This window comes from Strigops habroptila, assembly GCF_004027225.2.
Source record: "Strigops habroptila isolate Jane chromosome 13 unlocalized genomic scaffold, bStrHab1.2.pri S16, whole genome shotgun sequence".
Classification (NCBI taxonomy): domain Eukaryota; kingdom Metazoa; phylum Chordata; class Aves; order Psittaciformes; family Psittacidae; genus Strigops; species Strigops habroptila.
Genome location: NW_022651054.1, coordinates 11,764,019 through 11,906,809, shown reverse-complemented (window position 1 = coordinate 11,906,809; position 142,791 = coordinate 11,764,019). Strand labels below are relative to the sequence as shown.

General features: G+C 47.3%; 2 protein-coding genes across 2 annotated transcripts; one reads left to right on the top strand and one right to left on the bottom strand.

Moving 5' to 3' along the window:
• Positions 1-37,240: 37,240 nt before the first annotated feature.
• On the bottom strand, positions 37,241-61,109 carry WSCD1 (WSC domain containing 1). The gene is made up of 9 exons (XM_030472195.1): positions 60,232-61,109; positions 51,608-52,294; positions 49,570-49,684; positions 48,964-49,148; positions 46,352-46,473; positions 41,880-42,045; positions 40,923-41,087; positions 40,065-40,265; positions 37,241-38,857 (listed from the first exon to the last, which is right to left on the bottom strand). The coding sequence occupies exons 2-9, from the start codon at positions 52,032-52,034 to the stop codon at positions 38,505-38,507; spliced, it is 1,734 nt and encodes a 577-aa protein (XP_030328055.1). The 5' UTR covers positions 52,035-52,294; positions 60,232-61,109; the 3' UTR covers positions 37,241-38,504.
• A 1,384-nt stretch (positions 61,110-62,493) lies between these two features.
• On the top strand, positions 62,494-137,573 carry LOC115601790. Its single transcript, XM_030472196.1, has 4 exons — positions 62,494-62,735; positions 84,194-84,236; positions 130,288-130,435; positions 137,381-137,573. Exons 1-4 carry the CDS (start codon positions 62,632-62,634, stop codon positions 137,467-137,469), a joined length of 384 nt encoding a protein of 127 aa, XP_030328056.1. The 5' UTR covers positions 62,494-62,631; the 3' UTR covers positions 137,470-137,573.
• The last annotated feature ends 5,218 nt before the right edge of the window (positions 137,574-142,791 follow it).

The following is a 142,791-nucleotide window of genomic DNA, read 5'->3' as shown; positions in this document are numbered from 1 at the left end:
TGCCAAATTCTGTGGAAAATGGGCAACAGGATAAAATGTATTAAAAGCAAAATGGTTGTGATGGAGGGCAAGGACACGAGGCTGTATGGTGATCCGCAACCAGCACACTTAAGAATAATTTCCTCGGGCACTCAGGCCAACAACTTGTCGCGCTGAGAATCCGCATGTCCCTCTGGCACGCATCAACCGCGGTGAAGCCACACTGACCAGTGCCCCCTCCCAGCCAGCCCAGAGGGGCCGGCGGCCGCCCTCGCCTGGGCAGCACCAAGCAGCTTCTGCTAATGAAGCCTTGGCTTTCAGAGTCAGGTTTTAATTCCTTGAACGTGTAAAGCCGGGTTGTTTGTCAGTGTGCTGAACGCTGAACGGGCAAGGAGAGCACGTCCCTCTTCCTTGGCCTGGTGTGTAAATCAGGGAGGTGACTTGTTCTTGGTCTCAGGAGTAGTTTGCAGAACAGATGGAGGTTGTGGAGTGCAGGTGACATTGAAAGACTCGTTTACAAATCTCACCCGTCTGAAGCTGGATGTGAACCCTGAGACTGGCTGATTGTGCAACTGTGAGGGCCCACTGACTGTGGCTCTTAAATAACAATTTAAATATATAGATATGGAGAATGTTACTTCACTGAGGCTCCTTAGAGACACATTTCCAGAGGTCTGGAGTCTCTGGATAGCACTGTCAGAGATATTTGAAAAGCCTCATTCACTACCTGCATCACTGCACATTGGTGGAGGCATGGCCACAAATTAGAAATACAGAAAGACTTAGACTGGAGAATAAAGTCTAAGATCCATCATTATGGACATCCTGTCTGTTTCAGAGTGACTTTCAGCATGGTGAGATACCTGCACGACTGTTCTTTACCTTTGCTTGCTGCTGCATCACTGCCGGGCAGTGTGAGATGGGGCAGCCCCACGGCTCCCATGGGATGCCCTGGCCGAGGCACTGGCTGTGAAATCAGAGCGTGTCCCCCACGGCTCACATGGCACAGCCAAGGCTTTACTGGCCCCATGGAGCAGATCACTCTGCAGCACTCGACTGTTAACACGGGCTTGACATCCATCGGTGCCAAAGAGCAACTTCCATCGTGTTCTAGACCTGCTCCGTCTCACCGAGATGCTGCTGCTCACCCTCAGCCGTCCCTCAGCCTGCCTCTGTTGCTTCTCTGCGTGTGTCTGGTGTCACATCTGGGCACAGCAAACCCACTTACTGCCAGCCAAGAGCAGTAAGTGCCTTGCCTGGAGCTGCAGACACTCCTGCTGCAGGCTGCAGCAGCACACCCCAGGGCAGTGCACGGTGGCGGGTGGGGAATGACACCTCAGCAGAGCTGCTGAGGGAGCTGGAGAAGGCACAGACGCCCCGACAGCTCCCAAACACACACAGCATTGCTTCCGCTTCTGCAGGCAAAGGTGCCGCAGGAACACAAATGGGAATTGATGGCTTGAAAACCACGCACATGGTTGCAGGGAGAAAGGGGTGTGAGATTCTGGACCAAAGAACATCGGTTTTTAATCCAGCTAGCTCCAGCAGGCAGTTCTGCCCTGCATCCATGGAAACAGCCTGCATGGGATCGCGACACTGTTTGCTTTTCATCAGGATGTGCATGACCATGTTGTCAAATGCTGTGTAATCAGAGATCACATTCACTGCTCAGGTTAAATGCTCGTCCTTGGAGACCCCCATGTGCTGCGAAAGTAGGGCTGGCAGCAGGGCCAGCCAGGGAAGGGGCAGCACCCAGCAGCAGGAAGGTTTTCCCCTGTTGAATTAGTGAAGTTGTTTCAGTCAAACCCCCCAAACCCTCCCCAGATGTCAGAAGGCTTTGCGGGGCATTCCGAGAGGGAAGCACAGCTCCTTTCTGGCCTTTGGATAACACTTCATTTCAAAATATCCTTGAATTTATATTTTTTCAGAACTAAAGCTAAAGTTGTGAACAAGAGATGTTTCCTTGCAATGTGCTGGGGAGGTACAAGAGAGCTGCAGAAGCACAGTGCCCCTCCAAGGTCACCGGGCACTGCTGGACTCCCTACAGTTCTTGCAGAGGTTGCCTAAAAATCCTACTAATCCCATTAAAATGTAATGGAACTTGCTATATATCTCATTTCCCTGAAATGTGTTGGTTCACTTTTCCATAGTTCTAGTACAAATGACCTCACCGCAGAGGCAGCAGCAGGTGTGGGTTTATAACACGTACTGATTGGGCTTGGCTTTTCCCTCTGGAACCAGTTCCCTGGGGCTGGTGGGCATGGGAATGCGAGTGGAAAGGAGTAGCAGCACTGGGGGATAGAGCTGGGCACCCTGTCCCGGTGCCACTACCTGTGCTGGAGAAGAAGGAAAGGGAGCTTCTGTCTCATGGGAAAGAGTATCTGAGGGGGAGATAATGTATATGGAGAGAGAGAGACAGGGAGGTGTGGTTGAGGACGATGAACTAGGGTCACACATGAGGCAAAACATTAAAGAGGCAATTCTACTCCAGCAGAAACCGGAGTGTAGTGACAGCGCGATTCCGGAGCCTGGCGGGGAAACGAGACTGAATGTGACAAACGATCTTGCAGAAACCCCCCCGGAGCCAAGGGGCTGACGTTCCCGATGGAGAAGTGGCCTATTGGGAGTTATCCAGCCCGGGCTGTGTGAGCAAGGTCTGCGCAGCATGGCTGTGCTGGGAGGTGGAGCAGGGGATGGGGGCTCTGCACGTGGTTCCCGGGGATCACCAGCTCCAGCACTGTGGCTTGTTCCAGTTACTGAAGTATTTGCTCATGTGCTGTGGAGGCTTTTCGGAAGAAGGAGTTAGCTGTTCTGAAGGTGCCTTTCTGGTGTAGTGACCTGATGGGGGTGCAGCTATCCTGTAAGGAAACCAGAGACACCCAGACTCCTTTCCATTTGTCTTATTCATGAAAGCCAATTTCCTTCCCTTGCTTTATGTAATTGTCTCATCCTCAATCTAATATTCCAGGTTTATGAGGAACAACAAATCAATACTCTCTTTTTTGAAAACTGCGGATGAATTAATTGCTGGTGTCTGCCTGTATGATACAATGGTATTAATGTCAGCAGCAATTAATTTTTAAAGGAAATTGGTCTTGCTGATTTTGAACACCAGCTCAGATCCCATCTTTACTGCATATTCATCTGAAGGGCCATTAGAGTGCTCCCTGCCCGGGCATACTCCTGACTGATGGGTGATGAGGGGCCCAGCTCGTGGGGAAAAGGGGAGGTGACACATCTGCGCTGCAGCTGGGGGAGACTCTCACAGTACTTTTGCATTAAATATTACTTTGGCCTCTGAGAAAGTGAAAACGCATGCAGAAAACTGAGACAAAGATGCATATCCCTTTGGAAAAAGAATAACTGTCTTTACTGATGCAGGAAAAAAAATCTGCAAGGTCCCCTCCTGCTACCTACAGACACATTTGCTGTTGTATCATATATACTTGAAGGAAAATCAAACCTCAGCTTTTCTCTCTGGCATACAAATTACTTCTTGTTAAAACCAACCTGAACCGAGCTCTCATTGTAAGTTTTTAGAGAGACTACAGGATAAACAGTTAAGAAACAACCTCTCCTCCTTTCTTCCTCACTGGTGATAACACACATTGTGGTTTTACTGGGATTGGTTTTCTCCTTTGTAGGTCCAGTGGGGAAGCTCAGTCACAACTCACTGCCTCCCGCCTGCCAGGCCAGCTGACAAACATCTGTGTGTCTGTCTTACAGTGAGGGGTATCCGAGACTGGATTCTGGGCTCTTTGCCTCTTCTTAGAATGCTTGCTCGGAGCCCTTCCCTCTCACTATGTCTGCAATGGATATACCATATAGTTCTTCCATTTCTGTAAGCTCTCATCCCGAAGCATGCACTTAAAAATATCTAAAGTGGTCACAGGAATTATATATATATATATATAAATCTATATGGCCAACATCTCCCGCACTGACACGCAGCCACCCCCAGTGCTGCGGCTGCTCCCAGTGCAGGGCATGGTTATAGGGAGGCAAAGGGACACCCAGCTAACAGCGCGGGAGATTTGGGAGCACTTGGATGTAATTAACCTGGAATTAAGCCAGGACACCAGTGTTCACACAGTGTCAAACCCCAGATGTTCCAGGAGGTCCCACTCACTGCACTTCCACTGGCCTTACAGCTTAATAAATGGCACCAACAGCCCGGGGTCACCAGTGCAGCACCAGCGAAATGCTCCTGCGTTGGCCTCGTTATAATCCTGTGCTGAAGTCCCAAGGGAGAGAAGGATACCTTCTGTTGATTCACTAGTGTGCTTTACAAACAGCTCTAAAAATTCTAGTGGAACCTCAGCTCACAGTTATTTCAGTGAATTATTAATCTAAGTAGTTTCTTAATCTGTTGGGTTTTTTCCTCTCCTTTTGCATGTTGCCTCAGGGTCGTTTCTACAAAATCATGTGAATTTCTTGTTATGTGAACAGACTCCAGTGCTAGCAGCATTGATTTGCTGTATTGTGCTGAGAATTAAGGGGTCATTTTCCAATGATGTTGACTGTAGCTGGTATCTTTTGCTATCCCAGTTTGGTCCTCTGAGGGTTGAGCTTTGATTTGCAGCTCTGCAGCAGCTGGGGAGGCAGGGGCAGTGCCTGGGGAGATGTGATTTAGCTTTGGCTTCCTGCTTATTTCTGTGACCTTGCTTTTTGGGTACTTTTCCCCAGGTGGAGCCTTTTGTGCTTTCAGCAGCTTCACCCCAGGAGGTGGAGCTGACACTGAGCCGCACGGGCATTTCCTCAGGCCCTGGACCTGGTACTAGCAGGGCGCGGAGCATTCCACAGGGTTCACTGCCTTGTTAAAGCTCCATTTGTAAAACGTGAGGGAAGGTAAAAAGCCCATGATGTTGTAGCAGTCCCTGTTTTCATCAGGAGATCTTTTCCAGTGCTGCCACTGGGAGTGCTGGGGCCCAAGTGTCCACTGATGGGGAGTGAGGTAAGCACAAATAAATCTGCTCTGAGTTGTAGAAAATTTGTAACAAAGGCTACTTGGGCCAAGTTTGGTTTTATACAAGCTCTACCTGTAGCTGCTCAAGGCTTTGCAGTGACAGCAATTCGAGTCCCACTGCTGCAGGGGAATTGCAGGGAATTGGTGTGTGATTTGATGGCCTGTGCTGGTGGTGAGCCTGTGTTTTAGACAGTCCAGTTGGCTGTTGTTCTGCTGGGGTTCACACAAACATCCCATAAGGGACTGACGTGGCTCCCCATGGGGCTGCAGGCAAGCTGCCTCCTCAGTCTGTATCTCTGCCCCCCCTCAGCCTGATTTTTCTGGCCCCTCTTGCGCTCAAACCCTCTTCAGGGCAGGGTCAAGGCTGGGATCTCTGACACTCCGAGCCCCAGTCCAGCCCCTGAGCTACCCCAACACCTCCTGTGGGAGCCGAGGGGCAGCTCAGCTCTGAGGTGTACCCGGGGCCCCACTCAGCCCTGCTCCTGGTCTGTGCGAGATGCTCAGTGCACCCCTGGCAGCAGCGGAGACGCGGCCGTTCCGTGTGTGCTGCGCAGGAGGAAACAGGCTTTTACAGCAGATGTGTGGTGCAGCTGCACCGAGAGCCGTAGGTGTAAAGGCATGTGGGGAGTAACTCCAGCTCAGGGCTTCGCTGCGCTGATACAGCAGTTGGAGATGTGTCTGTCCCCAAAACCGGTTTGGACAGAGGAGGAGGATAGAGCCTTGCTGACTCTCTGACCTCTTGTTTAAAAGCATTTGGAATCGCAACATTCAAACAGACTGGCAGAATATTTTTCAATAAATCTTGGATGTGGCAGTTACATTTTCTATACTGTGCTGGAGAAAGGATTACAGTATTTACTGCAGAGACAGGAAGATTGATTCCCACTTGGAAAATCTGCCAGATTTCTTGATTTAGAGAGCTGATGATTGGTAGAGTGCTTAGACCTGATTTATATCAAGTTTTCTTTCTTGTTTGCTTGCTTTCTCTCTTTTTCCTCCCCTACATTTTCTTTTTATATTAATATGACTTAATCTTATTCTGAATGAATCTTTGTTTAACGAACATTGTTTTCTTTGGATGTTGTTGATATTCAAGTCAAAACTCTCTTCTCTAATACCTGCTTGCTTGGAGTAATGTGACTAAATATCACTTGGGTGAGGTCTACATGAAGTTACTGTGTGGTGAGGGCTCATGTGTGGATTTGTAAGTCGACGACGGCGTATGTCAGCTCCGCAAGGCTTAGGGCTCTAAATTCAGCTGGATAATTGAAAACAGAGGTGAGAAAGCAAATAAAATGAACCCATCAGAGGCCAAGAAACTTAAAAGGGTAATTGATGCCCTATTGTTATCACTACAGCAAGCATCTTATATCACACAAGTGCTACATGGCATTTCTCTATTACAACCAGCTCTGTACCGTTAATCTTGCTGTGAGGAGCTCGCTGGCTCTGTGCCTGACTTTCTGGCCTGGCCATAGCTCCTCTGCCCATCTTCCCAAAACCTTTGCTAATTTGGCACTTTGAGTGTTCTTTTGTCTTTTCTCTTTCCCCATTTCCAACCGATTTTATTACAATTAATTAATAAGACATGTTACTTTCAAAAATCAATTTTCCAAATCAAGTGATCATTAAAAAACTGCCAGGAAAGAAGTGTTGGCTGTTCTGTTGTGTAATATTAGCAATTGATAGTATTTATGAGGGGACGCTCACAGTGATTAGCACAGTTGCAGTTGTATCTGTCCAAACTGAGACAAAGTGATCCAATTAGTTGTAAGAGAAAAAAGGAGGGAGAGGATTAAAACCATAAAACGTCTACAGCAAGGCATTGATTTGGGTTGGGTTTGGGATTTTTGGTTTGGGCTGGTTGGTTGTTTATTTCTGCAGATGGGATGCTTTGTGAATGAATATATCAAACGGTTTGGGTAAACTACCCCATCCTGAGCTGCCGTGCGGCCCTGCACTGTCCCCTTTGCTCTGTACCGCTGCACCGAAGCACTTGGACGAGCCACCCCCGTCCAGCAAAACAAGAGCTTGCATCCCACAGGCAGCAGCTCTTAATCTAAAGCCCTTGTGCAAAAGTCTTCTTGGCCCAGGCAGCTCTGCAACAGATTGTCTAGACCTTTAAAAAGCAAGTTGTTAATATTTTCTTGGCCTGGCCATGGAAGGAAGATGGATCATGGACCCATGATTCCTCCAGTTCCTGGTCTTGTTTTCAGGACTCTTGAGCAGCCTTTCTCACACCTAGCATGGTCTGAAAAGCCTAACTGCAAATTAACACATGCATGGAAAGAGTTTAAAAATAGTCCTCCACAAAATACCCATTAGAACCTAACATTTACATTCATATTTTGAAGGGAAGTTCTGTTTTATTTTCTTCTGTTCAAATATCATATAGCTGAGCAGCAGCAGTCAAAGCGAGTAATAGTTGAATGTGCATAATCTTGATTTAATTACATTGGTATTGAATTGCAGGTAAAGCATTAAATTGATCTGAAAAAAATCTCTTTGTAAGTCTCATATTGATGAAAAGGTCATTCTGCATTTGCAGAGCAGTCAGCTCCTATGCTGTGGGGTCAGGCCACGACCAGCATGGTGCCTGTGCGCCAGGGCCTGAGGGGAAGCCAAATTCTGCATCAGACTAACACGGGCACGGATATCACCCTTCATACTCCATGCAGCTTTCAGCTAATTAGAAGGCATCAGGATTTATCTCTTATTAAATCCTTAGAGCTCTTTTAACCATAAATGGGTATATAATGAACATAGGCAATCTTATTAAAACCATATTAGGGTGCCTATTTGAGACAATTGACATTTTTCACTGGAGGTGTTGCTAAGTGCCTCTCCTTCCTACAACAGCAATCGCGGTTCCCTGCTGGATGTGTGAGGCCTGAGGCAGGCAATGCCCATCAGGGTGTTCCTTGGCTGAGCTCTGGAGCTGAGCATGATTCAGGCTGAACCATTTCATTTCCAGAGACCACGCGTGGTCAGTGTGTCCGTGCTCTGGGTGTTTGCAGGGGTTCCTCCTTTCCTGGGGGAATGGCCTGGGATGGGTGGGATGGGGAGCACCATGGGCACCTCCCGGCAGGCGAAATCCTGCCCAGGTCCTCAGGGCTGCTTCAGTCTTGTCCCTGCTGCTTACAAGGAAAGACTCGTAGCTGCTCTTGGCAGCGTCAGTGGCTCCTCTTGCTTCTCTGGATTTAGACCTTCACCAGAGTCCCAAAACCAGAAATACTGGCACTATCTTTGAGCAGTTTTCTTTCACCCTTCTCTCTCGTATCTAAATCTGCCTCACTCCATCTCCATTACGCTGACAGCAACTCTGACTTGGCTGACCTTGTGCTGGCTGAAGTCGTCTTTCTTTTTTTTTTAACCAGATTTCTTTGTATGTCACTGAGCTTTGGGGCAACCCCCACTGAGAGCAGCATGGGTCCCAGCCAGGCCTACAGGACATCCCCCTCCCAGCACTGCTTTGTGTTGTGGCTGGAAGCTTACACCCGGTGCAGCGGAGGCAACACCACCTAAGCTCATGTCCTGGGCTCCTCAAGAGCAGCGCAGTGCCCATGGCAGCTGGAGCAGCCTCTGCACAGCAGTGGTGGTGGTAGTGGGGCTCAGTGGGGTGTCCTGGGATGCTTTGAGCATGCAGAGGGATTGGGGAGTTGGGAGAAAACAGGAAATACTGAGATAAAGCAAGAGCAGGTGGAAGGAGCTCAAGGTCGTTTCTTGTTTTCCTCTGTATTCATTACTTAGACAAGTAAAAAGAAACCTTTTTTTTTTTTTTTTTTTTTTTGGGTACAGCTGCTATCACTGCTGCTGTCCTTTTCCCCATCATCTTCTCCTTGATGAATATGTTCAGATTATGTGCCAGAAATAAAAATCGGCCATCAGTAGAGGTCAAGATAACATCTGTCTTCCCTGCTCTGTTCTGCACTTACCAGTGTAATAATCACGCACAGGAAACATCTACTTTGGAAGCAACTTAAGCGGCGGAGGCGCTCGGCTCTGTTGAGTCAGAGCGCCCTGCAGTAACTTGTCATTATGGCCATTTGTCTTTCCTTTGCTGCAGGGAGCCACAGCACCCTTTGCGTTTCCCTGTTCAAGCTGCTTTTCTGTAGGACCATGAGAAGATCCCAGCCCGCAGCTCACCCTGCCAAAGCAGGGCCCAGAGCAGGGGAAGGGGACAGGGCTGGTGGGTCCATGGCAGGAGAGGTGAAAATGGCAAGAGCCTTGTCCTTGCACCCCACAGCACACCCAGCATGGGGAGGTGATCGTTTGGAGTTGGTAAAGGATACCCTGGCTCGGGAACAGCGCAAATGGGAGTCACAGGATGTACATGCAGGCGTGCATGCGTGTGAAATCACATCTCTGGAACACTTGTTTTGAGTTACGCTGAAAGGCATCTTCTAGACCCAAAATATTAGAAGTCAGCTATAGTATTTTTTCAGAATAGGCTCTGTGTGAAGCATCCACAAGCCCCCATTCCAAGCACAAGCTGGAGGCTCAGTCGTTGTGCATTCATGCAACCCTAACTGCAAAAAAAAGCAGTGAGGGTCCCATGGGCGCTGATCCTCCACTTGGGCTGCTGTACAGAGACGTCTGCAGTTTGTGTGGAGGGGCTGGGTTTGAATAGGAGCAGCTGAACGCTCGCCCGTGGCTCAAGTGGAACCGAGGGTCACCTCTGCTGTTGGGTGCACAAAAGAACAGTCGCGGTTTTCACTCTTTCCCATGGGCTCCTGTCATCCCCGGCTGGTGGGTGCAGCCAGCCCCAAAAGCAGCTCTCACCGCATACGCAGCAGTTTCTGCTCTAAACTCGCTACTGGCCAGGAGGAGCAAACCCAGACGTTCCCAGCTGTATCTCCAAGTGCCTGACAGAGCAGCCAGAGAGTGGTACCCACAGAAAGACTGATGCACAGAGAGGGAAAATGACTTTGTTCAAAGTCAGCCTCTAGATCGATGATGGGAGGAACAGACCTAGTGAATGAATACCTCCATGGAGAAAACAGTCTTCCCCACCCTCAGCCAAGCACATCCTCCCCTGGCACGGAGTTCATGGGCTGCGTGGAGCCGTGCCTGGCCGTGGCGTGTCCCTCAGCACGGGCACGCAGTGCTGGCAGCTTCTGGCTGCTGCCGTCTGTGAACAGGCACAAATGAAACATTTCGTTTACCTATTTTTGTTGCTGTTGTGGTTGTAATTAATGTAACTTATTCTGTAAAATATCAGAGTTATTTAGTAAACATGTCTGTAGAGATTTGTCCCGAATAACAGTGCTTTATTAGAGATAATCCTTAGCTACTCGGCTCAAACAAGTTTTCAGAGCTGGAAATCTCACACAGAGAAGCCAATTGCGAATATTAAAAGGGGATTTGAAGGAGGAAGCAAAAATTATGTTTTCAAATATTCCACTGAGTTGAAGTTTTAACCTAGCAACATCACTGAGCCTCTGCATGGGCTCACAACCTCATTTTGTTTTGTATTAGAAGATTCTTGGCTGCATTTTAATTGTGCGCATAATATTATTGATATTTAGCGATTGTTTCTGTCACCTTCCACCTCAATCAGCATTGCAAAACACAGCTTGAACTAACTGGAAAGCAATTTCCTGGCTAATATTCCTTCTCATCTCCTGAGAGGAGCTGATATAACAGCTAGCAAAGCACGGATCAAACAGCCCCCACTCCACAGATCTGCTTTCTCTGGGCTCCATGTCAGTTCCTCTTGAAGTGAGAGTCATTTCATCTTGCATAATGAGCGGACGGGTTCCGAGTTTCCTCAGTGATGTGGCTCTTCTCAGTGGTTCAAGCAGGATGTGCAGCGTGACCTGTAAGGATGCACATGTGGGAAGTGTCGGGGCTGACAGTTCGAGGAGGCTTTTCCCGGAGTGTTCGTGCTGGGGTTTGGCCGCTCTTCAGGGCCGAGTGTCCCGTGGTCAGACAGGCCACGGAGCGGCAGGGCTCAGAGCTCCTGCTCTCAGCCGAGGGTGGAAAACGATGGGAGAGTTTCAGCCACTTGTTTGACACAAATGTGGAGGGAAGACCAGAAGTGCCAGCCCAGAGCAGCTTCATTGTGCTGAACCCCATTGAACTCCCATTAAAACAAACTAACCCTTAATGAAACATTCCCAAGATCTAAATTCAGGTGGCCCTTACCCGTGCTGCTGCCCCACAGCTCATTGTCCGGTCAGTAGAGCACCCGCTGCTCAGTCCCTTCTGTCAGTGCCTCCTCCTGAAGCGGTCAAACTGTGTGTGAGTTCCTCCAAACCCAGGTGATGGTACTGCTGTCAAAATCCATTCTTCTTCCCTCTTGCCAATAAATCTTTGTAATAAGATGTTTGAACCAATCACGCTCCCTAACTCCCACGAAGGATCCTGTTCTGCTGCAGAGGCGAGCGCTGGAGCAAACAGCCACAGCTGCTTCTCAGCTGATGTTTCTCCCTTGCATTAGTTACATACAGCAGTTTTTGTAGTTAATACAGTAATTGCATTGTCTGCTGGAATTCCCCATTTGCCATTGATTTAATTGCTTGGTTGGGCACATGTTAATTGTTTATTGACACTATTCAGTTCCTATGCTGGGGTTAGAGAAACCTTCAGCCTGAGCTGTGCTGCGGGCTGGCGGCTCAGATGAGTTTGTTCTCTGCAGATGATGATGAGGTTTTCCCTGTCCTTGCCCATGGCCCAGCCGTGCTTGCTCGTGGCTGTTGCTGTAAGTGCTGTTTGTCAGACCCAGCTGTGCTTTTGGTACCAGGCTCTGAATGTGTCCAACAGAGATGGTTCAGGTTGGCCCTTGTCCAGTTCCCAAACACTTTGCTCATTGCATCAGTTGATGGTGTCGTATCCGTGCTGTGAATGGTCCCTGTGATCTGTTACTCAATAGTCATGTCTGTGAGGGCTTTTACTTTTCTCTGATGACCAGGCGTTACCCCGTGCTTTGCTCGCATTCCGAGCTGAGCGCTGCAGGGCCATCTGAGGCCCATTTGCTGATGTGAAAAGCGCATTTTCTTCAGTGGGCATTGAATCAAGCTCTAACAGTTTCGGGCTCAGAAGTGGAAAAGAAGGCCATTTGGAGGGGGGAAGCAGGTCTATGTATTATAATATCTTCATGCTATATATATATATATATAAAATCCACCTCGCTGTTCTAATTTAAGCATGCACAGCATGATAACATGGAGACTGTGCCTGGCCATCTCCTGATTACTCTGCAGCAGGGAAGTTTTAATTTAACCTTTTGCTATTCTGAATGTCTCAGAAGGACTGTTTCTGCCGGGTACTGTAATAGTTTTCATATCACTAAATTCTCCTAACAAGTCTGCACTCTAATAAGGAGCTAAGAGCCTCCATCCCCCCTGATTTTTAATAAAGTGTATCACTGTGAGTCAATAACCTGTCAAGTGCTACTCACCACACTCAGCTACAGCAGCCGATGGACTCTGTGCTGGTTCACAAACAGGCATGTGCACGGAGGTTTGGGTGCTGTGCAGTGGGGCTCAGTGGTGTGGGAGTGCAGCGGGTGCTGCCCCAATACCCCATGGGGCAGCACGGCTGCCGGTGCCGGGCACCTCCTGGGGCTCTCATGGGATTTTTTAAGCTCCCTCCTTCTCCACTTTACAGGTATTTGGTTTTTTTGCTGGTGATTAAACATTTTGCAGGAAGACACATCACAGAAGGGATTTTGCACCAATATCCATGGAAACAATAGAATGTTTCCATCTAACATACATATTAATTTTCCCAAGCTGTTATTAGCTGTTCCTGCCAAAGGGGTTTAAAGCAGCATTAAGAAAGCAAAATAATGTAGCAAAAGATATGAAACAGAACCACGGTTTCAGGAATTATGAGGACAGGATAATTTTCAGATATTTTTTCAAGCTATGTTCCTTCCCAAGGCAAATCCTTTACATTTCAGGAGTGAAGTCATTAGCATAGAAAATTGTCGATGAGTTAAGTCACTTATACTGTCAGAGACCTACTTTCATTGTAAGCAAGACAATCAATAGCAGAGGACTTCATTGAGGTGCATCAGGAAACAAACCTGTCTGGTTTGACTCTATACCTACCCATCATTTACATCTCCAGAGTATCAACTTTTGGATTTTGCTATTACAAACCCCCAAATCACAATTTTTTCCAAACCCTCTCATTTCACTTTCCAGTCTGCTCTGTGTCCCAGTGACTCTTTCTAATGAACCTTGATTATCCTCAGTGGTTGGTCATCTTCCACCCTGTTTTCCCTGCCTCATGGAGTCCATTGTGTGAGGATCAAAGAGCAGGACCATTCACTCTCCTGATGTCAAACTGGGAGGGATCAGGTCAACGCCATCCTACAGACTGTGACATGGGTAGGAAGAGCGAGCTGTGAAAACACACAGACTTGAACAGGGAGCGGGAGCGCTTTCCCTTGTGACTCTCCAACCACGCTGTGGCAGTGCTAAGGAGACACTTTGTGTGCAGGTCCCGGGCTGGGACGGGCTCTGGAGTGGCCACCGCAGTGGCAGGCTCAGGCTGTGGGCCCAGGGAGGAAGGGAGGAATGGCAGGAGGCAGGGCAGGCTGGTGGTCAATGAGGGACTTCTCTGCTGTTTTGACTCCTGGAGAGATTGGCAAAGACTTTTAAGCCATATGTTCACAGAAAACCCATGCAGGTCTCACAGAAGTTAGAGTCGAGTCAGGGAGGTAACAGGAGACCAATGTCACACAGTGCCAGTGCCAGGAACCAGCACTCTGCTTTTGCAGAAAATAAGAGAGAGACTGAAATTGCAGAGACAGGATTATGGCACAGTTGTAATGTCATGATCATTACTTATTCCTTTAGCATTCATTATTGTTAGATGAATCATAATGAACTCATCTGGCATTAATATAAACGTAAAATGCAAATCCATGCAAATTCCTGTGTAATTCAGCATCATTTAATGTACCATTACACTTCTTCATGAGCTTCCCCTGAATTGAGGTCTGTCTTTGAAGGGGTCCAGCTATTACTGAAGAATAAAGAAGTGATAATACGGCTGTTGGGCACCTTATGGGACTAGCAGAAGGCAACAGTCGCTGTGAGTGGCTATTAAGAAGAGAGACTTTTTAATTCAGAAGTGAAAACTGAGCAATGTGAGGACCCGGCACAACTCCAGCATCAATTAAAGGCTATTTATTTTCTTTCACTGCTCAGTAATTGTGTCAGATCTGTGCTGGTTTAATTGAAGGTTCATTTTACCATTTCACCCACTTCCTTGAGCTATTGATGCAACTTTGAGCTGCAACTTTTTCAGGAGGAGGAGGCAGAAGCCCTTTGGGAGCTCCTCCAGAGCTGCAAACGTGTTTTCCAATTCCCCTCCAATTTTGCCTGGTTGAGACCTCAACCAGCTGTCCTGGTTTAGCCAAAATTCTCATGAAAGAAAACCCAACAGGCAGTGTCCTGGGTGCAGAAACCCACCAAGTGCCTGCGCTGAGAGAGGTGACTGCGGGGAGTTCTTCTTCCTTTCCCTTCAGATGTACATGGGATGCTTTAACAGAAGATGGATGTGGTTTCCACTGCTTGGTAAGACTTGGCTGTTAACGAATGGCTTGACTTTAAATTCAAAGGAAAACTTAATGTTTTGTTCTTAATTGCAAGAACCTACTTTAAAATTGTGGGAATGCTTTCGAAATGGAAATTGCAGTTCCCACCCCCGAGGTGAAGGTGCACCGAGAACTGCTGGTGTTTCTGGCATGGTTTAAGATCACTTTCCTGATGAAACCACTCCTGCTCCTTTCATCTCAAAATACCAGAGAGCCACTTGCGTCGGGGTTCATGAGGGCCTGTCCCCTTCTTCCAGGGAACAGCCCTCACAGGGGAGGGGCCATGGGGAGAACCTGTCACTTTCTTGTAGTAATCTACAAGCCCGTAATATTGTTGTAATTAATTATTCACTGTCATTGAAATCAAAAGCAGTGCAGAACAAAGGATCAACTATTTCCTTTTAGGAAGCAATGTCTTGGAAATCAAAACCCATCTTGGAACACACACGAGACACCTGCACGATTATCATAATTAATTTAATTACAAGTATTTGCTCACTTTTGAAAGATGAAGAGCATTAAATACTAGATGTCTCTTTAACAAAATATCACTAGACACATTAAAGCAAGACATTTTGAAAGCAGATCAGTTCCCGTTTGAGCAGCAGCCTTCATATGGAGTGTGATGAATTCACCTCCCACAACTTTCGCCACATCAGATTCAATTCATGTAATGAGCAAAACAAAGAGCTGGACATGTGCAAGTGTCTGTGCCTCGGCTGTAGCAGGCTCCCATCACCGCCTGAAGTGGGATAGATCTTAATAAGTCAAAGAAAACTGTGAGCCACGTTCAGAGCACAAATAGAATTTTCTATGTGGAATGAGCAAAATGACAATTTGAGGGCGATGAGTTAGAAACGGAAGAGTTTTTGTGTGTCCTGACAAAAAAACAGTGACCTTTTGCATGACCAGGGCCGAAGTGACTCCCGTTACAGAAGCACACTCCTTGCCTTCTTCCCACACCAGCACAACACATGCTTCCTTCTCCTGGGGAGGTGCTGGAGCAGTTGCTGCTCCTGCGTGTGCCTCCCATGGTGCCAGCAGGGCTGCAGGATGGGAGCGTGACTGTTCCTCACTCAGCCTTTCATTTATTGGCCTTTATTTTATATTCTTGTGCTGGCTCAGAAACAGCAAAGCTCCGAAGTGGTGAGCTGAGAGTGAAGCAAATGTAAATGCGAGCAGAGGGCAGCCTGCGGGAAGGGCAGCGGCGCTGCAGGCACAACATGTCTGCATCAGGACATTGTCACGACAGGGCCGGCTGCTGCATCCCCCTGACACCAGCGACCTGTCTCCTGTGCAGCAGGGGGTGACCACCCGAGGGGCTGGAGCACGGTGCCCCGGCCCTGCAGCGCATCAGGAGAGGAAAGGAGATGGATTCTTAGCGTTGCAGTGTTGATCTCTGTAAGCAGAAATTAATGGAGGTGCTTCTCCTGTTTATTTCTCCAGGGCTGTCTATCCAGAGGAAAAAGAGTCTGTTTGTGATTCTCCTTGCAGTTACTTCTGACAGCAACATGTACCCAATTTTTATTGTCATCCTTTCTTCTCAGTTTCAGATTTACATGTTTAAAACATTTTGCCCACTGGCTCTGGTTTGGAAATTCCTTAATACTGGGCAAGATAATTTCTGATAATATAGGTGAGCAGTGAAAGAATAAGGCTTAAATTACCCTGCCCTCCCTCTAAGAAAGGACACCCATTTGCAATAGTAATGAAGCAAAATTGCTGCTCTGTGTCTAGGTATGGCTCTCACCTGGTCTGTCTTCTTCCAGACTGAAGATTTATAGACTTTTTCTCAACAAGACAGGTTATGAAACTTATAAAGTATTGTGGTTGTTTTCTAAATGGAGTGCAACTTTTCATATGTAAGTGCTATCTCTATAAATGCATAGTGAACATCTGGGAATATATAGAGTGAGTGGCTTTTAGATCTGCCCTGGTTTGTTCTATCAGCAGTTTTCTTGTCCTTACTCTATTTCTGGCTTTTGTTTTAAGTGTTCTCCCCTGATAACTGAATATGCAAAACTCCAACCTTGCAAGCAGCCAGGGATCAATGAGGGCTGACATTGAGCACAACAAATATATGGGCTGATGGCTCCGCTTTTATTGAGCCCATTTAACACCCCCTGACAAGGGACCTGCTCCTCCCTGCACTGGTGCCCTATGAGTAAATCTGTCCCTGTCCCCAGCTCAGCTTTAACTTTGGCCATCAGGATGGTTTGTGTGTCTAACATGCAGCGTTTGCTGAATCAGGGTCTCATTGAGATGTGCATCTAACAGATCCAGTATTTGGGAAAATGGACGCCAGGACAGCAGCAGGGCTGTGCCGCGGCTCCCAGGCGCTGCTCGGGCAGTGGGGCGGTTGTGGGGATGGGCAGCAGTGAGTTCAGCTGCGCTCCTGGCCCTGCAAGACGTGGAGCCCTCAACGGCGTGGGGTTAGTTTTTTGCCCCAAATTTTCCAGAAACTGTGATCAAGTCTTCCATGCCCATGCTCTGTGTGTGTGCCTGTGTGTGTGTTCTCCACTCTTCAGAAGTGGTAATTAATTTCTCCTCAGGCATATAAAATGAGCCACTTCAGGTTTATAAAGGTCTAAGAAAAGCAAGTCCCACCTTGTGCTGGCTGCACACAGTAAGATTAATCCCTGTTCAGTGGGAGGTTTGGAAACTTTGGGTATTGTGACTACGTTTTCCTCTCTAAAATTTTTCTGCTTTTCTGTGTAACACCTCACTCTCTTTTTTAAAACTTTCCCTTCTCCTTTTCCATGGGCTCACAGGAGAAGAAGATGGATTTCTCACCCACAGTTTATGGAAGGGGTTTGAAGTAAGGAAATGTATCTGCTGTCCTTCCTTTTGTGCGCATACATTCAAATCACGCTCCACATTTGCTCGTGTTTTGCCCTCCCAGCTGTTCTTATGCAGATGTCAGAGCACATTTTTTCAGCAAAGCTGATCATGGGCTCTGCCCGAGCAACTAGAACTGCTCTGAGGCCCCCCGTCACCAGCTGACCTCAGCCAACACTGGGCTCTTCAAAGATAAGGTCACCTCGAAGCCACCGCGTTTCCCTGTGTGCAAGCGAAGGGTGCTTGGCTTGTTGCTCTCCATTCCTCGAGAGGTGTCAGTCATGGAGAGCTGAGTAATGTTTTCATTTCCAACCCTGCAATTACTGTGTGGCAGTGAGGCTCTGGGCACGGGGAATGCACAGCCTGAATCGCTGGTGTGCGGAGGGGCTGTGTAAAGCAGCAGGCAAATAGCAAAGATGCAGGGGACGGGGAGAGCCTGCCTCCCGCTTCTATGCACAAGTGGGAAATTACATGCTTTCTGACTGCACCAGTGTTGAATGGCACACAAGTTTCACTGGGAGGTGCTGAGGAAGGCTCTCCATCACTCAAACGCTTTGCTCTCCGGCACTCACCATGGCTGGGGATTCCAGGAGGAGCCATCCGAGTTCCCACTGGATGCTGAACTTCAGCTGCTCCATGAGGCTGCCCGACCTCCTCCTCAGCAGCCAGCAACAGCCAGAGCTCAGCTGGTGTGACCTGGCAGAGCCCTCCTGTGCCACCCACCAGACGTAGACATGGAGATGCTGGCCTTGTCCTTGTCACCCAGGCCCATCCCCATTGCAGAGGGTCAACCATGAGGAAGACTCCGACATTTCCCCATCTCCTTTTCTTCTGGACACAGAATAGTTTTCTAGAGCCAGGTTTTTGTGTTGGGGGAAGTCACCAAAGCGATTCAGTTTATGACAAGAGTAACTTTCCCAGGAAGAAGCTACAGCATTTACTCCAAGAACTTGTGCTCTGGATTCACCTGCACAAATTGTGGGAAATCTGCCCCACAGTATCAAAGGAGATTAGTTTTCTTCACTTTCCTGCTGCCTGCAGGCACCCCAAGACTTCCAATAGGCTTTGGACTTACTCAACAGGTCTACCTTCATCCTGGGCCATTTTATAGTAAGTTCTTATTTGCTTGTCTTTCACTCGAGATTCTTAAAACTATGTGTAGGCATTTGATGATGAATGTTCAAAACAGGCACAGAAGTAGGTAAAATAAATTCTGGCCCTATTTTACAGAAACTAGAATTCAAAACAATACATTTTTTTTAGCTGCATGGCCATTTAAAGAGGGATTTCGGGCCTATTAGAGATCAGTGATGGGCCTGATCAGCACCTGCTGTTACAAAAACCAGCACGAGCCAACTTCTGGTGCTCTGCAGAGCTGTGAATAGTTGGGGAGCTGCAGCCGGGTCTGGCCTGGCATCACGTCCTCCCTTTCAGGGGTGGGATCAGCTGGGTAGGTCAGCTCTGGTTTATGCTATCAGGGACTATGTACTTTGGAGGGCAAAATACAGTGTTCAAACCCTGCCTCTCACAAATAAGGCTGGATCCTCAGCTGCTATAGACACCCTTTTAAATTATACATGTCCCCCAAACTTCATCTGGTTTCCTTCACTTTTGTCTAGAAACCTAGAATTATAATCAGCACTAAACTGCAGCTGGGATTGTATCACAGGATTGCTTAGATCCTTGTTGCTGCTTTTGAATTTTCATTTTCTACTTTCTTTTCACAGGATGTGATACGTAGTGCTCAAATGTATTCCCATAGCTGCAGGCTGAAGATCACCTTCTTTAATAGAGTTTAATGGGACTTCCCTTCCTTTTTTAATCCCATGGAAATCGGAGTTGTGCTGGATAAGATCACGTATGAATGTTACCATAATTTTGCTCTGTGTCAAAGATATGATCTCATCAGAGCTTGACAGTAGCTCTAATTTGAGAAAAGGGCACAAGCATTAAAGCTGAGCTATGCAACCTTTAGCAATCCTTCAGCGCGTATGGAGGTACCTGGAATGCAAATTGCTGGGCATTATGCTCTGAAACGTTCCAATAACTTCTGAACTGCAAAATTATGTGACTGTCAGAATGGAGGTCACTTGTACCCCCCCCCCCCCGGCTCCTCTGCTCCAGACTGCAAATCTGAGGTGCTGCTTGTGAGGGAAGGTGAAAGCTTTTAGTATTCAAAGGGGTTTCCTTTTCCATATGAAAAATGGATGGCTTCATTTCTAAAAGTAATTTTAGTGTTAAGCTGCCTCTTTATGGTGAGTCCTGCACTCAGCTTGTGTAAAGTAGGTGTATAAATATTCCGTGTAACCAAGGGCTAAATCTTGGCCCTGCTCTAAGACAGTGCATGGCGAATAGGCCCATGTGACGGGATATAATTCCAACAGAGGAATCACTTCTCTGTTTTGTTGGGTCCCTGACTCTGGGAACTGAGAGGTGGAGCTATCCCACAGGAGGCTTCAGTCCAGGATTTGCGCAAGGGCCTAAAGGACTTTGAATCCCAAATCCTACTGACTTACATGAGGGACTGGTGAAACTGTGGGCTCCTGACAGCCCCCCGCCTTTGCTCCATGGGAGGCCCCAAACCGTCTCCCTCCCAGCCCTGCCCAAGAGGGTGGGAAGGCCTTTTCTGTTTCTATACACAGGGAAAACAGTGCAAAAAGGCTGTATGGAAATATTAATAGAGTTTATGGATGTGGTGAAACATGACTGAAACAATGCTTGTAAATGTGGGTAGAACTTTTTGGTGGCTCTTTAAAAGTGAGTAATAACATTTTAATTGTTATCCTTACTGCTCTAGATCACAATGAGGTTACGCTGATCGAACCATCAAGCATAGTAAATGCTATAAGTACAATATGTTAGTGCTAATTATAGAGTAATTTAACAACAATGTATATGAAGAGGGCAATTTTGCATGCCAATTTACCATAGTAAATTTAATTGTATGGAAGATGGGGAAGGCAAAATATTTTCAATAACGAATAAGATGATAGATACTGGGTTGCTTTTCCAGTGCTGTTGGCATTCCCAACTCCCTCTGGCAGGGAGCATCCCTCTGGTATGTGTATCTTCTGAAGGCACAGTGGATTTCGGGCTCATTGCTGGGCAACACCTCTGAGCCTTCTCTGGCAAAACAAAATAAGTTATTTTTCATTGAGGGTGGTAAGCTGAAAGTTATAGAATCCATGGAATAGTTTGGGTTGGAAAGGGCCTTGAAAGGGAAATGTTAATGGAGAACACATGCAGAATTACACCTCTGGGAGGGCAAAGTGAAAAAGGGCCCCTGGGTTGTTTTTTTTCTTCTTTTTATCAGGCTGCAACAAGTTAGAAGCTGTTACTCACTGAAATAAATTATCTAATAGCTTTGACCTTTTTTATTTCCCCCTTCCAATTATTGTCATTTACAGACCTGAGATAAGACTGAATATAAGAGGAGTATCATTGTTTTGGGTAAAATAACTTCTCTTGCTCTTTACCTCAAAGATTTTGTCCTTATTTATACTGCAGTTGCCCTTGTCCTGGAACACAAAGAGACATTTGGGAATTTGCGAATGTCACTTCTGTGGTCCTTAGGGCCCCTTCTTGCAGTCAAGGTGATCCAGTTGCCTCAGTGTAGAGCAGCCATTAGGCTGTGGCTACGGGGTGATGTGGAGGGGATGGTGGCTGGCTGAGCCCTGCTCCTCCCCTGGCATCGTGTCTCCGGATGCTCCCGATCACAAGCAAATGGGTCAAAACCCTGTGAGCGATTCCTCCCCCAAGGGGCTATTAACTCTGACTGTGACTCCCTATTATGTTTGCTAATTCTTCTCTTGCCTTAAATCTATTTGATATTACAGAGGTGGGTGTAGGGTAAGCCTTGCCCAGCTGCATCTCCAGTGACTGCGAGTATTCCATGGCCCTAGTAGGGCACATGCTCTGCTGGTACGTCAGCTCTTGTACACACATGTTTTTTTCCCATTGAGGGTAACCTTATATGCTACCTATTCACTGTAAAGAATGATTACAGAAAGGATTGCCTCTGAATAATGCAAGAGCTCTGGAGTCTTAGAAAGTGCAAAATTGTTGATAAATCTGTTGTAGCTGAAACAAAATAGAAACAAACTTTAAAATATTACTCTGGTCTTTTACCCAAGGTGAGTAAATAATTTTTAGTGGAGGCCAGCTCAGCTCATAACTGTATTTCTACTGAATGTTTGAGTTAATTTAGACAGTGGCTGCTGCACATGACTAATGGGTCGAGGTGCTGGGTCTGGCTCTGTGCCGCAGCGGCAGAAGAGAGTGTGCAGGCTGGGGGGGACCAGGATTTCTGTGCAGGAGGCAGCGGGGCCCAGCGAAAGACCCGCTTTCCACGCCCCCTGCGCCCCTTCCCGCGCCCCTGCCCGCTTCCCACGGCCTCGGTCTTTCGGCCGCTCTCGGGGCTCTTGCCGCGGCTCCGCGCCCCGCGGCCGGCGCCGGTCACACCGCGTTCAAATCGCCCGCCGGTGCGCCTGGCCCCGCCCGGGCCCGCTCCGCCGCTGCCCGCCGAGGCAGTGAGTACCGAGCGGGCGGTGCGCGGCTCTCGAAGGCGCCGCCTGCGCTCCCGTCCCGGGCTCCGTCCCGCACAGCGCGGCCCCGCGGCGGTTGGGCTGAGCCGGGCCGGGGCCGGGCGCGGCGGCTCCCGACGGGTTTTCCGTGCAGGATTCCGGGAAGGCGCAGGTGAGCGGCCGCGGAGGGAGGAACACGGTGCGTGCTGGGACCGAAACAGGAACAACGGGGCGGAAGGGACAGGAAGGGAGCCGTGTCACTGGCCTTGTCGGGCCAAAGTGGGTTCGTGGCATAGTGACAATGTTCTTCGCCTCTCTGGCATCATCTGTACAAGGAGGTTCCCAGAAGTCAGTGTGCTTCTGCCAAATCCGTGGCTGATCCAGATTACTTGGGAAGTGCCTTGGACGTTGTATTTGGCTGAGTCCTGGGGAGCATGTTGTTTGCCTCAGGCCTGTCAGATCTCTTGACAGCTTCTGAATTTCTAGGTGCTGGGATAACCTTGGCCAGTCTAAGCTGGCACCCTGTGGGACTTTACCTCTCCTGCCTCCATTGCTCAGGTCCTCGGGGCTCACACGTGGCCCAAAGCATTACAATATTTGTTCATCTCCTCTGGTGGGATTTGGTGGAGGTTTTGTTGCTTGTGAAAGCCCAACTTGGCTCTGTTCAGCTGATGATGCTGAGCTATTTCACTATGTGAGGTGCCAAGACCTTCTCACTGCCATCAGTGTGACTGGCCAAAACACAAATATGAGGGTGACCTTGTCTGTGCTGAGTATTAAACCAGCAGAATTATTGATACTTCCTCCTTCAAGGTGGTTACAAATTCTTCTCCTGAAGTCTGGGAGCTATTTTGGCAGTTGTTATGCTGTTACTCCTAACAGAGTTAGAAGCCTGCAGTTATCAGCAGACCTTAGTTTTATCATATGAGGCTTTTTGATGCAAAGCTGCATCCCATGGTGAAGCTGAAAGGTGGGTCCCTGTGCTATACCTGTCCTCGTCCGGATGGGACCCAGCCCAGGTCTGCTAGCAGAAAATCAGGGCTGTGTTCATCCAGAGCAGAGAAACAAGGTGGGCTGAGCCTGCACCATCCCTTGACATGGAGACATGAAGAACTTTAACAGAAGCACAGGGAGCTCCTGAATGAGGTCAAAACTCAGCTCACAGGACACAGCTTGTTCTGCAGTAACATGGGTATCACATGGGGCAAAGCCACAAGCAGAAAACCAGTCTAGCATTACTGCTTGTGGATATTTTTCTAAAGCTCAAGGAAAACTGTGTCTTTGAACCTTGCCTGTTGCCAATACGCTAATCCTTGCAAAATGAAAATCACCATCTGTCCCTCTCATCAGCAATGGCTTTTGGGTCTAACTGCTGCTCTGATGGGTTTAGATGGGATATTGGACAAAGCACATGAGCACATGTCATTTCCATGAATATTTGGTTTATGTTCCTCCATAACATTATTGCGTATGACAGCTGGCATGTCTAATGATGTAAGTTAATGCAGCCTTTTTAATTCTCATGGCTGTTTCACACAGAGCCGACAACTAGGTCCTCCACTTCCTTCTGCTTGGCCCTTCTGGAGGAGGTAGTGACTGTAACTGCTGTGATACTGCATTTCTCTTGCTAATCTCATTATCATGAAAATCCTCGGAAATCTATGCTCCATCAGTGCAGGGCTTTCCCCTCTACTTGTCCTTTTGTGTATTCGAACCCAAGTCGTTTCATGACTCCCTTGTCTGTTTTATTGCACAAATAGCAATATAAAACTGTCATTGAGGCATCTCTTCAGACTCACAACGTGCACTTAGAAATCTGTTTTAACGTTTCCTTGCATGGACTGTTTATCACTCTTAATGGTTTTTTTAAACAACCTTTTTATTACCCTGAAATGGCTGAAGGAGATGATCCTCAGCAGTTGATAAACCAAAAGAAATCTGTTTGAAGTCGAGAGAATGATGCTTACTTTTACCAGCTCAAGAAATGGTCCTTGACAGCACTAGAACAGCAGGATGACAGACTCCTGGGCCATATAAGTTTATGACAAAACTCGGGTGAATTCAGTGGCAGCGAGAGCAAAGAATGAGATGTTTTTTATCTGGTCTTGAAAGCAACAAAAGCTCTCCAAACTTACTGGCGTGCTTTTTCTTTAAAATCTGGTTTCTTCAAGCACCATTTGATGATCATTTAAATATCCATTTTTTTAGCCTTGTCCCAAATCAAATTGTTGCTCTGTAGTCTCTTTTGGGGTTTGGATTCAACAGCCTGGATGACCAGAAGAGTTTCTGGGGAAACAGGTCTCTGAGGGCTCTGTGGCACAGACTTACTCATCTTCTCAACAGAAATGGAGCAGAAGTTTTATCTTATAACATGCCTGATCTTTGCCATAACAAATGTAGTTTTGTCTTCACTAACACCTTCAGGGGTTCACAAATGAACTTGTGTGGGGAACGGCTCTCCCTGCTGCTTTCTACGGAGATGTTCTCAGCAGCGGCACTGCTGCTTCCTCATCTTCCCTTTCACTTCCTTTTGCTACAAAGCCCATGAAGCAGAAGAACAATAAAAGGATGGAAACCCGACCCAAACAGACCCGTTTCAAGGGTTAAGCAGGTTCCTGTGTAATTTGCTCCCCTGGAGGTTATTCTGTGCCCTGGTTCATGAGATTCACTCCTAGAGACAGATTAAAAAAAAAAAAACAAACCACCTTTTTGGCCTGCAGAGACTTTTGATGCAGACCTGCTGCTGTCTGCTCCTCCGCGGCCCCCTGCGTGCCACGGAGACCACAGCTCTCCTTGCACTGAAAACACAGTGCTGCCAAAGCAATGGCGCCTTGCAGGGGATGGGATTCCCCCCCCGCCGCTCTCCTCTCCCTTACTGCTGGCTGCGGCTGGGAGTAAAGCGCTTGCTGAGCACTTGTGCCTCAAAGGTTGTTGTCTCTGACAATAAGGGCAACATTTCTGCTTGTCACCAGCAACGTGGCGCGGGTTTCCCGGAGCAGAGCTGCAGGCAGAGCCTGCACCCGGAGCTGCTGCGGTGACCTGGGCCCCGGCCCCTGCTCTGGGAGCAGCAGCCAGACCTCTGGGGTCCTGGGGCTGGTGTCCTCAGAGCAACAAGGGGCAGTGGCTCCTCTCTGTAACCTCCTGTCATCTGTCCTGTGTGGGCCATTTGTGGGTGCTCTCCTGATGGGAACCGAGCTCCTGGGCCCTGCTGGGAACAGGGAGGAAACAGGCAAGCAGGGAGCGGTGACAGCCCCACAGCCCCAGGGACCGCGCGGCATCCAGCGCCATGAGCAGACAGGACTGTTTGTAAAACCTTATTCTGTAGGTGGAAAGACTGCCCCTGTTTCATGGATTGCGAAGGTAAGGGGCTGGCTTTTTAGAGCCCTGCCAGGTTTAGACCCTTTTTTGCCCCTGATTGGCAAATCCCAGCCAGGCTGTGCCAGGCAGGCTGGCACATTTTCCCTGCTTTGCAGAATCCCGGCACCACTGGTGGCTCCTAGTCTTGTCCTGCTGCATCTCGCTGCCAGGGAGGTGTTCACAAGATGGTGGGGGGGTTGGAGACAGTGACTCGAGCATGTGTGTCATTCTTTAAAAGCGTTTTGTCTCTCTTGCCCGTAGACTTCCAGGGCGCAACTCCAGCCCAGGTTCTGCAGCCTTTCAACTTCTGCATCAAACTGTTCCTTTGCAGAAGTTGCTGTTAGGATTCAGTGTGAAAAGTGCACTGGGATATAAGGGAAAAGCCAAGTAAAGTTTAAAATTGCAAGATGCAGAATCTGGAGAACAAAAAACCTGCAGAAGCTGAAGAGGAGCTAACAACGGGCTTTTAGTCTAAAATCAAATTCAGAGGAAACCAAGGAGACCATTTTCGGTCCCAGGAAGGTCAGGCTGTGTCACTGCTTCTTTGATGTTGCCTCTTAATGGCTGTTAGGTTAGCTTAGTTCCATTAATGTCTCGGTGCAGCTCTCAAGCTGGAGACTTTTTTCTCAGGAGTATTCTTCAAATCTATTTCCAAATGCCCCATTTACCCTTTAACAGCTGTTGGCTGCATCCTTTCACATACCTTGGTGAATATAGAGTATATATGGTGCCTTCATGTTACCTTTGGACTAAAAGGAGTCATTCTTTTGCGAGCTTTCTGGCTTCTTCCCAAAGCCTGTTTGCAGACCACAGGATGCTCAAAGTGCATGTACCCGACGCGTAGGGAATCCAGCCTGATCATCTCCTGTGTTTGGAGCCTTTCCACGGTTAATACAAGCTTGTTTTATCGATTGCTGGAGACATGCTCATGACTCTTAAAAACCATTTATGGCTTTTGTTAAAAGTGATTTAATTCAGGTGTTGACAGGAAGGCTCCTGGCAGTATTACCTCAAGTCTAAGCACTGTACAGAAAGGGAGTAATGGGCATGCGGGTAATGAAAAGCATCTTGCAAAGGTTCCGTGTGTGTGTAACTCGCACGCTAGGAGCAGTCCATAGGCTTCCGTGTTGGTGTTCAGTGGGAGGGAGAAGGCGATGTAAATCTGGTTTGTATCAGGACAGACACAAACCCCCGTCCCCTGTGGCAGCACCGCGTACAGCATGGGCTGGCAGCCCCTGTGGCATCCTACAGCCGGGCTGCACCGGCTCTGCTCCCAGGTCTTGCCAAAAGGAAACACCAGACTGTCCTGAAACTGATTTCAAGATAAAAAGACACATGATCTTTGAAGCTGAGGAGGACAAGCACGATCTTTTTTGTACAGTCTTGTTTGCTTTATTTTAGTCAGTAAACAGAAGCTCAGAAGATAGAAAGCACTACTTTATGGGGAAACCAGCAGGAACGAAATCTGAATGCAGTGCAGATACAGGGGATTGATGAATTAGTAGCACACAGGAGGGACGCAAAGTGTGTACCGATGCTGGAGAGCCTGAAGGGTCTCCTATCTTTCAGCTTGTCAGACAGCAGTGCAGTTATTTCTAGACTGACTTCTTAGAAAGAAAACATTGTTCAGTGACAAAAAAAAATTCAAAAGGCTGATTTTAATTTGGGAGAAAACGAAGCCAGGAGAGAAAGCTCTGCGTGGCCTCATTAACTGACTTGGTTTGTTTTCTTTCCCAAGGCTGGGGCTCTGTTTGTTTCCACTACTGTAACAAAACTGGCTGAAACTGAAAGTTGTATTTGGGTTCAGCCTCCAGGTCAGCATGGGCCTGGTGATTTTCACTGTGCATGAGCTACACCAGCATGGAGCAATTCCTCCTCTCTTCCCTGGCAGACCCCCACCACAGACCCCCATGGCTCTGGCTCCCCACCGTGGCCGGCAGCCTGGATGCGGCCGGTCCCTTGGGCATCAGCGCCCATCCCAGAGCATCTCTCCTTGCCCCTTGGCAGGACACATCACGGCTATGGAGGTAGATGAAGAAAACAAAATGAAGTGATACAAGTACTTGAGCTACAACCACCACAAGACACCAGCTTAACAAAGCCCAGTATCAGCAAGAGTTATTCTTAGTAACATCATGCCAAAAAGTTCCCACTTCGGCCTTTGCTCCTTCATCAGGGAGGAGGGATTTCCCTTTCTCTTCCCTGTCAGGATTAACTGATTTATTCACTTTGGAAATGGTTCCCCTGTGTTCTGGTGCACCAGCTGTGCTGCAGAAGTAAGAACAGCCCCAATGGCCTTCACAGCCAGGGCAGGTCCTCTCCTAAACGAGGTGCTAACCCTGTGCAGCTGTGGTGGGGTGGAGAAGGTGATAAGATGATGGTGGGGCGGAGGCTGGCTCAGGGCCCTTAGTAGCAGAAGGACCATAGGATTGCTGGCTCTTCTGTGTTTGTTTGGTCTCAGCTTGGCTCTGTAAGTAAAATGTTCTCATTTCTTTGTTGCTCAGTGTCGGGAAAGTGTTCAGCCAGAGCAAAGGCTGGGGTTCACTAGGGCAGCACAACAAACCTTCCAATGACTGTCGAAAGGTAGTTCGTGCTTGGGAATTCAGCTGTTATTGCATGTGCCATGTTGGATGAGTTCTTGGCTGTTGGCTGTAGTTGCTGGGTTGGTAGAATACAGGTCCTTGCTAGCAGTGATGAGAAGCTTGGTGTTGCTGGCTTTGGGGGAGCAGAGGAGTCCCTCGGGGCAGGGTCCCTGGCAGCCCCTCCTGCAGCCCCTTCCTTGGGAGCTGCTCTGGTGTTACTGACTCATCCTGCCTTTACCTAAGAACACACCCATGGCTCTGCTTAAACATGCCGCAGATGTCGCTTCCTCAGAAAAACCTGTGCTTTTCATGTGTCCTGTGCATGGTGTTGTGTTGAAAGAACATGGAATGTGTGTGTTTGGTTAATATTATGTGTTCTTCTTTAAAATGATGATCCAAACAAGAACAAGGCGCTGTACAGCTGGGGCATTATTTAAATCAGGAAACCTCATGATAATATTTAAATTGCTTCTCATTTTAATTGAACTGTTTACTTCTGGGAAGGTGGAAGATGGAGGCGTTGCTTGCAAACCTTCCTGGCATTGACACAGCCACGGCGGGTGATAAATACCAACTTGCAGAAAAAATAAATATGTAGAAGCATTTTCTCCAGGGGCTCAGCAATGAGAAAAGAGCGAGTTAAAGTGTTTTAGGTGTGTGTTGGAAAAATTAGCAAGAGCCTGCACTAATTGAAATTCAGTTCTTTATGTATATCAGCTCCTTATCCTTCTGGGATTCTTAACAGTAAGAAAGAGACAGAGCAACAGATTAAGATAAATGTTGGCAACGACAGAGATAAATTGGGGGTTTAAAGGCTGCGTTGAGGCAAATTGCTATGAAAAACCTGCTTGCTCTTTTCCTTTTTTTTTTTCTTTTGCTCCCTATAAGACTGAATCCTTGGGAATACACAGAGCTGCTGTTTGCAATCCTGCTGCGGCAGCAACAGAGGGCATTTCAGCTTTGTGGATGTGGTCACATTAATGTTTTCTTCCATGAGCTGGAAGGGAATGCTGAGGCACCCCTCCGCTGTCTCTTCTCTGCCTTTCTTCACGTTTCCTCTTCGCTGTGTTATTGCCTACAAACCAAGCCCTGATGATGGAGGGAGCCAGCTGGCAGAGACCAGTCTCTCGGCACCCATGCGGCGCAGAGCTGCGACTGGGAGCTCCGGTGGTGTTGTGGTGTCCAGGTTCAGCAGCTAGGTTGAAATGGGGAGGAAGTTTTCTGTCTGCTTTGGGCAAGAAGCAGCCAGTCTTCAGGTCTTTGTGGCGTTTGAAACAATATCTGTATTTATGTATAGCTCATATAAAATAAGCCAATTGGTATATTGTGGTATTGTTCTATTAACTTCCACCCCCTTTTACCTTGCAGATACTTGTTTAATTTAGAGGTCTGCAGTCAGGCTTGGTAACATTAGTAAATTTTAAATCAACATAAATAATACAGCAATGAAAACCTAAGAAAGCAGGAACTATTTGAACATAGGCACTCTCAGAGGCTTTAGCTGCCTCCTGAGCTTTCTGTATATGCTGACACAATGGAAATTATTTATAGAGAGCGTGTGTGCTATTGTTTCCAATTTAAATATGTACAGTGACTGGTTTCAGACCTGGAGGCAGCCCTGCTGGAAGCAAGAAGACTGTTCTGTGCTCTTAGTAATACTGATCAAAGCGGACATGTAGGCCAAGTCATGCTGCTGTGGCAAAGGACGGTTCTTCAGGGTCAGGACTGGCACGTTTCATGTTGTGTGCTAAGAACCGAGAGGAATCTTTTTCTCTTGCTATGCATGTGGGTTGTTTTTTTTCCTTCTGCAAGCTGCTTGGAAAGTGTTTTACTGAACGAAGACAAGCAAAAGCCCTGAGCCCTTAGCACCAATTGAGTTGTAGATAGGAATCCAGAAATCTGAGTCCAAGGGGCAGTGGATTCTGTAGCTGCAAATGGAGGGTGTCTGATCTCTGGGTGTTGTCACTATTCCTGTATGTTTCTCTGCTGTCAGCTCAGCACTGTGTGGCTCTTGGTGGTCCGCGTCTGTGGAGAGCGAGGTGTTGGTGACCCTCTGCTCAGCGGGGCTGGGTGCCAGAGAGGCGGTGCTGTGCCAGCAGAACACTGCTGGTTCAGATGGTTGTGCCGGGTCCCCCTGTGCACAATGACACACAGCCTCCCCTCAGTCTGACCGCTCCGACCTGTGGCTGCACTGACCCTTCTTTGCCAGCATCTCGAACTTGCCTGTAAATTCATTTCAAATGAAACAATAAGTGTCTGCGTTTGTAAGTAAACAGTTGTTAAATTTGCTCAAATATTCAATTTGTTCCATCCCAAGGATTTCCAATCAATATTGCATTCTAGCAGAAAAATAATGTAATAAGCCGCTATTAGAATAATGTTGTGTGTGTCTGATGCTCACAACTGACAGCAAATCTTTATCTTAATTAATTCTTAGATTAGTTAAATAAAAGCCATTCTCATTTTTCATTCTGCTCTTTATTTAAGCTTTATTGTGCTCCTAGGACAGATAAAATGGGCAAGATTGACCATTGTTCTGATACTGTGTGGCTTTTACTTCTCAATACTCTTGGTGTAGGCCTATTTTTATATTTGGAAGTTAGTTGAGTGCAAATAGCAATATTGGTCTCCTAAAATGCTGTGGAAACAAGTTGTTTTGGAAGTTCCACTCTGCATGGTTCCGATTAAAGGTACTTTGCATATATGCTAATGCTTTAGCAATTTGCAACTTGGCCATATTTACACTTGGCATATCTCTCACAGGGTGTGCTAAAATGAAGCATTTTGGCTTTTCTAACTTGAAAGAAGTGTGCTGATCCTGAGTTGTGGTTATCCTATAAACCAAGAGTGTTCCTTGTGCGACTCCAGAGAACATCAGCGCGCGGTTCACATCTTCTGTTGTAATTCTAACTGGCCATGTATTTACAGCAATAGCAAATAAAACATTAACAGACCTTGGTCAAATAATGCAGAAAGTACATTGAAAAGAATTTTGCTGTGCCTGCTGTACGTGGAGAGCAGATAGAGGTCATATAAGCGTTTGTAATGCACCTTGATGTCTAAAAGAGCTCGGAGCTTAATTTTAACGCTGCTGTAGATATCAGCAGAAGATTCTGTTTCCTGTCCCAGAAGAAATTTGAGATTTTAATCTCTTTACTCTCTTTACTCTCATATTGCTGCCACTTTAAATGAGAGATGAAAGGACAATTTGTGTGTGCATGAATGTAATTAGTCTGAGGAGGAAAATGGGCCCAGAAAGGGTGTTGATTCACTTTCAGTTGCTTAAAAATCAGACAACCATAAACTGAAATGGTAAAGCTAACACACTTGGAACTAACCCAGATCTTTTTCCATGGATGCTGCTTTGCCACTCTTATTTATTTATTTTTGCTTCCCCCAATGTGTATTTTCTTAATTTGGGACACTTTGGCCCTGGCCTTTTTCCATAAGCAGTTTTTGCCAGAGCAGGAAGAGGATGCAGGATGTTCTTGTTGGCATCTAGTATCTGATACCTTCCCACTGGCCTAGTGTTGTCTAAGTGACCTGAACTGGGAAAACTGAAGGGTCGGTGATATTTATCGATCTTTCTTAGCAGTGTAATTAACTTGAAAGGTGCTTGGGTGCTAGTCATGGACATCCACACAAAACTCACAGGCACACTAAACAAAGCACTAGATAATAACCTAGAAGCCTGGGGGAATATCCTGTGCTATCAAATTGCTGGGCTGGAGAGCCTAATAGGTTTTCTGTCCCTGGCAATTAGGATTAATCCTGTTCACAGATGGTAAAGAGTTGTCGAAGGCAGAAGCTCTTGTCCCTCCCTGTTTCGAATGAACATTAGAAGAAATGAATGCATGCTCAAAGCTTAGGCCTGTTTTGTCCTTCAATAAGGACATTTAATGGTGACAGTGGTGGGTGAAATGGTATCTTTGACATTGCCAAGAGAGCACAGAATTTGCAGAGGTATTTTGGGTTTTGAGTAGTTTTTAGTTGGCGTCTCAGGGTATGAAGAGGACTGATCTACCCTGATGAGTTTTTCTTTTTTTGGTTGGTTTGTTACAGTCATACTTGAGAATGCAATTTCTTTCAGTTTCCATGAAATCTTCATGACTTTTCCTACTGTATAGCAATTTAGTGCTGGGAATTGCTCCATCCACAGCCATGCCAGGGTCTTTAGGGACTCAGTAAGTTGTGCAGCCTGTCGTTACTACTTTGTTCCTCTCTCTTTCTCCGGGCTCGCTTGTGTATAGCAGAAACATGGACTCTCGCATTCAGCAGTTTTATATGTGTTCACCACAGATACTTTGTGCAGACCATGAAGGTTTTAATCGCAAGCTGTTTCTGTCCCTTTTGTGTGCTTTTCTTGTATGCGTGTTGGAGACGTCCAGGTGAGAACAGAGTTGCTATAGACAAAATGGGTTAGAAAATGCCCATTATATTTCATACTGGAACTTGAGAATTAGTCATGGTTAATTTTAGTGTAATCTCACAGTAAACTCTTCTCGCTGAGATGATAAGTGAGTACCTTCACAGAAACCTTTTCTTCCTCCTGTGCGTGTCACGCTGCTAATGCTCCAAGGCATTTTCTACTGCGTGAGTCACTACAGGGAGCCCCAGCTTAACAGTGAGGGGCTGAATGGAGAGGAGCTGACGTGGGGTCAGCAGATCCAGGTGGACTAAGGTGGGCTGTCTGACCCTCATAACGTGCCCAATGCCATACACATTAGTGTCCATCTGCAGTGATGAACTCGGTGACACTGGAGGGTGCTGTGAGCAGTGCTGTGCACAGGAAAAACTTGCGGTCTCAAGGTAGCAGCACTACATGGGATAATTTGAGCTGTTGTTGAAATGCCTCTTGCAGCTGAGATGCTGTGGGAGAGGCTCTCTTGTGCTGAGGATCCTGACATTATGGGAGAAACTCAGTCTTGCAAATGGATCTTTATTGGCCTTCTGAACTAATACAGCTCAATTTAAACATTTGAAATTGACCTTAGCAGACTGGAAAATGAAAGGGCTGGTGCTGCCATTTGGTTTGAAAGTAAATTTCATCCTTTAAAGTTAACTTCCCTGTAACTCGAGTAGGAAAGGCAGTTTTTTCTAATTTATACCAGGTTGACCTTCTTGGTAGTGAATGTGCCATAAAACAAGTAATATAATAGGCTGTCTACAATCCATGTATGTTCTTCAGGGAGCATCCCTCTGGTCCTACTACCCCTCCTTGCACTGTGTCGGGGTCAAGGGCTGGGCTGGGCTTGGCTTACTTACACCAGGGGGGTTTTCTAGGAGGGGAGGGGGGAAAAAAGACCTAAAATGTGGGTGTCTTATTATAAAAAGACACAATAATTGAAAAAGATTTCTCCATCAGAGATCTGCTCCTTGAGACAAGTATTTTGTCTGAACTTCACAGCACCTCCAGGTTTTCCTGTGGCACGCAGTTGTACACAAGTTCTGCAGTACAGGAGGACACAGGCTTAAATTAGTCCAGGCTCATGTATACTGGGTACCCTCCAGGTACATCCTATTTATTGTTGTAGTAATTGAATACAAACCCTTAATTTATCATCCGATTAGGACTAAATTGTCATTATTATTCCTGAAAACTGAAATACTGCTGGTACTTGATCCCCTAAGACTATTGCCATGCCAGGAAAATCCTTGCAAATAGATATTTTGACAGGCTCCATACTTAGTCAGTGGCAAACTGGCAGCTACACAGTTGTATGCAAAACATAATTTGTCCCTCGTTTCTGGAAAACCTTCTGCACATTTGTAGTCTGCCAGTTTTCTGGGCAATGTGTAGATGTTACATACTGGGGAGAAAAGTACATGCTCATTTTAGGTCACTTTTTTCTGCTATCTGCTGTTTAATATTCATGATGTAAGTTGCTGTGTCATAATATTAAATAATTGTGACCTGTATAGGAAAGGAGTTTTATTTTAACCTTTGAAAACTATATTTACATGTTTTAGTATATATGAATAATGCATAAAGTGAGGCCATAAGGTTATTTTCAAAGTCCGTCATTTCAGGATCAAGCTGTAGAAAACAATAAAGGAGAAAAGGGGTTTCTTTTCTCTTGCTCTCCCCCTTTCTTTAATTCCTTGGGATTCAGGAAATGGCATTGAAGTTTTATGCCATTAGGATTTCTCACTAAACTTCAAAGCTTAATTTAGCCTCTGCTGGAATGGAGAGAGGCATAAAACAGGCACAGTGGAATCCATTTAAATGAGTGACTGTGAAAGAAATACAGTTTCGAAGAAAACAAATGTTCTGCACAGTGTTCTACCACACAAACTCCTGCGTCGGAGTGCGGCGGCTGCACCGTGCCCTGTGGTGCTGGGTGCTCCGCATGGCGCTGGGTGCTCCGTGCAGTGCTGTGCCCTCCCTGGTGCAGCTCCAGGGCTGGGGGTTGCATGAGCCGAGGTCGTGGTGCCCGCCGCCCGTGCGGTCACACACACACGTACCTGACAATTTTCCAGAGCATCACTTTAACAGGGAAGCCAGTGTAGAAGATTTGGTTTCTTTTCCAGTGTATTTGATGCTTCATGAAGGATGCAGTTTTACTTCACACTGCTCCTTTATAACCCTACTCATCAGAGAAATGTTCTTGTCATTAGCAAGGTGTTTCCTTTAAATCATTTCCCTCTCTGTATTTTTTTTTATCCATTGTGACATGAATTTTCTTCTATGAAATGAGCTGTATGATTTTGCTAAGGCAGTGCTTAGTGCTTTATTTTAGGAAGCATTATAGGTTAATGCAGACATTCGACATATCTTAGAAATCCAAAGGCTGGGATGGTTTGTTCTGCCTCTGCAGTGATTTTGGGATAATTGCTTGTAATCCAGGCAGTGCGTATCTGCAGGAACTGCTCCAGCTACGCAGTATGTCTTCTGACCCACCCCACTGGTGCAGAACTGACCTTGAAAGATCTCTCCACTGCAGTCCACATGAGAAGATGATTCTCCTTTTCAATAACTGTAAGAGCCTGCAATTGCATCCCATCTGCTGCTGGAAGACTCGGGGCTTTACGGGGGGCACTGCTGGAAGGTGGCAGCAGCAACAGCCATGTGGGGCAGGACTGGAGGTGCCCAGCCAAGGCTTTGGTGAGCCTTGAACCTCAGAAAAGTCCCGCCTGGTGTCCCTGTGTGGTCAGGAGCCAGCCTGGTGCCTGTGGCCACCCTCCCCGGGCAGGAAGAGCACAGGCTGGCTCCAAACTGAGGGGAGGGATGCAGCTCTGTGGTGTGGGGGAGAGGGACCGGCCTGGTGAAATGATAGCGTCGATTAGAATTGATTTCATTTAAAAATCTTGGGCCTATCACACCATCCTAACTATTGCATAAAACATTTCATTTTAATAATGCACTTTAATCATATCTCCATTTATGGGAGTGCTTGACACCATTTCATGTGGCTTAAGAGCAGCCATTCTTCTCTATGCTGCTATTACAGATGGCTTGGTCAAAAATATGCAGCTATGAATAATGATGTGTGTGTGAGTTCCTGTATTCGTCATCAAAATAGCACTGTGGTGCCCCTGGCAAGGCCCATGGCTTGTGCCTGGCCACGGTGTCCGGGCTGAGTACTGCAACAGGGGAAACCTCTGACCCGAGAACCAGTAACTGAAGGTAAATAGATGCTTTAAGGAACACGAGCAAATGCTGAGAGAGAGATGGGTTTGCTGGTCTGAGTATGAAGAAGGCTAAAAAATGCCTTCCTATGAGACATTGTGGTTCAAAGGGGAAGAGCTGATTTAGAGTCCATTATAATTTGTACATCTGGAAATTTGTTGGAGTAATTAAATGCCAATATAAAAAGGAGATTCAAAGGGCTGGTTCCTTAAAGATTGCTCGTAACTACCAGGGTCAAAAGTAAATTATAAGTAACGCAGTTGAGAAGTTGGGTCTTTCTGGCTGAATAAATGCCACAACTGAGAAAAGCAGTAACTCATCTTTCTATATTTGAACATCTCATTATATTCTAGGCCATTGAAAGAAACATTTGGTTCCAGAGAGGTGACACGTAAGGTCTCATGCTGATAATCCATCCTTTAATTATTTTATGGAGGTTAATGTTGCTGTAGTAGAGTAGTAGCTTGGTCTTAGCAGTGAATAATAGGTTTTAGTAGAAATGAGTTTAATGGAAAATTAATAAAGCAGTGAACTGTATATGGAGGCTGGTGATGACGTTCGTGCTTTTTTAGTACTGCTGTAAAGGCTTTATTTTGCAGTGTTTCCAGGAAGCAAAACCATTTTCTGGTGTATTATGCCCTTTGTCCTACTACAGTTTACCTTCTTCCCCCTCATAGAAGAGTGCAAGTGCACTTGAGGAGCAAGTAGATCTCTGAGATACCGACCTAGTCTCTCTATAGAGAGGGATATTGTCTCCCACCTATGTGTAAGAGTTTTCCAGGACTTCAGCTTTGTTCGCTTTGGAAAATTCAAGTGTTAAACTCTTGTCCCTTTTCAAATGCAGCATCTCTGTTTCGTTCTTGTTCTGCTCATGACTCATCATTACTTTAACTTCCTGGAGAAAACTGAAAGCTTGAGGGCATTGCACGCGTGTTCCTGTTTCTAATATGCTGCCATTGGGTACAAAATAAGGGAAATGTAAGTGGAGTGAACATCAACATGGCTTTTAATGGCGTGATAGCTTTTTTCTTTTGACTAAAACATCCTGCTTAATTAAAGCTCAGTGCGATAAGCACAGAGCTTGTTGAGTGTAGGAAACCTGCCTCACAGGGAACTGGTTTTATTCTTTATTTTTAGTAGTTTTCTTCAGCTGCCCCTATGTTTCATTAACATGGGTGCAGGGGGAGAAACAATTCAATAAACTGAACATTCACCGATAGGCAGCTAGAGCGTGACGGTCCCAAATGCAACTTACTTTGACTGATTTTAGCAGAGCTATTGCAAGTGTCACTCCTGACCTGGTATGAAGCAGAGGAGTCCCAGTAAATTTGGGTCTAAAATCTGTACTGGATAAAACAATTTGCTTCCTTGGAGCTTCCATCCTCTCGATCCTGGTGGCAGGTTTTAGACTCTGGCCACTGCTTCACATGGAGGGGTTTACGTGGGCAGCTTGCAGTGTGTGAGGGTCGGAGCTGTTACGTGACCAGGCTGATGCGCGCAGCCGGGCACAGTCTGAGCACAGCAACCCCGGGGGCACCGCTGGCCGTGGCTGCAATGCTGGCTGCAGTCCTGCTCCACCCCCTGGGGCTTCACTGCTGCAGTGGGAGCTGGGGATGGGCGGCGTGGGCACGACAGCCCCACAGCAAGGCCCATGCCAGCCGCTGGCCCTCAGCACAGACACAAGCAGGGAGAGACTCAGGCCAAAGTGTGCTCCGTGTCCTGTGGGTTTTTAAAGCACCAATGATACACACGCAGAGGCAGCTTGGCTCCCTTTATATAAACTTGTTGTTTTATTAAAACTAATATTTGCACTCAAGTTTTCAAGGAATCCTTTATTTCACACGAACAGAAGCATCTCGCAGCAGGGCAGCCCCTTTGGCTGGGTGCTTTGACCATCTCCGAGCTGCTCTGGCAGCCCCTGCCTGCAGGCAGGACCAGGAGGCCAAACCCCTCCACACCACACACAGCCCAGCACACGGTGAAATGAGCTGCAGGGAACCCAGCGAGCCACAGATAAACCACACATGGCTCCAGGGAGCAGCCACGTTGGGCTATCTTGGTCTTCCTGTGGGGACTGGAGGGGAGGTGGGATCCTGCCTGTGCTGCGGCTCATCCCCTCTGCCCCCTCCCCGGCTGGTCAGTGCTGCCTGGACATGGTCACTTCTAGCACCAAGTGCACCAAGCACGATGACGTTTGGCCCCAGCGTCTCCCCAGGCTCACTATGACTGGTGACAGAGATGGAGGTGCTGAAACCTGTGCTGAGCCACTGGCACGGGTGCAGTCCCTCCTCTCCCACCCCTCTGAGGCCGCCTCTGTGCGCCTGGGGCCACGTTTGGGACTGGCGATACCCAGCCCACCTCGGGCCATGCTGAGGTTCTGTCCTGCAGGCCCCAGGTCACCTCACTGTGGGGGCACGCTGTGGCTGCTCACCTCCCCATGGAGCACGCGTGGCCCTGGCCATGCAGGGAAGCCTGGGGTGGGTCCTGAAGCACCCCCTGCCCAGCACACGGGCACCTTCTTCCCCTGCGCCTCTGACACCATTGTGGCAGGTGACCCGACCAGCAAACCTGGAGGGAAGCTCGTGGGCTGTACTGGAAGAAAGCGACTTTCTTAACTGCTCAGATGAAAATTGTCCATCAATGTTCAGGCTTTTTTCCTCTCCTCTTTTCTGTACATCCATGTCCCACGTGGTGCTGTGGGAGCCCATGTGGCCCCTGGCAGGTCTGTTGTGGCAGCAGGGCAGGATGCCCACAGCAGAAGCAGGGATGCTCCCTGTGAGGTTCTGAGCCGCTGGTGCAGGAGGGGCACACGCAGGTAGACACTAACAGCTTTTCGCCCTGGTTTATAACCCCATTTCCATCCTTCATTGCTTGCCTTCTGGAGCACTTAGTGCTCTGAAGAACACCCTCGAGTGGGAGAATTTGCGCTGCTCAGCAGACTCCACAAGTATCTTTAACGACTATCAAGCTCTGTTCCTGTTTTATTACTATTTTTGTGGATTTTTTAGCTTTTTTTTTTTTTTTTTAAGAAAAAATTATCTTATTTTTAGCCTCAGTACCGAGTGCTACCAGGCTATCATCTTGGCACGTACTCTCTGGGCAGCCCTGTGAAGTTTCTTCCCCTCAGGGCTTCGTCCACTGTCAGGATGTATCTGTTGATAAGATTTTTCATTTCCTGGGTGAATGGCTCAAAATCCTTTTGCTTAGCACCAGACCGCTTGAAATTCCCATCCCTGTTGTTCTCTACACAGAGCAGTCTGTCCTCTGTCACCGTCATGTTCAGGAACTCCACCATTTCCTTCAGCTTGGGGATGAGGCTCTGTTTCAGGTCCTCGTAGTGGATGATGAGCAGGCGCTTCCCGTACTTGAGCCAGTCCAGGACGTGGGAGGCCCACCAGGAAGCATAGCTGTTCACGAAATCGGGCCACTCTGCACCACCGAGAAACCAGGGAAAGGAGACAGTGTTAGCCATGCTGCACTGCAGTGGTGTTCAGGCCTTACCTGTACAACAGGACTGGTGTTGCTGGGCATAGTCTGGTGGTGCTGGATGGGTGCAGGCTAGGGAATAGGATTCATTCAGAAGATTCATCTGTGTCTGGCACATGGGAGGGATCTCGGGTCACCCGCCAAGATCATGGGGACAGAATTTACTGAATTATTTTCCTGCCTTTGCCTACCACTAATGACACCTCAGTCTCTATTTGCTGTTTGTGATAATCTAATAGTCCTAGCTAAAGCTTTTGGGCTGGACAAAGAGCATTTGTGGCTGAAATGTACAGCAAACTACAAATTGTCACGGGAAAGCCATTCCCTCTGGACTTTTTTCTAAGGGCTATTTTGTCTGGTTTTGATGAATAGGTTTTGAGTTGTGACTGATGAAAGGTAATACATGATCTTGGGAAAGAAATGTGCTGTGAGAGAGGACACTTCCCCAGCCTCCCCCCGCCCTGTGCTGCGTGGTTTGCCAAGCCACAGCTGTAATGCCTCAAATATGCACAAGTAGATACGCAAGTGGAATCCCTCCTCTGCTGCAGTCTGAATGCAGCAATGTGTTCAGTGGGGAAATCACAGTCACACCATCAGCTTGCCAGCCAAACACATGAAGCGTGGCAGGCATATTCTGAAGTCTTTTCATGTGTTCAAGGAACACTGAATCTCAAGTCCCCTTATTGCTATTATCCTTCTTTATCTGCAGTGCAGTAGCACCTGTGCAGTGCTGTAAAATTTCCTTCAGGAAATGTCATGCTCCATTGAATCCTCCAAATCTTAAATAAGACTTCTCATGGTTATTACATGCTGCAGGGGCAAATGTTCTTCACCTCACATAGCTTTGCATATGGGCTGTACACGGGTGTTGGACCTGGACATGTTTTCTCTGCCAAACAGCACGATGGCAGCAGTGTTGCTGCATGCCTGTGGCCACAGCTTTGGTGCTGGGTGTACAGCAAGACCCCAGCCATTCCCCACGTGCAGGTCCAAGTGCTTTGGGGATTGAGCTCAGCTGTGGTGGGACTTTGGTCCCACTGTTTGCAGGGCTCGCTCGGTCCCAGTGCGCTCCCCCTCCCCAGTGTGCCGGGTTTGAAGCTCTGTCCGAAGCAATAGTGCTCCCCCAGCCCACCCCGGGGAGACATTTTACCTTTGCTCTTCCAGTTGCGGTCGGTGGCATAGCCCAGGTGCCCGGCATACTTCCTGTTGAACTCCGCCATCAGCGACTTGTACGGGTTTCGGATCAGCAGGATCGCCGAGTCGAACATCTCAATCTCTGTCTTGCCACTCTCGTGTGTTTTCACACAGATGGTCCTTCTACTTCTCCAGTGGTCTTTTTCTCCTTTAAAACCTGTTTTACAGGACAGGATTGTTGGCTTTTCCACTTGATTATGTGCCTGTACCTTTCGCACCCTAAATCACTCCCTGCAGTAGTGTAAAACTGCAGTGGAAGGACCAGTCCGTCAAACCCATGCCTGAGCAGGGCATGCGCAGGAGCCTGGCTTTCCTCTGCTGGGGAGATGCTGGTGGCACCTCGCTGCACAGGGGCTGCTTTTCACAGGGCCACTGCTTGTGCTAGCTGAATATCGTGCCCCTGCAAGTTGCTGCCCTCCCAGCACAGTTAGTAACACTTTAAAATGTTGTGTTTCCTGTGCTACGCAAGGCTCAGGGTTCAGGCGGCATTTTAGTTGGCTGGTCTTTTGGACCAGTCTTTCAGATGGGAGCTATGCATGTTCGTGTGCTCAGCAGCACCAGTGCAAGCAACCTGCACGTTCTGCAGATGGAGAGCCTGGCTGTGGCCTGTGAAAGCAGGTGCCCGTGCAGCTGTTGGAGCCATCCCTGCTGCTGCCGGCACCGTGAGCCATTGCTCATTCCAGGCACGGGTTTGAATTCTACCAACATGCTGAGCAGGGCAGCGCCCACTAGGTCCCAGCAGGAGGATGCCAGAGCAAGCAAAGCTCCATGTCTCAGAAGGGCTTTGTGTGCCCCATCCCTGTGGATACAGTACCTTTGTTGTAGAGGGCTCCATCGAAGTAATAGCTTCCTGTGTAGTATCCTGTGGCATGCTCTATCAAATGGCGAGCCCACGTATTCCCAGCCCCAGGAAAGCTTGACAAAGCAACAAACACTTTGGATTTGGTGGTTAAGAATTTCCTGTCCGTGCAGCGGGTGTCTGTGAGTACAGAAGATATTTCATTGTTAGCGCTGTGGTTTTTTAATAATTTCACTGACAGCTCTTGATTACGGGGTTTATTGCTTCTTTCTTCTCTCTCTTACAAATATAGGATATCAATTTGAGTCCGGTTGTGAGTCAGCTACTTCCCAAAATTAATTCAGCCGTAAGAGGCCAGAGAGATTATCCTCAGAAGAGGTTTTTGCTGGTTTTGTGTTAGGCAATGCTTTTTTGAAAGAGCTGTGGCAAACCATTGTACTTGCCAGCAAGTTGTGATAAAAGCCCCTTGATGCCTGTTTGTTAACGGCTATTTGCTTGGCAGGTTGGCTTTTCAATGAAACCTGAATGTGCCATTACACCTGGAAATTGCAGTTTTACAATGCAGGAGAAACCCCTCCTACTGCAAGGAGCTGCTTCGGTTAAACCTCTAGCTGTGTCTCCTAATGTCCTGTCTCTCCAAAGGGCCCAAGGTAGTGATGAGCTGTATTGTGTTTCTCTCCGTGGGGGCTGGGACACCTGGTCTCCATACTTTGGAGATACTTTATGACAGCCTACCATGCTTTCATAAATCCTAACCTTATTTCTTAGCCTGCCAACAAAAGCAAGGATAGGATGAGAGCCAGTCTTGACCCTCTGTGATGATTCAACAAGAAGCCAGGAAATAAATTATAAATTATTCTCTCCATTCTTCAAAGAGTCTCTAGACGAAGATCAGCCCTACCCACAGCCCGAGAGGTGCAGGAGCCATGTCCAGCAGTGCTGGCTCTGCCCTGGTGAGGCAGGCACTCCTACCTTGCACTGGGGTCTGATAGACCAGGCAGTACTGTCCCTTGGCGGCACTGCTGGCGTTGTGCAGCCCGCTGCAGAGCAGCGCATCCGCCCCGTTGTGCAGTGAGAAGCGCCCGGTGGCGTAGCCGCAGTAGCACTCCCGTGCTCGGAGCACTGCCAAGGGAAACTCCTGAGGAAGGGGGAAAACAGAGCAGTGTGTAAATGCCACATCAACAGCCCGTGGGGAGTGCTGCTGCTATGCAAAGAGAAATAAATCTTCACAAGGCCACTGTCAAGATCAAAGCAGTGTTTGATATATCATTGTAAAGCTCATGCTTCTTATGCTTCTAGTGCCTTTCATATTGCAATTGCTTTAAAAGTGTTTTTCAGACACAAAACAATGCATGAAAAGTCAAAATATTCTGATTTTTTTTAATTATTCATAAACCATAATTTTACAATATTCCTGTAGCACCTCGTATGTAATTCCACCTGCAAAACTTAAGTGTAGGAAAAGTGTTCTTATTTGCACCCATTTTGAATTGGATCATCTTTTAAACTTCTGCTTATAGTCCCTCAAACTGAGGACTCTGCTGTTAACAGGTTTGCCTTATGCAGCTTTTACCAGAGTTTGTGTAGAGGAAGCCTGCCCTTAAAGAATTAAAGCAAAGAGGGAATTTAGACCCACTGACTAATGTCATTTTAAAACCAGAAAAAGTCAAGCCATAAAGAAGTACATGTCTTGGCGTGATTTCTTCCCAGTTAGCAAAAAATGAATGTGCACGGAGGGGCTCATGAAGGGTTTGAGAGCTGCTGTGTACGTTTCTGAAAAAGCCACTTGGAAATGTGGTACCAAGTCATTTTTGGCACATGTACTCAGATGGCCCCACTGAGGGTGAGCGTGGGGCTGTGCCAGAAGAGGCAGAGAGGACCTGCTGTGCCTGGTGCTGGAGGGAGGTTCTACCTTGCTTCTAGGCAGGGAAACCTCGTCTGAAATCCAGGCTGAGTGCTGCAAATGACAGGTACCTCAGCAGGGTGTAAGGTCTGCAACCACACAGTAGTCACAGGTAATGTTCGTTGCAAGGAAGTAATTCCCAAGGAGGTGGCGGGGCAGCGGGGTGGGATGGTGCTGATGGCAGCTAAGGGAGCTTTGAGGGAAATGTGTGCTGATCATTTGCTGAAGAAATCAGCGGTTGCTTGTGTCTCACTAGGAAAAGTGCACTTACTACTTTGCTGAAACTGCCCCTAAAGTTCAGTTTTCTCCTCTTTACCAGGGGACTGGGGATGTTTTCCCTGGGTTTCTATGGTCCCCAGGGCAGGCGTGTGGGGACAAGCTCGGCACAGCCACAGGACAGCTGAAGGAAGTTTGGGGTTACTTCAGTGCAGTGTTCAATTCCACTTCTTCCATATCAACGCTTTTTGCCTTTTAAAAGTCTTTTGGAGCCTGGGAGTGTGACAGGACTGCTGAGCAGCTTATCTCTCGCTCTTTCCCGCATGTTCATCCTCTGATAAGGAGTCAAATACAACACATGTGTGCCCAAACAGCCAACATTTGCTTAGCAAAATGAGATACGATGTTGTCAGAAACTATTTACAGATTTGATCCAAGGGCAAACCAGGGCTGTTTCTGCCTGCAATCGGGAATTTTCCCTTCGCAATGAAGCAGTGTTTCTCAGCTTGAGAAATTAATAAACGTCCCGGCTCCCACACGCAGCCCGGAATAGAAATGTACCTGTGCCAAGGGGCCCCTGCGAGCAAGAGGCTTTGCAGAGAGGCCTCAGCAAGTGCTGCGCCATGCTCCTGTGTCTGCAGAAGCTCTGGTCAGCCCGGTGCTGCTCTGCAGCCCCTCACAGTTCCAGTGGTGGCAGCACATGCTTTGACGGACGCGTGGTGCAAGGCTGTGAGTGCCTGCACCACTTGAGGTTCTGGCCCACTTATCTTTGGTTTATCGTGTTAAAAAAATAATTAAAATATCCAAATGAAGCTCTGGAAACCCTCTGTATGAATGCTACAATGGGATTTTGATCCAAGTCCCAGGAGTCCTTTGTTTATGGGTAAATAATTGCATGTAGCTACATCTGGAATCCAAAATAGCAGGTCTGGTTTTGAAATTAGAAGATTACTGGGTATTGCTTTGCAAAGAAAAGAAAAAGCACCATGGAGTTGGTAATGTCCAAGTGTGCAAAGCCACTGGCATGGCTTTTGGGTGCATTGAGATACTGGGGTTCCTGACTTCAGGAGTGTGTTGCTACTGATGAGGAAGCTGTGCACATTGTTTTGCAAGGAAAGGAACCAAAGTCAGGACAAACGCTTGCAGTGTCACAATAGGGCTTTTTATCTAGAGTTAAAGCACGAATCGGTGTGTAATAACTGGACTTGTGGATGTGCAATTGCTGCTGCTGAAGCAGAGGGAGACCTTGCCAGCCCTTTTGTACAGGAATATTCTCCAATAGTCACTTTCCAAAGGGTGCCATGGGGGCCAACAGGGCTGTGGGCAGGGGGTGTGGTGTGTTACCTGCACCACTTCAGGGAAGGAATAAATGAGAGAGGTACCAAACCTTTTCTTCACCTTCCTTTTGTACCTTTTCCTCTTCATGCTATCATTTCTGCAGCCCTCTCTATGCCCTCTCTGCAGAGTCTGTTCAGATAATCCTTTAGAATATCTGGTTTGCTCATGGCTTTCTCACAAAAGCTTCATCAAGCAAATAGGCATTGATTCTAATTCTGGAAAGGCACTAGCTGTTGTGCAGAGATGGACAGTTTCCTCCATCCTGCTGCTCTCCTCTAGCCAAGTCCTGTTCGAAAGTCAGGCTGATGTGGTACATTTTAGTTGTGGTCTTTTTCGTATCCTTCTCAGTCATTCAGATGCTTTCACTTTTTGGCTGCATGGACAGAAAACTTTGAAGGACCTATACCTCTGAAACCTACTTACTCAGAAGAGACATCTCCCCACACCAAAATGGCACAATTGTGCTTAAAAGACTGACCTCATGTTTGAGCTTCCCCAGATATTTCATGCCTTTCTCCCAGATAGATTGAAAATCAACAATCCATTGCACTTCATCAGTAAATATTAATAAAATTGTTACATGTGGGCAAACTGACACAAAGATCAAGATTTCTTCCCACCATTAAACAATGGATTAACAGCAGAGCTTGGACATAATTGCTCCTGATGTCCTGATGTCTGTGCATGTGCATTTACATGCATGGGGGGGGTGTGTGTTTATACACGGGGTATGTGGGCGATTCACTGCAACTGGCTGCACAGAGCTAATCCCATCATGCATGCGTAAACCACTGGTGAGCTGGTATGGAGGGTATGTTGACTGGGAAAAGCTTTCCCACCCTACCTAGTAATTAAGAAGATTTGTTGTTCATGCCTTAATAGTTTTAATCAATTTTGTGATGCTAGAAGACAAAGTAATTGAATGTTATGTTTAGTGCATGAGGCTGAATGTGGCTGCAGGCTGAATGTGACCATGCAGTGAACTCTCCTCTGAACAAAAAAGCCCCGTGGGATGGGGAGGAAGGGAAGGGAACCAACCACAACAGCCACTGAAGCAGCGGCTGCCCTGAGCTGAACGTTCCCTCCCGTGAGGATCCCCATGTCCATCAAACTCCTTCAGTTTTTAAACCTGCGGTCTTACTCTGTGATAAGTGTGGAGGGTGAGCAAAGGTGCTGCTTCAGGCCAAGAGGGTGCCCTAGGGCAGCAGATGTTGGCATGTCCTTCTCACCTTCAGTCCAAAAGCTGACATACGACTGACCTTATTCTTTGCTTCCTGGTAGTCTTACATATCTACATGAAATTCTACAATGATTCCATTTTAAATTAAAATAAATAAGATCTAAATTACATAGGTTATAGTGAAAATGGTATAAATTCTGGTGTGGAAATACACACATTTGTATTAAAGTACCAGGACAGTCCACCTGCTTTCAGTGTGCTTATCTGATACTCTCACATTCCCAGCCAACACAGTTACACACTGGTGTACAAATCATGTGTAGATACCTCACATTAGATCCTCCTGTTCACTGTGGCTGTGCCTGCTGCTGCCTGCGGGGAGCCCAGGGCTGCACCAGGAGGAGGGCGCTGGGATCGCCTCTCTCTGCCCTGGAGCCCTGGGGGCTCCCCGGAGGGCGCTGGGGCCACCAAGGCCTCCCCCCGGGTCAGATCTGGCTCTGGGCTTGGTTTGAGTGTGACATGGAAATGGCATCAATTTCCTCATGGCTGATACTCATCACTTAGAACGGCTTTTCTGTGTGTGATATTTAGTGGCATCACTTTGATGGCTTTCCGTTCCGCCAGCCCCACTCGGGAGAGCAGCTGGACCAGATACATCGCTGGCTATTTACTGTGCTGAGCTTTGTGCTTTAGAAACTCATTTATAAATTCAAAGCTCTAAGGCACTAATCTCTGTTGTTCCCTTAGTTGTTTAAAATTTAAAATAACAAAAAAGAAGAAATAATGTGAAATGAGAACTGTTCTTACTTTCTTGGAGCAAAATTCAGAGCACATCTCCACCGTCAAATTGGGCTGTATCAGAGAGGCTGGAAAGGTGTCTGTTAAATTTGCTGGAGCTCTAAAACATCCTCGATAGATAACATTCCTCCCTGCAGGGATATGAAATAGGTTTCTCTTGAGAAAACAATGTCCGTAGTGTCCTGCCTCTTTCACAAAGAACAATATTAGGTTCAGAAGCTAAAAATAATAAATTGTATATTCCAAATGCTGTAGAATATGAGAAACCACGATAGACACTAGAAAACTGTGTTGCAAATCCTGTGGTATTGAAAGGAGCACATGCCTTTGGCTTTGTACAAACCACCGAAAACAGGGCTGCAGCGAAGGGTTTAGATTTCATTCCACCAGCGGAGGGCATTGCTATTGTTTGCAGGTCCCAGGCTTCTTTTCAAGACATGCTTTCCCCTGAAAGACTTAAAAGCCCCGATAAAAATCTACAAAGCTTCCCATGATCTGCACCAGAAAAGGAATGGAATTTAAATGAATCCTGAGCCCCCGCCAGGGACCCACCTTCCCGCACATCTGCTCCTGCTGAGCTCTCCTTCCTCTTCCCACTCACTTTCTTTTCAGGCCAAGGGTGTTTGCTGCAGCCTTTGAAATCTGAACTAGGCTTTTGTAAGCTGTTGGGGGAGAAGGGCTTGCTTCAGCATCAGCCTCTGCTCTGCCCTGCTCCTGTGTCAGTGCCACGGAGCTTGGCAGACTTATCTGTGTTTTTATCGCTGTGGCTGAAGTTAGGGTTTGGCCCAAATGCTCGTTTCAAGCAGCAGTACCACTCCCGTCCTGCTTGAGAGAGCAACGTGCCTGGACAGAACCAGGTGAAACCCCGAGCTGTCATGGGAACCCCCTGCCCTGGTGAGGCTGTGTATCGGATTTGGTTTTGGCTTTACAAAGGTGGAACATGCTTTTACTTCATCGCTCTGTGCTAACTCTACTGACAGAATTTGCCTACCATGACTCAACAGGGAGGAAGGAGGATTTGGGAGTGAATTTGGGTCTTCTGAGTCCTGGTCTGCACCCACTTGCTACCTTAAAGAACACTCACCAGAACTAATGTGGGAAATGTGTTGGGTGACTGGAGAGATGCAGTGTTGAAAGGAATTTTGGTTGTGCTAGAATTTCCTGGCAGAAGGGTGCAGATTCTCCAGCATGAACCAAGGGGCAGTAGCTGTAGTAGCTGCAGGCTTTGAGCTTCACCGCATTTAACGTGACACAGGGCACAGCCCTGGTGTGGGAGCTGCGCAGCTTGCGGTGCTCAGGGAGCCGGGAGCCTCCAAACCCCAGCAAGGTTTAAGTGGAGATGCTACTGGATGTGCTCTGTACAAGTAGGAGCCTTACGCAAGGTCTGTTCTCTGCATGGCATCGTGCACATCACAGATGCTGTTACGCTTTCAGAGTTACTTCCCAATGTACTTGTTCATTGTGATTAATGCTTCTGTTGGCCTCTCAGCTAGCTTGTGGGCTTGTCAGTGGGATTCTTCAAACAGTCAAATATCAGGTATTACTAAGGGCAACCAAAATACAAATCTAGCTCCAGGCTAGACTAATTTGATGACTAATTCATTAACGCTTAGGAGAAAAATAAATGCCGCCCTTTTTCTGTGAAAGATGTATATATATTTTATGCTTAAGATTTAAACAGTGATGCATGTCCTGGGAAAACTGCCAATGTGCCTGTCAGCCTGACACGAGCAATTTAGGTCTATGTACCTTTGATATATAATTTATACGTAGCTGGGTGGATTATTGTACAAACCTTGACTTGTCTTTAAGAAGAAATGAAGTACCATCAATACTGGAACAACCTAAGGTCTTGGTGCTTCTTCTCAGCAAATAACATCGTAAGATCTTATGAGCTTGCCAAAAGTAAAGACAGCTCAGCTGTTAAGTATTTTATGTGCTTTGTATTGGCCCAAAGGTTTATCTATCTGTTGTATCTCCCACGGTACCGAACTGAACGACAAGTAGGGTAAGCACTGTCATCTCAAAATGAATCAGAAATCCCAACCACAACTAGGACAGAATTCCTTGGAAGAACAAAACTCTGGTCTCGTTTCTCTCACCTAGGAAAGAGATTGGTGTCCCTCTTACTTACTATCCTATTCTACTTACTATCCTGCTGTAGTCCTTTTTTTAGGATCATTTCTGAGCTTAGGCTGGCATTGGTTGAGTGCTTTTCTGCCCTTCCATTATAAGGCACCCACTTCCAGGTTGTTTCTTAAACAAGTGTGGGTTTGCCCCTCTGCAAAGGATGCAGAGGGAGTAGGTTTTCAGCCGAAATTCTGCTGCTGTTGCATTGTATTTTGTTTCCTCTCTGGTGACAGTACCTTCCGATGTGGCAGCCCGGAGGCAGCGGTGCCCGGCACATCTCACTACTCCAAGGCAGTGAGCCACACTGCTATTTCGTAGGGAGCCAGGGGCTGGGCCAGCAGCATGGACGCGGTGCCCTGTGGGCACCTTTGTCCTTCGTTGTTTCAAACTGGTGTTAGCCCACGTGCACAGCCCAGGCAGCGTGTGTACCGTGCATGGGGTGAGCATTGTTGCTGGGAGAGTGGCCGCCTGCCACACAAACACCCACTTACGTCGTCTGGCTCCTGCCTGCAGCTCCTCCACCCTGTAGACCGAGAGCCGGTTCACCCCTCCGCAGACAGAGCCCTTCTCCCCCTTGCACTCACTGTTGCACTCCTCAGGCTTCGAGGCGGTCGTGGGGAGCTTGTTGCCGCAGTAGCACTCTGCTCCGTACGCCAGCCCCGCGTAGGTGTAAGCCCTGCAGGAACAAACCCGGGCACCATTGGTACAGGCACTCCAGCTACTCCCGAGTTTACACCTATCCCTTTGTAGGCACGTGCTTCTGCCACCCTGCTCCAGAGACGCAGCCAGCCCTGGGGACAGGCACCACGTGCGCTGCAATGCTCTACAGACCACAAAGACTATCTAACAAAACATTAATTTTTGACCAGGACAACAGAAAATATATTGTCAGTAGCGGTGGTATGATAAAGAGACTAGGCAGCAGTGGAATAGTCTACTTAAGCAAGGTAGCAGAGCTACAGAATGCCTGAAGGTGTGAGATAATCACAGTTTTTACAGATGCTGTATGTTTAATGTGTACATGCTTTTCTCATTTCAAATTCAGTTCCATTTATTGTCAGAAAAGAGGAAACTTGCCCTGAAAAATTCCTGCTCACCTCTCGGCACAAGCTTCCTGACAGTGGGATACCGTCATTTTTCTTAAGTCATAAAACACTGCTCCCTTCAGCGTCCTCTCCCTTGAATCATCGCTGAAGCATCCCACGTAGGTGCCTGTGTGCAAGAGCAGAGTTAGACAATGTGCACAGGATGGACACAGGGAGAAGGGACAAATCCATCCAGTGGCACGCAGCGCCAGAAGTTGCCCAGGGACTGCATGTCACGTCCTGCCTACGCTGCAGGCCTGGCTGCTGGTGCCGAGCCTTCATCGGTGCTGTTGCGGGGGTAAGTCCAAGTGTTCAGTGGAAATGAGCCCTAGGGAAACCAGCCTTCTCCCTTCCTCCAACTTCTTAAAGCAGGCCCAGAGCTAGGCTGTGGCTGCCCCGAGCCATGGCTGCTGCTCCCTCCCTGCTTGGCAATGCAGCGTGAGTTTCTGAAGTAAAGGAGAAGGTGTTCTTCAAAGTGATAAAGACCTGGAGAAATCTTGTTGGATTTCTCCCAAGGTTTATTGAAAATCTCTAGTTGACAATGAGATGATGCGAAAGAAATATTAAGAAAATCAATTTTCTTTGGGTACATAGAGTTATATTAAAGCTATAATGGAAAGATAACTTCAGTCTTAACTAGGCAGCACTGGCTAGCTATCGCATCCAACTATCTCCTTCTCCCTGGTGCAAATGAATCTCTTAAAATATGTATTGCTTTACTTAGCATATGAAAGATAAATATTTCTCTTAGACTGCATCCTATGTGAAGCCTCTTTTTTGTTGTCATGAACAAAACACCATAAAAATCCAGGCCATTTTTTAATATACGATTGGAAGGATGATGTGGAGTCCCACTATTATACAGCAATTGTATGTATATAAGTACATTTTATCATTAAAATATGAAGAAAAAAGGAAATTTGATTTTAGCAGTATTGAGATGATAACACAGGAAAGTTAAATAACATGAGCTTGGACAGAAAGAGAATATATGATGAAAAAACCGAAAAAGCATTATATTATCAATAAAATAATCCATAAGAAAAGGAAAGTTTAGGCACTCTAATAGAGATTTTGGAGCCTGGAATAATAAATCAAGTATTACCAACACAACAGTAGATTCAAAGACCTGCACGTTGGTAATTTGTGAACATGCAATTAGAGAACTCACAAGCTGTGATGCACACCCTGAGCACGCTGCTGACAGCCTGGGAGTCACCTCTAGTGAAGATGTTCTGCCTTTCACTGGAGACTTTGGATTTGGGCACTTGGATTCAAACCAGCAGCAGAGAAACTCGGCGTGTGGGGTCCAAGAGCCGTGTCAGGAGGCAGCGGGTCCTCTCCCTCCATCCTTCCCACACCACCAGACCCCAGAGGTATCCCAAGTCACATCCTATGAATGAGTCACGGAGAGACTCTGGGTCTTAGAGCGGAACATCATGTCAGTGATCCAGTCGCTGTCTCTTTGCAATGGCATAACCAGGCCGGGGAAGCAGTATGAAACACCTCATCCGCTGGAAGCATTCCTAACAGGAAATGTTCATTTTTTACCTAACAAATTCCTGTTTCCATTTGATGCACTAATGGAGTTTGCCAGCGTCCTGGCAGGAAAAGATGTGGCCCCTACCCTGAGCCCCTCGGCACCGGTGAGGCTGCACCTCAAATCCTGTGTCAGTTCTGGGCCCCTCACTGCAAGAGAGACATTGAGGTGCTGGAGCGGGGCCAGAGAAGGGCACCAGAGCTGGTGCAGGGCCTGGAGCACAAGTGTGATGAGGAACGGCTGAGGGACCTGGGGGGGTTTAGTCTGGAGAAGAGAAGGCTCAGGGGGTCCTTATCACTCTCTACAACCGCCTGACAGGAGGATGGAGCCAGGAGAGGGCTGGTCTCTGCTCCCAAGGAACAAGTGACAGGACAAGAGGAAACAGCCTCAAGCTGCACCAGGGGAGGTTTAGATGGAGATAGGAACGCTTTCTTTGCCAAAAAGGTGATGAAGCATTGGAACAGGAAGAGGTGCAGTCTACGTGCACAGGGACAGGGGTACATCCCTTACCTTCGTGTTCGGCAGTGTGCTTCATCGCTTTGAATCCCTCTGTCTGCATGGGCTCCTGGTCACTGATGAACCTGTGAAACCACCTTCTCCTCAACTGCCTGAGCTCGGAGTTGCGGGACACGAGCCACCGCGGACTGTGCCGCTGGCCCAGGGCCGACTCCTGCAGCGCGTCCATGCCCACCAGCAGCCTGGGACCGGGGCGCGGGTTCTGCAGCATCCCGGGGTCCATGATCCCAGCCCCGGCCATCCCGTCCAGCACTGCCAGGGCCTGACTAGCGGAGGTCCCACGAGAACCTTGCTGGATAATGAGGCGGGTCCGCTGTAGCAGCAGGAGGCTACCAGCCATCAGGTAAGCTGCTGTGAGGAAGAGGAGCAGAAACTGGGTCCGACGGAGAAACTTCTGTAGCCTGAAGAAAGCTTTGGCCATGCCCTTACTGAAAGCAGGCCCTTCACGCCTCCCAACGGGCCCCTGAATCTCCGCCTGGCCGGGCACTGGTTCCTCCCATAAGTTCAGCCCAACATTTCGGTGCCTTCTCCCAAGGAAAAGCCTTCTTCCCGCGGCAGAGGGAGCAGCCGGGTGCAGCCCTCTGCCGGCCTCAGGCGCCCGCCCAGCCGAGGGGCTCCGCACACACGCGGGGTGTAGCCATCGTCGTGCTCCGTGAGCTGCCCAACAGCCGCTACTCAGACCTGAAACACCAACGGGGAGGTTGTTTCCCATCCGAGCAGAAAATGCCCATCACCAGGGTGACAATCCCCCACCCGCCCTCTTTTTAGCTGTTTCTCCATCTGTTGTTTATAATGATGTACTTTAAAAGCTACAATCCAATGGGAATGATTGATTAAGTAGAAGCCAGTTTCAGATCCTCAGCTTCCCCCCCCCCCCCCCCCCCTTCCTTCCTTTTAACTTGGAAAGCACAAGAAATACCTTAATGATGAGGTTAACTCTCTTGGGATGTTGGGAAAAAAGTTCTTTTTTCTTTTGTCAATAGCCAACATCTCCATTCTCTGTCACTGGAACAGGCAGCCACACTACAGGCACCTTTTTAGGAAGGTATTATCAAATTCCTTCCTTTCAGCTATAAGTAGCTAAGCTACAAATGCAGATCAGAAGGAAACAGCAGTGTGGGGGTGCGGGGGGGGGGGGGGAAGAAATTGCATCAACTCACAATAGATACGATAAGAATTATTAATCTCTGTGCAGCACAATAAAGTCAGGCTTTATGCTGGAAGGGATTTGGGGATTCTGCACTTGCAGCAGAGCTGTGTGAGCCGCTGTGCTTGTCATTTTAACAGAAACCAGGGATATGGCTAATTTTTAGTAGATTTCTCTGCTGTGGCTGAATAGTGAAGTGTGGATAAAAGCCAGTGAATGGTTGGAGAAATTTCATTTCAAGTTTCACCAGATCTCTCCTGACTGCTTCTGAGCTTCGCAGGCTTCAGTTGTGCTGATGTACACCATGATGGGATTGTCTGGGCAAGAAAAGCTCCTTTGTGCTTTAGGGAACCTTTAACCTCCTGTAGCAAATAAAAGTTGGCATCTCACCGTAAGTTCCTGTTTTCTCAGTCAGTTGCCTCTCCGTGGAGCCAGGCAAGTGCTGAGAAAAGAGGCAGTGTTTTCCAGAAAAGAAAATATTATGGCTTTTGCTTAACTTGCGCTTGGGGCACCCTCTTGATATCCACAGTCCTCACAAAGGAGCAGCCATTTACTGTATGTCTTGTTTCAGTATCCGATTTAAATTTTGTGGACATTCACTTATGCCTCTTTCTTAAATAGATGCACTAAGTCTCCACCCATTCCCTTTTTCCTTCTCTTTTTCATTTAGTTTTGCAACTTCTCTCTGTCTTAAGCAGCAACCAAAACCAAAGCTTATGAACTTCTAGGCCAAAAATGCTGCAGTACCTGAAGACCAGTTTCTCAGCTGTGCCAGGAAATAGCCCTCCCTTCTGATTAGCTCCAGAGCCAAGGAAAATGCATTGATTTACACAGCTGAGGAGCTGACCCTTAAAGTTAAATTATTGAAAATCTCTGATCAATGTTGTGAGTGCTCAAGAATTACAGTAAAGGGGTCACAAGTACCCAGGCAGATGAACGGGAGATTGGCCATAATTAGATACTGCAGATTGTTACTGCTCCAATTTATCTGCAGAAATACAGTCTATAAGCATAGGTATGGTTTGATTCACTAGTTGTTCCTAATATGGGGCTACTGCAAACCTGAGCTATTCCCAAAACAGGCTGTCTAATGTAAAAGATCTGTGTGTGTATTGGCTGTTTGGGATTCTGGCAGGGAGACTGCTGCTCCCTGCATCCCGCAGGATTTCGAGGTGAGGCTTGGCCAGCAGAGGAGACAGCCACACGCTGCTCACATTGTCATCTACAGCGCAAAGGGATGGCCCTTAACGAAACACTGCTGCAAAGCCTCTGGGGAGATGGTAATGGCTGCAATCACACAGGTATTCAAAAGGTTTAAGATCTCCCCCTAGCAGCAAGGTGAGGCCTGATAAATTCATTAGGCTCGCAGTCATCTTTGCCCAGCTGTAATTCAGGGTTTTGCAGCTCTTTTGGTTTACTCACAAAGTGATCGAGGTACAATATCAAGAAATGCTTGGAGCCAAAGTTCCCAAGTGTGTCCAAGTCATTTGCATTAAGGCAGTGCTGCGGCAGCAGGAGCCTCTCTCATCAGCGATGCCGAGTGGCGGCTTGGCTGGAGGGGGACCACCAAAGCTGTGTGGCAGAGGTCAGGCACATGATGTGGGAAACTGCAGCACTGGCCCAATTTGGTCCCTTTTAATGCCCTGTGGGCTTGAGTTTCTCAGCAGCTTTCCGTCGAGTTTCTCCATGTTTGCAGTGATGTGGAGCAGTGGAAGCTGCATCATCCCCTGCCGGGTCTGGCCACCGCCTGCCCAAAGAGCGCCTGTGCAGGGCGCGATATGCTGCCTGCCACGTGAGCAGGGTGAAAACCTGCTGTGCATCAGCAGAGCGAGAGTCGCTGCCCAAGACACTGGACCGGGCTGAAGTATGCAGCAAGCTCTGCTTCCAAGCACCAAGCATCATCTGGCACTGCTCCGGTTGCTCTGCATGGCCTAATTATTTAGTTAGTTACTAAGGGGCAGCTGCTTCTGGGTCTCACAGGGCTAACACTGCCGTTGCCCAGTGCCTGAGAAAGTTTAAATGGTACAAGCCAGCGCTACTGCAGTCAATGTGACATATATAAATTACCTCCAGATGCATTCGCCCTCAGTACAGTTGCCATGACAGTACATTGTAGTAAAACCCAAGCAAATAAATAAGCAGACTCTCCACCCACAGCAACTGCTGCAAATGTGCAACTCAGAAATTAAACGTTGCTTTTTAGTGGGGAAATAGCAGAGTGCTGCTGGCATAAAGAAATGCCATTTGAATTTTCCATAAACTGCATATTGCAATATCATCAAAGTATGCCTAAAAGAATTGAAGTACATCACTTTTGATGATGATATTAAAAAGGAAACAGTAAGGAGGATATGAACTAGTGTCTGGTAATAGAAAATGTATCATTTGTCTTTTTCATACATGTTTCACTTAAAATGAAGTGAAATGGAGGAAAATTAGAGTCTTCTGTTCCTATTTATCAGTTCTCCCAGCCAAAGGACTTTTAGGATCATATTAATTGAGAGTTGAGCTTGTCAGTAAAATCATAAAACAGTAATTGAAAGGATTTGAGATGGGAAATGAGTACTGATAAGCAGCAGAGAGGACCTCTGGGTGGGCAGAACAGTGAAAGGGTTAATGCTGCAACACTGCTGAGCCTTCAGCAAGGAAAAGACCCCTCGTGTGGGCCACCAGCCCTTGTGTGTCTGGTGCCTGTGTTTTTATAAAATGGTTATTGAGGGCAAAAACTTGATGGGGTTCAGAAAAGCATCGAGTGATCTTATTTTGTAAAATACTGATTTGCTCACTTTACAGGTGACAGGTGAATTTTTGACTCTTCAGAAGCAGATAACCATGCAGTTGTTTTGACAGCATTTTTAGCTGTTTGTGGCTGGAAATGTCATTAGATAAAAGTAGTTTGAGGGGTTTTTTTCCCTGTATATACCAGCAGGACTGAATGCAGAGCTGAAAAATGCATCTTGCCCTAAATCCCAGAGTCTCACACTATGAATCTCTTCCCATCTGTTTCCTGAACTGGACAATGCTGTGATTGTCTCTGGGGAAGCCAACATCTTAGAAGATGGATCCCTCTAGATCTGCTGTGACTTGATCAGCAATGGCTTTGCGGTTGTAGCCCAGTTTTGGAACCCTGTCCCTACGCTGGGGACCCTTCTGGGCAATGCTGCAGGTGGGTGATTTGTTCATTCGGTGCTGGTGCAGCGTAAGGGATGCTCTCCCAGAGGATTTACACAAATCTGCAATGCTTGGTCAAGGTGTCTCCTACAGCATGCCCAGAAAAACTGCTTTGCTTTTCTGCAACTTTCCTGCAGCCACATTGCTCAGGACCTGTTTGTGCGGGGTGCTGCCACTGCCCGGAGCAGTGGGGTGGCGGAGGCAGCAATCCTTGAGGGGACTTTGGTGGCATCATCTGGAATGTGCTCTGGCTGACATGCAGCGCCCAGCTCCTGAGCGTGCCTGTTGGCAGCAGCAACTGTGCCTGGTGTGAGGGGTAATGGATCCTGTAGAGCTCTATCAATATTTCATAACAACGATGTGGTTAACAGGTAGGGAACCGCTAACATGACCATGGGGAGCTCTTTGGCAGGAGGCAGAGGAGGGACCTGTCTGCATGTGCTGCCTGTTTCGGAGCACTGTGCAGTCAGTGTTCCCCTCCCCTGGTGTCCTGGAGAGGTTGTGCACGGAGCTCAGGGCACATGGACAGCACTGGCCGCCAGACCCGAGGCGTCTCTCATTTTCAGTGCTGATTTTCTTTTAATCCTTATTTTTCTTTCATTACATATATAATACCAGATTTATACCTGTACTTATTGCTAAATTTGTAAAGAGAAATAGAGGAAAAGTTGTAAAGTTCTTGGCAATTCTACTCTCCTAGCTAAAGGAACAGTTATGGAATTTTTAATGGAAGATTGAATGCTTTCAGTGATGCTACAAAAGCTGGGGAAGTCTGAAGACACTAAAGAACAGCCCCAACTTGCAGGTGAAGGAGTTGCTCAGTCGAGGCTGTCCTTTAAGAGGTTGCTCAATGCAGAATCTCGGGTCAGTACTGCATTGATGCTCCAGCTCATCAATAGCTGATCTTGTCTAAAGACCAGCAGGATTTTGCAAATTCAGAGGCCTTGGCACAGAAGCAAGGCTGTGTTTTCTGCTGTAAACTGAAGGGAATCGGACTCCTGAGCACTGTTTTTAGAAAAATCCATCCCTCTTCCACATTTCTCCTTCCTTTCGTCAGCTGCCTTTGACGACAAATGGAGTCAGCTGGGACATAGCAGAAGGAGTCTGGCTTGTGGCCTTTCTTTTGGATACACACCTCCATTTTCTTGAGGCTGTTTGGAAAGTCAAGGCCAACATTCTGTGTGAAAGCACGTAGGAAGAAAAACTCTGGAGAAGCTGCAAATTTAATGTTGGGATGCTGTCAAATGTTTGCAGCTCACTTTATTCCAATAGCTAAAAGCACTCTGAGAATCTGCTGGTGCTTTCAGTCTCTTTAATTTTGAGAAAGGGGTTAAAAAAGATGACAGAGGTGAGCTGTCTGAGCTCTTCCCTCATGCCTTGAGTGGAACTGACAGAGAAGTTCCACGTTACCCCAGTTTCCAAATCATACAAAAAGAGAGAAAAAGAAAACTGTGGATCTCATTTATGTGGAAAGCAACACATGCTAGAAGTAAAGCTTAGAAGAAACATCCTGGTGCTCCACTGTCTTAAGCCAAAACCTACTCAGATACAGGTTGGTGCTGATGGATTTTGGTTCAGGTCCATTATTACTTTTTCTAGCTCCTTAAGGAAGTGTCATGTGAAATCATCTCCCTAACTTAACTGTAATTTAGGAATTCATGCAAAGGCAAGAATAAGAGGCGAGTTTGTAATTCCATCACCCTTCATAGGATATTCTTTTACCAAAAAGAGAGGAAATTTTTGATGAAGAGGTACATTAAGAGTTATACAGATTCCCTTCACCAACTTAAACATGTACTTTTCTGTGAGATAAGGCCGATGGAGTATAACCTGATCATTGACCTTTCTGGCAGTTACAATACAGTGCTCAGGTGGGACCCATCTAGAATCCAACCACCCGACCTTCCCAGAGTGTTTGGCTTGAGGTGGACAGGCAGAAGCACCCTGGGCAGGCATTCCCACTTGGATAACCCTGCAGAGGAGGCCCAGGAGGACCCGCAGGCATTGCCCCGGGCAGCGCGACCCATCCTGCACTGGCCCAGCGGCTGCTGCGGCGCACGCCGCTCGGTTGTGCTCCAGTTCTCCCATCCTGGCCTTCCTGCAAGGCACATGGAAGCTGAGGTCACTTTTCTCCTCTGTTCCAAGGCAGGAATGTCTAGTTCAGGCATGTGAGGCTCAGGATGAGCTGATGCCCGTGGTTTGCTCGTGCTCATCCTGCATCCTCCACGCAAAACACACCACATCATTCAGGTGTGTGGAGGGTTTGTATTTAAATACAGAACAAGGATTCCTTCCCACCTCTTCCCAAGTCACCTCCAATTGTCTGACATGGAGAATAACTTGGCTTTTAGATATTTCTAGAAACTAACTCCTCCACCCCTCTCCCATCAAAATGAAGCTTATAGCCTAGGGCTTTTCAGTAAGTAATGAGGTGACCAGTGAAAGGACCTGCAGCCTGTCCTGATGTGGAAGCTCTGATGTGTCATGACAGCTTCCCTCCCAAAAGATGTGGCCTTACTCTGGGCTTTCAGAAGCAACAAGCACTTCTTCCAGCGTAAGAGTTTCACTTGCTAGAGGATGGATCTGTGCTGACTCTACGCATATGCCCCCTCATAAGCAACTCCTTCCTGACACAATGCTGCTTTGAGTGTTACTTTAAGCACCACTTTACTTTAAGGTCTGCCAGCAAACTAGAGATGAGGTAGAAGCAATTTCACCACATGCTGTAGTGGCAAACGTTGCAGCTTGAGAGGGCTTCCTGGCAAGTTTACTGTTGCTGGCTACGAGTGCACTTGCTGCCAGATGTCAGACTGCAAAGATATCTTTGATGCTGACATTGTGTTGAAAGTGTTAAATAATGTTGAACCATGATAAAGCAGAAAAACATCTTTATGCAGAGGTAGTAGAAAGATGGAGAAAAACTCTGTGGTCCATAAACTAGTCAAATCAAGTTGAAAATACAGAAGTTACAAATGTACATGATATCCACTGTATGCAGGTTTTACAGCTGACAGATAATTCAGCTTTGGAAGCGAAAGGCAGTGCCACAGAGCAGAGCTGCAGCCTGAGGCTGGAGACTCAGAGCTAACTTGTGTGGATTTGGTCACAGCAGCTCTTTCACTAGATGCTCCTCTTTTTGGAGACCAATTTTCTAGCATGGGTAGGTGTAAATCTAGGCAGTAACTGTGTTGGTGAATGCAGTTTCCTATGGTGAGGGATGCAGAGGGGCCTGCAGGAGGAACCGGTCCAGGAGGGTTGTTGTGAGACAGCGTGATGACTTGGGAAGTGTCCAGTGACAGCTTGTGATCGAGCACACCATGGCAATAGGGGATTTCTTCTATTAATCCCATACTTTTTACCTAGCTCAGTGATAAAGTAGTAATCAGGAGAACTGATTCCATGCCAGTACAGAAGAGGGGCAGACATACACATACCTACATTTTGTCTGTATACATGCACATATATGTGTGTGCATTCTGTACACAGAGGTGTGCACTGAAAAGATAACGCACAATCTGCTGTCACCATTCACTGATAAACTGAGACCTATCAGCAACCAGCATTCTTGAACCTAGAAAGTATTTTGATCAATAATAAACCATTCATGCATAATGTACATCCCTTTGGTATTAAGAACTCCAGCACCCAGCAAATGAGGCTTTATCTGCAATTTCCAAACCCCCCAATGTGGTACTATGGCAATAGGTTGAAGTTTTGCAAGAGATTGTTGTAAAACCCAGAGCATATATTGATATTTGCCTCAACCCACAGGAGCTAGAGATGAGATCTTTTCCTGTGTGCAAGGAAATCTACTGGAATTGAAATACCATGCAGATCTGTAACTAGATCGTAGGTATTTAAACGTCTTTCACAAACCCCTCAGCATCCAAATTGCTGCAACATCCATCTACTAAAAATTGCTGGAGTCTATTTATTTAGCACAAGGATGCTTCAGAAACTGTTGGAGGAGCCGAGCGTTCTCGTCTGCCTCCCCAGACTGGGGCCACAACACACACTCGCATGATCCATCTCCACTTTTCAAGTGTGATGTTTTGTGGCTGCTCGGGGAAGGGCATCTCCAGAGTGAGCTGCAATCTTTATAAATAATGCAGCTAAGCCCCGTGTGCTTAGATCCACGGATAAATGTAACAAATCAAACCGCCGTTCAGGCTGCGATGAATGCTAATGCCTCAGTCTCTGCAAAAAGTTCTCTGGTTCTTACTTGTGCCAAGGCCAGCTGACAAACAGCTTGCAGATACACACAATGCAACCGTGTAGGAAAAAAAGGAAGCATCCTCACCTTTTGTTGTGGCCGAGGCACTCCTGCTGTAGCCAGGCAAAGTCCCAGACAATCCACTGAAATGTCATTGAAAGCTGTAATGCATATCTGAAGAGCGGTAAATCCTGCTGCCGCTGCCCTTCCCGCTAATCCTGCTTCCAGCGCGCAGAGCCGTAATCCTGCGGGCACCGGAGCGTGCCGCGCCGCGCCTGCGGGGCTCCGTCCCTCCGGCGGCGAGTCGGTGAGCCCCCGCACGGCCCCGCGGCTCACGGGGCGCCGGGGTGCTGCGCCGCGGCGGCGAGGGCACGCTCCATGGCCTCCTGCACCAGCGGCCGAGCGCTCAGCCCCCGCCGGCGCGGCCGGCACGCTCCTGTTTCATAACGCTCCCGCTGCTGGAAGCGGAGCCTCTCCCTGCGGCTGCTCGGCGGAGCGGCTCGGCAGCTTCCGCAGCTACAGACGTTTCCAGAGCTGCCCGAACGCTCTGTCTGGGTGTTTGTCTAACCGCACGGATGGCTGCATAGGCAGATACCGAAGTGGCGGCAGCAGCGGCGTGAAGACCTAATGCGATCAGCTGAACGGATGCTCCTGTGTTTGTGTCTCGGTGCCTCTTCCCACTAGGGGCAGATCCCTTTGGAGCCGCTCCTCTGGAGACCCAGGCCCCTTCCCAACAGGTCTGGAGGGTCCCGGGAAAGCGAGTCCCCGGCAGCCTCCTGGCTCCAGCGCGGAGATTTCAGTCAGCGGATTGTTATTCTGGGCACAGGTGGATAGAAGTAAATTATTTATAAATGTGAGAGCCGAACGGCCGCTTGCTGGTGTCCTCAGGACTGCCTGCTCTGCTCTGCCCTCCCCTCCTCACTGCACGTACAGGCTCCTTCCTGCTGCTGCCTCACATGGAGATTGATCAGTTTATAATTATTCTTAAAGCATCTGCATGTAAGTGGGAGTAGGCTGCACGTTTGTCACACTACATGTGGTTCTGAAGCAGCCCGTGGTCTTTGCATATTGAAATGAAACCTGTGGAGGTTTGTCTCTTGGAGCCAAAATCAGATGTGGTTCTGGGGACACCCATTTCCTTCTCATGCTAGGCAGTGCGAGTCAGCAGTGTCGGACCAAGCAGCTGCCTGGCTGCAAGAGCAGCACTTTTTTTGAGGGTTAGGGTTTTGGGATCCAAGAGGAAAGAGGGAATGGCAATGCTACATGGGGACTGATCCTGTTTCACTTCTGCATGCTGCACAGAATGTCACACTCTGAGCAGCCCCGTGGGCTTCAGCGATGCTGCGTGATGTCTCCCGTACAGCACGACCCACGAGCGGGACCTGAGCCTGCCAACGCTGCTCAAACTACAGTTGGCTTTCCCATCTCTACTCAGTTCCAGAGGAAGGGGCCCAGGCTGGTGGTTTCAGATCTCTGCGCATGGCTGATGTCACACTTGTGAAGCGGAGCTGGGTTAGGAATGCACCCAGAGACAGGAGCCACAAACGGATGTCACTTGTTCACCACCTCATGAAAATGTGTGCAGTGATGCTGGAAAGGTTCAGTCTTTAGTTGGAGCCAGCAGCAAGGGATGAATTTTACCACCTTTGTGTTTGCATTGCGTTAGTTACACGTGTGTTTCATCTTAGACCTGTGTAAGCAGCTGTGCTGTGCCTGGCTGCTGGAGGTTGGCAGTTTACTTTCCTTTTTGAAGGATGTTTTGGCTTGTTGTGTTTTGCTTTAAAAGCAAACAAATGCAGGAACTTTCATTTCTGGCTACAGGACAAGGGAAGTGATTTGCAGTCGTGGCAGACCAAAAAGAAGGACCTTGTGTTTCTGCTCACAGCCTTTCAGGGCCAGATCCTTGACCCTCCAAACCCTCTTTGCAAGCAGCTTTGGCCGGCTGGCAGAGTCCCCTCTAATATTGGTTCACAGTTGCTGTTTAAATACCTTAAAGAGAACTACGTGATCTGTGTTGGAAGTGCTAACGCAGTCTGAGTGTGGCAAAGGAAAGTCATCACTCTAGGGGTGAGGGCTGAGAAGCCTACCTGAAAAGCTTTAAGGTGATGGTGCATAATGGGCCTTCAGTATCTGTCTGTGTTAGCTCTTGTGCCACCACCTCCCGCTCCCTCAGGTGGGCCTGCTGAGAATCCCTGCTGTTGAGAAGGAGAAGTTGAAAGTACCATGGGCTGTATGGGAAGAGGCAGGAGGGGTGTTGGTTATGGAGAATGGTGTGTGAGATTTGTTTCATATGTTTTCAGACCAGACTACAGGACATGATTTTTGTTTTACTCGCACTGTTTTCTTGTCTGTTGTCCAAAGAGAAGTTATGCCTTGACAAGACCAGTGGAAGTGCCTCTTGCACTAAATTAGTGCACTAAATTAGGAGGGAAATGGCTCAGATGTAAATTAAGAGGATGCTTCGCATGGCAAAAGCAGTGTACACACATGGCACTGGCACAGGACGGGGACAGGTCTGGTTCGAGGGCAGTGGAGAACCTTTGCAGCCAGCAGCTGCCGTTGCAGGTGGGAGCAGGCTGGCTCTGGAGCCGGTGAGTATGGGGCGGGCTTCACTGAACTGATGGGGAGGGGATTGTGCAGCACTTGTGCAGGGGCTTTCCCATTGTGAACTTGCTGATGTGCCCTCACTGCAGGTGTACATTATGTTGTGTTATGGTTTTTGTCATGTTTCATTTACACTCTTATAAGTTCCACAGATATTTAAATACTTTTTGAAGAAGCGCCAGCTGGGCAGATGGCAGTTGTACATGCTGCTGCACACGAAGTGCTGGTGGTCTGGTGAGCATCCCTGGGAAGAGAAACGCAACTGGTGGAGCAAAAATTGGATGACGACAGGGCTTTGCTGTCCTGTTGACAAGGAGCAAGATGAGTGGGTGCTCTTGGATGGGTGGGTAGGAGCCAGGGGAATCAGCTGCAGGCACTGGGCAGAGTAGACAGGCATGTGAACATGACTGCTGGGGTTGAATTTACTGTTAGGTTTGCAGTAAAAATCAACCTTTTACTGATCTCTGCTGGTCTTTGTGCTTGCAAGTTCATGCAAAAGCAACTAAATTGAGGGTGTCATTTGACCTGATGCTAAGACATGATGGTGATGCAAAGGAATTGTTTCTAAGTGGCTGCTAAAGATAAATCTGCTAAAAGCACCACTCAAAGATTTGGACCCAAGGAACATGGTAGCGCTTCTGGTCAGTAACGTACTGAGTGTATTGCATGATGTGTGCAAAAACCATTCTACATACCTGCAGTCTTTGAGGTGATTTGATTATGATTTGGGGAGTCACAACCTTAGTCATGAGAGATGGTCTTTGGTATAGCACAGCCAAAGGACACTGCTGTGATGCACCTTATGGGGCATTTGATGGTCTGTGCTCTGTAGGAAGCTGGACTAAATGGTTTTCATTCCCATTAACTTGGCAGCTCCAGTTCCTTGTTTCTCTCTCAGTCATCTTCCTACATCTCTCTGTGATGTTGCCCTTGTCCTTCCCTCGTGATCCCTGAGTGTGTACACACTGAGGTCTGTGAAGGTACACAGACCAGCAGGAAACAGTGTGTTTGCAATCACTCCCCATGAAGCAGAGTGTTTCCTGCTATTCCACTGCCTTCAAATGTGACTTGAATGTATATTCCTTCCTGGTATTGTGTGTCTAACTGTGGGATCCCTTTGTGCTGAGCTCAAGGGAGATGGACAGTCTTAGGCCAAATCAGCTTACTATCCTTGTCCTTCCTATTTGAGTGTTTTTCAGCCTCAGAAAACACATTTAGCTTAAAGTACTGGTATTTTTCCAAGTGGTGCCTTTTGATGTTTTTGGCTGCTATTCTGTTTTAAGTGCAGCTGTTTGTTGAAGAGGCCAATGTCCCTGTGGTGTCACCAGCACCTTGCATCACTGCTGTCTCAGGTGTGCAGGGTCCTGCACCACACCACAGAGCTCTTGAGATGTTGCCCCCCTCCTCCCATTCAGACCCAGAGCTCCAGGGGTGCTTGCCTGGAGCTGCTCAGCCACACTGTGTGAAGCAACACGGTGGATGGTAAGACCTTACGCATGGCACCAGCTCAGGTCTTCAATTAAGTCTGCTTTTGTTTTCTGCTTCAAGGCTTGGTTTTTTGACAAGTGCAAGTAATGTCTTGTTCTTTGGTTTTAGTGGACCATAATAAACCTGAGTGGATAGAAAGTCACCTAAGCCATAACAATTGAATGTCTCCAGTGTCTGCCCATCCCATAAAACAGCAGCACCAGCACCTCTCAGAAGCCTTTGTGGCCTTCCCTCCAGATTCTATAGAGAAGAGTGAAGCTGTTAGAGTGTTAGATCGGGGGTTGTCCCATGTCAGCTCAGCCAGTCATTGACAGCAACTGTTAGTGAGCCCTGAACACCCAGCACAACAAGGGTCACACTGGTGCAGTGGTTAAATGCGCTCTTTGCAAGCTGGCCTTGCAGTTAACACTCACCACCTCTTCCAGCTTTGAAAGGAGTAGTTGAGTCATGGCAATTAGTCTGCTGTCTTTGGAGCCCATGAATTAGGTTGTTGTCTGGCAGCACTACTGAGGTGGCCAATTAGGTTTTGTATGGCAAGAGCTGCCCCCTCCCTCCACACACCACAGACACAGTAAACAGTCCGGGGTGAATCCAGAGTCAGGGATCATGAGGAAAGGACAAGGGCAACATCACAGAGAGATGTAGGAAGACAACTGATAAAGAAATAAGGAACTGGAGGTGCCAAGTTAATTTGAAACAACGAAATAAGCCAGTGTCCAGCACTGCTCCAACTGAGTTTCATGAGTTTAGAAGCTGTTTGCACAGTTGCCTGGTGGCATGCAAAGAGTGAAACAGATCTGTGTAAGGAAATAGTAACAGCCCATTAGTGATAGTTAACTGGATAGAACAGAGGAGTGCAGCAGAACCTTGCTGTCCTCAGTTACCCACAACAGTTCTGTGCACTCACAAAGGCTGTGCATTAGTCAGCATCGTGACAGGATGCCAAATTGGGGGACAACTGGTTTATGTCCTCACTTCTAATTGTTTACATGATGAACAGAGCAGATGTAGATGGGCATTTTGGTACTGGTGTCCTCAGCAGCCTCACACACATCTAATCCCTGACTCTGCTGGTGCTCGGAGCTGGGGCGCAGCATGGGGCCATCGGGATGTTGCAGGGAGTGTTGGGGCAGTGTGAGGCTGGGACGTTTCGGGGCCTGTTCCTTCACCAAATGGGTGGAAACAAACCCCTCAGCTCTTTGCACAGCTTGGATATAAGCTTAGATTTTTGCCAGCTCAACTCACAGCCTAAATTAAGCGCATGTTGTGCCTAATTCTCATTTGGACCAGTAGTGGAGGTAACAAAACAGCTCATGGATTAGAGAAGTGTAATGCTCTTCTTGGTGTGTGGAGTTCCTGGACGAAGCACCATGGGGCTCTAGACCCAGTTGTGGATCTGCAGCTGTTCACAGAATCAGCCTTCAAACGTTCGGTCCCAGGAGGATTTGTTTTCTTCTTTCATTGCTAGATCCCTGAGCCGTAGAAAATCCTGCAAAGCACTGCAGTGTGTCCAAAGCATATGAGGACTGTTAACTTTAATGTAGAGTTCTGTTTGCTGTTTTCCTTAGTTTTAGTAATATACATCAAATCAGTGTAGTTCTGCCCACACAAAACTGGAGCGCTTCTGCTGCAGTTGCTGGGTTAGTTTCAGATTTTCCTTTCTCCCCATTGCTCCATCAGACTCTGTCAATCGAACTGTGTCGGGTGGTTTCCATCCTCACCAGGTCCGGAGCGCCGGCGCATCCCTGGCTCAGGAGCCGCTGCTCTCTGCGGAGGGTGCCGGCTCCATGCGCTGTGCCAGGCTCTGCGGGCGCTGGGGCCGGTGCCAGCACCGGGTGTAGTGTTAGGGTCTGCCCCCCCTCCAGCTCCCCACTGCTGGTGCGAGTGGGGGCTCGGCTGTTGCCTGGTAACTGCAGCCACGTTTGGAACATTCCGCTGCAGCCAGCCCCAGCGGCGCCTGAAAGGAGCAGTTGTTCCCCAGGAGCGGTTGTTCCCCAGGAGCGGTTGTTCTCCAGGAGCGTTTCCATTTTGCTCGTGCTCCAAAAAAGAGTCTTTCAGCTCCAGCTTCGCTTTTCTGCTCCCTTCCTCACATCTGGTCCCACAAAGGGGACAGTGTCACGTGCCCGGGAGTGAAGCCCTTTCAGTCTCCTGTCTTGGCTCTTTGGGGACCATTTCAGGGATGAGATGTGAGCGTGCATCATTCCCAGCTGTCCTGCAGGATGGGGGCCCCCCCTTTGGGAAGGTGGTGGATCTCGGTTCTGTAGTGTTAGTTTATCTTCTGTTTATCTTCTGTTTATTGCCTTTGCCCTCTGTCACTCTTAGGACATAACCCTGGTAATGCATTTGCTTGTGAAATCTCCCTGAAACTCTCAAAGAAGGTGAAATGGGATGAGAGAAACGAGATTTTCTAGAATAATTTGTAGGAGAGGAAACATTTCTTTGGTAGTTCCCGTTCATTATTTTTTATTTTTTATTTGATTTGGACTTTCACTGTGATGAACATCAAATCTGTAAAAAGTCTCTATGCATCAAAAAGGTGCCAATACATAAACCAAGAAATGCTGCTCCATAACACAATTAAAAGCAGGTATAATTCCAGCACATCAGTGCTCTTTCGGGAGGTAGAGCTGCCTGACAGGAGTAAGCACTACTTACATGTTTATAAACATCTGCCAGAATTATTTCCTGAGGCAGATAAAGTGACATCCAGCACAAGCTCTTGGCTGAGTTTGTCCTGATTTTCAGAGCTATGTATGTGAAGAACCATAAATGCTTATAGCAAATACCCTCTCGTGCTGAAATGCTTTGGTGGTAACTGGTGGTAACTGGACAAGACCCACTTGGTCTCTACCCGTGCCAGAGGCTGTGAAGCATGAGCATGGATGTAATAAATCAGGGAAAGAGAAGTGCCCGCTCACAGTCGGTACCGCAGAAGCTTGCTCAAGACCAGCAGCACAGGAGTCAGACGCTGCTCAGAGCTGGCACGCTCTGAGAGCTGGAGGCAGACCTTCCAAGCCCACACTTAGTGTCCTTTTAAGAACTATTCATTCATCAGAGTATTTCATATAATCTGGCAGGAAATTATATTTACGATGCTTTTAGCTCCATTTGGGACATTTTTTTAATACTACTTCTGGGATGTAAATTATTTAAAAATCATCAATTTAGTTCTTTACATGAAGAGATGAAAGCTTAACCAAAAAGCTTTCCTGTACATGGCACTCTGAAATTCTGTGAGAGATCTATGTGGTTTTGCTTAATTGAACACCTAAAGAAAAAAAAGAGCTTGGCCTCATAACATTTTTAGTAGAACTAAATGTTAGATTTATTTAGCCCCATTGACTTCTGAAATACAACCACTAACAGCATCTGTTTAAATATTGTCCTCCAGAATGGCTAAAACGTTTTATCACTAGGCATTAAATCCCCTAACGGAGCACTTGATATACCTCTCTGTCCCTTGCACAGCCTCTTCGGCACTTCAGACACTATTCCCAGCAGTGGGGCAGGATGGGCTCCCCCAAGGAGGACCCCCATCCCTGCAGCAGGGATCCCCTTGGGGTGCCAGGGGGACACTGGCTCAGGACAGAGCCTGGAGCCCTCCTGCTCCACATTGCCCATCCAGACATGGGGAGGTGACCATGGCAGCGCTTGGTGCCAGCTCTGCATCTGCTTCTTCACGACAGCCAACCTGGTCTGGGTACCAGCAGGGCCTGTCCTGTGGTGTAACCTTCTGGTCACACACATGGATGCTTGTCTCTTGTCCTCCTTAGGTGATGTTTTGGTTTTCATATGATTCTTTTGTCTTGGTAGTTCTTCCAAAGAAATAATGGCAACAGTGCCTAAGAAATACATGAATGTATGGCAGATATACAGCAGACATAAACAACCTCAAAGACCAAAGACAAATGTGAAAATAACGCCAAATAAAAGATGTCTGTATGTATACCATTTTCCTCTCTGAACGTTTCCAATCCCAAACTAACCCTCAGGAAGTAGGTATGGGACGGAGCCACAAAACTGGCTGCTCAAAGGAAGGGACTGCTCTAATTGCACAAGAGAATTGCAGTGAATGGTTTTGACATTCTTTTAAAACCAAAATACATCTGTCATGAATAAGAGTGTGAGAACTTGCTAAATATTCATGAATCTGAGTTTTCTTTTGTTCCAGTTATTCAGGGGGAATATGGGATGTTTCCCCCCTACCAGTTACTAACTGTCTGGTCCCTGTCGGTACAAATCTGAGGGCAGAAGGACACATTTCCCATCAAGGTGCTGTGCCTGATGCTGACCTTAAAATCAGTATGTGAAGAGTTGGTGGTTGCAGGCGAGTGTCGCTGCAGATGCACTGGAAACTCTGGATTCCCCATCGCCAGTACATTGATTCCTCTTTCATTTGGGAGCTTTGTTGTCAGTGAACTCATTAAATTGTGACCTGCAAGCAAGACTTGCATTTATGCTCTGGAAAAGTCAGCATATTTGCTACAGGTTATTATACTCCTGAGGCTGGAGTTGTTTAAATGCATGTGATGAGAGGACTGTTTAGAAATATTTCAAGAAAGAACTATAAAAGCAGGTTCCAAGGGTACTTTTTTATAGCCAGAATCTGTTCTCTTGCCTAAATGTGACATACTAAAAAGGCAACACTCTGTTTATAAAACCAGCATGGAATCGCAATGCCTGCACTCATTGTTGCTGATGAATAGGGGGTGGCAGCAGCACTGATGGAGCTTGCTTGGAGGTTGATTTGCCTCAGTTATTGCTTTCTTTAGGAGGACTTGATGTGGTTTTTTGTGTGTGACTTCCAAGTGATGCTGGAAAACCCAGATCCAGCACAAGGTGCAGTACATCCAGAGGGGCTCTGCAGAATCCCGCAGGATCTCAGGGGAATTTATTCCCTGTGTTTAAAGGGCACAGGGAATAAAAAAAGAATTGAAGTGGGGGAAAAGACAGGAAGCGCAACAGGATCATCTTAGAGCAGCAAGATGGGGATTGGGCAGTTGAAAAGTCTCCTCTTGAACAACTTCTTGTATGTTCTTACCTTTATCAACAGATGTATTTCCACTGGCACCATGATCACACTGCGCTGTATCGCTCTGCCCTATTCTCCTCCATCCTTTTTCCCCTCTCCTCACTTTTAACCTTAACCACTTAACTGGGTATTAGGTTATTGTAGGATGGTTTTTTTTCCTCAGAAGTCCTCCAATTTGTTTCAGTTGATGAATCAAGGACTCAAATTTCCTTTTAAGCACTAATTGGGAATGTGCTTTGTACTTAAAATGAAAAACGCTCTGAACATCCTTGTGCTGCTGACAGGGCTGAGGATATTTACATGACTTATGGTTCTGTTCCGTTATTAAGCTGCAGCACAAGTTTTGACCCTGTTGTCAGGGAGAGAAAGCAGCAGCTATTACACAACCTGGTGCCATTTGAGATTAACCAAGTTCAGGTTTTGTTGCAATTATGGGGCTGGTTCGTTTGCCAGTGTCAACAAGCCGTGCTCCATTGGCTCCCTGGGCGGATCTTGCTGGTTCGTGCTCCCCACGTATCCCGTTGTCCTGCAGCAGCCCGGTGCTTTTCTGCAGGCTGCTCTCACTGCCCCCAGCAAAGGAACACCCTTTGTAGAGACTGAAGTAATGCGGTTTCCAGAAATTAGCGATACACAAAACCTGGACTGTTTTCGCCTCAAGCTCAACTACTAGATCACTGCTGCTTGTTTCAACGACTGAGGCCACTTGAGGTTGCCTGCTTCTCCCTCACGGCAGTGAGGTGCAGCACCAGCAATGCCCTCGAGTGCCAGTTTCTGCTGGAGAAACAGCAAACAGTGACAGTGAACATAAGGGCAACCTGACCGAGGTGCTAATGGCTTGTGTGCAAAGCTGAGCTTTGTTTCAGGTGCAAAGGTATGGGTTAGTGTGTGTTGTGGATCAAAGTTGGAATACTTGGGATCAGCTGCAAAAACTCTTTTTCTTCTGTTTTCAGCCTAATCAGGAAACAGTTCAGTTGTCTTTGGGCTAACAGTTCTTTCATCCTGAAACTCAACTTTGTCAAAACCAACCTCGTGAGCTGAAAAACTGACCTGAGAAGAGCATCTACTCATCCCAGTTCAGTTCCAGCTACCCACTGCATCCCGGGATATTTGACCGTACCGCTGCTGATAGCATTTTCACAGTCAAGATCAGAGATGTTAAGATCTCCTGGAATGATATAATTTCCAATAGCAATTTTTTCTTTAATAGCACTGTGGCTCCTTCTCTTCCTGCCTTCCAGTACACCTTGTGCTGACTCGGCAGACTCCCAGTGTCAGTGCATTCACACTCCTTTCGGCAGCTTAGTCCCTTATTTTGGTTCGGGTTTTCTTGGTGAAATCTAAAGCTGAACATCTTCATCTAACCCAGGGCTCTCTGAAACACTTGAATTGATAAACCTTGCTCCTCAAGCTCCTCAAGGAACCGATGAACGACTTCATTTCACTGTGTGAGCTCTGGGGCTGCTGCCTGGTTTGGCATCGGTGTAACTGCCAGGCGTCTGAAGAGCTCCTGCCAGAGCTGGTGCTATTAGCTCTGCCCATGGATCTGGGAGAATATTACACACTTTGGTGGTTTCCGTAGGCTTGGGGCTTTTTTACTGCTGGAGTCCAACCAGGAATTTCACTCAGTAAAGCAATTTATTGTCCCCACTCTTAGGCCAGTACTCACCAGGGGGCCAATTAAAATAGTGCAGTGCTTGTTAATAATAACTCAAAGTAACTTTTCAGTTCAGTTTTGGTTTATTTAGCGATGCACACTGGGACATTCCCAGCATGCTTCAAAAGACCAAGTGCATTGCATGGACCAGACCTATCTCAGGTTCTCCACTCTTTTAACCGTGACTTCCAGGGCAGCAGATGGCAGTTTTACTGAGCCTCAGTGGAAATACCAGTAAGTTAAGGAGAAATTAGCACAAGGTTTATATGTTGTTTATATCCCACTTCACTCCTGGGTGCTGAAGTAGAATTTCAGTTAAAATGCTGTTCTGGTTCTTTGCAGCTCTGATGGATGTTGTCTCTGCATTAGTCATGTAGTACGTAATAAAACCATGGCACAATTTATATACTTTACTAAGTAAATGGGCACACATCTGTAGGTCTCATAAACTAGTGAAGCTCCAGTGATTTCATTCCCACAGTTAACAAGTTGCTGGAATTAATTACAAATTTGGTTGATGATATTCACCTATATATGAATATCTATATGAATATATATGAATATCTATATGAATATATAGGGGTTTATTTAAACCCCTCCCCTCCAAAAAGTGAGCATGTCCTCAAGGTAACTCTGACCTGTGTTTTGATTCAGATGCATGATTAAATCTTTGTAATCTCCATGGGGTCCTTTACTGAAAAGAGGGTTTGTCTTTAGCTGTCTGTGTATGGCGGCAGCTTTTGTGTACGATCAGAAAGTATGGGTATTTTGAAGGGGGAAACAATTATTTTCTTAGGCCTGTTGATAGAGCTGGCAGATGTAAAATTGTTTTATGTCCTTCGTGCTGGCTATTGCTCATGTACACACAATGCCTCTGGCCTCTGGATGTGGGGAATTCCTCGGGAACCCCTCAAGATAATGGCATCCGTCAGATCAGAGCCTGATTTCCTCTTGGTCCGATAATGCGTCAGCCCGCGGGAGCTCTGGGACTCAGTGCATGCTGATGGGGTTGTACAGGCCGGGTCCTGAGTGACCTCCTACTGCTGGGGGCAGAGTGGGCCCTGGTACAAGGCACAGCCTTTGTGCACTTGCTTTGCTGGATGACTTTAGAAAATACCCTGTCTTCATCTCCCGGACTAAAAATACTTCCTGCCTCCAGTGTGGCTCTTGGACACTTCAGCTTTTCTTGAAACTCTTTCCCAGATGGTTTTTCTTTGTCAAAATGCAAGTTTTGCTCATCTCTGCAGCCTGACCTCCCATCAGTGCTGTGATGCAGGCCCCCCAGTCCCGGGTTCAGAAGGCTCACACTATACTTCCCTTGAGCGTGTGTTCAGCTGACTCCATAAGGACATATCATAAGCTCTACCAGTTTGGTACAATGATAATTTTCCTTAAAAAGTGGCTGTAAGTGTGAATTTAATCTACTTATTTTTGATGTCCAGTGAAGCTTTAGACAGCAATTTAATCATTATTATTGCTATTGTACAGCTGCTCTCTGGAGGAGCTTAAACCATCTCAAAAAGGGAACCAACATAATGAGTCTGACAGAATTTCAGAGGGAGCGATTAAATTCAGGATAATGAGTTCTGCTGAATTTTTAATGTTAGTGTAACAATTCACACCACTGCAGCCTGTTCATCCTGGACTCCAACCGAAATGAGCAGTTGGGAATTGGGCTGTGCAGGTGTGTGCTCCGCCACGGCTGTTCCTCGTAAGACACAAAGACCAAGACAAAAGGAATGCTGCAAGTTCTGTCCACCCCCCCCAGTCTTCTCAAACTGTCTTGCTGCCAGCCAGCATTCCCAGATTCCATGCCTGTGACAGGCACACCTCCAGCCTCATGTGAGGGTATGGGGATATCTGTCCTATTTGTTCCTGTAGCTGCAGGGAAGGTCCCAGACTCTGTTCAGGGGATGCAGCTGGTGGACCAGGATTTCTTCCATCTGGAAAGGTGCACTGGTGACAGAAAGGAAAAGGCACAAACCAGCTCACACTTAAGACAATAAAAGAGAAGCAGCAGCCCCAAATGCTGCTGTTACTCTGGTTTAATCAGCCTACCCTGCTGCTCCTGCCCGCACAGAGCATCAATTGCTAAACCCATCTGTGAAATGTGGCATTAGACTTGCATTGGCTGAGAATGAACAATACATCTAATGGTTGCCTAATCTTTCCTGTGTTTTTTTTTTTTCCTGGTGTGGTGACATGCCAGGGTGAAAGCTGAAATGCCTCATTTATTAGCTCAGTATTAGGAAGCATAAGGATGCAATTAGGATTTGGAAAAATTAGGTTAAATACCTATTTCCTGGTGCAGGGACATTAAGGCTCCTCCTGTTTCACATTAAGCTCTGAACTGGAGGGCAGGCAGGTCAGCAGCCCTGTAATGGGTGCAAATGACACTGGACATGCTTGGGAGCACCTCAAGAGTTTAACTCCAGCTAATCTGACTCATGAAGAGCTGCAGGAGTCCTGTGTCCTCACGCTGTTACTGCAGGCTAAAGCGCCTTTGTCCTTGCTTGTCCTTGGTTAGCCAAGTCCTGTTTCCAGTTCAGATCTCACCAGCTTTGTGATGAAATGGATGGTCTCCATTGCTGCTGTCCTGCCCTCACTCCTCTGACTCTTCTCCATCCCCTTTCTGAGTCTCCCACTCCTTTCTGATGCTCTGGCACATGAAGGAACCTCAATGCCCTTATGAGAGATGCACTCTGCCAAAGCCTCCCGATGCCAGGCTGATTAAATCTGTTTCTTTCTGGATGCTTGGATAAGCTTTCTTGAAGGGCCTGATTTTTGAAGATGCCATAACCTCTCTGAGAGAAGAACTGCATTGCTGGGCTCTTAATCTTTGATACAGCTTGGAAATGTATATTCGTGGGGTAAACAGAAATGTACAGGGAAGAAGTTCTTACGTAGGTACCAGAAGCTGTACATTGGTTATTTCCAAGTGCTGGTGTGAAATGGAGCAAACCCTCCCAAATCCAACCGTATCCATAGTCCTGCACCCCTGCAGAATCATGGAATGACTTTCAGTGTGGAGTCAGGAGCCATTGGTTTGCAGCAAAGAACCATCCTCTGTTGATAGACCCATGGCATTTCCTTTGAAATACTGATGAATCGGCACAGCCTTGTCTTGCTGATGAAATTCAGCAGCTAATTGGTCCCCAGACAAATGGCGCTTGGATGAGGCAGAACCTTCATCCTGGAGAGGACCTTTAGAAAAAAAGGGTTTTTTTGAAGAAAATATTTTTAAAATACAGTTACTTTCCACTGCGTCCCCCTGGCAAATGGAGAGTGATGTTGTGTAAATGCTCTTTGAAAAGCATCCTTGAGATGAGATCATTAGTATATAAAAATGGTTTCTTAACAGAGGCAGCTTTTGTTGGAAACCTTCACTGGTGGTAGACTGGGAGTAATTAAGTGCAATGTAATTTAATGACTCAAAACAACACACAGGCTTTGGCGTGGCTGTTTCTGAGCGTGCAGCAATCCTGGGGAAACCTTCTAGTCTGAACCGAGTAGCAAACCAGGGGCTGCTCCCAGGGGCAGTCCCTGCCCCGGCCACTCTGCAGTGCCGCACAGAACGGGTGCTGTGCGGGTGCGCCCGCCGCGCTGCGCTGCCCTCACCGCGCTGCGCTGCCCTCGTCCCCGCTGCGCTGCCCTCGTCCCCGCTGCGCTGCCCTCACCGCGCTGCGCTCACCGCGCTGCGCTGCCCTCACCGCGCTGCGCTGCCCTCATCCCCACCGCGCTGCGCTGCCCTCACCGCGCTGCGCTGCCCTCATCCCCACCGCGCTGCGCTGCCCTCACCGCGCTGCGCTGCCCTCATCCCCACCGCGCTGCGCTGCCCTCACCGCGTTGCGCTGCCCTCACCGCGCTGCGCTGCTCTCGTCCCCACCGCGCCACTCCGGCTTCTCTATCCTGCCCTGGAAGCTACTGGGGACAGTGACACCGGGTCGCTGTGGCCGTCAGTCTTGGCTGTCAGTCTGCGTTCCTGTTGTCACCAACATTCATGGGCATTCTCTCTGTGCGCCTCCTAATCCTGTGTGCTGCTGAGTGCAAGTGGTGGAGTTTCTACACCAAAGCGGAAAACCCAAATGCAAACGAGAAACAGTGTTTGCAGTGATTTACACGGGAAGTGACTCTGCTGTGTGTGTTGTACTTCACCTGAGCGATGTACAGGAGTGTTCTGGAGGACAGTCCTGTGGTGCTTTTTAATTCCTCCTAGAGACACATGAAGATGAGATGTTAATTTTCATGTCTCTTCTGTAGCTGCTTTATAATTAATTTCTCCGAACCAGTTTGTTTTTCTGCTGCCAGACCCTTCAACACTTATATGTAAATTATCAACATCTGACGCTTGCTTTCTTTGGAGGAGAATACAGGGCAATCATCAGATAAAAGTCATTACATATTCAGAGCTATTCTGCTTCACTGATAATAAAACATTCTTAGGGGAAGGTGACCTTTTTACAATAGACTTATTAATGTCAAGGACTTCAGAATTGTCTTTTCTCATTACAAGTCTTACCAAAAGCATTAAAAAGAGTGAAGTTTATGATCTTAAAGATATGTCAAAGCACAACCATTAAAGACATTTTCACAGAATGTTATTTATATAACCCATTTTTTGTGTTTTATATGGCAAGCATTGAGAGGCTTATCAGAACTCTATGTTCATGATGGCTTCTACTTCTGGCCTTATTCTAGGAGTTCCAGAGAAGGTTTCCAACACTCGTGGTCATGGACTTGGAGATATTTCCTGGCTGCCTCCGTGCTGTGGTTGAGATGGACTCACCCAAACTGCTGCTTCTGTTGAGGAGCAAGGGGTGGGGACAATTTGAGGTGGGGACATATACAATTATTCTGCCAAGCGAACTCATGAGAACTGTGCTGTATAATTTATAACAGGGTTTAAGGAAAAGCTGCTAGTGCCAACTGTAAACATGGAGGAGGATGTTCACTTCCCTGGGGAAGGGTTAGTTCCTCTTTGAGAGGAATTAGAGCACCCGCTGCATTAAAAACATGCATTTGGGAAGCCAGTCCCAAAGCAGCTCACGCAGAGGACACAGGCTAGTAAGAAACCCAGAAAGATGTAGGATGTAAAGCTGCAGGTTCAGGGAAGTTTTGTGGAAAAAAAATAAAAATAAAATAAGTCTGGTTGGTGGTTATTTAATGTTATTGTTTAGTTAAATGAGCTGGTTTGTGAAACTAGTGTGGAAGCGGAGGAGAGGATTTGAAATGTTTTAACTGAAATGTGTGACAGGCTTTAGCAAAGGAAGAAGAAAGAGGAAAAAGAGAAAACTGGGACTTAACTTCATAAATTTATCTTTGAAAACATTCACAGGATTGAAAGGTGAGCCCATTTACCCAGTGAGTTACAGTGACAATGCAAGTGACAACTTGATAGGTCTCTGTCGTCAAATATTCCCATACACATGAGGAGAACATCAACTTCCTCGCTCTGAAAACGTTTTTGTGTGGTTCTGGCTCTGTGCAGTTGTTCTGGGAGATGGATGGATCCTTCTCCCTCTCACGGAGGAGTAACTGCTGCAATTGGTGATGCTAAAGCAGGCACCAGCCACCGCTCCTGCTTCCTCACCAGTGCTGCCTGTATCACACCTCTGCTGGCAGGTTTATCTGGTGCTACCTGAGATGGCAGGTTTGTATCTGGTGCTACCTGAGATGGCAGGTTTGTATCTGGTGCTACCTGAGATGGCAAGCTCTGTCCTGCCGGGAGAGCGGTTTAACCCTGCACTCGATGGGATCACTGTTAATCCTCTGCTGGCTGTGTCTGTCTACAGTGATGGATGAAGATGAAGTGAGCTGAGGGGCTTGTCGCGGTGCTGAGCTGCCGTGAGCCGCAGCGCACCCCTGTCAGCAGTGGCCTCCTGTTGCCCCTGGCAGAGGGGCATGTAAGCCCCTGGCATTCCCAGGGTGCCGTTGTCCCTGTGCAATGGCCGTGTGCAATGAACCTTTACCAGACAATGGACTTTTCACTCTGAATCTTCTGGCTTTCTTGAGAACATTGTTGACGTTTCTCACCAAAAGGCTCTTCCATTGCGCTGACGCAGGATATATGGAGCTCACTGTACAGTCTTAGTTAAGCGGCGTTACCTTTATCTTATGGGAGATCACCATTGCCTGGGCAACTGTGTCAGTATTGTGTCCCTCAGTGTGGCATCTTTGTTTATAACTGACCCATCTAGTTTGTCTGCCATAGGAAGTCATTTTAATTGTATCTGTAATCAGGGTGTCGGGTCCTCCAGTGCCTCCGGGGCTTCCAGAAAAATAAAGGACCTTGATTAATGCAATCACAACAGCGAATGAGCCAGGACTTTGTAACTGCAGGGAGCCTTGACATTGTCTGCTGAATATGTTGAGGGCAAATTATCCACAGCATATTATTTTGATCACTGCCTTCATTATTTTGTCTTAATCCTAACTTGATACCTTAGGCTAGATAATAAAATTCTCCCATTGCAAACAAATTATACTCCTCCCTCTGAGGGTTTCAGTTGCTCTTGCCAGTGTGATTTCCTGGAGGTGGGCTTCTGCTCCTGTCCTTCATCCAAACCATGTGTTTTTCATGGTTCTGATTTTTCTGCAGCTGTTTTTCCATTGAAGGAAAGTGGAAATCAGACCTAACAAATCTGCTTGGTTTTTATCTGAGGCAGCTGTGCTGGGACAGAACCCATCGTTCAGATCTGTTACCTTTTACACAACAGAGATAAATTAATTACAGGGCTTTCCCCTGACATCCAGGCTCTTGCCTGCAAATGTTCACATAAAAGATGAATGACAATGAGATTCTCATTACAGGTTGATGAATTAGCCTTTTCACTTCAGTTACAGCAAAGTCTGCTTCATGGTCAACAGCCTTGTTTAGGCTCAGACATATTTTTTTCCTCTCTTTGAATTCAAATCAAACAGTTGCTGTCAAACTACTTCTCCTGGTGCAATCCATTATTTTGCACTGCCCATTGCAATTTTTCACTTTTCCAGGGAATTTGCTGCACTGATTTACCAGGGAAAATGTTACTCAGCAACAGCATCTTCCTCCTTTTCTTTAGTGCAATGTGTTGCAGACCTGAGGCTGCCTTGAGAAGCAGAAGCTTTCTGTAAAACAAAGAAGGACCAGAAGACCATCGCCTCTGCGATGCTGGGCATGACATTCCAGTGAGGCAGTCTGCTGCCTCAGGCAGTCTGCTTCCCCACGATTTGGTGTCTCAGCAGACAAAGCCGGTGAGATGGGGTGGAGGGGAGGTGGCCTTCTCCCGTGTCCTCTTGCTCCACCTCTGTGGTGTTGGGTGTTTGGGGAGCTTGGAAGTGAGACTGAGCCATGGGGTCTTCAGCTCTACCAAGGTAAAGGCAGATGTTATGAAATCCTGCTCATCTTAATGCAGTGCCTCTTTCCTATCTCTGTTGTGCTTCCTGCAGAGCAGTGTTTTTATTCTGCTGCTATCTATTTGTTTGCTTTAAGTAGCAAAAGCTTAAAATAATGTAAATATTGTCTTTGGCTGGAATGGATGTTGTGATACAAAGCCAGAAGGGACGGAAACCAATTACCCTGCACTAAAGCCAAGTGGGGTAACAAGTGCTGCACCAGCCCACGGGTGTCCTGGCAGAGCGGGGGGACGCAGCTCCCACAGGCATCCGGTCCCACCAGGCTGCAGGACCCGAGAGCTGCTCCTGCCTGTCTGCTCCTTGAGGCTCTCAGTGCTGCCATTGAGCCCCAGTTCTGGCACATGATGAACGTTTCCTCTTTGGGTGGATGGGGTGAAGCTGTGGGATTTGAAAGGTGGGAAGGCAGCGCGTGCTGTGGTCATGTGCTGGGCCCTGGGGAGGGCTGAGGTCTGTTGGTCTAATGGTTTGTGTCTCTGAAAGCAAACGATTTTCCTGTGTGATTTGAAAAGCCATTGTCTGCACAAAACCAAAGTCAGAATAACCATCCCTGCCAAGTGCTGTTTTACAAAGAAAGAACATTGTGTTTGTTGCTCGTAGTTATTGGCAGTTTATCATGTTCATTTGCTTGTATCTTTAAGTGTCAACACCTCCAACAATTTTATTGCACCTGCCTGTGGTCAGAACATTACTAGTGGCAGCTCTGATTGGTGTTCAGGGACAGAATAAGTCATTTATAATGACCCTAAATGAAAATATCAAAATACTGGTAGAAAAATAGTAGCCATAATGTCAAGCTATCACTATTATGCGGCGGTATTACCTGTGCATCTTTTCTGTGTATCCCAGTGCTTCCCAGGCCACGCTTACTTTGCCAGCTCCTCTTGGTTTTAAGAGGTTTGTGTACTTTTGGAAGCACAGAAAGGGCAGACAACAGGGGAAGGGGCTCACAAGGCACCCCGGGTGCTGCTGCTGCAGGAATGAGTAATCTCGTGTGGGAAATCCCCAATACATCAGATGTAGAAGTGTTGCTGGATGGAATTTCCTGGAGCGGAACTAAGCCCTTCGAGGAGTGGCGCTGGCATCCTGTCCACAGCAGGCTGACACTTGACTGGCAGGAGTGATTGAGCTGCTTTGCAGGACATGAAATGTCAATACTATTAATTTTATGGTGCAGCAGCCAAAATGCTTGTAACTGTCAAGGACTTCCATCAAAGTAACGTCATTCTATCTATGGTACTGGAGTGCATAGAATTTCACTTGCTTGTGCTTAGTCTTCTTTATGTAAAATAATAATAGTAATAATTTTCTTAACGGAGTGCTTTCAAAGGCAGTTTCTGACATTTATCAAAACTGGAAGTTTTTACTGAAATAGAAATTACATCAGAAAATTGTTTCCTTCAAAAAGCATATAAAATATTTTAAATGTATCAAGATTATCACTTAAATCTGTTATTTAAATTATTCCTGACTATGGTAAAGTCAGACCTAGAAGGCCATTGTACACGGATAGAGTGAGGTCATCTTCCCCCCTCGCCCCTTGGTTTTTATTTAGTAGTAGTGCGCTGCATGGTCCTCTGCAGGCTGGGTTTGGAAACATTGGGCTTGAGAAGCTGACGGCCAGGGCTAAGGCCAAGGAGAAGGAAAACTGAATTCCCTGCAGTCGAGCCACTGAGCCCTGGACGGTGTTTCCTCTTCCCTCCGGAAGACTATAAACATAGTAAAATTGGTGAACATTTATTTAGTGCAGCACATTTATCTCGTCTGTATGTGGGTCTCTGTTGTGCTTGTTTATTTGCAAGCCCTGGAGAATTGAGATTTAGTGGCACCAATGTTAATTACAAGTCAATTTTGGTAATCGCTCAAGAAGTGCTTGTATTCCCATCCAGACGTGGAATGAAATCGCACCGTGTCACTCTGACAGCCAGGCTCCACGAAGCAATCACCATCCTCACGCAGAATATTCAAAGTAATTCCCTGGAGTGCAATGTAAGGGGAAAAAAACCACCACAACAGACACTGTAATTTGCTGTTGGACTTTACACAGAGTGGGAAATGAGCAGAACTTCATAAACATTTTATGTGAGTCTCACTGGCATGAGGAGCGATGGGCAGCAGTGCAACTGTGTGGGGGAGCCCGGCCCTGGCACACACTGGTGTATGGTTATCTACATGTCCTGGGCCATGGAGCTCTCCAGCCCAGGCAGAGCCTGCAGGACACTTCTCTCAGTCCTTCCACTGCAGCATGTCCTGAAGCCCATTATATGGTTAATATCTGCAAAGCCTGCGATTTCATTGTTTGATATAATTTTATTCAATAAAGCTGCCTCGTTGCATAAAGGTCTTGGTATTTAATATTTAATAGCATAAATCCCACGTGAGTCCTAGGCAGAGGATGGAAATTACATTTTAAATTAAGGAGTGCTCAAAGCCTGCTCTTGTTTCTTTCTGCACTGAAAGGCCAACAGCCATTTTCAAGCACAATACAGCTTCCAGAGCTGGTGACTGGGTTCTCTTTCAAAATGGCAAGTTGTCCTCAAAAGATATGTGGTATTAACTATTCACGTGCTGAAACAGAGCAGGTGGGAAGCCCGCTCCTGCTGGCATTGGTGATGTGAAGATGGTGGTCCAAGCCCTGCAGCCGGGGTTTCCCTCCAGAGCCACGCTGCACAGGGGATGGTGCTGGGCACCGTGTGACGTGGCGCTGTGGGACATGGCCCATTGCAGAGGTGGCAATTACTGTCACACAAGGAGCCCATCAGGAGGATGTCAGTGTGGCTGTGGTCCCTGCCCAGGGGTCTGGGCAGAGTCAGGCGCCTTCCCGGTGCGGTCTGGGCAGGAGTGAGGGTCCCCGGCTGCTGCAGTTATCCCGGCATTGCCCTCCTGCGGATGGGAGCAGCCAGCTTGGCCTCACACCACACCAGTGGTCTTGAGCAAGTGACTTACCATGAGGTGAACGAAACATGTTTCAACAGGCTTGTGGCTATTGCCATTGAGGGCCGGGGAGCTCCTGGGACTGTGGCTTTTGGGTAGCATGGTCCAGCTCTGCAGCAAACATTCAGCCATTGCAAGCATTTTAATGTACATTGGTGGAGATACTCAGCTTGCTCTGTTTCGGGGAACAGGTCAAACATCAGCATTGAAGTATGCTGTTTGTTCTGAAAACACAGGTCAGCATTTTTCTTTCTCCTCTCTAGGTGAAGGCAGTTGCCTCCAGCTTGGTGCCTTGTGCCCTGGTCATTTCAGCACGACGCTGGACTCCACACAGTCATTTATTGCTCCTGATCCCGGAGAGTCGCCCATCAAAGCCATACACTTACAAATTAAACAAATGCTATTTTAAAGCCCAGTCTGGCAAACACTGAGCAGCCAGCTTGGTACTCAGCACTAGGATTATCCTAAGTGCCTTCAAGACCACTTCCTGAATAAGCTTTATTTATATATGTGGATAACTGTATGTGTCCAGGCCAGGCAGAATTCCTCCTCTTAGTCTCAGAGGCGGGGAGGAGAGGCAGGACTGGCTGTACTCTTTCTGTGCTGCTTTGAAAGCCTGAAATGCCCCAAAAGGAAGGTCAGACAAAGTGTTTTTTCACATTAATTCCTTTGAGTGGCATTTAGATTTAGACTTAACCAGCTGTGCTATGGACTTTCATTAGAAAGCAGAGTCAGTGCTGGGAAGGTTTGCTCCCGCACGGTTTGTAGCTCTGGTTCTACAGAGACCTTTTAAGAGTACAGGAGCTGCTGGAGAGAATTACCTTGATGTACCCCGGGGCCTCTTTCTGCTGTGGCTCCGCCACCCCCTCCAGCAGTGGGCAGTTAACCACACGGTGCTGCTGCTCCATGGGCGCTGCCGGGTTTGCTGCCGGCAGGTTACGGCACTGGCGAGCTCATGGACAGGAACCCTTGGAAAGGCAACAGGATGCAGTGGCAGGAGAGCAAAGCTGCAGCGAAGGCCGGGGCAAGTGCAGGGAATGCAACATGTTCTGCTGCAGCAAAGGCCCCTCTGCCCCTTTCCCAAACCCCTCCAGAGCTGGGGACATTGGCCTCAAGTGTCCTTCCTGGGAAAATCACTGTGAAGCACCACGGATGATTATAGCTGTGGCTGCAGAATGCTCATCTTGCAAACACTTCATGTAGCACAGTGATGGTAATTTCTTTACTTTGATGAGTTTTAGCACAAATTATTTCCTTTTTGTTCCTGCTGCGATAAGGTTTGAGATGGAATCTCACCTCATTTTTTTGTTCTTGAGACATAGCAGCCAGGAACGTGTTCAACTTGTCACACGGTTTATAGACCCACACCACAGCTAGCAATAGGCGGTGTCCCCGAGATGTAATTTCCTACAGCCGCAGTGAAATTGGTGTATAAATACATATACACATATATAACATTTCAGATTATATAATTCCACCATCTGCTGCTTCACATAAACAGTGCTTATATTCCACCTCGGCTCCTTTGCTCCCCACAGGAGTCATTACGTGTGCGGCATGGGGCACCTGAGGCGGGGGGACTGTACTTTTTGCTCTCTGACTGCTCCTTCCTTCGGGGGAGGGTAGAGGTGGAGAACTTGCACCACGTATTGTACCATTGCCCATTTGTTTCCCACTTACTGTCTTTGTTCTTACATGAGCAGACCAGGCAGATTGTGTTTACTTTGAGAAGCAACTTTGCTGCAGGGTCAAGTGGAAAGAGGAGATTGGCAGGAAAGGAGCAAATCTTCCTTAAACAAAAATGCCTGCAATAATTAGCGAATGTGGCAAGGAAGAGCTGATAAACAAGGGAAAGGTGAGAAGCGAGAGGGAGGCTGCAGGGCATTTAATTAGGATGGTAAATGAAAAGCAAACCGGAATTTCTGCAAGCAGTCGGCAGATGGAGGGTATTCTGGGCCATGGCATTTGTTCAAGCAGCGACTGAAAGCGAGAAACTCATGGATTTGGGACCAGTTCTGTAAGGAATTGATGGTTTATTTTTCAGAAGCAAGCCCTGAGGAAGGCAAGACAGCACTTACGGGGTTTTGCCTGCACTTGTGTTTCTGTTGTGGTATTTGGGGAGCCTAAACCCAGGCAGACCTGCTTTCAAACCTGGAGACCCCACACCTGGCCCTGCTCTTCAGGCACAGGTGGCCAGCACAGGTTGAATGAACCTGCACACGTGGGATCCAGCCTTGATCCTGGTTGGAGCCGAGCCCTGCCAGAGGTCACTCCCTGCTACCTGCACCCCTGGAGCCTCCAGGTGCTCTGCTGGGGCCTCAGTTCCTCCATGGCCCAGCAGCCGTGAGGCAGCTCTGGAGGCTGAGTGGGGGCTCAGGTGGATTCAGTCTGGGGTAATTGGCTCAGGTGGGGCAGGAGGTGGATAAAAGCTCGGGAGGTGACTCACCCTTGGTCTTCGTGCTGGGTTCCTGTGGCTGTGGGAGGTCTGAGTGACTGTGACTGGAAGCTGGGTGTGTATTGATGGGGCTTCTGCTTCAGGTTGGGGGTGGCATCAGCTAAAGCTCTCCAGAAAGGTTCAGCCCTGGGCTGCCTCCAGAGCTTTCTTCCTTCTAACCCCAGGAGAAGACCTGCTTTTAATGACTGTGTCATCAACCCAGTTTATCTTCTTTCCAAGACTGAAATGTACTTGACTGCTTGGGGTGGGCTGCTTTATAGTTATTGTTAGGGGTTCTGGGGGGAGGAAGGGGCTGGAAGTGCTCCGTGGAGGCAGGACTGCCTTCTGTATGTTCGGCTCTTGGTGGGGTTAGTTTTGATGAGGAGCAAGGGACTGATACATGTTAGGAGGAGGTGATAAATTACCCGGCATGTCTGAGCACTGGGGGTTCTCTCACAGCAGGATGATGGTGATTGATTTTTCTTTATTTATGTCTTTTTCTCCCTTTCAGACCTGCGCCAGAGGGATTTCCTGATGCGCGATTACAGCCACAGGTAAGGGTGGCACTGGCTCACTGTGACAGGCCTTCCCACCCCCTGTCCCCACTATGTTTTAGAATGTAATGGCTTGCTGAGAATGTGCTGTCAGGATGATGGAGATGGTGAGATTATTAGATCAGGACAGCTTCTACTTGCTAAGTTGCTTGAATCTCACAGGAGGCCGTATTAGCTCGTGTTGGCCACCCCTTTGAAGGGGTTAGAGGGGAAAGCAAAGTAACAGAGAGCAAGGAGCGGGACTGCAAGAAGGCAGCAGCATTTGCTTTCCTGAGGAGCTGGGACAGAGCCCAGGAAGGAAGGTGGGAATCACACCTTGCTTTGCTGGTGCTGCTGGCACGGTGCCGGTCAGAGAGGGGCAGAAGATGGGTTTAATTGGTCCCAGCACGTGCTGTTTCCAGAGCACTGTTTTTAGCTTTGGTGTGTGTGAAGCACAGCACATCTGGTGTCTTGTCCCTTGCTGGCCATGGAAATGATGAAGTTATTCTGTGTCGGGCTGCTCTTTGCTGTACTCAGTTGTGTGGGCTTATATCCTGCACCAGGGAGAAGAGGGCTGGCAGCATGGGGGGTGACACTTGGATCCTCAACATGAGTATCTGTTTCTCTGGAAACTAGACTGCAGTCGCAATTTATATAAAATTGCTCTTTTCCAAAAGAAATGATGAAACTGATTTGGATTAATTACAGTCGTTCAAGTGTCTTTGGCGTGACAGCGTGACTTGAAATCCCATGCACTCCGTTTGTTGTTAGCTGGGGAGCTGGAAGGGGGAGAAAATACCAAGAGCAGCAGAAATTAGGGAGGAAAGTGCTGAAAAGGGAACGAAGCAAAACAGGAGAAGGGGAAAGATGTGCTTGAGGAGCAACCAGTACAGTGAATGCATCTGTCCTCTGACAGCATCCATTATGAGCGGGAAGGCATATACTGCCATTCCCAAAATGAAGTAGGAAATGGTCTGTGAGCTATTGGTGATTTCTGTTATGTTTATTAGTTGCTAGCTGAATTGCATTCTCCTGTGGGATGTCACAGCAAAAAGGATGGTAGGAAGGGCTGTAATGTGATTGTGAGCATCTGAAGCGCCATTGCTGTGCTAGTGCATAAGCAGGGTTTGCTGGAAGGAAGAAGTGCTGATGAACTGCTGGCACTCGGGATGTGTCCCATCAGGATGATGAGGGACATGCAAAAGCACAGTGACTTGGTGGATGTTTTTATCTAGCTTAGACTTGGTGTGCACTGAAGCCTTCCAGTATGGTTTGCCTGAAATCCAGCATGATTTCCAGGTTTTCTGAATTACCGATAATGTCTCTGTCAGTAGGTCCAGCTGTGCTGTCCCATCTCTTCCTTTTTCCCTAGTGTCTATGCAGTTAATAAAAAACAAACCCAAACAACCCACAAACCCCACAAAACTCCACCAAAAATAAACCACACAACACTGAGTAACCGTCTAGAACTAGACTGGTGTTAAGATGAATTTATTAAAGAGATCTTTGCAGCTAAATGAACTGATTACCAGTAGGAAGAAACTTAGTTTATTATCTGATTTTTAAAAGCTTGAATAATTTTAGCCATTGCCTTTATTGTCAGCCAAAGAACTATTTCAATTATTATCTCTAATAACTTTGGAGGACATCTTTAAAGTTCTTTTCTATGAATCCTACTTCAAATGCTACTGCAGAGATGAAAGGAACAAGCTTAACTCAATGAATAACTGATAAACCAGAAATATCACTGCCTCGCCTCGAAACATCACAGATCAGAGCTCGTCCTGTGAATACAATCACAGTGTGTGCTGTCTCTGGCCTTTATTGGGAGCGAAGCTCTTTTATGATATTCTGTCATTTATGACAGTTCCTCCAGAGAGTTCATTAGGATGAACATTAATGTGGCTGAATCTAGGAAACTGCTTTTCCTGACATAATGCCAACATACATTACAGTGCGGTGCCGGTGCTGTGGGGGAGCTTTCTGGTTGTTTAATGCATGTGTGTGTTGCAAACTGCATCGCTTTTACGTCCCTCTGTAAAGCAGTATCCTGTTCTCTGGATTGCCACCATGATAAATGCATGCAGTGGGGAGCCTGAACAGCTGTTTTGTTCAGCAGTTAACTCTGATGGTTATGTATTCATAGGGTAGAGTTTCCAGCACTGGAGAGCTGCGATCAATCTACACCGTGCTTCAAACCATCCAAGTGAGCACTCTGGTTTCCCCTTGCTTTCCTGGTGTTTCTCAGCATTCCCTGTATGTAAAAATCTGTATTAGGAGTTAAGGCTGTGCCTGGGAGCCTGCTGCCAGTGTGGGCATTGATTCCGTTAGCTGGAATGAGCCACATCTGCCAGTGGGGAGCGGCGCTGCAGTGGAACCAGATCCGCTCTGTCTGAGCAGCTGCCTGCCCCAGCGCAGGGATCATGGGATCTGAGGAATGAAGTTCGGAAACTCAGCTGACAGGCAGGAGTATGAGCTGGGCTCGGTGTGAGGTGAACTTGGAGCCCCAGGAACATCCACTCAAGATTTACAAAGTTTGAATCAAAAAGCAAGTTCTGAACTGCTGATGGCTGCTGAGAGGCTGTGATCCTGATACCTCTGTGGTGGGAGGAGATCTAGTGCAGCAAGTCACATAGGGCTGCCTGAGAAATGGGATTGGGATGTGGAACAGGGAGAGAAAACTAATGAATCCTGCTGCAAGGTGTGAACCTGGGGCAGTGAGATCACCCCTGACCGAGATCACAGGGAGCTTGTGAGGACAGGCCCTGCTTTGAAGCGATTGTGGTTTGAAGGGGGGCCATGCAGCTGGGAAACTGGAATGTTAATAGGCGTGGAAGTGAAAACCAGGGAGAGGTGGCTCTTTGCCTGTACTGGGCAGAGCTGGGAGCAGAAACTGGCTTTTCTTTGTCCCAAGGTATCTCCTGACATCTCCCTGTGAGGCAAGGTAACAGCCAACTGCCTACAGTGCCTTTCAAGTCTGATGTCAGGAAGAGGCAACCAGGTTATGACTCTATTCTTAATAATTAGGAAGATTGGTCTAGGACTGTGGAGAGGTTTCCAAATGGTTTTTAACACCTAGTTATTTCCTTGAACAGCCTGGATTAGTATCCCATACAGCTGATGAATATGCCGGAGTGACTGGGTTGATTGATGGTAATTTCAGGACATGACTGGGAGTTCAATTAACTTTAAACTGTTTGTTTAAACATTTATGAGAGTTGCGTTCATGGGGTTTAGCAGCCTTGAAATGTTCCAAACTGGAACAAAACAACAAAGCCCCCAGATTTACTGGGCTATTAATGTTTTTAAACGATGCTGCTTTGCTGCAGCAAAATCATTCTGTTCAACAAAATCAGTGCCTCATTTGATTGTATTTTACATGAATATTGATATCTGTACAGCACACGGTACTATTTTGTACTGGCTTGTGTTCTCTAATGGTCTGAATGATAACTAACAGCACAACTTGAAAGGAAGAAGCTGTTCCAAAGCCAGCCCCCTCCGGTTCTCCTCTTCAATAAAGTCAAACCAGAACCATTAGACAGACTCAAGGTACTGTATTTTGAGGGTTTTTTCAAAACATGTTTTTTCCATCAGCACTAGCCTTTGTGCTAGCAGCGCAGAGTCTTGTTTCCAGCCAGACATCACTTTCCAGCAGAAAAACATTGCTTTTCATGACTGATGAGCTGAGGGTTGCCTGTACCAGTGCTGGCACATGGGCTGTGTGGGTTCTGGTGCATGTGGTGTCATGGCAGGCGCAGCCCAGCATGGCCATCGCTGTGCTGGGTGTCCTGCATCCCAGGCAGCGGCCGTCCCTGTGCAGTGGGGAATGTCCTCAGCATCGGGATAGCGGCTCCTGCCTGTCTCCCACTCCAGCAGCCGGCAGCGGTGGCACTGGGGACACGTGTGGTTCACATGCTCCGTGCCAGGCTGGAGGGAAGAGGCAGGTAGAGCCCTGTGTTCCAGTGCCAGCACTGTCTGCTGCCTGAGCCAGCTGCTCGCTGCCCCTGCAGTCCCCTGGGGTGGGGAAGAGGGAGCAAGAGGAGAAAGAAAAGCATAAAGAAAGGGTATCAGTTAATTGGTGAAAGCATCTCTCTGGTTGACTGTATTTGCTTTGACAAGAGCCTCCCCTTCCTCCCCAGAGTGCTATGGCAAGTGAAACTCTTGCAAATAAAGCAGAGGCTCTGCTGAATGCACAGCCATGCATAATTTAGCGATGCCAGAGCCTTCTGCTCATCTCATCACAAACCTGCATTCAGTGAGTGCTAACACAACTCCTTTGTGGATAGGGATTTCTGTGTGTTTCTTCTTTTTTTGGTGAGATTTGGACATCAGACTCTTGCCAAGAATTAAAAATTGACCGCTGGGAAGCTTGTTAGCAGGGCTAATGCTTAACAGACACATCCATTCATACAGACACACATGTAAAATAAAGAAATGTTTGTGAATTCTTGAGTGGGTTGACTTTGAAGGAGAGTATGAATAAATAATGGCAGATTCTGCTTTCCTTGAATTCACGCTTTTCACCCATAAGTCATAAAAACAAACTTGATGTTAGAGAAAATAGCTCAAGGGGGAAAGGAGGGGGGGGGAAACAGACAGACAACTCTTTCATTCTAAGGAGGAAAAAGAAGTTCTGTGTCTGGACAAGGTGTTTGAGTGGAAAAAGCCATAACTGTGACTTGTGTCTATCCCCATCAGGTGGATGTTTCATGCAAGGAGGAAGACAAAAAATGATTAAAACTAGTGTTAATATTTACTTGGACTAATAGAATGTTGTGCAACAACACCTGAATTAAAACCAGGATTGTAATTAGTAGGTGGTTCATCTTGTTCTAACAATGCAGAGTAATTAATTCTTCTTTTTCACTCCACAAATAGTAATTAAAGAGAAATATTACACAGCTGCACCTGGGTTTCATTATACGGTTGCCACAGTGAGTAAACCAAATCTTTTATTGATGTGAGCAGCCATAAGTCTGAAAACTGAGTGAAGAGCATGAAAACCCCTGCAAGGTTCCCCCGAGACTTGTGAGAAATGGAATTTATTAGAACATATGGTGGCACATACTGATCACCAGCAGCTCCAGTGAGCCCCAGTTTCTCTTTGGCTTTCAGCTTTTCTGGGTGTTCTCACTTTGGCTGGTTATTCCTCCCCTTCCTTTAGTAAATCTCTTGTGACGGGGAATCAGCATGACACTGCATAAACAGAGACTGTTGCGTGTTGTTTCCCATCCACCTTTCTCAGTGTTTTCACTTGATAAAGTATCTTTTTTTTATTTTAGCAGCAGCATGGAGATGGCTTCTTTCTTGCGTCCATGCTTATTTGTGAGGTGAGGAGCAGATCATGGGAGGCAGTAGGAGAAGTTCTGGATAAGGCAGGTTCAGGTTACTGCCTTCTCAAGAATACACGATGCTTTGCAGCAGCAAGTAACAGAAAGGTATTCAAGGGCAGAGCAGCCATAGTCAAAAACATGTTGCTTGTTATGATGGGAAGAACCTTAAAGTTGGAGATTTGGAGAGTTGAAAGTGCAAAAGGTGAACTTCTGAAGGAGGTTATCACTGGGGATGGGGCGGGTGCCCTTCAACACATATAAAATATTCCCTTGAATGTTAGTTTGAGAGCAAGGAAAGGGGAAAGCAACCCTTGTTTTAAATAACAGCTGTAATGAGTAGAAGTGTTTGTATTGGGTGGGTGACCATGCGCTTGCTTTGAAAGAATATGAAAGACATTGTTTCAGCAGATGCTACCACGTAAGCGTTGGTCTGTGTTGGTCTCCTGGCCAAGCCTGCTCAGTGCCTGCGGGTGCTCTCCTGATCTGTCCTTACCTCCGGGAGTGTTAGTGGTATTCTGGGAAGTTGCTAAAATGGGAAGAGTCTCCTCATGTCTCACAGCCCCATTGTACCAATCACAGCATAAGTAACATGAGCTAAGCCCTGAGCAAGCCTGTGGTCCTGGATTTAGTCAACTCAGATGTGAGGGAAGGAAGAAAATAACATTAGAGGCGAGCACAGCCACAGCTCCTCTGCGGAGAAAAGTGGGTCATTGTGAAGCAAGAAACAGCCAAAATAAAAACAGATAAATGGAAGAAAGAGAAGATGGGATTAGGGTAAAAACTGTTTTACCACGTCCCAGCTGAACACTGGTGATGGTTCCAGGAGCACTCTGTGTGTCCCTGGAAAATGCTTACCTGATACATTATTTACTAACAAATCCCAGTCAGCCAAGTGCAACCTGGTCCTCCACCCTGGTGTGTGTTACTGCGGTGCAAACCTCGTCATTTGTTGGGAAAGGCTGATGCCGGAATGGTTTGCCTTAGGAAAAACCCATTCCCATTACATGGGATAGCTGTTCCCTCAGCACAAAGGCGGGCAAGGGGGGAGGCACCAGCCGGAGCCTTCAGGCTGCAGCATGGGGAGAATTGGTCTCTTCTGCAGCAGGGTTGCAGGCTCCTTTTTTCCTACCCCTCCCTTTGGTGAGAAGACAAAAGGGTGGTGGATCCTATGATGGCATCCCCAGGATGCCGGGCGTTGGGGAGTTCTGGGTTTGCCCATGCAGTAATCCCATTGAGCTTTTTTTACATGTAAGCTTTGATAATCAAAAGGCAGTTCTGTTGTCACACAGCACTTTGCTACCCTAGATCTCTGTGGTTTGTAAAGAGGACAGGGATGTGCACCATGCCTTACAGAGAGGCCTTGGGAGCTGGGTTAATGTGGAAAGTCACAGTGTGGACCTAAGGCCAAATGGGACACGAAGGATGTCCACATGGCATGGAAGGGTTTGGTTTGCCTGGATTTCCACGTTTGACTTGCCTCCCCTGGTTTCCTGGCTTTTGTGGGTTTGTCCTTGCATGTTTGTCTCCTAGTTTTATACTTGTCCTCAGTAACCTGACCTAGTTTCCACTTTTTGTATACTTACTCCCTGTGGCAAAGCCCAGAGTCTGCAAGACATCAGAGATGGTGCATATCCTCTTCCAAATGTGTCATGAAATGAGTGTCTGGAGGCGAATGATAATTTCCACAAAGACCATGAAAGCTTGAGCAAATCCCCGCTTCAGATGGCAGCAACCCCCACTGTGTAATAATTGCTCTCTTTGGCTACTCTGCACAAGCTCCAGTGGCTTCTGCTCCTGTAGTCTTTCTGAATCACTTGCCAATGGTCGCACTGTGTCTGATCACGTTGTTTTGCAAGGGGAAATGTGGATGAGACACTTGTGTTTGTATGCAGCGGGTGTCCGGTGGTGGCTGCAGCCCTTGGCGGGTGTGTGCTGCTCCAGCTTTTTCCCTGTCCTACGGGCGCAGAGGGGGGATCCTGCGGTAGGAGAGGTGGGTGCAGAGCCCTCGGTGCTCCCCTGCCCAACATGAAACATGTTTTAATGGCTGGGTCCAGAGCGGCAACATAAAGCCAAATGAGTAAGAGGAAATTTCATTCCATTGGCAGACTCTTTGCATATCTGCTGTTATTTAGGGAAAAAAAGCCCAAGGATAGATTCTCCATCCTGAAGCAGTTACATGTTTTATCTGTTGAGAGAAAATCTGCTGTGTAAGAACATGTCAATAACTCTGATCTGTTGGGTAGCTTTGAGCCTGGCAAAAGAGACTCTATGAAAAAAACCAAAAAGCCACAGATGTGCATCACTGGCTGCTTCACACCCTCTTCTGCAGGTCCCTGCTCCTTAGGAAAAAAAACACATTGTGTAACATACTTAAAGCTATCACAGTTAAAGCTAAGTGCAATGCCTCTAGTGCCACACTCCTGTGTGTAATTTGGATGCTCTGCATCTCCTAGTCAGTACTTAGGGATGACTCCATACGAAGTCAGGCTGAGGACTGGAGAGTTGACTTTGTGCAACTTGTGCAGCTTTTTTTCTTTTCTTGTTAGTTTTAAGTATTTTCCTGCCAGAAAATCCTGTGGAGCAAATGGCTGCAGTGCTCGGTCATTTCTGGCTCTGTGGATGCTGAGCTGCTCCATCTTGTCAGAGGGGATGTCATTAGGGAAATTTTGAGGGTTTTTCTTTTAATTAAAGGAGGTCGCACACTTGGTCAAGCTCCAGCTGCTAATTCCCAGCTGCCGTCGTGGTGTTTGTTTAATGAGGAGCAAAATTATCTGCATGACTGGAGAGCTGTGAGATGGGCTCTGCCAGCACAGGCAGGGCAAGAGCTGTGCCTGGGGCAGATCAGCATCACTGCCAGGGCAATCCTGCACCTTCCACTGCCTGAGGGTAGGTTAGAGAGTGGGAGAGGGCAGCAGCAATCCTGTTCTATGGAAGGTCTTTCTGGGCTCCGAGCTGCCAGTTAAACAATGCTATTGGTGCTGATGTCCGCCCCCAGACCTCTTCCTGTCCAAGGTGCACTGCTCACCTCGCTCCCACTCCTCAAGACAAGCCCCAGCCCCAGACGTGCTCTGCTGTACTTCACGCTAGTGCCATAGTTTGTGCTCAACTTTTTGCTTTTACCATATTAATTCTTATGGGTTTTTCTTGCCCATCTTCTGGGGAACTAAACCCATGTGAATTACCAGGCATGTTCCTGTATGTTTGATTGATTTGTAGACATTAAGGTTCCCATCAAAAATGTATGCATTATGACCAACTGTAATTCAGTTAATCAGAAAGATAGACATCGTTATATTAGCTTAGCAAATTGGTATTATGAAGGGGAAAAATCCCCTGATGGAGATAAAGCAGTTCTCAGACACTAGTCATCATCTTGCTGACCTTCAAATGAGTTTGGAGTCGTAGCCTACTATCAGCCCAGCATGAACAAAATATCAAAGACTTCTCTTAGCATCAGACGGAATTAATGATTATTTAGCAAGGAACAATACAAGGAATTTTTTTTTTTCTTTGTAGGACATAAGAACGAGTGATTTGTGAAATAAAGATTAGAATTAGAAAATTCAGTGTAGTTTGTTATAATAGATTGGCAATTTAAAGACCCCAACTTTCAACCTTCTCTTTCATGATGCACATGCACAAAGCAAGCAATTGGTTGTAGTGGTGACTGTGTGATGAAACATGCCAGAGGCAGGTGACATGAACAATGCCCCTTGTGCCGCCCTGGCGCATCGGGCTGCGAGGCGGGGGCTCCAGGGTGGGTTGAAGGCTTGGGGGCTCCGCGGCCTGTGCTCCAGCAGCAGAACTGGCTGCTCCAGCACCGGGTGAAGCCGTGCTCGGGAACAGCGATGCTGTGGCCCTTGGGAGCTTGTCAGAGCGCTTCCCGCTTGAGCAGGGCTGGGTGTTGGGTCCTAGCAGAGGTTTGTGCCCCAGCGAGCAGGAACTGGGAGCTCTATTCACTAAACATGCATTACACGCTAGCAGCAGCATGGACGCAAGGCTCAGAATTCCCTTCCATACAGCAGTGTGCGATTTGGCTTAAGGAGCAGCGGTGAAATGAGCCAATGTGGAGTGATGAGTAGTTGGTTGCAGCACACAAAATGCGGATCGGTTTTTGGTGTAGTGTGTGGGGAGAGAAGTGTCTCTCTGTGTATATGTGTGTGCATGTACATATATGAAAGACCAGCTTCAGGAGTGACCCGAGGTGATGACCCATAATCTTCTTTATGTTTTTACTGCATTGGCGAAATGGAAAATTGATGAGTCTAAACCCCATTTTTAAGCTTGTGTCTGAGCAGAATGCTGGATCCACTTGATAATAGAATTGATGTATTGAGTTTGCCCAGACATTCATTCTCTGATGTCTGAATGTATAGTTTGACTTGAAATCCTCTCCAATAAATTCAAGGCACTAAAACTATAATAGGGCCCCAGAGCAACCTTCAGTTTCTTGAACTAAAACTTATGTTTTCAGAGATTTTTGGAAGGTATTGATCTTCAGCGTGTTTACTGATCATTATTAACCTCAGAATTATGTAGAGAGAAAAATGAGGACCGAAAGGGCTGCTTAGAGGCACAAAAATTTAAGCATAATCCTTCTTTGTACATGCTAGTGTGCTGGAAACAGCACAGCAGTGAGAGCCAGGACCTCTGGGGGGCTGCCTCCTCTCTTGAGGAGGTTTTAATGCCTGGAAAGGTATCAACCCATTAAAAATCTCATAATCGAAGGTGAAAACGTGGAGAAAATCTGACCTGTTAATAAAGGATTTAGTCAAACATTTAGGTAAATATTTATTCTGCACTATACCATTAGCTTTTCCAGTTAATCTGCTTTCTCTGCTAATGGCTCTGAGCAAAATACATTCCCAGAGTAGTTTACAATAAAAATTAGTGCTGTATCTGGCCTATTACTCTTCTTCCATGAATGATTAAAAAGGAATAGATGCAAAAATCTATTTCTGAGTGGGCTTTTTTCCCCTGACTACCGATGGTTCTTTTCTCTATGGAGAGCAAAACAATTAAAAGGCAGCAGGAATGGCCATTTCTGGGAAGTCTGCTTGGGTTGTTTCTCATTTTGCAGGGTGACTTTTATTTGCAAATGGGAAATCTTGAGAAGTTAAAATGTCACTTAGAGCATCTGCAGTTGCCCCATGGAAGAGTTTGTTCACCTGTCAGCCTTTATAAGCATATCAGCACGGATTTTTCTTACTCCTGGGAAATCTTGTCCAATTCTAACACGTTCCAGAGTGGTTGGCAGAGGGGCAGCCTCAAGTTAAACACGAGAATGTGCTATTACATGTGACACTTCTCACAAACATTGTGCTTGGAGTATTTTGAATATTGAATGCGATTGATGGGCCCTTCAGCACAGGGGATAAACCTGGTTCATGCCACAAGTGCAGTTACTGCCAGCAGAGCAGCTCCTGGACGAGGTTCTGCTGAGGACCAGCTCCAGGCTTCTGCGTTTGAGTAAGATGCTGCTGCTTCACTTTGCATGTGAGGAAGAGCTGCAGTACTGGACACTATGTGGCCTGTGCTCAGATGCTGTATAAAGCAAATATTAACAGCCCTTCCGATCTGTGAAAAGCTTAGAGCAACCCTGGAGATTAAACCTACCCAGGGCCAGTGTAAACCCCGTTTGTCTTCCAGATCTGACTCAGCTGCAACTACTGGTTGAATGGGGGTAAATATTTCCAGAAGTGCTGAGACTGAACCCCCTACACCACAGAGCTCTCAGGGACCTGTTCTGCAGTCACCCAGCATCGGCTGTGCTGCGGTGACTGAGCCTGGGTTTTCCGTACGGGCACCCCTGCAGACAAAGGGGCATTCAATGAAACCTGTCTGTCCTGCAGGCTCAGTCTGCAGGCCTTATAGCGAGAATATGCGCTAAAAACAAAGGCTCGGCTTGAGCAGTCGCTGGAAGCGAGCGCCTGTGTCTGGCTGCAGGAGGTGCCCGTACGTGCTGTGGTGGAGGTACCCGCGGAGGAGCCGGATAAACACGTAACTTAGCAACAAGGAGCGAACGGAGCGGGTTTGCAGCGACATGTCAGAGCACAGGCTGCTGCTCATCCCTGCCCGAGCGACCCCCCCGGCCCGCGGAGCTGCGCCCCCGCGGCCCTGCGGCAGCCGCTGCCTTCCCTGGCTCCTGCCTCCCCGGACTTGTTCAGTCGGTTCCGCTTTTCCGTGGGTCTGATAAAAGCCGTTGTGTCCATTTCCTGCCAGAGGGACCCCATTGTGAACAAAACCTCCGTGCTATGACCCACCTCTTTCTCAAAGTGATAAACAGTGCTTTCAGCCTGCAGCATCGTGCCATATGTCTGCCTGAATTCTTGTAACAGATGTGCTGAGGCTTAGGAAAACTTATTTTAGATAAGCCAAATAATCTTTTCAATTATCTTTTGCTGAAAATATTGTATTTTTGTAGGCATTCAAGAGCGTTATGGCATAAAATACCAGCCTAATTATCATTATCTTCTCTATTATGTTTGCTGAAATATTTTTTGGAGTTGTCAAATATGTGTCTATTTTGTGATTTAGGAAGGAGTCTTTAGGCAGCTGTATATTTTGTTTTCAATCATGTAATTGATCTGCGTATTTGATTGCAAGAACACTGCAAGCACAAGGACAGGCTGGGGAAGGCGGGATGGAGAGCAGCCCTGAGGAGGGCCAGGCAATGCCCGGTGCAGTGTCTCACATGATCCTGGGTTCTGCTTGGGGTCAAGCCCGTGACTAGTGAATGATGCCGTGCCATTGCCCCAAAGGGTGTGTGTGGTTTGGACCCCTTTGGGCTGCTCCTGGCAGCACCCAGCAGGTAACACTGACACGTATTTTGTTCCCACAACTTTGGTGATGAGGTACAAGATGATGGAAAGCGCCTCGAGCTGCCGGTGCTGCACAACACTGTTCACCTGAAGCTGAGACATTTTATTGCAACAGGGAGCCAGCAGAGGGGATACATTTACAGTTCATCCTCCAGAAGAGCTGTTGTGTGGAGCTGCTCGCAGAGCCGTGCTGGTGCTCCCTGAATAACCCTGGATAGGTGCTGGGCACGTGTGTGCTCATGGTCAGTGCGGGGTAAAGCAGTGTGCTTCGAGCACCGGTATATCCATTTACTTAAATTATCACTAAGCCTGATGTTGCCCCGGCTACTCCAGCGCCTGTTATTGAGTGCTCCATCTGAGTAATCTCATTAGAATTTGTCTCATTTTCACCTCCGGCAGCAGCCATGTACACAGCTCCTGAAAAGGTTATTCACACAATATTGCATGACCTTGATGAAAGGCTAATTTGATAAGAATTCAATTTAAAATTCCATTTGTACTGACAAACCAGGATTTTATTGGTGTCACAAATTTCCAGCAGTGGAAGCGACATTAGGAGCAAGACTGCATTGTTTGGAGGCCTGGAGGTGGGAAAGGCAGAGGATTTATAGTACTGCTTTATCAAAGGGTCAGCATCCCTCGCAGCAGTTTAGTCTAAATGCTTCAGTAAACTGTTCTTAAGTTTTCTTTCCTTTATTACCAAATTTTTCTTCCTGGTTTTCTTAAAGAGCTCTTCGTGGGTGCAGGGACCAAGCAGTGGCTGGTAACTAAGGTTGTTTCCCAGCACATTTCCCGATGCCTTTTCTAGTTGCCCTTTCATCCTCCGGCCTCCATGAGGTTGAGACCAGACTGGACAAACAAACAGCAGGATTTGTTCTCTCTGAATGGCGAGTTCATGCTGTGAACCTGCAGTCGAAGCATGACTGTAGCCTGGTGCTACAGCGCTCCATTGCCAAGGGCTGTGCTCAGGGAGCTGGGAGAGCACGGACAGGAAAACTGCAGGTAGCCGGGGCTGTGGGAGTCAACGTGGGCAGAAGAAAACGGCAACTGAGGAGAGTCACAGCAGCCTGTCACTGCTTCTTCCAAATCCAGAGAGCTTAGCAGCATTCCAATCTGTTGTTTGTAGAACATGTCTTGGTCTAAGGCAGAGTGGGAGATCCTGCCTGAAAACAGCACTTGGAAGCAGCAGTGCTCCAGCATGGGGGAACATCTGGCGAGGAAGGGCACTGGCATCTGGCACGAGCTCTCCTCAAGTCTGTACACAATGTGCATGGCAGCCAGGGTCACCCGTCTGCGCTCCCATTCCCCTGGGATCTTCTGTCTTTTCCTTTCTTATTTAAACCCAAGCACAAGGGAGAATAGGTGGCTTAAAAAGACAACTGCCAGTGGCATAGGGCCATCTTTGTTTCAAAGGAAGTGTGCCATTTCCCCCGCTTCATTGAAAGCCCATCTGATCCATGACCTTTGAGGTGTCCATCTGTGCCCAGCATGGAACAGAGATCCTCCTGCTCCTGTGCATCCTGCTCCCGAGCCAGCCAGGACAGCCAAGGGGAGGTACCTGTGCAGAAGGGCTGCAGATGGAGACGCACCCCTCACAAAGGCACGTTCCTGCCTTTTGTTACTCATCTCTCTTGATATACTCTGGAAATCCCTAACATCAGCTACTTTACTATTCTTCTGCATTTGAAGACCATGCAGCTACTGAACCTCCCCCCCTGTCCCCAGCTAGAGGTTTCTTAAAGTTCTCAGAAGGAGCTGAGTGTAACCAGGGTTTCCCTGTCTGTGTGTCTGTGTTCTAGTGGCTGAGGACTTGCCCTGCAGCACAGACTGGCATTTTCCCCAAACAAAGCAGTAATCCAAGAGGAGTCTGAGCTGAGCGGGGAGGAGCACAGCGATGTCTCTGTCCACATTTACAACTATTAATTTCACTTAACTTCTTCTATTGATTTAAATCTGATCCTCCTGGAGAGGATCTTGGCTCTGAAGCTCTTGATACACCTTCACTTCTTGCTTTTATCCATTCTAATCACACATATTGTTTCAGGCATCTGATTTTAAGTTGCAAAGTGATTACTATGGGCTGGCTGGATTTAGAAGTAACTTACAAAAATACCCAGGGTATGTGGCAGCTTTGTGGGTACGATTGCTGAATCCAGGGAGAACAGACTATTTGAACTGGGTTATACCCAGGGATGGTGTAAATCAGTGTAGATACAGCAGCGTGGGGGGGGGGGCTGTGCATTTAGGGGTGACAGGGACCCTCCTGCACCGATGGCCCAGCTCAGCTGTGAGCCTCATGCAGTGTTGGAGGTGGCTGGAGATGGCCCTGAGCAGGGACACGTGCTCTGGAATGCGGCTCCGGCCCTGGAATGATGGTTACTGGCCCCTATTTATCGTGAGCTGCTCATCAGCATGCACTGCGGTCACTGCACCCGGAGCATCGCAGCTCTACAGCGGATCCAGTGTTATAATTACTCTTAGTTAGTACCTTGAAAAAATCAAACGTGCTCGGAAAGTAACAATATCCTCTGCAAAACACCCTGCAGAACAAGAAGCCATCCTTATCTGACTTAATTTCCTTTTGCTTTGATAGCTTTTGCAATAAATTACTTATTTAATGGATAGCATGAAACATCACTCAGTGATATTTCAAACATTCAAATGCCTTGATCATTTAATACTATTTTCCCTTTTTTTATTATGCCACAGGCAGAATTTGAATTATAATATTTATGCAAATTATGTTTGTATAATCGTATTTGAAAGACTGTGTGGATCAAATTTTCCAGCCAATTTATCTAAATACAAACCTTAAACTTTCCCTTTATCACTGTCACAAATACTTTTTCTCTAAATTTGTCATTTCAGGCACTTCCTATTGCAGTAACCCATAAGGCTCAGTATCTTGTGTGGCCTCCAAAAAAACATAAGGGCTCAGGAGCCATGGCAGGAAAACCCAGGCACACATTTATGTGTGTGGTGCAGAGTCTCAGCGCTGTACTTTAGAGTGTGTATTTCTGAACTGCTTCACAAATCCAGGTTTCGCCCGTCGTGTTCATCCCAGAAGACACGATCCGGCTGCAAGGGCCTGGGCTGTCCTGGGGTGGACTCGGGTCTTCCCTCCCTCTTCAGCCTTTGCTGCGGGGTGATGAGGAAGGCAACGTTGGGGAATTAGAGCATTTCATTAGAGAGCTGCAGTCGTTTGCTGCATCTCCCCAGTTTCTCATGTCACTGTTCTTGCATGTGGGTTTGAACGAGCCCTGGCCCAGAGCCTGGGGCACTTTCTTAGGCAAAGGTCCCTGAATTCATCTTATCAGCGAGACATGAACTCGGGCAGTGAGTGCCCTGCTTGGAGTCTGAAAGCATTTTGGTTTCCAACAGAAGCTGTGGGGTTTTTTGTTCTGAAATCTTCTTTGCTATGTATTTCATACCAAATATTAGTAGAGGTTGACATGTGCTGCAGTGATCTTGGAGGGACCTGCTGGTGTGAAGGGAAGACAGGGAATATTTGCAAGTTCTTAGGGATTGGCAGAGTTTTCAATGTGCTGTGACAATATGAGAACAGAAGCCCAGAGTCAGACATTAACCATTCCCAGCTTTTACCTTCTCTTACAAAAGATGGTTCCGTCGGGGCAGAGCTTTGTCCCGCTGCCGTGGTGGGGGTACAGGCTGGCGGGTAGCTGCCTGGGGGCTCGGAGATGAGGAGCAGACCGCGACCATGCTTGGCTGGAGCCACATACCATGTGTGTATGATGATGGCAGCGGGTGGCTGTTCATCTCGCCTTGGCTTCCTTTAAGAGCACCCTGTGGAGAGGCGGGAGTGTGCCGTGTCCCCTCCTGCACACACCAGCTGTCCCGTGGTGGAGGTGATGCTCCTTGTTGCTGCCCTCCATGGCACAGCCCCTTGTTGTCGTGCTGTGCGGTGGCACTGAGCTGCCCTCGTTTTGGGCTCAGATCCCAAGGGAACAGCTTGGGAAGCTCTGCACCCGTAACAACGGGCTCAGTGTCTTTCCCCTTCTCTTCCTAAATCTGCTATGAGTGCCACATGTGAATCCTCCATGCCATGTTAGTGTGTGACCGTGCTCATTAGGAAATGACTCCAGGGTTGTCTAAATGAAAAAAGCAATTAGACAGATTTGTGGAAGACAAAACATGTATTGATTAATGTAAGGATGGCACATGCAGAGTAATTTTGGATTAAAACAGAAAGTAAAAATCAAAAGGGGAAAAAAAAAGCAGGTGTCTTTAAATGAAGGCATAAATCAACAATTAGCATTTTCTGACTGCCTTCTGAAAGTGTTGGCATTAATTATTGCTGCTCTGTACATAATGCTCTAAAGAAAGGAAGCAACCAATATTTTCACATAATTAAAGGAAATTATATATCCAATACCTTTTAATGTGATTAACAGCAATAGGAGAAAACTTAAACAGCAGCAGTTAAGAGGAATATTAAGAGTACCATTTAGACTGAGTTAAATAATCAAGATTCTATCTGCCCAACTGTGAATTGGGAAGGTCTACCTGGTGGGTAAGATAAAACCGTTCACTTGGTTAATGAAGCAAAGTAGTACCTGGAAAAGATCGTAATTGTGGCTGTGAAACAGGCCATGATGGTATTTATTTATCTGCTTTCCCTCTGATGAATAGTGAATTTGTGTAGAATCTCAGTAGATCAAAAGAATTCTAGTATCTAATCCAGCCATTTTATCCTGCAATAAAAAATAGATACAAGCCTAAAATGCGTCATGCAAAGGAGAAAAATTAATGTGGGGCTGAGCTTTTTCACTTGGTCACTGAGCTCAGTGGTCTGCACTGATTTCTGAATTGGAAAGATGAAGACCAGTGTGGGAATGGTTTTTCACAGGGCTGCTCTGTGGAGCTGCAGCACCGGCTGCCCGGCTGAAGGGCTGGTGGGGTGAAAGGGCTGGTGTGCGGCAGGGGGGTGTCCGGGTGGATGTCCTGTGTGACAGCTCTGCGGGACAAGGGCTGGTCTGGGCCCTGCTGCAGGAAAGCTGAGCCAGAGGAGCAGGGAGCAGAGCAGCATCGCAGCGCTTGCCCTGCCAGTGGCATTCCTGGGACTGGGGGTGATGTGCTGCTGCTCTCTCCTGCTGACCCTGCGCTAAATCTGAGCACTCCTGTTATCCTTAGCGGGAAAGAAAGAGTTTCACTAGATGAAAGTGCACTTCTTGAGGCTACATTTTTATTTTCTTCTTAACCGTCTGCTTGAAATGACACATTACTTAGAGGAAAAGGAGCACTAATAATGCAGAAGAATTTCTGTTAATGTAAAGTACAAGACAGCACACAGCAAGAGATACTCTGTCATTACACAGAGGGTACATTAAATGAAACTCTTATGTCCTGGCACCAGCTCAGTTTTCTGGAGGGATAATTTGTTGTATGAATGTAGGACCTGTTAAATTAACTAAGACCTAGTAGATGAAGCATAAATTAAGAACTCTTCTATGCCCTCCTGTTTTTTGTCTCCAGAATGTACCCATGATCTTAAACAGGGAAGTGCTTCATTAGAGCTCATTATGGCTCCAAGGTAGGCAAAAGGACGAAAGTGCTGGGTAAATACCAGTTGGAGGATAATTGTGTTCCTGCCTCTAACGCTCAGCAGTGTTATCAGAATGTTGGGTAATGAGCTATTCCCTGGTGTGGAGTGTGTTAAAGCATGGTCTGTAGTGCCCAGAAATCGGTGAGTTCAGGTTGTCTCTGCCCTGCTGCTCCCCATGCGCTGCTCTGCTCCTCGAGTCACGACATCAGAGCAGCAGTGTGACACCCAGTGAGTGCTGTGTGAGCCTGGGACATGGGTCTGACAGTGGGAGCAGAGCTCCTGCCGTGGGGACATGGCTGGGAGCAGTCCTGAGGAAGGATTACTGCAGAAAGCTGCCGCATGCAGAAATGCCTGTTAATGCTGGGTCCTAATGACAGCAGCTTAAATACCAGCGTCTTTAGTTATTTCCTGGTTTAATTTAGCAGAACCAGACAGCTGATGCTTTTTATTTTACTTCAAGCAGAAATCCCTGCATTAACTGCCAGTGCAGCAGGCTGCCCGCACAGGCGCTGGAGCGCCAGTTTGTTTGTCAGGACACACAGCCTCCACGAGCTGGGTGTGGGTAACTGGGGACTGCGAATCTTCGCTCAGAGAAGAGATCCACTCTGTCATTCCCTGTTGTCCCCTCAAGTCTCTGAATCTGGCCCTGAGGGGAGGTGGCCGCCAGCGCTGGCTGAGCAGGCAGGTACAGACCATTCCCTGCTGCTGGGAGAGGGACATGAAGAAGGCTTAATGCCTCTGTAAAAATCAGACGTGAATGACCTGCAGATGCAGACCTGCCCCTAAAAGATACTGGAATATTGCATTGGTCTTGGAGCAATCGGGGACTGCTGTGGGGGTGACCTGCTCTGCTCTGGACCTGGATGCTGCAGGTCGTGGCTCTCGGTGGGCAGAGGGACCCTCCACAGCGTGCTCCAGCAGTGACCTGGGCTTCGATTTTCCTATTCACTTCTCAGTCTAAATCAATCTGACTGCATCCTTTCAGGAACTGCCACAGCAGAGGAGCAGGGTGAGGAGGAGTGCAGCTGCCTTAGACCTGGGGACTTCAAACACCCCGAGTTTTTCTAATATGTTTTAAAGCACTGTGTCAGCTTAATGAATGTTTTGCTACATCCCACTAAATTACCTTAGCAAACCCTCTGCTAAAACTTGGCCTGAAAAGGTGGAAATCAATTCCTGGATGGTGGAATTTGCCTGGTCCTCTTATTTCAAGTAGTTAAATGACTGAGTAATAGATCCATAAATGAACATCTTATTAGCCTAATCCTGAATGGAAGAATACACAAATCAGCCATTTGTTCAGTGGATATCATTTAAGCTTGCCATTCATCTTAGTCAAAGGAGATGCCTGGTTTAATTTATCAATGCCTAGACGAGAACTCCCAGAGTGGGAAGGGGGAAGGGAGAAGCAGTCTACAACTGGCACTCTCCTGCTTTTGATTAGCGAAGCTGTTGTCTAATTGCAAACACACCTGAATGCAGCAGCTCTACCGCCACGGGCTGTCCCACTTCACTGTGGAGGAGCAGCAGGGTCAGCAGAAACAGCCAATTATAGAAGGACCAGGCACCATAAACCTGCAGGAGGGCAGTAAGGAAATCCCCACTCCCCAGGACAACCAGGGGGGGATTGGTGGCTGCCCTCCATGCAGGAGGGTCGGATCAGCTCCTGGGAATGGGACCCTGGCAGCCACGGCTCCCACCCAGCCCCTCCTGTCTCCATGGACCTTCCACGTGTGGAGGCAGCTGCAGGTGCTGCTTAGGATCAACCCCCAGGAACCACCAGAGCAGCAGCGGGGGCCTGAGCTGTCGGTGAGAGTGGTGCCTGTGGCGTGTCCCCCCCCATCTCCGGCCCCGTGCCCAGTGCAGGATCACCTGTGTCCTTCAGGAAGCCTGACGCTGTTCTCTTTAAAATTGACTGATTGAGACATAATTTGGATGCAAAACTTGTCATCAGTATTCATGTCCTTTGTCTCAGATGGCTTTTATTGAGCCAGATTTGAAATGATTGGAAATGGGGAGTGGCAGATTTCTAGAAGAGACTTGGGGGGGCTGCAGGGATCTCTGGAGATGTGCAAGAGAGTCATGGTCTGGACATACAGGAGGGTTTCTGGTTTCCAGGTCTTTATTAAGCTGTGTACTGTAAGGAAATGGTACAGGAGAGTGGGAAAATCACCTTCAGTCAATGTTAGTAGCTCAGTAAATCAGCATGCAGTTGTTCTCCAGAATTAATATTTCATCAGGCATGATTTAAATACTGCTGATTGAATTAACCCTGGAACTATTGCACTTAAAGGCTGCGCTGCCCTATGAACACGAGCGGCAGCACGTTTGCAGCAGTGAGTATGACTCTGCTGCAGCCGATGGCACGAGCTGTGATCAGTGGCTCCATAAAATAAAATACTTATGAGGAAGTATTTATTGAAAATACACCCCTGGGTGCCAGGCCTGTGCACCACGCTCCACATGGATCCGGGCGGAGCTTTGCAGGGTCCATAGCACCAGAGGGAATCTTCTGTCCTGAAGCTGTGGGTACAACCTGGCCTGCATGTGGTGTGAGGGTGGCCTCAAGTGGGTCAGGAGGGGTGGGAAGGCTCTGCTTCTGCCCAGCCTGATGGCAGCATCCCCACAGTCCTCATGTGGGGTTTTGGCCAGAGGCATCTCAGATCATCACACGGCTCCTTGGTGTCACTAACTGTGTGATTTAGGCTTTTGATCAGTAGGATATAGTGATCCAGAACACTTTTAATGAACTATATATTTATCTAGGGAGTCATACCACTTTCATCCTCCACATAGCTAATATCCATAGCTCAAAAGAGGCCACTGCCTCTGCATCTCATTTTCAATTTGTGCCTTTTAAAAAAAGATAACCATGGAAAGAAAAATGCAGTAGCTGGGGAAATGGGTTTGCTCTGTGTGGCCATTGGTACTGGGAGTGCGCGAGAGCCTGTCCGAGGGAAGACCCTTCGCAAACCCCACACACGGCCAGCAGGCTGGGCAGGGGGGGATCCAAGGGGTGCATATCATAACCTTTGATACCCAAGTAGTTGTTCTTCTGCATAAACCTCGGTGGCTGCCAGCAGACAAAGTAATAGAACCAAGGCCAGTTACCTTCTAAGTCCAAATACCACGAAGAAGCTGCTCCTACAGGAGGCTTCACCTTCCCCACTTCTTTCAGCACCACAGTTGCTGGGGTTTCCAGTTTCTTTTTGTTTTGACTTTCTCCTTCCTCTCTGAAGGATTTCTTTAGTGCAAGTCAGAAGTTGTTGAAGCCAGGCGCCTTAATATCAGAGCTAAAAAAGAGTGGAATTGCACAGGTACATTAATGACCTCGCTTCTAGTCACCATCTCATTTTTTTAAGGAGGGAGTTTCAGGTAGGTAAAGCCTTCCTAATTGTTCTGTTCTCATGTAAAATCAGTGTCTGATTGGAAGTTACATTTATTCTGAAGCAGTGAAGCACTTAGCACTGAGACTGCATGAGCCTGATGTGAAAGAGCTTTTGTTGTGTTTTGTTCCTGTTTCCCTCTAGGGTGAATGCTGGGGAAGGAGGGTAAGCCTGATGCTACTGGGTTCTGAGGGAGGGGAAAGGTGTCGTTTCCTGGAGAAATGAAGAAAAAAGTCTGCCAGGGAACATAGCAAACTAATGACTCCTCCTTGGCTTTTTGCATTAGCTTGCCATATTTCTGCCCGTACCTGTAGAGTGCTTTAAACACAAGGCAGCTCATGCTTTAAACATAAAGCAGTGCTTGACTTTTATGCATGTTTCCAGAAATGGATTAATCTCTGCAAATGAAGATTTTAGATATCCATTTCTTATTGGGAAATGCAGACCAGGCCTGGCTCCTTGTTTTAGGCACCCATCGTGTGTTGTTTCCACTGGAGACTTGGAAAATCCTTGCTTCTAGATTAACGATTGCACCAGCCCGAGAGCTAACAAAAGAGAAGAGAAATCCTTGTATTAAAGGGGGTTTAAGCTGTGTTTTCTGGAAGGAAATTTCACTCCTGGAGAACTGAAGATCTGTTTAAGAATGGTTTCGTTTGTTGAATGAAATGCCATTTGCATCGTACTGCATTTTGGACAGTGCCCTGCAGGAGCCGGGCGCAGCTCTGGGGCTGGGGGTAAGCAAAGCTGGCTCAAAAGGCTGGTCGGAGGTCTGCTCTGAATTATAAGCCTCAGGCAAGGATTAAGGCTCTGTCTGAGGGATTCTGCCATCTCTGACAAAAGCTGTGATCATATTTGTGTCCAGTGTTCTCTGATCAGAATTGTTCTGAACTTGCTGGTCCAAAATCTACTAAAAACTGGGGGAAAAACCAACCTCCATGTTGGAGCCTGGTGAGCATCTGTGCAGAGGAAACCTCTGCTCTTGTGCCCATGGGTAACGCTCCCTCTTCCTAGAGAAGTGGTGAATGATGGCACGGGGTGGGCTTCCTTCTGTAGTGCATGTTTTGCCTAAGCACTGAAATAAACACCTATGGTGTGTCTTTAACAATATGTGCAGTGACTGTGTAGAAGAGCTAATTTGCATCTCACTATATTTAATTTGAGGAACGTGTTTGCTGCCTGGTTGGTCTCAATATTGTACAGCAATACTTAATTGCAGAGTACATGTTTCCATGCGGTTTGCTGAGAAGGCCACTGTTGGATATGCATGTCCACTCATCTGCATATTGATTCTGGGGGAAAACATCAGTGTTTTCATTCTAATTCATTGTTTACCCATCTCCTCTCTGTAATTGAGGTAATTCTTGGCTTGTATTTGCATCAGAGATGTGACTTCATGGCAGTGTCACGAGCAGACGGGGTTGAAATTCCTCCCTGCCCCATGGAGGAGTCCTGGCGTGGTGATGGTGCAGCCGGTGACCTGCCGTGGAGGGAAAGCACTGGGAAGTTCAGGCAAAGGGGAGAGGCAGGTGCTGTGTGTTTTCTCAAGTCAGAATGCTTCAGTTCTTTATAAGGAGGCTAATTTGAACCATAGGCATTACTTATAAACCTCTTGTGGCACAAAACGTACAGCAGTGTGTGTCACATCCTGTGTCGGGTGAAAAGCTGTAGGTCTGATGTACCTGAGGAGATCTGATTCCTCTGGCTGGTTTGTGGCTGTTCTGATATGGTGAAAGGCCAGCTGGTTTTCCTGAAATAAAACCAGCAATAGCCAATAATTAACGTTCCCACAGTTAATGAAGTTGGTGTGGTTGGGTTTGAGGAGCAATGTGCTCTGGCCCGAGAGATTTATCTGCTGGTTCTGAAGCACCTGGCTAGAAGCATGGATACAAAGGCGCAGAAAAGCCTGCTTACACAAGCAGCATAGAAGCCTATAAGTATTCTCTGAGTATGCTTCAATAGAAGGGAAGGTCCCCCACACACAAGTGTTACTGATTCATGTATTTTAAGGCCTCAAAGGATTGTTAAAAAATCCCCAGCCTGCTTTCCTATATGACATGGTTCAGAGTTTCATCCTGTTATTTGTCTTAAGCAAAGTAAATTGTGCCAGAATAAAGCATATCTTCCTGCAAGTTAGGCTGCCTTGGCCTCAAGATTTTAAGAAATGGATGAAATAAGAGTAAGTCCAATGGGCTGTTGTTGTATGTGTGCAGGCAACCACTGCTTCAGAAACCCCTGTGTAAGCACAGTGGGATGAGTTCTGCTCTGGTGATGGTCTGGTGCCACTGGCTTACCATTGGGTCCATTTTTGGTTTTAGCTTTAAATCTCTTGTGTTTGGTTTTTTTCCTTGCTTCTTATCAGTGCTGTGTTCTTGTGCTGTAAGGATAGAACTTCATGGAGCTGCTACAAGGCTTTCAGTTCATCAGTTTTTAATTAAATTTGAATTGAAGATTCTTTTTCCTCTAGGCTAATTTTCAAGTGACAAACAAAATCCCCTTAAGTGCCTTTTCTTTTCTGCCATAAACTAGTAAAGCTGCTGTCAAATTCCCTCAGAAGCCAAACTTCTCCATCCCCAGAAGAGTGCAGATTATTGTTCCATCACAAATACACCAGAGCAGCTCTTACAAATACAGATCAAATAGACCAAATTCTCTCTTTGCACAGCCCAGATGTCAGTGCATGCTGTGGGGCTCTCACAGCACTCGCCACACTGTCCCTTTGCTTTCCATGCCCTTAAGATCCCAAGTCCTTTGGCAGCCACTGTGACCGTGCCAGCAGGAATAGCGGGTGCAGGCTCTGCTGCTCTCCCCAGTGAGAGCAGGCAGGATGATGAGGACCTGCCAGCCTTGGTAGAAGCAACGTATTTAGATGCAAGCATATGTCAAGGAAAGCAAACCTTGGAGCAGCGGGCGGTGTGCCTGCCTCTCGGTCGCAGGGGCTCGTGGTGCCCAGGAAAGCTCCCCAGGCTTTGCGTGGTGGGGAGGATGTGAGTTCCCATCTCTTCTGCTCCCACCCAGTCTGGCTCCAGAGGCTGACCCTGGCAGCACTGGCCAGGGGTCAGTGCGGGAGCTCCAGCCTCGGGGTCAGTGGTGATGCTGCTCCTGGCACTGCTCGCCCCAGCACAGCTGATCCAGCACGGAGGCTCTGTCCAATGTGAGCTGGTGAGCAGGGCTGGGGAGCTCTCCTGAGGCTCCTTGGCCATGGTCTCTTCGGTGGCTGGTCCCCAGGAGCTGCAGCCAGGGTTTCATTTGCATTCAGAGCCCGTCACATCTCATTCTTCTGAGTGATAATCACAGGACTAACCCCGTATTAATTGGCCACTCCAATAGGCACCGTTCATGGAGGCCAGAGCATCTTTTTCTGACCAGTTTCCTATGATTAACTTCAATTAGGGAGAACAGGTTTGATTAGACAGAGATTGACTTCTGCAGAAAGTGCTCACTGTTCTTAATGGGGCACAGGAAGAATACAGGGCTTCTTGAAGAAATCAACTGTGCAAAATGAACTTACTGTGCTTTGCAAATGAATTCCCAGGCCCTTTGGAGCCCGGCTATGAGTGTTCATCTGCACCACTTGCCTTTCCGAGTGGGTTCTCAGCTCAGCTCTTCCCCTGGGTGAAGCATCCATTTAAAACAAACCCAAACTCCTCTTTTATGGTCCCCACTCAGGCCTGGCTCCCTTGCAATGAGTTTGCAGCATCTGAGGCTTCTTGGAGGCAGCTGCTTGTGTGTGTAACTGTGCTCCCCTGCTCCACCACCGTGGGCAAAGGCAGGGGATGCTCAGGAGCACGGAAAGTGCGGGTCAGCAGCTGCGTGTTTCATGTGCTGGGGAAATAGCCTCAGTTCTTCACATCAAACCATGAGGGGCTGAATTGTTTCCTGATTAATGTTATAAATTAATCCAACATCCCGTATGCAAAACGAAAGAGGAGAGGGGGAAGGTAATACTTGGTTTTCAGAGGGATTTGATAATAATAACACTTCTGTAGCTGGTCTGTGAATAGCATAATAATGAATTTTAGTTTATTCATGCTGGTTGCTCTTATTAATATGCCACTCTTGTAGGCTTAGAGTTAATTTTAAAAGGACTTTTTTCCCTTCCCTGTGGCAGCTGCATGGGAGCCACCGTTCTCCTCCTCAGAAGCAGAGGTAATTTTGGGGGTTTTCCCCTTAAAGGGTGGTTTTTTTGTTGTTATTCTTAAATCCTGTTCTAAGACCACACAACAGTCGTAGTGTGAGGATGGGCAGGAGCAATAGAAGACAAATGGTGCCTGAGCTGGACCCTTTTGGGCAACTGGGTGCATTCGTCTGCAGCTTGGACAATCCTCCCATCAGTTCACTGGGTGCACAGTGGCACATAGGCCACTGCTGCATTTATCTCCCAGCCCTGCCTCTGACATGGACATTCCCATCCTGCACCCGGGAACCTGGGGCTGGACACAAACTGAACATGCAGTTACGGGTTCAGGGGGATTCTTCCAGTGATACCAAGCAGGTTCTGCCTTCCTCTCAAAGTGCTCAACACAAACGTCTCTTAATCCTATTTAGACATCTTCTTGTGAGCCTAAGTTCCCAAGCAGCTGCAAAGGCTGGGCCTAGGGCTCAGGTGGGCAACTCTGCCAGGGACCCAGAGGTTGCGAGTGGCAAAGCACTCGGTGCTTTGTCCTCTTGACCATCCTTCTCTCCACACTTCAACAGACTGGGAAGCTACATCTGCCCCAGAGCTGCGGGGTCTGACTGCTCACGTGCAGCTCAGAGCTAAATACAATGCTGGTAGAATGTATTTTTCATATCATTCTGGTGGGAATTAATCACTGTTCATAGTCCATGCCATGGTCGCATCCTTCCTCGGGAGGTTTGATTCTTCGGCATCAAACTCAATTTCCCGGCACAAAACAAGATGAAACGTAAGTGCTGTCTTCATGGAATTATGATCACCTTGCAAAAAGAGGCAGAGAAGGAGCCATCTACTCTCATTAATCCCACAAAAAAAGTGCCAGGGAGAGGTATCCTGTCACTGGAACTCCATTCTGCTGTTTGCCCCTCATATAACTTCTTTTCCTGTAATTTATTAAATGACCTAGAAAATTAATCTGCAGCCAGAAGATGGAGATCATTTGTCACAGGATGTCACACAACCTACCGATCCATTACGCAGACAGAGTTGCTGTACATCACGTTCTGGTGCCATCCTGAATTACAGTCCAGCTCAATGTCAAAAAAAGGATGTACAAAATATTTTGGGATGTATTTCATGTGCTGACTCGGAGTTGGTGTCCCCTGTTAGATTAATCTACGCAAGGAGGGAGTTTCAACCAAGGAGACTTGTATTTTTGCTGCATAACTCTCCTCTGCGCTTTCTGAAACTCCCCCTACTCCAGTGTTCATTCTTTGTGGGTCCTTCCCTTTTTTCCCCCCTAGAATTATGACTGGAAGAGGCTAAACCCCACTGACCCGCATTCTGAGCCCAGCTTTCCAGGTGGGAGCATCACACTTGTCACGCGGAGTCTCCCATCACCGCCTGTATCCGATGTTCCAGCTGCTGCTGCTTCCCTGCTCCATCCTCTCGTTCATGTCCTCCCTGGCAGGAGCTCCTGACCCTCAGGACCAGGCTCACCTCTCCCATCCCCAAGAGCATTCTCCTTGGAGTTCTTGCTCTGGAAAATTCATCCCTTGCAGTGAGGCGGTGGGAATGCACCAGGAACAGTCTGTGACAGACGGGAAGAACACAGCTCATCACCTTCAGCACAAAGTGCTTCTTATTTTAAAGCTGACTAGTTTGAGCATCCTCCGTCTGTTCTGAGGAGCTGCTGGCAGCCCTGCACAGCACTTCTTTTCCAGAACACTGGCCTCTGAGTACCCCTGTATAGATCCTATGAAAGAAGTTTACTTTAGACTGAAAAAATGTTTGGTACCGCTTGGATCCCCTGCCTGCTGGTACGTGTTACAGCACTGATGCATCTGGTACAGCAGTGTTAAAATTGCTCATAATTAAGTTAATTTCATTGTGTTTCAGTTCTTGATAATAATGAGCAACTGTTCCGTGTCATTTCCTTTCTTGTCTATGCACCACAATCTGCTAGATTCATCTTTCCAGGAATACAAGTTAAAGATGATAAGTATAATTTATGATTCCTTTCTGGACTGGGGTTCGTTATTAATAGCCATGTTCACTTAGACTGTCATCTAATCTTTCCTGTAAAGGGCTTATCTTTGTGCTGGGGTGCAGAACACAAACTGTGCTGTGCTCTTTGCCGTTACTGGAATGTCAGTAGGTGAAACAATGGAAGCAAAAATAGGGAATGAATTTGTAAACTCCCATTTTGTTGTTCAAATTTTGCAGTTTTGCTTCAGACAAACAAACCCAACCTCCCAGACTCCTGCATTAGCAGCAGGACTGAGGCTGCTCCTCAGCTCCCGCGCTGGGGTCCCTGTTTGTTGGCTTCTCTGGTACTTGTGTAACTGGTGCTCCAATGGTGCTGTGGTACCCCCAGAGTTCAGTCTGCTTTTCCTTCCCAGGGTGCTGGGGGCAGGACGGAGCAGCTTCCACTCCTGCTGGAGCCCTCTCCCCCCAGTGACATCTATTCCTTGGCTCCTGTTTAACTGGTTAACATTTAACTGGTTAAGATTTTCTTCTATTTAATCTGAGCTGTTAAAGGAAGACATAAGCAGCATTTTCCGTGCAGAATATTGATACTTGTGTCACAGCTCTTCAGTGGTCTCTCAGAAAAATGAACTCCCAAACCCTTTGCTGGGGCCAGCTCGGTAATGGAGTGGTGCTCTGGTTTGCTGAACCAGCCCGAGGTGCTGCAGCACAACCTGGGCCTCTTGGGTGGGCTCCCTCCACACAGCCCCTGCCCCAGCACCCACTGAGGATGCTGAACTCTGCTCAGACCGAGGGCCAGCTCCCTCCAGGCTTCCCCACCGCCAGCCTTAATAAATCTCCCTTTCCTCCCCTTGCGCCTGCAAGAGGTTATTCTTCTTATTTGCCAAGTGGAAAAGCGATTGTTAAAAGGTGAAAGAGTATTTCTAACTTTGATGGTGTGATTAGCTTGGCCTAGAATATTGTTATAGTTTATCTCGCTCCTGCGTGATAACTCAGAAAAACAATAAATGTCTTCTCGCAGCAGACTGACATTCAGTATTGAAATTGGTCTCCTAATCTTTATGTGATTGCTTTCACTGTGATAGAAATACTGCCTCTTGTAGAGTATTTATTGTCTAGTTCCTTCCAAAGTATTGACTTTATGTAACAGTTTGATATACATCAAATCCTTTAGAGATTTAATAAACTCTTCTGGTCAGTCTTCTGTTGTAAACACATTGAGATTTATGGTCATCTCAGTGTAAAGCCCTTTTTCGCTGAAATTCTCCACTTCCGATATCAAGAGATAAGAATGGGAGCTTTGATCACCACGCAAATCCTCACCCCTGGCTGCTGAGTGCTGGTCAGAAGCTGCTGATGGCTGAAGGGTTGAAATAGAGGTGATAGTGCCATCACCCCCTTTGCTCCCCAGGAGCTGCTTCCCTCCATGGCACGTGGCTGCGGGTTCAGGCCATCAGCCGGGCTCAGCTCGGCTGCAGGAGGCTCCGTCACAGAGTCCAGGGCAGGGGGAAACAACGATTTACTGTTGCTCGGGCACAAGGCTGATGTATTAGAGCCACATCCAGCACTTGCAATTGAGAAACCAGGTAAACTGGGAACTTGCTCCCTGCTGCGCTCCGTGTGGTTTCCCGTGGGGCGGGGGGGGGGGGGGGTTCAGGCGCTGCTGCCCGCAGAGTCGCTCATTTGAGTAATTCCTTATTTTGGCACAAGACCAAACTGGTTTAAATGTGATACTTATTTGACTGTTCTGTACTTCGGGATTAGATGGAGAAGCGTGCCAGTGTGATCCCTGGAGCTCGTCTCACAGGACTGGGTTACATGTGCTTGTATTTAGGTTTTCTCTGCACAGGGATCAACTTTCTAGAGCAGCCTTCAAGAAATCCACTCATTAAATGCAAATACACTCGTTTTCATAATGCATTAACCTTCAAGTAACAGCGTGAAAGCATCTTTTCATTTTACAGCTAAGGTATTAAAAGACTGTATGGTGGGAGATTTTTGGAATGACATAAATCCATACAAGCCATGGAACAGAGCAGATTCTTGCTTTGTTTGTACTGGGGAGGGGTTACTGGGTTTTAAATGTACTCTTTATTTATGAGCCAAAAGCCATCACCTTGTGCTGTCAAATGTTCCCACTGCCTGCTGGGGATTTGTTTCTGGGGTCTGGATTAAGGCTTTCCTCTTTCTTTGGTATCTTAAGAAGAACAGAGAGATGAATTCCCATTTCCCTTCTGATGCTGTAAGTTGATGGGAATTTGCCCGGGCTCTGGGTGTCGAGTGTGGGGCGACTGGCCTCATCCCTCTTTGTGCATGGGTCCAGTGCGAGCCTGGTGCTGCTCTGCGAGGAGGGCTCGGGAGCAGCCCAGGGATGCGTTGCCCACTTGCCCTCGCTTCCCATGGCATGGTGCTCTCCAAGCACGGGCACGTCAGATCTCAGGACTCCCACCCGGTGCCAGTACATGAAAAATGACTGCTCGCAAATTGCCGTCTGTTTCTGAGGGCAATATTGCACCAGGCTGGAATCTCCCGGAAAACACATTTCGGGAACAGCTTCCAGGCTAATCAGTACCATCAGCCACCACGTTTGCTCCTTTTGCAGCACCAGGTTGTTACCAGCAGAGCTTCCATGTGTAGCTGAAATCTTGCAGCATTATTTCATCTCTGTTCTTTTCCCCTCCTGATCTATTGAGAAATAACCACTTTCAAAGACAGGGACAGATTATGGTCATGGAGATGGCTTAGCTGGGACATAGCTAGTCATTTTTCCTTGCTGATCTTTTATTAATAGATGTTATTAACCTTGATTCTCCTTCCCCATAGTGCTTTATCATCTGAACTAATTAATTTTTCTTCCAAGGTTTAGAGGGAAGGGATGGGCATGGCTGCATTTGTAAACCAGACCCATCTCCAGGTGCCATTACCTGCACCAGCAAGCGAGGGGGTGATCCCAGCTGAGGAGGACTGGCACACAGCAAACAGCAGGATACAGCTACCTGTAGGATAGTTGAATTTGTCCTGTCCCCTTTAACTGGCACAAACTGCCCTTTCTTGGGTTTTTTCCCTTTTCTCACACCTTCACTCTACAGGGCTGACATTTGCTAATAGCAGCGAGTTAGTGAAAGGAGCAGGGAAACCCTGGAATGAAATTCTGTGGCTGGTACAGCCTAGCAGGGTAAATGTAATCCTGTTAGCAAGATGAAAATACCACATGCCAGGGGAGATGGCAGAAAATGAGAAGGGATGATTGTGCTTGTAGAGGACAAAACAAGTGTTACCCAAATTCATTCAAAGCTAAATGAAAACTGGCTGGATGTGTAAACAGTGTCCAGAAAATCCCTGATCTGACTCATCCCACCCAGGGACCTCGCTGCATTTGGTGACCTTTGCTTTTGCAGCGAGAGTTTGTGGCTGTTTATCCACGTGGAGCACCGGTGCTGGTTGGGAATGGCATTTCAGGAGCTGATGAGTAGTGCTGAGCCACGGCAGGGCTCTGCAGTGGGCAGTCAGGTGCTCCCAGGGTCCGTTTGTCCATCCCAGCCCTGCTGATCAGTCCTGGATCTCCATTTTAAGTGGCTCACTGGAGGTGATAACTGCAGCTTAGTGAAACCTGAGGGTGAAGGTGGGCAGAGGTGCAGTAACTTTGATTTCAGATGATTGCTTTATAGCTGAACACACCGGAATTAGGACATTCGGTTCTGAAACAAAGTCCTGAACTGCATGAGCTGAAGGGGTTAATCTGAGCAGAGAAGCGGCTCCTCGGTGGGACCAGCAGCTACAGCAGAAAGCAGCAATTTTATTCCCAGCCATTTCCATGTTCATATCCCATAGCATGCAATAAAAGAAAAAAAATCATAGAACATTTTATTTGTCATGACAAGTAGGTCCAGTCCAATCCAGTAAAACACCACCTGGAATTGTGGTGCTGTCAGTCATCAATCCTGCCCTGCGAGGGGGTATGGAACAACATGCCCCTCTGACATACTGTGTTCACAGCCTAGGAGTGAAAACAGCGTCATTATCTGACTTTAACAAATGTTCACAAATTGCAGGACTTGTTTGTTGAGCCAGAGAATTTAAAAGGTGCTTAGATTCAATGGTGTGTGTCATTAAATCCAGTTTTATTATATTCACTTGGATACTTTTTATAGTGTGTTTTATGTGTTCATAATACAGGAAGAGTCTCAGTGATAATAACACGGGTTTGAGGGGTTTGGGGTGTGTGTGTGAAGCTCTTTGCTGCTCACAGGCAGCCCAGGAGGACTTCAAGGACTCACGAAAGGCTGACCAGGTTCTTTTGGCTTTTTAAAGTTTGTTCTGGGGTGGGTTTTTGGTTTTGTTCCCACTGGAAATTCTGAACTGGGACGAGGGTTTGTCCACTGCCCTCCTCTCCACGTGACGGCTAACACTACTGCGCTTGTACTGTTACACGCAGTTACTGTGTGTTCCCTTCTCCTGAGGGCTTCCATCCCAGGTCATGGCCACAGTCTTTGTTAGAACAGGCGTTTTGGGAACACAAGCACAGTGATGCTGGTTTATTCCTGCACTGCTGGCACCGGAGCGGTTCCAAAGAGAACAACCGCTGGCAAGGGCCAGGCTCTGTGTTCCCTTCCCAGGAGCTAGGAGCCTGTTGATAAACTCACGCTGAGGAAGCAGGAGCTGCATTTCGGGGTGTTGAGTTCCCGGCAGGTGCTTGGTGCCATCCACAGGGGCAGGTTTTCCCCCGGGCAGCTCCCTGTGTTCACTGCGTGGGGCTGGTGGTTTGGCAGCCGGAGCACTCCCTGCAGGTTGGTTACTGCTCCCTGCATGGCTCGAGCTTGGTGGACGGTGTCCGGAGCAGCCAGCGCCGGCGCTGCAGCCTCCTACTGCCGGGGGGTCAGTGACCCAGAGCGAAGCCAAGAGGCTGAAGTGATCCAGAGCATCTCATCCCTGGGTCCTGCTCTTGCATCGGGTGGGAGGGGGCTGCTGAGCAGGGTGGGAGCTTTGGGCTGTGCCTTCTGCCTGGATGAAGACATCCCTGCAGCAGTGCTTCTGGTGGTGGTACCCAAAGCATCAGTGCTTCTGCAGTAGAGCCAAGCTGCACCCGCAGCCTGCACCCTGCCACAGGGGTATTTGTCAGCCTTGGGCCTTACACAAGTTAATGGTATTCAGGGCCTGGTCCAGACACAGTCTTTTTTTTTTTTTTTTTTTTTTTTTAATTTATTATAGCAGACTTTGAATTAATTTTTCCATTTATGCCAAGTTAAAAAGTAAGCTTTAAAATGGTCTTGGCTTTTCTTCAGCTTGTAAGCAGGGCTCTTGCAGGGAGAGGAAGATGTGCCCCATTCATTAGCCTTGAAAAGAGACCTTTTCACACAGTTTGCATTTGCTGCTGTTCTATTTCTAGCTCTCTTACTGCAAATAACTTTCTGCAAGACTGCTTGGCTGTGAAAAAACTGTATTGATTTATGTGGAAAAGTCTCTACGGTGGGGAAGGCTGTAGAAACTAATATTTTCATGGAATTGTTGTTGCTGCTTTTTTCTTCTTCTATGGCTAAGTGTTTGCTTCCTTTGATTGTGTGAATTTGCACTTGAACCCACCAGTCCTACAGGCATCCTTAAAAGGTCCAAAATACCATTACCTTGGTCCTCGTCTGGTTTGAAGAATAAATGCTGTAAGACCAGCAGAATTAAATCATATTGGGCAATAGAAACTTGGTTTATTCTTCTCAGTGTGATGTGTACATATAAACCCCAGTGTGTGGCTGGATATTGAATTCACTCTTTCCTTCAGTTTTTCTTCCAGCAAATTTGCTGTTGTGGGATTTTATCCATACTTCTGTTCCAGGTATTTTTGTCACTTGTACAATTAGAATCAAAGTAAAATAGATCCAGGTTTGTATGAACGTCATCCCTGCCAAAGGTATGCAGTGATGTACAGTAACATATATGGTTTGCTGTGTGTAGTATTTAACCTCTTGCTTGGCTGAACCAGTGCCATGAGCTGTGCCATGGGATGTTAGTGTCATCCGCGTGAGCAGGGCTGGCTGGCCCTGGCACGTCCTGGCTGGGGACAGGGGCTGTCCCCTTCCCAGAGGATGTCAGTGACCAGTGCGCTGGGCAGAGGGGGAGCAGGAGAGGGTTGTCCCTTGTGCCGGGAGAGAGCTGAAATGCTGATACAGGGTCACGGTCTCCGATAGCAGCCTGCAGTGTTTTACAGATGTTTGAGTGTTCTTCCCTTTGAACTGAGCTGCAATTTGTCTTTGTGGATGTCTCTAATACGTTAATACAAATGGTGTAGTAGAGAAATGCATTATAATACTGTGTGATGTTGCTCTTAGTGATTCTCCTCCTTCAGCAAGCAAACACTTCCTGGCTCATTTGTATTCATTGTTTTGATGCTTAACTTGAGAAATGTGTATTATACAACAGGCTGAAACCCATGACGAGTAAAAGAAAAGAACCCAAGGGGATAATAAGCGTCTCAGCACTGCTGCGATGTCTCATGCTGCCAACATCACAACCGCCAAAGGCACCGCTGTCGTGCTGGGGGACGGAGTGTGCGCCACAGGGCTTCATCACACTGAGCGGGCCAGAGCCACGGCTGGGGCTGGTCCTTCCCTGCCCGGCCATCACCATGATGGGGTCACAGTGCTGAGCCCCAGGATGGCACTGGCCTCCTGTGACACAGAGATCAAGGGATGGGGAGTGTGTGTTAGTATCTGCACGTATAACACCTGCCTTGGTGTGGTGCATCTTTGTACTCTCTGCAGGGGAGCTTAAATTGTGAGCTGCTTCTGGGAAAAACTAGACCCACCAGGTGGTGGTGGAATTCTCAGCAGTTTTGGTTACAAAAGCAGAGGTTTGTGTGAAAGCAGCGAGTGTTCCTGCAGCCTCAGGTGGCCAGAGCTGCAGGGATGTTTTCCTGCAGACACAGAATCCATCACCTGGCTGGAAGTGGAAATCAAGGCGTTTTTGAGCTGAAAATGAAGGTTTTTCTCCTTTGTGTTTCCAGCATGTTTTATCTTGTTACAGTAGTTTAACAGGTAGTTTCATAAGCTGTAGCACTAGTGAAACCTGGTTTCCTACAGAATTGTCTTAAGATTGAGCTGATGCATCTTTGATGTTTAAAGGAGTTGAGCCTGTTCCTTGAGGTTGTTAATAAAGGATTTCTGAGCTATCCAGCCACTTACTGACATGAAACTTGCAGGTACTTCACATTGTTGGTGTCCCAGCCCTGTGGCTGAGATCAGCCCAGAAGTAAGGTCACAGGGATACACACAGCAGATGCACATGTACACAGAGAGATCAAGTGCTTTGCCTCTTTACCAAATGGGACTAAAAATACTGAAGTGGGCAGGCTGCAGCCGGTTGTTTAGATGCAGCTGCCTGTGCCCTTGAAATGCTCAGAAATGTTCAGTTTTCTCTTGTTCTGAAGGTGAAGGATGAAGTGGGAATTTTGTATCGCCGCTGAATTTAAGGACTGCAGAAATACTAGGGATTGGTGAGGAAGGGCAGGAAGGTGCTTGAAGGCAGCGCAGCAAGAGACCGAGAGGGGCTGGAGGCAGTAGGAGTGGGCAGGGGACATCACATATTCTAGTATTCACTAGAATATGGCTAATAAATGCTCTCCTGGACTCCTTTAATCTCATGTGCTTTTACTTAATCTTTCATCTCTCCAGCACATCTCCTGCCACATGCTCTGAAGCATCTCTTCTGAGAGGGCAGCACCCATGGGTCAGGCTTGTGAGCCCAGCTGGGGGAAGTTCTCTTGCTGCTGGGGATGTCAGCAGCACTTTTGGCATGGCTCGATGTGCAGAGCTGGCTGGTCAGGAGGGTTTCCTGGGAGGAAATCAGTTTTTACCATGCAGGTGTACCTGCTGAAACCATTAATATTCAAATAACTTTGCTAAATAAGCAACTCTGCCACCGTAGTTATTTATTACTATTTATGATGACAGACTTATCTTACTGATTTCTCCAGCGCATTTCTCCAGAGGAAATTAGATACAGTACTTAGTTTAAGCTGTGCCAGGGAGGAAATGTTTCTATAAATACTTAACTCATCTGGAGAGATGACAGCTTTTGGTACGTCCTTCACAATGTCACGTTGGCCATTGAGTCTGGTTTAGAAGTCAGCTGTTTATTTTTCCGGGACAAAGTTAAATTGGTGGTTTTAAAGGTGGGAACAAAGTATTTGCAGAACAATCAGTCTTGAGCTTGGAAGCCTCGAGCCTCAGGGCACTTCTTGTTTTCCCTTTTTCTTTTTCACTTCTGCTAGAATTGCTGGGGAATCGATTACCAGCTTAAGCCTTCCTGTTTACATACATGGCACTAGAGGACAAAGTGACTGTCCCAGCCCAAGTGTGTGTGCCACCAGCTCTATGATGACAGCAGCTGTTTGTGCCTGTGGTGAATCCCTTGTGCTGCTCCAGGCAGGGAGATTGCACCGAGACCCTTCCCACAAGGAATCAGCCCAGCCCTTCCCCTGGGATTTCAGCACCTTTGTAGGAGGAACTTAGAGCAGATGACCAGGGGAAATCTCAGTTTATTTAGATGGAAGTTTTGTTTGGGAAACAACATGAAATAACATTACAGTAAGCAAATGACTTGTCTAAATCTCCGGTTTTGCCAGATATAAAACCTACCGTCGTTTCCAGCAGCCCTGAGAAACTGAAGCAGCTGGCAAAATAATGGAAAATGTTCCTATAGCTTCCGCCTAAATTGCAGGAGGAATGTGGGGAAATTGCATCCTGATTTACTTGAAATAACACAGGAGGAGCTGTAATGAGTGTTAGATTGGGGAAAAACCTTTGCACGGCTACATAAGCACACAGAACCAGTTATTTCCAGTGGCAGCCCTTGTTGAAGCTGGTTCCTCCTGGTTCTGTTGCTGATGCTATTTCAGGTATAAAAGTGACCCAGGGTCACCAGTTAATTCATTTGCAAGTAACTGGTGATCTGGGGCTGGAGCCGGGCACCGGCGGGTACCCAGTGGCAAGGGCAGCGCTCCTCCTGGATGGGGGATTCTGATTTGCTTACTCACTGGAGTATCCTTCCTATTGATTTGTAAAGAATATGAACGTTGTTTTGCTGCGGACTCTGAGGTAACGGAGGTTTTTTTGGCAGTTAGCTTGTTATACAACCTCAAATGTCAAGAAATACACCTACCAGCCCGTCTGTGTTACAGCTCTATTACCAGCTCCAGCTAGTTTCAGAATAAACTCCAAGATTGTGGCTAAACAAATAAATTGCATCTAGCTGCAGAAATCAAATGAGCTAATTCTCCTCGTGCTTGGAAGTCTGTTTTCTCTATAGCTCTTCTGTCATGTCAGGTTATTTTTAGCCATAATTAAAACCCTAACATACTATGTCATAGAATCCATTCTCTTAACTGATGTTCCAGCACTTTTTTTATTTAATAGACTATAAAAACTTTTTAATTTTTAGTATTTGGAGCCTTCAAGGAGAAAGCATCTAACACTGATGCCTGATGACAGTTAGTCAATGAATGAAGAAAAAAACCCAGTGGTGGTTCTGTCTGTCTCCCAGCTCTTGCTAGCACTAAATTACAGAATTAATAGGCTTTTAGAAGAGACTGACACATAGTTGCTGTGGAAAAGACAATTAAATGTGGAAAGCCACTTTTCTCACCACATTTAATTTTAACTGGAGGCTTTGAGACTCAATAAATCTTTTTCTTATTTCATTCTTACATTTTCCACAGGTATTCAAATCTGTAAGGAGAGTACCTGATATAAGAGACTTAATTTTTCCTTCCCCTGTAGACTTTGCTTTTCTTGCTCTTGTTGTTTCCTTACTTAAAATCCTGCTTATTCCAATTTTCTCACACACGAATCTGCTTTCCTCATCTATGGGTCTGTCAGTCATTATTCTCTGCCAGCAAGACAGCAAGAAGTACATGATACAACCTTTTTTCTTGATTGAAAAAGCGTGAAGCCAAATTTCTATGATTCCAGAGCCTTATCTGAAATGACAGCAAATTAGTTCATGTTTAGCACAAAACCAAACAGATCTTAGCCCAAGATTGGATTATTGGGTTGATTTTCTTTAGATGGAGCTCTGGTTGACTTGCATGAGCAAAGGCCTAAATTACTTCAAGATCTTCAGGAAGAAATAGTAATTTGCAAGGATTTGGGGTTGTGCAGCACCATCTGATTACTTTCTGTTTTAAAAGAGACACTGTACCTGTATACAGTACCATAGAATTTCTCAACTACAGGCTTGGGCTTAACCAGCCTGCCGCTAAAATAATGGTACTGAACAGAACTTTAGATTTGGTTTAAAACCACTGTTTTAAGAAATAGCTAAGAATGGATTTATCCAGCCTAATAGGCTGCGCTCTCCTGCCATGTAGATGAAAGCAGTGATGATTCAGCACTTCCCAAACATGTGATTGCTCTCTTTGTGGGCTCTATTAGGACAGCCTATTTAAAAAGCCTCTCAGAAGCTGTTGGAGCAGCATGCTGTGAATCTCTTAACTTCCCAAATTTGTTTTAGACTCCTGTTCAGTATGAAGTTCACTTGATATTTTGACCTTGAGTGGCAGCACCAAGAGACCTGGTGTTACTGCTTCCACCGGTTAGTGCCGGACAGTCAAGGGTAGAGCAGTCATGACCACCGTGGCTTGTGGTCATCTTCCACCTTGCTCAGTTCCCTGCCGCTGCAGCCTCCTGCCCTGAGCCGCTTTTAGAGCAGCTTCCCCTGCAGTGCAGAGGCAGCGAAGTTAAAGCTGGGTGACATTTCCATCTCCCTCCCCACTGGCTTAATACCATGTGAATGGTTAGATGTCTGTGTACAGATTGATGGGGCAAATCACCCTTTAGAGGGACCCATGTCTCTGACTATAGGGTCTGGGTTGACTAATTCCAACCTGACACTTAACTTCCTGATGGCAGCAGTGTGCTGAGACATGTCCTGGCCATGCACCCTCACTGCTTCCCACTTCACTGGCTGATGAACGCCCTGGCCTCAGCTCCCAGCGGGAGCAGTGATGGATGTGTTGTCTGGCTCTCCACTGTAGCATGACAGGGGTCTAGCACAGCGTGTCCTGCTGCCTGCCTCCCCTGGAGCTGCCCAATGTGCCCATCACCTCACCACAGGGCAGCTGAGGGGTGAGCAGGATGCACAGCCGGGGCCCGCCGAGTGTTACTTGTGCTCTGTGTTCTATTGTATTGTAGAATTGTCTGTTATGATATTGTTGATGAGGGAGAAATGAACTTGCAGTAGCTTAAAGCAAGGTAGGTTAATTAAAAAACCTTGATCAAAGCATCATAAACCACATAAAAGGTTCCATCTTTCAATTATTTTTGAATGGTCTCTCAGGCAGTAAGGCCAAAAGAGAAAAAAGTCTCTGTTTCAGGGCCCATGAGCTGTGAAAATTGTGTCATCACATAAGACTCAGCTTTTGCTTCCTATGCAAGTGAGAGACAGGCAAAGTTCAGGACACACCTCCTTGGTAAGGGTGTTAAGGAGGACTTGGGCTGTGGTGGGAGAGGTTCAGGTTGGGCATTGGCAGGGTGCTGGTGAATTGGGAATAAAGGGACTAAATAACTTCTCGAGTCCCCTCTGGCTCTGTTTCTGCACTGTGGGCACCCTGCAGTGCCAGCTCACCGGCTGTAGGTGCACAGGGGGTCGGTGAAGTGTCGGGATTCACCATGCTGCCGGTCCGTGTCGTTTCCAGCTGGGAATCTCACACCTTGGGAATAGGCTTTCAGCACCCGTCTGTGTTCTGGTTCCCGCAGGCACTCTGTGCTGCTGAAATCAGGCTCGGCAGCCCTCTTGGCAGCTGGCGCTTCCAGAGCTCCTTTTTGACTCAAAACAACTCACTCTGCTTCACAAACTCTGTAATTCGTCAGAGATGTGTCACCCCTCTGGGGTGTGAGGATAGTCTTTGCTGCAGCAAAGTCATTTAGCTCAGGGGATATGGAACAGTTTATCCAGGGAAGACTTGAGGGGGAATTTTAGGTTGCGATAGGATTTTTGTAATACAGTATCATCTCGCATCATGGCCTTTCATCACCGGTTTGAACTCAGCAATACTCCTTTTTACCCTGCAGAGTTTTATTGTGAGTGGAGAAAGAAGTGCCTAGAGAAAGAGCAGCACATTCTCGTGCAGCTGATAACACCAGGGTGTGAAAAACATTCTATCTTCCTTTCCCACTCCACAATGGCTGGCTCCAACAAGGAGGCTGCAGTGCCACAGGAACGTGGGAGGTGTTAACAAATGAGTGTTTCGCACCACCTCCATTCGCTTCAGAAAAAAGCTGATGGCAAATCCACTGAACAAAAGGGAAGAACGAGGTGTCTCTGGTCGGGGCCTTTGTGGTCACCCTGTGCTCACAGCTGAGTGCTTGAGGTGGTGAATCCTGTACTCTGCACGTGAGGCAGGGAGGTTGTTCACTGCATCTGCCGTGTGCTGACTTCACGTGGACCTCTGGGCTCTCTCTGTTAATTAATTGATTTGATGAGAAGGCAGATTAGTTACTAAGTAGGCATGCCTCAAAAGCCAAATCACGGAGCAGCCCACGCATCTGCCGGTGGTGCTGGGCCAGCCCCTCAGCCAACACTGGCCTCAGCCAGTGCTGGTCTCCATCTCCCGCCTGCTCATGCCCTTTTCCCTTGTTTTTCTTCCCAATCAAATCTTGTCCTATGGGCTGCACTCTTCCCTCTCCAGCGCCAGAAAGGACAGCTTTTCCCACTCCAAATACAAATCTGTGCAGCCCACTCACCCATTGGTTTCGGTATGATCTTTATTACAGAGACATCAAAACACAGTGCTCTCTAGAAAAAGGAGAGATAAAGGAAGGAGAAAATGTAGCAGCAGTGTTGGCAAGCAAAAGTTGTGCTTAGCCTCTGTGTGGAAAAATAACCTGCCCCGATGCGTGGTTAGTGCTTAAATGCAGCCGCACGCAGCAGGAGCAGCCAGGGCTCCGTGCACAACGTATTCAAATTGTCCATGATAAGATTAAGCAGCACAGCTTCATGCTTCCTCTATAGAGGAGATTTATTATGAGAAACAAGTCTCTGCTTCAGAGCACATATGAAAACAGTTGGCTTCATAACCTTGGGAAAAAAAAGATAAAGAAACCTCATGAGACACGTGTGAGAACCTAGGAAGTATGAAAACATATGTTGGAACATATTGATCCCTGAAAGCAGATATGAATCTCTTTCATTTCCAGCCAGGCTGATGATGAGGATGGTGTGTGCCTCTCACTGTGTAAATCACTCCTGCAGGGTCTGGTGTAGCCCTGGTGCGAGGAGCCCGGTGTCGGGTGCTGCTGCTCAGGGCGATCAAACCACAGGTGGGTGGGGCTCAATGGTGGAGCTGCTGCTGTGGTGGGGATCGAGCTCCCCAGGGTCCGAGCACTGTCACCACCTTCAGTCTGGGGACATCCATGGACCTGTTGTTGACGATCAGCGACCCTCATTGTATTGCTTGTTTCTGCACCATCCTGAGTGCTGCCTGCTCCTGAGCAGCAAAGCACCTACCCTATAAGCTGAGCGGTGGTGGCGAATCCCAAGTGTGCTGCCTGGACTGGCACATTGACTTCCAGCGGCACAGCAGTAATTTGGTGGAGAAAATGCTGAAATGAGAAAACAGAGTGACTTTCTTTAACTGTGTTTGTGTTCCTGTTACTTTCAATTCAGCAGCCATCTAGCCAAGCATCTTCCTACATAAATCACTGAGGATGTGATTAAGTTGTAAGTGGTATCAGAAAAACTATATTTAGAAACAGTAGAAGAGCCATTCTAGTGAAAAAGATGTCAGATGATCACCTGATGGGTGACAAGAGCTGCTCCCATTGGAGAGAAGGGCTGGAGCTGCCGGGGCCGCATCCGGCTGTGTTTGGGAGTAGCGGGGGCCAGACCTAACCATGGGTACCACCAGCCCCTCGCTCCAGGAGCCTGCACCCGCACATCGTCATTGTCACCATCCACCACTGCCCGCTCCAGGAGCGAGGTGCTCAGTGTGAGCAGAGCCTGGACATGACCCTTTCAGTCCTGTTTCAAATACACCAGGTTTTTCCTCTTTCTCCCCCCAAAGTGCCTGTGCACGAAGCACAGCGCAGGCCTGGGAGGCATCTTGAAAAGATGAGTCACAGCTATGAAAGTATTTGGCTGTATTTTAACTAGGAATCACAGCAGGTACAACAGCAGCCATCTACCGCTAACACGCTTCAAATGTACCAAAAGACACTTTTTCCCCACTCTTGAGTTATCATTATTTATTCTTAAAATAAAGTGCTACCACGCAGCATTAATTCAGAAGAAACAGCAAGTTCCTTGCTATTCTCCAAGGCTTGTTTTCACAATGAATTAATGGGAGTTAATTTAGCACTGCACAACAAACAGTACCACTGAAGGAATACAAACGAGATATTGCTTCCTAACTTCTTTCTCCCCCTTGTTTGTGCTCGTCTTTGTTCTTTATTCTGTGTGGATCAACAGGTTTTAGTCTGGCAGGTAGTAAATTTGCTGAAAAAGCAGAAATCAGGGAAAAAATGCCACATGATTCTCTGCTCTTGTGAGTATTAACAGGTTGGTACAGGTAACACTGCTCGTTTCACCGAGTGAAACAGCCTCAGCTGCTGCAGGTTTTGACTCATAAAGGAAAGATGAAGGTAGGGTGAGGGGTGAAAAATCTGCTTGGTTTTTCAAAGAGACTGCTTCAGTTTGTAACACGTGAGAGCACACCCTTTGTCTGGAGCGTTGGGGCAGGGGAGGGATGGTCCCACCTCCCTGGGCATCACGGGCAGAGCAAGCTGGGGTTTTATTTGCATCCTGAACAAAGCAAATCAGCCCTGAGAATTAGAGCCGGGTGGCTTTAAAGATCCATACCAGCATTTAGTGGAGACGGGGAGGGGGGAGCAGGAGGGAGAAATGACACCGAGAAAATTTCATTCAAGCAATTAAAGAATCGCTGCAGTTCCATGATTAACTTCATGTTCACAGGTTGAATGCGAAAACTGTTAGTAGGGGCATTGCTATTCCATACCTGACATGAACAATGGGAATATTTGTTCTGCCCGGGAGGATTACACCTTCCATTAATCTAAGTTTTATTGAAAGTTTAAATAACAGACAGACAAAATTTGATCAATTAGCAGTGTAATTCCAAGGAGATGTCACAGTGAAATTAAATCTCAGGCATTTCTAATGTGAAGAAGCCAAGAAGCTCCCTCCAGTTTTCTTTCTCAGTAATAGTGTTTATATTTTAATTGAAAGTTTATTCTGCTTTGTGCATCTTCTACTAAATTGCAATTTAACACTGTAATGAGAACAGTTCTATATGACAGTGTTCATAGCACTTTGCACATGAGTCCAACGCTGCCTCATAAATGAAGGGAAGAAGCAGGTTTAGGTGAGACTCACTAGTGTGGAAATCTGAAGGAAAGAGATTTTGGTAAGACTGAGGGAGAAGCAAGTGGGAATTGGTGCTTTGATGGAGAAAGATGCTGGGGAACGGGCAGCTGTGGCCATTGTGACCCTCTCCTCGGACCCCAGGGGCGATGCACTTGGAGCCTTCTCCTGGTTCCATGGGCTCCAGCGCTGCCCATTCTTTTGCTGTTTGTTCCACTGAGCAGCAGCTTGGAACTGCTCTGTTCCCACCCGCAGCAGCCCCTTCCTCCCCTGTCTCCATTCCTGCTTTCAGTGTGTCCTGTGGGTTTTTTTCGTCCCTGGTGAAATGTTATTGCTATCGTTACTGTTCAACACTCTTCCGTTTTTATTATCATAAATGTCATTTTCATGCAGTAAATACCAAAAGTGCCACAACCTTGCTGTGAATCCATTTCAGCGCTATCTTTGGAGACATCCCTCATCTGAAAAGGAGAAATACTGAAAATAGATGTGTATTTTTATATGTGTGTATGTCAGAGAGAGCAGCTTCTTGGATGGCTGAAGCATTGAGGCATACTGGCATGCGTGGTTCTAGTTTCAGTTACACAGTAAGAGTTTGTGGTTTAACTTAGGCTTTGATACCCTTATAAAAAGCTTCCCAAAAGGGACATACACCCCAGATTTAACATAAAATATTACTGAGGAAAGGTTTCTTGGGGACAGCATTCACACAGGATGAAGCAGCAGGTACCCAAGTTGCCCAGTATGCAACACACAGGCTTTAGTGGTAAATCACTTCAGCCTATTCCCATATCAATTACTGTCAGATAAGCAAACACCGGGAGGAAGTGCTGCTTATTAAAATTAACAGATTTGGCTGTACATACCTGAACATCTAATTATTTTTAACTGTATCTACAAAGCTGGTCTGCTTGCAAAGTCTTGCTGCATCAAGGCAGCCTGGGATCCTTGCCAGGGCATAAACCTGCCCATGGAGAGAGGTGAGGATCGGGGGCTGAGCTGGGCTGTTTTCTCAGTGAAGGCAGCAGTGGGATTAACCTTCCTTCAGCCCCGTTCACCAGTAGTTAAACAAACAAAAAAAACCCAAAAAAGGCAGCTGAGAGCTGCTGGGAGCTTGGCTGCCGCAGCCTCTCCTCCATATGGCATGTTAAATGCCAGCACATGAAATTAACTCTCATAAATAAGTAATAAGGGATGATTTGCTCTGATCCGGATGGGCTGGCTCCCCATTCCACGCAGCATTTAACTGCTGCAGTACCGCAGCAGCGGGGGCACCGGCCACCGCTGCGAGAGGTGACAGAGCTGGAGCGTGTCAGAAAAGGGCAGGGTTTCCAGTAGAACACTAAGGCAGTCACCCAGCTCTGACAAAGATCAATACCAAATTCAAGTAATGAAATTTTCAAAGACCCAGAGGATGTGGGACAGCAGCTCTTTAGCCCCACTACTGGCCACCTTCCCAGGCAGCCTGGTGTCCATTCGTAACAGGGGTTGGCTCAATATGGGCCCAACTCAAAGTGCCAGCTCCTGAATCACCCATGTTCCACCCCGCCAAGGGTTCTAGAGGCTTGACTCACCTTCAGTCCTGAGCCCGGAGTCGGTCTCCATTGGAAAGCAGCAGAAACAATTGATGTTTTCCTCTGCCACCATCAGTGACACAAAGGAAGTGGAGTCATTCAGGTGGTGGGTATTGATGAATAGCATCAGAGGTGCAGTGGTACAATTCGTCATAGCCGAGGTTAATGAAGGAGAATGTTAAATAGGCTGTGACTGTGCAGCTGACATAATCTGCCAAATTAACTGAGAACTACTAGCACTGTACTCCCAGCTACTCAACTGTCACTAACCCCAGGAACAGGTTGCAGCACAGTGGTACCCGCAATCCACACCAAAATTGAGGCAGCTGCTGGAGCTCATGCGCTCAGCTGGGAATGGCTGGGAATGGCTGGGAATGGTGTGGCTGGTGCCAGGGTTCAGGCGTCACCCAGGCAGCTCCTCTGAGCAGGGCGGTCATGGCAGCCATCACATTGGTGTGGTACCAGCCTTGGTGTCAGTTTGTTCCTGAAGCACTCTTAGGATACAGAGATCTAAATGGCAACAGAGATCATAAATAAGGGGAAGATGTGAAGAATAGGTAAATGGTGTAAATTCATGGCAATTTAACAGTAAGCAGTGATTTACCCAGGTGAATATACTTTAAGGCAATTCTTTCAGCTGAAATTTATTAGTCCCTGGTGCAAAGACAAGTGGGAGACCAAGGCTCGCTTCTTTACAATTACATCACAAAGCTGACCATCCTGGCGAGTGCTAATCCAAGCCAGGCACAGCCCTTACTGGTTACAGCATAAATACTGAAGGAGACCAAGTGATTTAAGAGCAAAAATAGTTCCTAATTTCTGTTGGTGCTGTCTTGTTGACTTACAGGAAGGAAGGTACGCTTAGAGCCTGGCTTCTGCTCTGAAGGCCACCACTCTTCAGTGGGAGGTTCCAGCTCTTCCCGCTGGTGTGTGAGATAATTCCCAGTTTTAAAAAGTTTTTGTTCTTGTCCTGGAGGTAAAATACGACGTTGAGATTGCCAAGAGCCGTTTTCTTAGTTTGTGGCTCCAGTGTGGCCTTTCCTGACCTTTGGCCATTTGCCACACATGCTTTAATCCCCACCAAGCGTTTTATCTTAAGCAGATGCTATAAAGGGCCTGAGAAGTAGGTCAGGAGGCATTAAAGAATCTATTTGATTCATCACGAACTGTGGGCACAGCACTGTTTTTAAGCCTGAAATGTCATTACTCAGATGCCATGAGAGCTGGTGCTCTCAGTATTGTTTCAGGAAACAAACAGGCTGATTGGTGAGAGAAGGGAGAGGGGAGGGACCCTACAGTCCATTCCCCATTGGAACAACCCTGCTCCTGGGCACTGAGATCAACACAACCCTGATGTCCCGTTACAGAGCCCAGTCTCCATCCAGGTGTGCGGGTGTCTTGGTCAGTGGGGAGCACTATGGAAATAGAAATGGGAGAGCTCCAGCTGCCCCTCTACTGCTGAGCAAGCCAGTGGTTTTGGAACGCTCCTTCCATACTTTCCTAAATATTGATATTCCGAAGATACAGACAATCTCTTTTTCCCTCCTCGCAGTGTTTTCCCAGCCTGTGCCTGTCCAGGGTGCAGAGTTTTCATTTCTTTTAATGATTCTCAAGAAATTATTGAGAAATCAAAATATGTTTCAGAGTTATCTTCAAGACTTACTGTAGTTCAAATGGTTTCTATAAATCCATGGTGCAAATGCTATTTTTCAAAGTTTTACTGTTCCCCAAATGACTGTAATGGTGTATTGACTGACTTTAGTAGGGCCCTGGGAGTTTGGAAAAGAAAAAAAGTAGCTTAGCAAGCAAGATCTCTTAAAATATATATATGAAAGTTTTCAAAGTTCATCCAATTTATCTCTGTTTTGGGTATTTACGAACCAGACGCTGTCATTAATGTTAACAGCACTTTTCTGTTCCCAGGAATATTGCGGCTGTCGGATGACTGGGGCTCCATCGCACTGTGCTCGGATGGGCGACAGAGAGTGCCTTGTGAGGAGGAGAGACCCACTCAGGTCGTGGCGCTGGGGCTGGTCAGGGCACTGCTCCTGCTCTGGAAAACACGGGTGCGGTGAGTGCTCTGCCTTCCAGCACCAGCCAGGTGTGCCCATGGCACAAATCATTTTCCCACTCAGGGCCCTCCAGTTGTGAGCTCCAGGATGAGCAGTGAGGGCAGCTTCTTGGGACCCTGGGGCAGAGAAGAGGGGAGACCATCATACCCTGCCTCGGGCCTGCCGAGCTCACAAGGCCAGTGGAGGGGTGAGGGTGCAGCCGGTCCCAGCCCCCTGTGCGGACGAAGCTCCAACATTTCTTTAGGCATTTAGCAAAGGCACATGAGCTTCGTGTAAGTGATTGCCTCGGTGAAAGCAGTTTGCCAGACTTGGAGAAAAAAATCACAGTCAGCCCATCTTTTGTGCAGCCGTTCTCTTCATTGATAATCCAGTAAAACTGTTCTTTATGGGACACACTGAAATCCTAAAGGCAGCCTTGATGGCAGAGGATATTACCTGTTAAGGGCAGCAGATTGTTCTTTGCTATTCAGAAAGCTGATTAAATTGAAGTGCTCTTTATATTTCTACAAAGAACTGCATGCCAGAACATAAACTTATCTTTTGATAGAAAACAGAAGGCATCATTAGTGCTGATGTCTTTCAGCACATTTTCATCACACATTATACCAGAGCCTGCTGTAGATGGATCGATAGATCTGGAGAGAGATATACAGCTACCTCTGCAGCTCTGTGTGTGCAGGGCAGATTGCTGCTGGCACATTCCCCCTGTGCTCAGCAGCATCAGCACAAGGGTCCCTCAGACAGGTCCCGGGTGGTGAGCTGAAGGAAGGAGTGAGCTGCGGGAGGTTATTCACTGGAGAAGTACTAGAGAAGAAGGGGACACAGGGTGTTTAGAGTGGAGACCAAGGTTATATTTATCACACACTCCATGGTCCCAAGGGGGCCAATGTGGGGGAACAATGGGGCTGGGGCCGAGGGGGTGTGGGACACCTGCACCTAGTGCAGTGCTGGTGATGCCAGACCCCAGAGCAACCCTCCCTCTTCCCTGCAATGGCTGGAGCCTCTGGGCTCCTAAAGTGTTGTGTGACAGCATTAATACAAGATGAATATAGCTCCATACCCTAGATCTGTTTAACCTAATAAATAGTTTCAGTTAATGGACAGCAAAAGGAATGATGCTCAGTAAATTTGGTTTTATGAGCCTTTCACTTATTTGCTGTGCCCATTAGGTCGGAAGTTAGGTAATGGTAAGTGTCCATTAGTGTATTAGCTCAGTGATGGGGGGAGCTGAATTAAAGAAAAGGGAGAAAAAATGTGGAAAAACCCCTCAAGCCACATGCATTTATTAACCCTCAGTTCAGCAGCAGGGACCCGACGGCCACCGAGCTGGAGGGGACTAAAGGTTCATCTTTGTGGGGCAGAACAGCGACGTGTGACCCACCTCCCGCTTCACCTCAGTGTTCACTGCAGGCAGTGAGGCAGAGCTGGGGCTGAGCAGGGCCTGTGGGGGGCGGTCTGTCCTGTACCACCTGAAATGGGGTCACTGTGCAGCAGAGGGGGCTTCCCACGGTGCCTGTTCTGACCCACAGGTACCTGACCCAGCTCATGACAACCAACATCACTGATAACAACCACCACCGTCACCAAATAATACCAACCAAAATCACCAAACTGTAACAACCAAAACACCAAATAGTAACAATCAAATAGTAACAATCAAAATAACCGAATAGTAACACCAAAATAACCAAATAGTAACAACCAAAATAATACCAGTCACCAAAATAACGACAACCAGAATAACCAAATAACATCATCCATAACCAAAATACCTATTTCGTTAACAATCCCTTCTTTTATTCATTTCCTTTTAAATTCTTACCCTGCCTAGGCAAATTGGTTTTTAAAATCTCTGTTCCCAATTTCCCAGATACCCTGGGATTATTTACACACCCCACAAAGAGCTATTTACTCTTCTGGGTAATTCAATGAACATTCGCTTGCTTTGAATTAATATGCAGTGGTCTTCCAAGTGCTAGCAATTCACTGATAACTGGAACATCGCCTTACTCTGGAAAACACTTCCAGCCCTGCAAGTTAGCTTTCACAAGTCACATTAATGCAGCGGGAGAGGCAGGTCTCCTTGTTTACGTGGTAGCAAGGGAAGATGGTGTTCATTAGCAGGCAGAAGGTAAATTTTGTTCTCTGTTACTGTCAGGACAAGGGGACGGCAGGTGCAGCCTCTGCAGTTTACCCAAGGGTACATTGCAGATGCTGGGAAGGAGTCAGGAGGATGAAGGGGTTCTGCACAAGAGTGTGGAGGAGCAGGACACAACTTGTATGCAGGCTGGAGGCGCTCCCCGTGAGCAGTTTGTAAACCAAATTATCATTGCAGAGAGCTGTGCCTCTGGTTTGCTTACAGGACTCGGTGAAATGTCTGTAAGGCTGATAGCTAATGAATTGCATTGTGCTTCACTCAGCTGGTGATTGATAGTTAAACCTAATAACAGCATCAGTCTCATCAGCAGACACATTTCAATTTCAATTTGCTGAATGCACTCTGACCGTGGACAAACAGTGGGTGTAATAGAGACCTAGCTTTGAAACTAATAGGAACTGATACATAGAAAATGAAATCTGTTTTCTGTGCCTGTGCTGTCTGCTCGCTTCCCTAATTTGGTTCCACTTACAAGGGTTACTTAAGATGCTAACACTTCACCAGGGGCTTCCCAGATAATGAAAACAACTCTGTTAGGGACTGCAAGACAGGGAAGAGTCAGTAAGTTGCATTTGTTTGACACAATTTTGAGTCCCCAGTGAGAGCACATTAGGTCTGTGCGATCCAGGGAGGGGGGTTTCTGTGCCTTCCATGAGCCTTTTCCTTTCCTGCAGCTTTCCATCTTGTGTGTAACCTGCTGCCCAGGAATGGCACGGATCCCAGCTGGAAGTTCTGCTCAGTGACCCCTCGGTACGTGCCCTGTAACGGGCAGCTCTCCTGCAGGAAGGAAGGGTCCTGGAGCAGGAGGTCTTTCACGGCAACTTCTGTTTCTCTCAGGCCATTTTTCCCCTCATTGTGTTTACTGCAGAGCTGAAAATCCTCAGGATCCAAATATTTCTGGTGATTTTCAAGCTTTGCTTTTGACCTGTGAAAACGCGTTCACAGCAAAGATTGGGTAAACACCCTGAGCATAAACAACTGCAGATGCAGGGCTGAGGGTGCCAGCACAAAGATTAACACATGCAAAATTAAATACTTCCAAAGAATTTGATTTCATTGGGGAATTTGGTGCTTCCGAAGGCTGGCGAGCTGACAGCATGGAGAGCTGAAATGCTCTGGCTGCTGCAAGAGAGGGGTACACACAATGCTGCTGCTTCCTCCCCCTTGCCTGCTGCAGGGACACATGTGACCCCGCTGCAGGGCTCGCAGGGGATGGATGGGTCATTCTTCTGCAGCTGCACCTCAGCCATTTCCTCCTCTGCATAAGCAGCAACTGGAGATGCTGGAGCCAGTCTGCTGGGACCCAGCCTGGGACCACCATTCAGCGTTACTTGGCATAGGTCTCTGGGTGGAAATAGCTTCCAGTCCCTAGCACCAACATGGAGACAATATGAACCCACAATCTAGAGAAGGAATCCTTCATAGCCAATTAGCAGTCTCTTGAGCTATTGAGAACTCTTATACCCACTTGCAGAGGCTGCAGAGCTCAGGACCCCATGACAAGTCCCATCCATCCCCTTCTGCCCTTCCAGCTACTTGTGGCCCCTGGCCTGCAGCACTCCAGGGTGAAGCTGTGCAGAACTGATGCTGCCAGAGCTGCTGGTGATGCTGGCTCCCCTGCATGCCTGGCAACTGCCCTCCCAGGTGGCATCTCCACCGACATCTGCAGCAGAGAGGTGCTAGAGCCTTGGCTCCAGCCATGGGTGCATGGCACTGGCTGGTAGAAAGTCAGTGCAGAGCTAAAATTAGGAGTGATGTCTTCTTCACACCCAGTGCAGTCCTTATTCCCTGAGACCATGCATTCTTAAAGAGTGATTAATATGATGCTTGGGAGAGGACATTAAGCGAGACATCCTATTTACAAAAGCTTCCTAGTGGAGTATTCAAGAGAACAGGGATCCGGAGAGAGCGTGGTGTGTGGTGTTGGTAATACGAAGGGACACTGTTATTTGTGTTGCATCGCTGAACTCCATCAAGTCTTTTATTCACCTTGTTTTCAGGACAAATGCTTCTTCATGTGAAGCCATCTCCTGATCAACACCCATCAGCAGATCGCTATTTCATTTTTTATGCCTGAGAGGAAACAGGCTGCTGCTGAATCCCAATGATCCGCTGCTTCCAGGCTGCTGGTGCATGCGCCTGGCCCCCGGCAGCACCCTGACCCCCTTTGCACTGGTGTGAAGCTGCTCCTCACACGACCCGGCTCTGCCAGCAGCAGCCCACCCAGGTTGATGAGGACAGGGATGCCCGGGGACGGGTCTGCTTGCAGGGTTTATCCTCATCGGGCCAAAGCCTCTTCCCGCTGCTCTGGCTGGAGCTCTCCCAGCACATCTCTCGCCTGCTCGTCATTGGAGTAGGCGCCAGGTGAGGGGTCCCCACCAGTGCCACTGCGGATGCTCCTGCAGCCCGGTCCCCACACACTGCTGTGCTGGTGCTGGCCTTGGAGCCATCGCTGGTGCAGGTCTGGGATCGGCTCACACGCATCCCCCTTGGATCTCGGATCCCTTGGCAGAGCTCTGAGAGCTGCCAATTCCCTCTTTCTCTGCATTAAGATTAATGTTTAAACAGTCCTTGGCCTATAAATCTCTCTCGGAGGTTTCCCCAGAACAAATAGTTAGCAGGAGAAGGCGGCATCTGTTTGAAAATGACAGGGTTTGAATCTATTTATTAAGCAGGTAACGGCGCACTCTTGAGCTGTCAGATTGACTCTTCATCTTGTGCTGGTGCAGTTACAAGTGCATTATGGCAGCAGGCGTCACCGCCTGTATTTATTTACAAGGAGAAAGAGTCATTGAGATTAATTGCACAACTGAATATGCAATATGGTAAACAGTTATTTGGAAATGATTGTTTGTGTTTAATTATGACATCCAGGATAAGTTTAACAGCCATAAATTTTTCATTGGATTGTAAATGCAAATGCAAGCATTGAAATGTGGCAGTGAAAGGCGGAAACCAGTCTCCCTTCGCATTGGCCTCTGGTACCGCAATGGTCTTGGTCCTGGGGAACCACTGGCTTCACCCACTACTAGTACTAGTACTTCACACTACTTTCTCAGTAAGGCACAGAAAAGCTGCAAGTAAAAGTAGTTTGAGGGTGGCTTAGAAATCAGAAATGTCTTGTTTCTGCTTGTTCTGTTCTCTGTAATAAAGCTCTTAAGGTAGAGCAGGGGCTTTGAAGAGCAGCAAGGGATTAACTCCCTCTTACACTTGGGCACAGTCTGGGAGGCGAAAGGACCAGGGGCTTAAGCACAGTGCCCAGTGAAACGGGAAAAGTTTGTGTTTTCATGAAAGTGACTTGTGTGCTCTTTATCAGAGGATTTCCAATCTTTTCTCTCTTTTTATTCTTTTCCTGTCTCTTTCTTCTTTCCTCATCCCTCCTTGCCCCAACATTTGCGCATGAGATGTTGTTGCTCTTGGCAGTTGAGGAAAATGAAAAACAGACTTGTAGGGAGGCAAAAGTGTGATAGCAACAAAAGATGTGCCAGAAAAAGTTAAAAAATAAAATAAAAGGAGGATGGTAATAAAGAGGAAATCTAATCAAAATGGAGTATTTCCATGAGAAAAGGGAATATGCTTTTGGGGGGAGGCAGAGGTAGAACATTGTTTTCATCAAGTCTACTCATATGAGAGAAGCAGCAGGAGTTCCCAACTGTTTAAAAACTGGCATGATAATGAAAGATGAGTGTTTTTCTGTCTCTGGGTTTCTGAAGCTCATCTCTCATGGGACAAAATAGATCACTCGGTGAATTTCATAATGTTTAATTTTGTATTAGGCACAGAACAAGCTGTTTCCGTGTTGAACAATCACACACTCTGGCCTCCAATGAGCTGAAAGGCAAGTGCTTGTGTTCTGAGCAACCACCGAGGCCACCAAGTGAAGACACTTTAATCTTTTCACCATCTGCAGAGCTGGAAAGAATGTTCCATTTCTGATGAAAATGTTAATTGCAAAAGGCTTTTGTGACCAAGAAGAGACAGATTTTTCAGTGAAGGGTGTTGTTTTCAGCCTGTCCTCTTGGAGGGTCTCCTGTTGGTGTAGGTTTATTTCATATATTGCAAAGATACGTATGGGGAAAAAAGAGACATGGCACAAGCCAATTCCATTTCAGTTCACTGTGGATGTGCATCTTTCTTAGAAAATGAGGTTCCTGTGAGCCAGCAAAAGGCATATTTGTAACAGGATCCAGCCTATTCACTCATGTGGTTTTTGACAAAAGACATCACTGGGATTCTGTTACTGGCTCCACTTCAGCAGAATACTTGGAGTTGGGTTTGATTAGAAGCTGGTAACTGCTGCTGAGGGGCAGCTGAGTTTAAATGACTTTCGGCAATCCTGGGAGATGATGTGTGTTGTTCTGGGTTTTCCCTTTGATATTTAATGAGCCTGAGTCATATAATTCTATGTATAATTATTCTTATTTACACATGTGCTAGAAGAATCAAGGTGAGCTGCTGCAAAGTGCTTTTCCAGGGCCAGCCCCAGCTGGGGTCTCTGTGCTGACATTTAACAGCAAGTGCTGTCTCTCTTTGACTTTTTTGGCTATCTTGTATCTTGGACTACGTCTTTGTGGTGTGATCTGTTTGGTGTGGAAAACCTTTTCTAACAAAGTGAGATCTCCTGGTCAGTCGTTGGTGGTGCCGGGTTTTCAGAGGTTGCAGTTGAGGGGTGTCTTACGGGAAGATGAGCAGCTTTATGTATGTTGATCTTCCATTCCCACACTAGGTGGGTATAGCACACTGACTGACCTTGTTTTAAAATAAGTACACTTCTAATGTGCTACAGGAACTGCCAGTGGGCCTGTAGATTTCAAAGAGCGATGCCCAGGTCAGCTGTATCCTGCTGAGAGATTTCCAGGTGGTGATCCAGTATAGGATGTTCTACAGAAAGGAAATCTGCTTGGCTTTGGCGCAGGATCAGAGATTGCCAAAGAGCTCCGCAACATACCAGCTGTATCACAAGGTGAGGTTTCAAGGTGAGACACGAATCCAGCCAGTCTCAAGGGCGCATTAGCAGGATACGGAGGTTGGCATTATGTGGGTCTTAAAATAGGATGTGCAGAAAGGCCAGCTTCTAGCTGAAGGATGCATTTAAGTGCTGCTGACCTTGTCACCAAACCTTAAAATGAAATATCTCCCCAGATGAGTCCTGTTTATGATGGTTTCAGACTATTTTAATGACGATATCGTAGCAGGTTGTGGCTGTGATTTACACCCCGATGGCAGAGGGTATCCTCAGTAATCCATCAGAGGGGTCACTCACTGCCGCGATGCCAGGGACCTTCCCCTGCCACTGTTTTATTGCCACTTCGGTGCTGGTGCCTGAACTCCAGACGATAAAGGACTCACTTAACCTTCAGCTGTGGAGTCACCCAGACACAGCGCACTGAGAGGAGTGGGGCAGGAGCAGGCGGATAAATTGCACGTGGATGTTTGTATTTCTGCATATTGTGGCTCCATTTAGCTGTCAAACACCTCATTGTTATTCTCAGACATACGCATTCACTCCTTTATTCTTTGATTAATGAGATGTAAGAGGGAATCTATGGCCATGGGGGTGCAATGAATCAGTTCTGGGGAAAGCTAATTCCCTCAAGAAGCGACGTGGGGATGGGGGTGTTCAGCCAGGGGTCAGACTGTCTGACTGGCTTTCCTAGACTCCACCTCTAGATGATTCCTTGCTGGTTTTCACTTCTCATCCCTCTCCCAGTGTCCTCGTTGAAGGACACCCTTGAAATGGGGATGAGCCATAACAAGGAAAGAGATGCAGATTAATCAAAGATGACGCTACAAATGATGTGAAACATAATTTCTTTGGCATAGTGTTCAGATGTAAGGGTGTATATATGCATGTGTGTACACAGACACCTATACATGAGCTGTCATTGCTCATCACCTGTAATGCTCCTGAAGGACTATGCAAATATGAAAACTAATAACCCCGAAACAGAGGTGTGGGGTGACCTTCAGCTGCGCTCTGGACTCGGATTCACAAGTTGTGGATTTGCTGCTTGTCTCTCTCTGTTTTTCTTGGTGATTTCAGGTAAAACCTTGAGCATCGCAGGTGGTGCCAAAGACTCTTCCCATGGAGCAGCAGGACAGTGATAAGATGCACCAGGGAAGGGCTGGGGGAAAACAAACATTCCCATCGCCTCTGTGTCCGACTGGGAGCCAGCGCAGGGTGACATGGCTGAGCTGTGCTGCTGACACGGGCTGAGGGTCAGTCCTGGCTTCACCATTCTGTGAAGTTTACACAGAGCCTCATGTTCCCCGGTGAAGTTCAGTGTCACCCCAAGACCCACCGGAGTCAGCAGCCGTGGTGGGTGGCTGCAATGTCAGCGGTGTGGTGTCACCTGCAGACACTGGCTGTCCCTGCAGCGAGGATGGGCCCTGGCTACCCAGGGACACGGACAGTGGCAACGTCCCCTCGGAGTGACCAGCAGCACAGGGTGGTAGTGATGCTATGCAGCCGCATGCCTGCTCTGCCAGATTTCTCCGAGCAAACACTCCATTACCTGTCATAAATAAGGCGGCTGAACCCTTTTTTAACTACTAACATGCAATATATAGGTTTTAGGTTATTTAATGAAGCATAATAATCGAATGGTAATAGCTGTGCATAGCGAGTCCTGAAAATAGATGGAAATCTCTTAGGATCAATTTATTGTCTACAGGGAACTAATCTATCTCTGGAAGAAGCTGGTGATTTGTTCTTGTTGGGCTATGAAATTAGAAAATATTGCTGTTTATGAAGCACATTTATAAAACTTGCTCTCTACTTTTAAAGAGTTGGCTTAAGGGCATTTGCTATGATTCACATTTATCAAGTAGCACACATGTAGCTGCACAAAACCAACTTCAATTAAAAACAGATTTGAGAAGCAATGTAGTATGTAGGCTGTAAAGCTCGAGTGAAAAGAAAATGTACCTGGTCATAGAATCAGATGCAGATCTTCAATCCTGACCTGGTGGTATTTCAGCCTGTAATACAGTTGTGTTCCCATAAAACCTTTTATTGGTGTGGTGCTGGCCGTGGAGCTGGCTGCCAGAGTCGTCCTGCCAGTGACTTTGCAGAATTTGGTCTGCTTATAAGCAGCAATGCATGAGTAACTAAGCAAGATTGTGTGTTTTGTGATGAGCATTCAGACTAGATCTATATCCTAATGGGAAATCAATGTTCAGGTCACAAGGTGGGACAGAACAATGGGAGTCTTAAGTCCCACAGGAAATCAAACATGAAAGGAGCAGTGACTAGTGGGGGTTTCTGCAGGCAGAGGTGTATGTCTTGTAAACCACTTGCTGATGTTGTGCTTCATCAAAACCCACTGCGAGCTCTGACATGTCCAGTTGACTCCTATGAAGAGAAGAGTAAAATGAAAATGTAATGGATTCAGGAAAGCGAAACAAGCCAGTTGTGAGCCTATGACATGTTAGGGCTGGCAAAACATTGCACTGTGCGCGTGATTGAGGAAATTTATACAGTGTAAAGTTTGATCTTGATTGATTGTGTGTGCTTAGAGCCAAGCCAGGCCAGCCCAAGCCACTGCATTAAAAAAAGCAGTGGCTTGACAGGAGTTGCACGGGTTGATAACGTGCTCACAACTGTTTTCACTACTTTGCTAAAATAAATACCTTGGTCCTGCCAAAACATATTAAAGGTAGAATGAGACACACAGAGGCAAACCACGAGGAGAGTCCTGTGCGGCGTGACCGATGCTCTTGCTGCAGGAAGGATGTGAGGGGCAGGCCTGGGGCAGCTCCTCTGTGCAGGTGAGCAACCCAGGCTGGTCTGAGGAAGGCAAAATGTTCTTGGTAGTAACTGCGGTGCTTTCTCCTTCCCGGTCCATCTCCTGGCTTTGTTTGTTTATCTTCTCTTACGGAGTTGAGGCTCCTAAAGCAAAACAATCCCCCTTTGAATGTTGAACTTGTATCAGCTGCAGCTCCTGTGGGAACACCACAGCTGCTCATACGTGTGGATGCAGCCACCGCAGCCAGGCAGGGTGGATCAAGGGTTAGCAAGTGGTGTGCTGAGACTAAATCTGAAGTAACTATAAATACTTCCAAGTCCTCAGGAACAGACAAGGCTGAAGCTCCCTCAATGTGTCTTAACAAGTGAAGGGGTTTGAAAAGGTCTTTTCTTTTTTCTTTCAAGTTCTTTCCTCATATCAAATCAAGGAGAATTGAGAATGAATCCCTAAACCTCTAATCTCTGCTTTGTGAATATATTATGTCTGAAAAGTTCAGCTATTTCTGGGTTTTGAGCTGGCCATGAGCATAACTAAAAGTGTAGATGAAAGATTGAAATATAAAGTTAAATTGCAGGTGAGGAACCTTTTCTTGGTGATTTCCCAGAGGAGAAGCACGTATGTTGTGTTTCTTGCTGTGCTGTCTGCCGTGTCATGCAGCTCAAGGGTGGGTGCTGGCAGCATGGCCTGGGCTTTCACAACCGCTATGGGTAAGAGCAATAGTCCCCAGAGCTTATTGCCATAAGCCCAACCTGCAGCTGCCTGTTGGCTTCTTATTTGAGGGACATGGACAAAGTCATCCAAGTGCAGTGTCCAAAGCTCTTGTGTCCTTCCTACCTGTACATGGGCAAGCAGAACACAAATTACTTAGAGCAGTGCTTAGGAATAGCCAGGAAAGGGGCCGGCTGCTGCTGAGATGTCCCCCTGCCCTCAGCAGCTGAGGCCATATTGGGTGAAGAAAAGCAGCTTTCTCTCCAGCCCTAGCAGCCCACCTGCATTGTGTTAACGGCTAGAGCTGCTGGGAATGAAAAAGCTGCAAGCTAAAGCTCCTAAGAAAAATGGCCAACTATCTGTAATTGTCAGTGCCAGCCAGAAAAGCAGAAATGGCTCTTTTTATAGAGCTGCACAGGTCCAGCAGTAATAAATCACTGCCGCAGCCTGGTGCTTGGATCGTGGTGACCTGTCACCAAGAGTAAATGACAAAGTGACTTTGTGAAAGTGAGAACAGGGAACGTAAGGGGCACAGGAACACTCGGGGGGGGGGCTGGTTGGAGGGAGTGATACTGCCAGGGCCGGACCACCTGCACCTGAGTGGCTGTGCTTTACACACAGGGACTGGAGACTGTTTTTAGGAACCCAAGGGCTGAAAAACTTTATTTGTTACCAGATCTGAAAGTTTTGGTGCTTGTGGGACTGGGGAGGGGCAGGAGCTGTTGGTGGTGGTTCATATGAGGATGGCTGCCCTTGGGTTGGATTAGGTTAAGATGACAATTTGGGCTGGGATTGAGTTTTACAAAAGAAAGGCTGAAGAGCCTGACCAATTCCTGCCTCTCAAGCACTGTAGGCAGTCCTGTGCTTGCCTAGAAGGGTGGTGAAATGTCTCAGCGTAGGAGGAGAGACAGGGACTGCAAGTTTGTGTGGTACCTCTGGAAGTGAATTAACCTGATGTTTGTGTGGCTACTCTGTAAATTCCCCAAAGGAAGGCGGGAGTGGTGGGTCAGGGATAGTGCTATGAATTACGCTTAAGAATTCCCATACAACTGCAGTTCCCCGCTCATATCCAGCTGGCTTTCAGCATCAGCTCATTGGTGCAATTCATTTTGATGTAACAAGCGATAAACATGACGCACTGCCTGTTTTATCCATGGCATGGTCTTTTACAGATGTCCCATGCCTTCACTGCAGCGTCTGCTGGGTTCAAGTTGTCCAGCATGGTTACAACAGACTCATTTTACAGAATAACATCACATGTGCCCATTAGAAAGAGCTGAAGCTCCAGGGCTGGAACAGGCCCCTCACCCAGAGCTCTGGGTGCTCCAGGAGTTGTTTAACCACCGCAGTGCCCGGTGCGATGGCTGCGGTGAACACAGAGCGCTTCTGGAGCACGTTTTCATCTCTGAGTGTTTTGCAAACATTAATTAACCCTCATGAATGAGCAAGTGGCAACATTCCCTCCTGCAGGATGATTTGCTTAATATCTAAGGGAAGTGTGAGAGATAGATAGCTATAGCTATATAAAATATCTAAGCTCTGCTTTGGGGCCAGGATGTCTGCTAGAAATGGCTTCTGTGGATTCTTGCAATAGACAGTTTTCAGCAGAGGGTGGATGTTCCCCACTCACAGAGCCAGGAGTTTTATTTCCATAGCTGATGAAGAAATTACATTTGTTCATATTTTAAAACTGGTCAAAGAATTATGCGCATATTTTCCACCCTGTGGCTTAAAAGCCCTT

Excerpts from the sequence above, each read along its gene's own strand:
- WSCD1 (XM_030472195.1), bottom strand. The coding sequence starts at position 52,034 with ATGGCCAAAGCTTTCTTCAGGCTACAGAAGTTTCTCCGTCGGACCCAG. Across the intron at positions 49,149-49,569 it reads CAGGAAGCTTGTGCCGAGAG|GGCTTACACCTACGCGGGGC; the intron begins GTGAGCAGGAAT and ends TTGTTCCTGCAG. Across the intron at positions 40,266-40,922 it reads TGGAGCCCTCTACAACAAAG|GTTTTAAAGGAGAAAAAGAC; the intron begins GTACTGTATCCA and ends CCTGTAAAACAG.
- LOC115601790 (XM_030472196.1), top strand. The coding sequence starts at position 62,632 with ATGGCACTGGCACAGGACGGGGACAGGTCTGGTTCGAGGGCAGTGGAG. Across the intron at positions 84,237-130,287 it reads ATGCGCGATTACAGCCACAG|GAATATTGCGGCTGTCGGAT; the intron begins GTAAGGGTGGCA and ends TTCTGTTCCCAG. Across the intron at positions 130,436-137,380 it reads CTCTGGAAAACACGGGTGCG|GAACTGCCAGTGGGCCTGTA; the intron begins GTGAGTGCTCTG and ends AATGTGCTACAG.